The sequence below is a fragment of the Rhinolophus sinicus genome, chromosome 9 (assembly GCF_057876585.1).
Source record: "Rhinolophus sinicus isolate RSI-liver-muscle chromosome 9, RSI-T2T, whole genome shotgun sequence".
NCBI lineage: Eukaryota > Metazoa > Chordata > Mammalia > Chiroptera > Rhinolophidae > Rhinolophus > Rhinolophus sinicus.
Window position 1 is genome coordinate 21,051,775 of NC_142509.1, and position 121,896 is coordinate 21,173,670.

At 42.3% G+C, this 121,896-nt stretch overlaps 3 protein-coding genes and 1 pseudogene across 8 annotated transcripts; 3 read left to right on the forward strand and 1 right to left on the reverse strand.

Annotated features, from left to right (window-relative positions):
- The first annotated feature begins 19,173 nt into the window (after nt 1-19,173).
- LOC148757315 (serine/threonine-protein kinase MARK2-like) lies at nt 19,174-20,964 on the forward strand. The gene has a single exon (XM_088801136.1). It carries the CDS (start codon nt 19,174-19,176, stop codon nt 20,962-20,964), a length of 1,791 nt encoding a protein of 596 aa, XP_088657262.1.
- Nucleotides 20,965-33,492: 12,528 nt separating this feature from the next.
- Nucleotides 33,493-33,830, forward strand: LOC109459620 (signal recognition particle 9 kDa protein pseudogene; annotated as a pseudogene).
- Nucleotides 33,831-68,254: 34,424 nt separating this feature from the next.
- On the reverse strand, nt 68,255-78,970 carry TUG1 (taurine up-regulated 1). The gene is made up of 5 exons (XM_088801137.1): nt 78,906-78,970; nt 78,659-78,825; nt 76,086-78,450; nt 74,191-74,927; nt 68,255-72,527 (listed from the first exon to the last, which is right to left on the reverse strand). Exons 1-3 carry the CDS (start codon nt 78,968-78,970, stop codon nt 77,987-77,989), a joined length of 696 nt encoding a protein of 231 aa, XP_088657263.1. The 3' UTR covers nt 68,255-72,527; nt 74,191-74,927; nt 76,086-77,986.
- On the forward strand, nt 78,446-117,510 carry MORC2 (MORC family CW-type zinc finger 2). Of its 6 annotated transcripts, none has more exons than XM_019754256.3 (27): nt 78,446-79,979; nt 86,029-86,082; nt 88,099-88,133; nt 93,356-93,424; nt 93,959-94,049; nt 97,906-98,014; nt 101,636-101,795; nt 101,905-102,016; nt 102,543-102,668; nt 103,245-103,324; nt 104,183-104,265; nt 104,818-104,903; nt 106,532-106,672; nt 106,768-106,922; nt 107,034-107,162; nt 107,654-107,759; nt 108,084-108,216; nt 109,473-109,547; nt 109,633-110,013; nt 110,574-110,705; nt 111,177-111,231; nt 111,648-111,789; nt 111,897-112,127; nt 112,218-112,311; nt 115,785-115,973; nt 116,067-116,159; nt 117,249-117,510. In XM_019754256.3, exons 1-27 carry the CDS (start codon nt 79,912-79,914, stop codon nt 117,315-117,317), a joined length of 3,198 nt encoding a protein of 1,065 aa, XP_019609815.3. In that variant the 5' UTR covers nt 78,446-79,911; the 3' UTR covers nt 117,318-117,510. The 6 variants fall into 6 exon arrangements, with proteins under 6 accessions (XP_019609815.3, XP_074177661.2, XP_088657057.1 ...); XM_074321560.2 differs by having other exon boundaries at nt 116,097-116,159; XM_088800931.1 differs by lacking the exon at nt 117,249-117,510 and adding an exon at nt 116,252-117,200.
- Nucleotides 117,511-121,896: the final 4,386 nt, after the last annotated feature.

Below are 121,896 nucleotides of genomic sequence, written 5' to 3' on the forward strand. Positions count from 1 at the left end.
CACAAGTGTGGAACCCAGTTTGAGAACCTTGAGAGCACCCTGGCCCATGTCTCAGAATCCTGGGCATAAGTGCCATGGTCATCTTTTCTTAGTGGGTGACCTCAGGAAAGGAAGTGCTCAGTTTTCCCATGTGGGAAACGGCATGGTTGTCCTAAATATTTCCTAAGCTTCTTTCCAATTCTAAGATTTTGTGTTACTGGGGAACATTCAGTCTGAAGTGGTGACCTGTTGGAAATATAGACTTTTTGAAGAGAGAGACAGAGTTCTCTTGTTTGAGGAGATCCAGTAACAAACCAACTGCTATGAAAGTGTTTTCCAAGTAGAGGTGCTATGGGCCTCCCTGCAGAAATTGATAGACAATGGCCAACAGTTTCATTTACTTCATTATTAGAAAGTAGGTTAAGTCAAATCACTATTCTGTATGCCTTAAACTTGTATGCTGTACGTCAATTGTATCTCAATAAAACTGGAAAAAAAATTAAATTGTAAAAAAAAAAAAAACATTACACAAGAAATATTACTTCCATAAATCAATGCAAAAGAGTCACTAATGTATTACCATATCTGGCAAGGGGAAAACGCCAGAAAAAAGAAAGAAAGTAGGCTAAAGATGTCCCCTGTTATCCCATCTGTGTAATTAATTCATCGGTCATCCCTCCATCATGCTCAGTATACGATATGTACTAAGTAATGAGAAGTACTTAGTAATGAAAAGTCAAACTGAACATTAATGTGGACAGTTTTTAAAAATCAAACATACACATGCAGCTAGAATAATCAATTGTTCCACTTTGCTCAGACTGAGGGGTTTCTTGGGACACAGGACTTCCAGTACTATCACCAGGAAGCCCCAGGCAAACCAGCATGAGTTGGTCACCCAGCCTTCATACAGCTGTTACAATGTGCCAGACACTGTTCCAAACATTTTTCACATATTAACTCTTTTAATCTGCATCACAACCCTATAAGGTAGGTACTATTATTATCTCCATTTTATGAGCCCTCAGGGGACACTAAAACTTAGGTTAAATGGCTTTTCCAAGGCCACACAGTTGGCTGGAAGCAGAGCCAGGATGAAAACCCACCCAATATGGCTCTGGTGCCTGTAATTGCTGCATCACATCATCTTACTCCTAAACTGCCTTTGGCGAACTACGGAGCTGTGACCAGTCTGTGACCAAGGCCAGCTGGGCACTCAGGAGACCCAGGCCTGGCTCTTTGTGTGATATTGAAAGGCCCCCAGTTTCTCTGGGTCCTGGCTTCCAGCTCGGTGAAATGAGGGGGCTGGTCTGGAACGGTGGTTTCCCCAGTTTTTTTGAACAGTAGACCTGTTCAGACAGTTGGGACCTCGATATGTAAAACAGATCACAGTCACAAAGTTTCCGTCTCCAGCATTTAGCTACAAATTCTTCATGGTGTACAGAGTTTCTGAATCTCACAGCCTGAGCTTCCCAGAAGCAGAGTGTGAAAACTTGTGGTTTAATTGCCCCCTAAGGACCTTTGGGCCTTAACATTTAATCCAACTTTTAATTTGCACGTTTTATTCGTTCATGTTATAAAAATGTTGGAGCTGCGTAAGATTTGCCAAGCTCTGGTTCAGACACTGGGGCCTCAGAGATGAACTAGACCAGGGTTTCTCCACCGTGGCACGATGGTCATTTGGGGCTGGAAAATTCTTTGTTTTGTCCTGTGCTTTGTAGAGTGTTAGGAGCAACGCTGGCATCTACTCACTAGGTGCCAGTAGCACCTACCCAGTTGTGACAGCTCAGAATGTCTCTACATGTTGCCAAATATCCCCTGGGGGTAAAAATCAACCCTGGTTAAGAATTACTGAGCTAAACTAATGAAGATTTCTCATCTCATGACCGTATGTTCCCTGGGGAGAGGCAGACAACAAACATATCAAAAACAAACAAATAAAAAAACAAACAAACAAGAAATTATCAGAGAATGATGATAAAACGGGGTGACGAGACGTGTTACTGGGGGGCTTCTTCAGGTTGGATGGGCAGAGGTGTATCTGAGAATGTCTGGTGGGAAGGAGTCAGTCATGCAAAGAACAGAAGGAAGAGTGCCTCAGTCAGAGGAAGCAGTGAGAGCAAAGACTGAGAGGCTGGATGAAACTTGACTTGATTCCAGAACAGAATGAAGGCCCCTGTGCCTGGATCATTGAGGATGAGGAGCTGAGGAAGGATAGATGAGCTGAGAGGGGAGTGGAATGGAGGTAGACATGGGAGATTAGATAACTGAGGGCTTCATAGGCCAGGGGAAAAAGGTTTGATTTTATTTTTAAATACGAGCATCTGCTATGTGTTCCTGGGTGAGGTGCTGGGAACACAACTGTGAATAAGATAGTTTTCTTGTGAACCCACAGAAGATGAGTCAATTACAGCTATCTGGAGTGAATCTAGGAAGGCTTCATGGTGGAGGTGATATCGGAACTCACTTGAAGAATGAATAAGAATTTGCTTCCCACATCCTATGTAAATGATTCTCTCTATGCCCCAGAGTTGCTGGGGCCCAGGAATCTGTATTTGATCAGCATTGTAATGATTCTGATCCAGGCATGGGGGAACCTCACTTTGAGAATGGTTCTTTGTGGTTTTCATGCCACTTGTCTAGTGCTCAGCGAAGTATGACTATCTTGACATGTCTTATTCCAGTGGGAAAACACACTGGTTTATTGTGTACCAGGACCCAGGGATAGAAGAGAAAGGCAGAAGGACCCAGTCAATGACTCCCTAGGCCCCCAGTTAACCCCTTCTCTAGTACAGCAGGTCCTTGCATAATGTTGTTTTGTTATACGTCATTTCATTAGAATGTTGGTGAGAAAAAACAAATTGATTCCCAGCTGGGGCCAGTGTTTTTGTGACATTTACAAATTTGCCCCATGTCTGTGTGAGTTTACTCCTGGTACTCCAGTTTCCTCCCACATCCTACACATGTGCATGTGAGGTGAACTGGCGTGTCTAAATTGTCCCAGGATGGATGAGTATGGATGTGGAGTGTGTGAGTACCTCCTGAGCTGGAAGGATGTCCTATCCAGGGTGGGGTGCCACCTTGCACCCTGAACTGCCCAAATAGGCTCTGGCCACCCATGACCCTGAACTGGAATAAGCTGGTGGGAAAATAATGATCTTACTTGTTTTTAACTAATCTTTCTTAAATATGTATAGCTCACATCTATTTTTAAGGTTTAATATTAGAAGTGTTTGGGTCTTTATTTAGAAGTTTGGTGATGTTTTCTGTGACCAGAATGATACTGTAGGAACTTAACTCTTACTTATATCCATTTGCCTATGGGAAATTGATTTTGTTATACATCGTTTCCCTTCACCGTGTCCAAGAAACCTCCAATGATGTTAAGTGAAGACTTACTGTATGAGGAAACAGATATTCAGAGGGGTTGCGTGACATCCCCAGACTCACACCACTCAGAAGAGGCCCATCTGGACAGTGAATTCAGGCCTATGGACTCCCAGTCCAGTGCTCTTCCTCCGCACCAGCCACACAGGGGGTTCTATTCCTGTACGTGTCGTCCATGAAGCCAGCGTCCACTGATATGAAAATCAGCTCTGACCCACACCAGAGGGAGCCGCATGAAGCTAGGCCAGTTGCTAAAAGGCTGGGGAGGAGAATACACACACACACTCACACACACACACACACACAAAGGGCACTACACATAAGGCCTTGACTGTGCAAGTGCCCCAGTTGCTGGGTGTTTTCCTTCCAACTTGACATACATGGAGATGAAAGGAAAAAAAATACCACAAAAATGTTCAGACCATAGGAAATATGTTGGCAACTGTCAGAGGTGTGGACAGAGGCTCTTGCAAGAACAGGCTCATATGAGGCAGGCACCAAGGACGAGAGTGGGCCTGACTGCTGGGAGCATGACTAAGAGCCTTCCTTCCCTGAAATCCAACTCCCTTTGCTCGTTAAACTGAGTGCCTTTGCAGCTGGAACCCCACCAGATCTGGAGTTGGAACTGTATAAGTGGGTCATAAGGATATAACTATGTAAGCTTGTAATCATGTAAGCGTGTCATTGTGTCAATGTGTGTAAGTGGTAAGTGTGTAATTGTGTAAGTGACTAAGCAGGTAAAAGGGTAAGCATGGAGGAGAGGAAGCAGATGAGCAAGTAAATGTGGAATTGTGTTAGCCTGTGAGAGTGTAAGCATGTATAAGGCCCATGTGCAAGGAATTAAACATGTAAGGAGATAAATGTAAGCAGGGAAGTGTGTAAATATATAACTGAGTGATGATGTCAGGGAGCATGTAATTGTGTGGGTAGAGAGTTTATAAATAAGTAAACAGTATATTTATAAATAAGTATAAATAATGTAAGCAGACAATCATATACATGGATCAGTGTGTAAGTGGGCAAATGTACAAGCATGGGAGCATTTGGCCTGCTGTTTGAGGTGAGACATGCAGCTTCCATACACTGCACTGACATGTACCAAGGCTGCTTTCAGTATTACAATCTGATTATACTTTTGGCCTATAATAGGGTGAGGTGACAATATCTAGGACCCATTCTAGAGTGTTCTCAGCACAAAATGGCCTCAGGTCATTTGCGAGATTATTTCTCCTCATCACACTGTCAGTCAGGGCATACAAAACTCCAGTGGGTCAGTGTGCTGCAGGGCTGGTTCCCCAAATTGGCATCAGATATCTAGGAGTCTGTGAAATGATTTTAGGTGGAACAGGATAAACATTTTGTTTTCTAACAATCGTTACGTGTGTCTTAGAGCTAAACTTAAAACTGCCCTCCAAACTCGTGATTTTTATCATGGTCCTTGTTTCTTAGGATGAGTTAAAGTTGGTAATATAGTCATGTGCCACCTAACAACAGGACTGTTTTCTGAGAAATTGTTGTTAAGCGATTTGGTCCTTATGTGAACAGCATAGAGTGTTCTTACACAAACCTGGATGGTGTAGCCTACTACTGTAAATGCATCTGCTAGACTTTTGTACAACTGGCAGCACAGAAGTTTTGTTTACATCAACGTCACCACAAATACGTGAGTAATGCATTGGTTATGACATTACGACTGCTACAACATCACTAGGTGATATGAATTTTTCAGCTCCATGATAATCTCATGGGACCACTGTCGTATATGCAGTCTGTCATTGACTGAATCACCGTTATGTGGCTCATGACTGTACATGTATTTGAGTTTTGAAAAAGTGAGTGGACCCCCCACTTCACAACTGGGGCCATTATGGGCAGCTTGATTTGCCAGCAGCAGTGGCAGTAGCAAAGCCCCAGGCCATCATAGCTTCCATTCCCCAACCAGGGTACTGGTGGGTGATCCCATACATTCATAGTGGCAATAGCAAAATCCTGTGTTTCTCTGATCTCTACCCAGTGGCATAGGGATACCTAGGTCCAAAGGCTTTTGTCCTCCCTTTCTCTGCCAGAATTCCTCAATGACAGTAGACAACCCAGAATAGCACTTCTTTTCTCATATGTGGCATCAACAGGGATTGAACTAGAAAAATGAAGCAGATCACAGTAGCATTGCAAAGGCTCAGAAAAATTAAGCTGTCGTTGGAATTAAAGCCCACAGCAATGGGCTAGAACCTACACCTAAACAGGATGATTGCTAATATACAAGCTTTCAATAGGATTGAGAGTTTCCTAACATAATAACCAAAATGTCCAAGATGCAATAAAAAAAAAACTATTATACCAACAACTAGGAAAATTACATTTTGAATGAGAAAAGAAAATCAACAGATGCTAATATCAAGATGAAGTAGATGTTGGAATTATCTGACAAGGATTTTAAAGCAGCCATCATACAAATGCTTCAACAGTAATTACAAATTCTCTTGAAACAAATGTAAACATAGAAAACCTTAACAAAGAAATAGAGTTATAAAGAGAACCAAATAGCATTTTTAGAACTGAAAAATACAATCACCAAAACAAAATTTTGCTCAATGGACACATTAGTGGAGTGGAGATGACAGAGAATAGAATTAGTGAACTGGAAGACAGGTCAATAGAATTTGCTCAATCTGCACAACAAAGAGAAAAGAGACTGAAAATACATACAAAAGATACATTTGATCAAGGGCTTATCCAAAATATACAAAGAACACTTAAAACTCAACAATAAGAAAATAGGCTGATTAAAAAATGGGCCAAAGACTTTAACAGACACTTTATCAAAGAAGATATCAAGACAGCAAAAAAGCATATGAAAAGATGTTCTACATCATATGTCCACATTTAGTGCAAATTAAAACAACAATTAGATGCCACTATACACCTATTAGAATGTCCAAAATCCAGAACAGTAACAACACTAAATGCTGGTGAGGATGTGGAGCTCCAGGAACTCTCATTCATTGCTGATGGGAATGCAAAATGGCACATCTACTTTAAAAGACAGATTGGCAGTTTCTTACAAAACTAAACATACTTTTACCATATGATTCAACAATCATGCTCCTAGGTATTTACCTAAAGGACTTGAAGAGTTATGTCCACACATAAACCTACCCATAGATTTTTATAGCAGCTTTATTCATAATTGCCAAGACTTGAAAACAACCAAGATGTCCTTTAATAGGGAATAGATCAATAGATGAAGTACATCCAAACAATGGAATATTATTCACTGCTAAAAAAAAAATGAGCTATCAAGCCATCAAAAGAAATGGAGGAAACTTAAATGCATGATATTAAGTGAAAGAGGTCAATCTGAAAAGGCTACATACTGTGTGATTCCAACTATATGACATTCTGGAAAAGGCAATACTATACAGACAGGAAAAAGATCAGTGTTTGCCAAGGATTGGGGATAGGGAGAGATGAACAGGCAGAACACAGAGGATTTTTAGAGCAGTAAAAATACTCCATATGCGGGCGGCCAGTTGGCTCAGTTGGTTAGAGCGCGGTGCTCTTGGTGGCAAGGTTGCCAGTTTGATCCCCGCATGGGCCACTGTGAGCCACACCCTCCACAACTAGATTGAAACAACTACTTGACTTGGAGCTGATGGGTCCTGGGAAAACACACTTAAAAAAAACATACTCCATATGATACTATAATGTTGGATACATGTCATTATACATTTCTCCAACCATAGAATGTACAAAACCAAGAGTGAACCCTAAGATAACTATGGACTTTGGATGATTATGGTGTGTCAATGTAGGTTCATCAGTTGTAACAAATGTTCCACTCTGGTCAGGGATGTTGATAAAAGGGAAGGCTATGCATGTGTGGGGGCATGGGGTATATGGGACATCTCTGTATCTTTATCTCAGTTTTGCTTTGAACATAAAACTACTCCAAAAAAAAAACACACAGAAGATTAAAAAAACCCACAAAGCCTCATGGGTCTGTGGGACAATAACAAAGGATCTAACTTTTGTATCATTGGAATTCCAGAAGTGGAGGACAAAAAGGGTGAAACTAAAAAGGTGTTCAAAGAAACAATATTTGAAAACTTCCCAAATTTAGTGAAAGACATAAAAATACAAATACAAGAAGTTTCATGATTCCTGAATAGGATATTCAAAAAGATCCACATGATCTGAATAGGATATGCAAAAAGATCCACATCAAGATACATCATAATCAAAATTATAAAAACCAAAGACAAAGAAAAATATTAAAAGCAGCCAGGAAAAATGACACATTACCTGTAAAGGAATAGCATCTTGAATGACAGCAGATTTCTCATCTGAAACTATGAAGATAGTAGGGAAATGGCACAACATTTTTCAAATGCTGAAGCAAATAATGAACTCTCAACCCCAAATCTTATATACAGTGAAACTATCTTTTAGGAATGAAGGGGGGAATAAAGACATTCTCAGATGAATAAGAACTAAGAAATTTGTTGCTAGCAGACTTAAAACTAAAGGATGTTAACTTGTCACAAAGAAAATAACAGAAGTTTGGGGCCAGAAGCTAAAGAACAATGAAATGGGTAAAAATAGAAGTAAATTGTCCTTCACCTCATTATTTTAAATCATATTTTATGGTTGAAGCAAAATCCCATCTGATGTGGTACACAATATACATAGAGGAAATTCTTTAAAATTATATTGAAAATTTGGGAGGGAAAGGGATCTAAATGAAAAGAAGGGTTTCTATACTCCACTCAATGTGGTAAACATCAACACCCCTGGGCTGTGATGAATTCCATAATTATATGGTAATAACTAGAACAATTACTATGAAAACTACACTATGTGTGTGTGTGTGTGTGTGTGTGTGTGTGTGTGTAATTATATATGTATACTGTGTTTCTTCGAAAATAAAACCTAGCTGGACCATCAGCTCTAATGTGTCTTTTGGAGCAAAAATTAATATAAGACCCGGTCTTATATTAATTTTTGCTCCAAAAGATACATTATAGCTCATGGTCTGGCTAGGTCTTATTTTCAGGGGAACATGGTATATGTTATACATACATAATATGTTATATGTACACATTGCTTTGTATGGTATGCAATATAACAAAAAATAAATTATAAATAAATCAAATTGGAACTCTAAAAATGTTGCCTAGATGTTTAGGAAACCCACATGAAGGCTGTAAAAAGCAATACAGGAAGAGAGAAAAAATAGAAAACATAATAAAATGGCGGACTTAAACCTTAACACATCAATAGTTACTTTAAATGTAAATAGTGTAAATATACCAAATACAATCAGAGACTGACAGAATGAATAAAAATTAAGTTCCAACTATATATTGTCTATAGGCAATTCATTTCAAACATAAAGACAAAATTAGGTTAAAAGTAAAAAGATGGAGTTCTTTGGTGGTCTGTACATCATAGGAATGGTGGCAGTGAGGTGGTCTTCTTGAGTTCTCCTCCGGAACTTACCACAAATTGAACATCTGTAACCCATCAAAAGACTCTCTGCTCATCACACAGAACAGCTAAGAGACTCGTATGAGGATTACTTGAAGGTGGGCAAACCGGGCGAGGGAAAAGGGAAGGGAGCAGTGAAGGCTGCCTGGCCAGAGGGGAGGGAAGGTGTGTGCGTCGGGTGGGAGGCTCAGGACACAGAATAGACATCCCAAGAACTAGGAGGGGGGCTCTTTCTCTGCTGTCCCACAGCTGATCTCTCCTGCCCAGAGAGCAGCTACCCGGCCTTTGAAGCAGTAATCTCAGCTGAGCTCCCCAGCTGGGCCCTACATCAGACAAAAAAGACAAAAGGCAAACTCCATACCTGGGCCCCTCCCACAGCAATCCTACCCCCACCCTTCCAGAGTCTCAAACTGGTCCCTGAACTGAAGAGCAGTGTCAGATTACAGAAGCTGTAGTGCTCAGGACCTAGAAAAAGCCGCTTTATAGCTGTGACCGAGGGAAGAGGCTGGGAAGAGTGTGACATGACTGGGCTGGGAGACGGAAGACACCTCCCTTCCCAGCCCCCAGCTTTTCTGGGCTGCAACGCAGGACAATTATAGCTATAGAGACACACACAGAGGTCAACAGCAGGTGGCAGAGGCAGCTCTAGGCTTTCAGCAGCTCAGAAATCTCAAGTCCTCCACCCCCCCACACCTCCAAGGAAGAAGTGCCCTAAGGCTCAGGAGACCTGGGCACAGGGAATAAACCCATCTCCCAGTGGCTGGCTGTGGTGCTCTCAGAGCACATTATGTGCAGGCAAGAGCAGAAACTGCACTGACTTTGTAAAAACTACCATCCGTATGCCACAGACCCACTCATCTAGAACTGCAGTGCCAGGGTCACTAGGGCACCAGGTGGCCAGCTCTACCTCCACAAGACGCAGAGTACTCTTTGTGCAGCAGAGGCCAACCTGGAGATTGTTTGGTGGGCTTAAGCCAAGACTGGCGCTGCTCTTTCTTTCTTTCTTTCTTTCTTTCTTTCTTTCTTTCTTTCTTTCTTTCTTTCTTTCTTTCTTTCTTTCTTTCTTTCTTTCTTTCTCTCTCTCTCTCTCTCTCTCTCTCTCTCTCTCTCTCTCTCTCTCTCTCTCTCTCTCCCTCCCTCCCTCCCTCCCTCCCTCCCTCCCTCCCTCCCCCCTCCCCTCCCCTCCCCTCCCCTCCCCTCTCCTTTCCTTTTTGTATTTTTGATATTTCTGCCAGTGCTGAGAGTGGGTTATCGGTTGTTTTTACCTGTGAGTGTATCTGGTTTTTTCTTTGTTGTTGTTGTGCTTGTTGATTTGTTTTGTTCTGAAATTGCCCTACACCAGGGCGCAGCCCAAGAGGCATGAGATTCAACATACCCAGAGGCCAATTCCAGACCAAACCAGAGTATTACCAGGTTTGACCTCCAAGTGACACACCCAGAGGGAATTCTCTACAGGCACAAGAGCCCATCGGGGCCAAGCCTCATTTGAACGGTCAAACCTTATGCAGCAGCTCATCCACTGTGGGCATAGTCAATTCTCACAACTACTCAGCCTAGGGGTCAATCCCACCAACTGACAAGCCAAAAGCAATTAAAGCTCAACTTTAACAGGAGAATACACACAACAGAAGGGTCGCCTTTGGAGCACATGCACAGGAGAATAGGGAGGTGGTGCAAGTCAAATATAAAGGACACATACTATATAAGATCACCCAGCAAAGACCGAGAACCCTAGGGGATCTACCTAATACACTGAAGCAAACACAGAGAGTCAGCCTGTGCCACCTGGAAGCCATCAGTGACCCTGGATTAATGGTCACCATTAATGGACTAACTTCCCTAGCCTCACTCCCTCTAGGATACAATGTCAAGTATATAAGTACGGATCCAAACAGACACTGAAATCCCAGTTGTGCAAGTCACTGTTGGGATGAATCAAAGCCATGCAACTGCTTATTTCCTGGAAGCCTTTATTTTACAACCTCTGATGAGACACCAGATAAAAAGGCGACTTTGGCGGGTTTCTATAATAACAGGTTATACTAATATTCTACAGGAATCCTTTCTTCCAAGGAATCTAAAATAGTTGTGAGGAGATTGGCTTCTGCCCCAGCTCTGGTTCCAGCAGGAATAAATGGCACTGCTTGGCAGCCACGGTGCCACTCTCAGCAACGTCTCTGGAGATGTGAACACTAAACCGCACACGTTCCAAGTGACAGTCTCTGTTCACACAGTGTAGCAGTTGTTGATTGGTCCCAAGAGGACCAGGGCAGGTGTACCCCTAGTTGAGCGGTTACGTCAGTTGCCATGCAGATAAGTTCTTTGTGTGGTCAGTGACCTTAGCAGTGTCACAAGGCTCCCACTGACATGTGCTGTGCTTGAACTTTTCCTTACATAATGTAACTCTCAATACCATCCTCTGAGGTTGGTAATTATTATTACGCCCGTTATTTCCATGAGGAATAAAGACTCAGGGTTCCACCTGTCCAATGGCATAGCCAGTACGTGGAAGAGTCAAACGTGTACCCAGTTCTTCCTGGTTCCAAAGTCTGCGCCGTGTCCCGCTGTGGCTTTGATGCCGACGGACCCCCGTGACAGTGAGGCAGAATCCCACTGTCGGCTTCAGGCGCGGTGCTCTTTGCACTTCACTGTGCCAAGGGCATGGGCCTCCGATTGTTAGCTTCCTACCTTCCGAGCTGCCCCCAGGCATTCCGTTCCTCTGCCCCACCTCCCTGCCCCACCCCTGCAAATCCCTGGGTCCAGAAGCACCAAGAGGCCATATCGGATGGCTCACTCACATGCCATGTCTCTGGACCCCAAACACCAGGCTACTGGAGGATGCCGTGTCTCTCTAGGTTGCCCTGATGTGACAGAATACAGGCACCGTTCTCCCTCCAATTTTTGATTGAATTATCTAATTAAGCAAACTTTTATTGAGTACCTATTGTATGCCAGGCCAGAGCGTGGACCAGGTTGACCAATGCCTCCCGTTCCTTAGGCACTAAATTGAAAGGGATGCCAAAACCCATTGACCATGATTCACAATATTTCAATATAACATTTAAAAAAATCAAAATTCATGCAACAGTCATGATGACAAAACATCCAAATTTTAAATAAAGACAGAATCAGTGTTCACAACTGCTCCTTTGGCCTCAGGCTCCAATTGGCTCAGCAGCCCGGCGCTAGACATGAGGCACCAGAGGTCTGTCTGCCCGTGAGGGTAAGGACTTCTTGGAAATCTGAGTGGGGTATATGATGCAAACAGCACCAGGTGCCTCACCTTCAAAGTGGAGAATACAACCTGCACTTCAAAAGAAAAGTGCTGGAAGATTATTGGACTGGACTGAGTGGAACAGATTGGACGACGTTTAATCTTCCTGCTGTTCAGCTGGAAGGGGTGTTGGCACAAGGGCAGTTCTACAGAATATAGAGGTGTCTCATGCTCTAATAATGGCAGGTAGGGACTAGTAATGGCAGCTGCTACACACAACGCAGCCCATTAGAGTCACTGCAAATGCACTGTCTCTTCTGTCACCCAAACCCTCAGCGAGGCTGAAGAGTCCTGCCACCTACCCCTGTCAGCTCCCTCTTGGGGTCCAGGGTAGCCAGGCCTGGCTCAGGAGCAAGGAGCTCAAGAGTTCTACCTGTGCCCACAATTACCTGTTTGCGCTGCTTCTGTGGCCCCATCTGCTCCCTGCTGGTATCACCCAGGACACCTGTTTCCTGTGTACACAAGCCAGTCTGTCCTGGGCACCAGGCCTCCTGTCGGGTGCTCAGTTAATCACTGGGTCCCTGGACTCTTGGAGCGGAGAAAACAAAGGCCCTTCTAGAAATGACTGACAAAGTTGGATGTGCCATCGTGGCCTCTTCACGGGTCACACACAGAGCTCCTTTCCTCCTCCCACTCCGAGTGCCACCGTTGAAAACCCAGGGCCAGGCTTCTGGCAGCAAACTCAATGACAGGGCCCGCAGAGCCTACCCCGATTTGAGAGAGCCATCCGACTCTGTCATCAGGCCACACACACGACACTGTGCCCTGCGTGTTTTACAGAGTGTTCCTTCTGTCACAGCACCGGACAGGTGGAGCTAGGTCCAGCTCACAGGTAGCTAAGCCTCAGGGGCATGGAGAGCCATTCTGTCCACGTAGAGGGCATTGCATACAACCTGGCAGACCCCTGGGGCACCTTGGTCATCACCAAAGTTAGGATGGCAATGCAAACCCCTCTGTTTCACTCAGCATTTGTTTTCTAAAATGTTCTCATCCTGCTTCCTGGCACCACACTCCGCCCCTCATCATAGATAAGCCCTTTGCCCAGTACAGTTTATAACTTTCCAACTCTGTCTCTGGGCTTTCCTTGCCCCATGCTGTGTGCACAGTGCCCCCCCCTCACCCCCCGTCTACTGGGAACACATAAACAGTCCACCCACATGGGGGCCCTGGCCAAACTTAGGGCACTGCGTTTAACTATCGGTTACATCATTGTGATGGAGCTCCAGCAAAAGCAACAGAAGCTATTTGAAGTTAGCATCTATTTTGAGGGCATAAAAAAGGTTTCCTGTGAATTGTGTCTGTCCATTAGCGCATTATCACAATATTAGCATATCACAGGGGTCTGACTCCCCACAGACCCAGTACGGGTGTCGGAGTATCTTTAATTACTCCCAAGCTCAGCATTTTAATTCCAGGTCATGGAAGGAAGGAGAGGTTGAAATCACCTGATTTTATTCAGAATCTCCCTCGCCATGGCTCCCAGGCTGTGTCTAAGTTCTAGAAGCCCATGATTTGTACAGCACCAAGTGTGGGGCCAGGAGGCAGGAGCTTGATGCTGCACCTGGGACTCAGCCACCTGCACTGAACATCCCTCAGGCTTCAGCCCACGGCCAGCACTGAAATGACCATTCCAACCCCATCAGCGGTGGCCACTCAGGTCCAGCTTCTCTCTGTGGTCAGGAGGCCATGTGGCGGGCATGGGCATCTTTCCTCTGCACATGTGGGGGATTCGTGTGGGTCTGCCCACCTACTTACCGCACGGCCACCCTCTCTGGGGTCGTCCCAGCTCACAGGCACACGCCCAGGCCCTGGGGCCACACACCTGCAGCCTTGCTGCTGCTTTGAGCTCCATCTGGAAAGCAGGCAACAGAGCTTTCTTTTCCCCTCCAAAAATCACTCTGCTGCCTTTTTACTGCTCATGTAACTGTCCTCCCTCATGTCCTCCTGTTCAGGGACTCCAGTGAGGGGAGGTAGTGGGACGAGGAGCCCTGGTATTTGGCATGTTTTTGCCTAACTTTCTCTGCTACAAATCCTTTTGGTTCCCCTAACGGCCTCATATTTGCAACTGAAGCAGTGGAATAAAACACACACACATGCTCCTCCCATCCACTCCCCCTCTGACATCGCACACAGCCCTTACATTGCCGCTGCCTCTATTCCTAATGCTGTCCTCCTGTGGTGTTTTCTTATGGCAGCTCGGCAAACCATTACACTAGCTCACTGCTTTGGCTCATAAATAAATGTCTGTTAAATTATGGAATTAGGAAGAAAAAAAACCCAAACAGTGCTTTAACTCCTTCATTTCATAAGTGCCTACCACGTGTTGGGACTGGCCAGGCAGAGATGGCAAGAGGCATGTGACCAGGTGATTATGACACATCAGTGTGACAGGTAGGGCAGGTGATGAGAACACAATGGGGTCACCTGAAGGAAGGGGGGATACTCAGTCTGGGTTCTATCTGGAAGATTCACAAGGAGGTAAACTTGGGCTGTTTTCTGTCAACTAAGGAGGGATTGTGGATGATATAAGAGCTATGGAATTCTGGGTTGAAATGCAATAAAGCTTTTACTGACTACCAAAAAAAATCTAAATTCCTTAGTATGGCTTAAAAGACTCTCTAAGGCAGTCTATAGCCCCTGCCTTCGACTGCTCTCATATCTTCTAGATCCTTACACTTCTAGATCCTTACACTTGGAAGCCCATCCTGCAGCCCTGTTGGACTGTGTCCAGTTCGTCAGACACCCCAGGATGTCCCATGCAGTGGCTCTTGGGGATAGTTCTTCTACAGCTGAAAGTCCTCGTGACCCAACTCTCTCATGAGTAGCTCTTCAGCCCCGTGTGATACCACTCAAGGGGCTCTTTGTCTAAAGCATCTTTCCAGATATTCCTAAATGGAACAAACTGCTCCCTCTTTGGCACACATGATAGTGTATGCAGACAATTATTTGTTGCCCATATGACACTGTGTTTTGCTGACTTGTTTATATATCTACTCCCCTTACTATATTCTAAGCCTCTTTAATAAGAACAGCCACGATTTACTGCTGCTGGTATCCCCAGCACGCTTTTTAGGTGCTTAGTACATTTTTGTTGGCTGGATCCATATATAAAGACACCAGTACTTCACGGAAGAGTGTGCAGAAAAGGCAGCCACTCGCTCAGTGTGGAAGGTATGCTGAGAGTTTGGAGTCAAGAGTTAAGAACGGAAGCTCAGAAAGCAGGCTGTCCTCTTTGGTAGGGTTGCCAAACACAGCAAATACAAATACAGGAGACCCAACTCAATTTGAATTTCAGATAAATAGCCATAAAATATCTTCTAAGTATGAGGTGCCCCAGGCAATATTGGGGACATATTTACATTAAAAAGTCATTTTTTTGCCTAAAACTCAAATTCAACTTGGTGTCCTCTATTTTATCTGACAAGCCTAATCATCTGTCACGCTAGGACACTTACACAGCTAACTGTATGTAATCCAGACGAAGAGTTTATCATGTGGTTTGGATCATGGCCCTTTCCCACGTGACAGGTTAGGCAAAGCCATCGTTCCTTCCGTGTCGGTGTCCTTAATTCTTTAATCAGCACTTGAGTCAAATAAACTACAAACCATGCCAGAGACTGATTCTGCCCCATGGAGTCATACAAGCACAAATGCTAAAAATGAAGAAAAGAGAGACGAGGGAGGAGGAGAGTTAAAAAAAACAGCCAGTATGCTCGTGGCCTTCATCAGAGATTCACACAGCTTTGGGGATATATTTCCAAAGCTGAAACTTTAAGGGAAATCACATGAATATCATGCCACCCTCCTCAGAATTTTAAGCCGAGGCCAAATGCATGATTCCCCAGAATCCCCAGAATGTCAGTGGCAACTCCTGACATTCACGGCGGTCTCATGCGCCTGCCTCCACTAAATGCTAGTGTTGAACATTCCTCAGTGTTTCTAAACTGGAATTCGCTCACTGCTACCAGCCAGGAGCAGACGCAACAGCAAGGACCAGTCTGAAAGTGGGTGGCTTATTATGAACAACTTAGGGTCTATAAAAAAAAAAAAAATCCCATCAAGAGCTAAAAGAAAAAAAGAAAATACTGCCAGCAGCATTTTGCACACAGCAGAAATGCACATAGCTGCCATTTGCTTTGTTCTAACTATGCAGTGGCGTGGTGACAGGACAGTTCCTCCTACTGTCATTGTTGTTGTAATTTCATTCCCCACATTCATTCCATATGATGGAGCTTCTAGTCTCTGTTGTCCAATATGCAGCCAAGAGATACATACCGTGTTTCCCCGAAAATAAGCCCTAGGCGGACAATCAGCTCTAATGCATCTATTGGAGCAAAAATTAATATGAGACCAGGTTTTATATTATATTTTTTATATTACATTACATAAGACCTGATGCTATATTATATTATATTATATATTATATTATATATTATATTATATTATATACCGGGTCTTATATCAATTTTTGCCCCAAAAAGACACATTAGAGCTGATTGTCTCGCTAGGTCTTATTTCAGGGAAACATAGTAGGGCCACCGAGCACTGGAAATGTGTGGTTAGTTTGAACTGAGAAGAACCAGCTGTACATATAAAACAACAAAACCAACTGTGAACACATAATTAGAAGAAAATATATGAGATCTCTGATTTTTACGTTGGCTATGTGTAAAAATAATAACATTTGGGATAAATTTGGTTAATAAAACATACTATGAAAATTAACTTTACCTGTCTCTTTAAAACAATTTGTTTTAATTTAAAATTTTAATTAAAAAATAAAAATTTTTGGCTCATCTGTGTGGCTCCCATTAAAACCTAAGGCATAGGCCTATTTTAATCAAAGAATAACAATTGTCTTAACTCAGTGAAGACACTGTGTGATACACAGTTCCTGGTCACTCACTCGCTCAGCTTCACTGCTTGACTGAATGAAAACAATTCCATCTTTCAACCCTTTCTCACTGTGTGCCATCCCCACTCAGCAGAAGGCAAGGCTCTGTCTGCTCTGAGGCCCTGGGACATATAAGTAATAGCACCAGACTTCAGTATCACTAGCTCCTCAATAATGAGAATCTTGGTTCTCCCCAGAGTGTGTCAAAGTGAGGCTCCCTTATTTCCCAGTCAGCACTGCGTCGGGAGGCATGTGGGTGATACGGGCTTAGGATGATTTACTGCAGGTGACACAGGTTTCTGTTGATGCACTCGTGAAGACCGTGTCTGCAGGATCCATAGTCAGATCCGGAATACTGAGACGAATACACGAATAATTGTTTTGATAACATTAAGCAGGCATGTGTGATGTAGCTTTGCAGCATCTGCTGTCAATAACAGACAAAAGGAGGCTTCACAGTTGTGAGTTACTCTGCTTTCAGGTACCATGTTAGGTGTCCAATTGGGTACCTTTCCAGGTATCAATTAGAACAGAAGTACTTTTCAGAATATCTCAGTATTGATGAGTGTCCCTATAAATCCCGAGTGTGTGGGGAGATGGGGAAGGGCATTCCGTAGGATCCAAAACACCACCGAGAAGAGTGTTGAAAGGCTCGCGACAGATCAAAGACCAAAGGAAGAGGTGCATCAGAGTTCACTAATGGAAAAATAATGGCATCAGGGAGCTGGTGAGGAAGACAAAAGTGAATGAATGAATTTTAAGAAAAAAAACACACTTGGCACAAAACATATGGAATAAATAAGTTATCCAAAAGCATTGAGTTATAATAATTCCAAGATGTTTCTTTCATTCCATTTTGTGTGCTGCTAATGGAGAAAGATGGGAGGTATAGTCTGAAGGGGTGAATGGTTTAGTTTTAAAATGTTTCAGCTATGTCTGGAGCTTCAGTACAGTGGATCAGGCAGAGCTTAAAGAAAAAAAGTATCTCTTCAAGAAAACTGAGATCAGATCCAATATACTCAGTAAATATTCACGATTTTCCCATGATTTGAAATAGATTATTTTAAACTGATACAAAAATTGACAAAAAAATCTGTTCTAAACAATGTACTGAACATTGTTTAATGATGAACATTGAACATCATATGTCAATACATATGATAATTTACTAATTAGAGAAAAATAGACAACACTTATGGAAATTGTGAAACTGAAATTGTGCAAACAATTAACTGGATTGAATCAATGGTGAAAATTTTTAGACTTTGTGTCCTTAGCATTATTTCAATCTGACTCCCCTGAGCCCAGCCAATTTTATGCCTATAAAGTAGCCACTTTTGGAAGCAAATTCACTTTTAACAGGGTTCCATTTATTTAAAAACAAAACAAACAAAAAAACCCTGAAGGTATCCAAAATGAATACACACCTGAAAGTATTTTCTGAGGGAACTACTCAGCTAAACTACAGTATTACTAAGCACAAGGTAGTTTTAAAGAACAATTGCTTGTAGATACCTTTTAAATGAACATTTTACATAAAAGTTACTTTATTATACACCCAAGTAGTACTTCTTAAAGGGCAGCACCATTTCTTGGCTGAAGGAGTGGAAACAAATCATCTTAGGGGCTTTTCAAAATACAACACTATCTGCCCCTGGAAAAACATTCTAATTCATGTCTTTTTTTCTTTTTTTAAGTATCCTACAGACTTCAAATTCTAAGAAAGTAAATATCAGTCTTTAATAACCCACATAAACAAAAATTTCTTTGAGGGGGGTCCCCCTTTTTTTCAGAGTAAAGGGGTCTTGAAACCCCAAACTGAGAAAACCACTGTAGTTTATCCTTAGCCATAGAGGGTCAGTTTCTGGCTCTGAGCTCATAAAGCACCAGTGTGATGGAATTACCCCAAACTGCTATATAAGGCCCTGGCTGGGCTGAGCTTTCTGTCCGTTATAGCCCAGGAAGCTGATTGTGGTGACCTGTTGGACTTGGACCTTGTAGCGTGTTTTCTCCTTGTTCCCTTAGTATAGTCAGCGTAGTTAGTATAGTTATTGTTTATTAGCACCGTAAATTCCCTTAGTATATATAGTCAGCGTAGTTAGTATCGTTAGTATCGTAGTTAGTCGTCAGTGAGCGTAGCCAGCGAGTCACCATGGCATGTCACATTAGAGAAATCCGTATTGACGGGGAGCCCATCAGTGCTCATTACAAGCTCCAAGAATTCATCGGAGAGGGCACCTTTGGCAGGGTAGTGTTGGGTGAACACATTCTGACAAAGACGAAGGTGGCTGTGAAAATCATCAAACAATGGGGCTGCAAGAAACTACGCAGATTTCTCCTGCAAGAAGTCCGCTGCATGGTAGACTTGCACCACCCTAACATCATCCAATTATTCCACGTGCTCAGCTCAGCGGAATACCTCTACCTGGTCATGGAGTTCGTGCCCACAGGTGACATGATGGACTACCTGAATGAGTACGGCCGCATGTCGGAGGGCAGGGCCCGTCGCGTCTTCCGGCAGCTGGTGTCAGCAGTACACTACTGCCATGAGAAGGGCGTTGCTCACCGGGACCTGAAGCCACAAAACGTGCTATTAGACCCTTACCTGAATGTTAAACTTACAGACTTCGGCCTTGGAGCTCCCTCCAATGTCCGTCACCTCAGCACGTTTTGTGGCACACTTTTTTATACAGCTCCAGAAGTGTTCCAGGGCAAAATATACAGTGGTTGTGCTGCGGACACCTGGAGCCTGGGCGTGTTGCTGCATGAGATGCTTACAAACATCATCCCTTTTATGGAGATCAGCCTGGAAGAGCTGGTGGAGCGGTTAGACCGTGAGGAGTATGATATACCATCTTATCTATCCTACGAAGTAGAAAACCTACTCAGAAAAATGCTGACACTCAATCCTGAGCAAAGAGACAATCTAAAGGATTTCATGCCACATCCATGGCTGAACATGGATCAAGAGGAAGAACTGAAGCCATATGTTGAGCCACCCAGGGATGTCATAGACCCCTGGGTAATATCAGAGATGGTTAATCTTGGCTTTCAGCAGGAAGAAATCAAGGGCGTAGTGCCAAACCACAAGTATAATAACATCACAGCCACGTATTACATCTTGTGCAGCCAAAAACCAAAATACACATACCGTACCATCAAGGTGAAACCCTTCCATTCTCCTAAGCTCCAGAGCCGCAGCCCCTCCCCAGAAAAGTTTCATTCAGAGTGGTCCGGTTTCCAGACAGAGTGGCTCAGTTCCCAGAAGGCAGAGCAGGAGCCTGTGGACCACAAGCCAGGGCAGAAGTCCCAAGAGTCTGGCGGTCCTTCAGCCATCCCGGAATCCAGCACCACCATTAGTGAGCCCAGGACCATCAGCCCCCCATTTAGCACAGGAGCCAAGACCGCCAGTCCTGAGCGCAGCTGGGGGCCCAGGAACGCCACTATCGAGCTTCCCACTCCCTGGCACTGCTGGGGCTCCAGGGCCACCACTCCGGAGCACAGACCAGGCTCCAGGACCGCCACGCCAGAGCACAGACCTGGCTCCAGGGCCGCCACGCCGGAGCACAGGCCAGGCTCCAGGACCGCCACGCCCGAGCACAGACCAGGCTCCAGGACCGCCACGCCCGAGCACAGACCAGGCTCCAGGACCGCCACGCCCGTGCACAGACCAGGCTCCAGGACCGCCACGCCAGCGTTCAACCCTGGTTCCAGCACCACCGTCCTTAGCCCAGCACCCCAGTGTCACCCTGGGGACTCTCTTTCCAGCCACAGCACCACCAGCAGCAGTGGAAACACAGAAGAAAATAAACAGGGCCGGTGGCGCATGGCTAGGAGGTGCTTGAACTTTTTTAGGAAGATCTTTTGTCTACCACCCAAAAAGGGGCACTACAAACAGTCACGTAAAGCCCCTTTACATTCTGGTAGGCAAAGGCAGGGATAGAATAAGACTCACCTCCTTGGAAGACGGCCTGGAGCCTCCTGGCAGACAAGAGGAGGGACCACCCTCGTTGCAGGTCTACCACTTCGGCTCCCAGCTGGGTGCAACTTCAGAGACGATGGTTTTTCCTTGGGCCCTTCTTCCCTCCCCTGCTCTGTGGGAAGGGGATGGATGGGTCTTATGAAACTACTTGCTTTTATAAACCTTCCAATAAATATCTTGCTTCAGAAAGATGTATTGGGTACTCTTGTTTTGTATCTTCCAGTTTGAGGAGCGTGGAGTGATGTAATACTGAACTTAATTGGCACAACTATGCACCTTTGCATGTTGTACCCTCTTGGTCTTCTGTTCCTTTGGCTTTGAACCCTCAGCTCCCTTGTCCATATCTCTTTTGTGGCAGGATGGTGTTGCTTGCTCACATAGCACACATGCTGCCTTCTTCCTGTGGATGCTCAATTTGAAGGAATCACAGTTGGTCCACGTCAGTTATGGCAAACACTCCCCTCCCCCAACACCCTGCTAGCGATTGGATGAGGCAAGGACTCATGACACCATTTTGGCCAATGAGATATAACAGGAAGTCCACAGGGGCTTCTGTGAGAGATTCTCCTTCCTGGGCACTCAGTGATGTCAACAGGAATCATCTCCCCTGACTTGTTGGCTTTGTCTCCTTTCCTTTGTGCTGGTGTCATTCTCAGGTGGTCTTTCCCTTTATGAAAGCAAGATGCCCACCAACCGCCACTGGATGACGTCATATCCTGTCAGCCAATGGAAATAGAGCATCTCTTTCCCCATGATTCCAGCACTGTCTAAAGATGTGTATCTCTAAAGTGACATTAGCTGCCAAAAGCCCTGAATCCCACTCTTCTTAGAGGTCAGAGCATGGTTGGGTCACCATTATTGGTGAGAATGGAACATTTCCCTGCAGTGCATTGGAGCATGGAGCAGGAATAAACCCGATGGTTTAATATTCCATTCAGCACAATCCTTGTAAAGCACTAGATTCTACCACCAGCTCAGCTGAATCAAAGAATGGAGTCTAGAGGAATGGCAGCAGCGATGTGGTCTTGAGTTCTCTGGAACTTACCACAAATTTAACGTGTATAAACCAAAGGACTCTCTGCTCATAACACAGAACAGCTAAGAGGCTCATACAAAGATTACTCAAAGGTGCGCAAACTAGGAGAGCAGGGGAAGAGGGAAGGGAGCGGAGTGGAGACGGGGCCTGCATCCGTGGCTGTGGAGACGCGGGGGCCCCAGGACACAGAACAGAGATCACAAGAGCCAGGAGGTGGGCTCTTTCTCTGCGTCCCACAGCTGATCGCTCCTGCAGAGACAGCAGCTTACCCCATGTTTGAGGCAGTGACCTCATCGGAGATCTCCAGCAGGTCCCTAGGTCAAACAAAAAAGCAAAAGCCATACCTGGGCCCCTTCCCCCACTCTCCCACAGCAATCCTAGCCCCGCCCTTCCAGAGTCTCTAGCTGGTCCCTGTACTGAGGAGTATGTCAAATGACAGGAGCCGTAGTGCTCAGGACCTGGAAAAAGCCGCTTTGCAACTGTGACCTAGGGAAGAGGCTGGGAAGAGTGTGACACTGCTGGGCTTGGAGATGGCAGACACCTCCCTTCCCAGCCCACCCCTTTTCTGGGCTGCTGCTGTGGCAAGACAATTACAGCTGCAGAGACACATGCAGGGGTTAACAACAGGTGGCAGAGGCAGCTCTGAGCTTTCAGTGGCTCAGAAATCTCCAGCCCTCCACACCCCCTATGGAAGAAGTGCCCTAAGACTCAGGAGACCTGTGCACAGAGAAGCCCACGTCCCAGTGGCCGGTTGTGGTGCTCTCAGTGCGCGTATGTGCAGGTGAGAGCAGAAAGTGCACTGACTTTGTAGAAACTACCAACCACACCTCATAGCCCCACTCATCTAGAACTGCAGGGCCAGGGTTACTCTGGGCACCAGATGGCCAGATCTGCCTGCACAAGACATAGAGGACTCTTTGTACAACAGAGGACAACCCGGAGATTGTTTGGTGGGTTTAAGGCAAAAAGTTTTTTTTTTTTGTATGACTATCATTTTTAGCATATATTATATGTACATATATATATACATTTTCCCCTCTTTCTCTCTTTTTTCTCTTCCCTGTCCTACTTTTCCTCCCTCTTTCCATTTTTCTGTATTGATTTGTGTGTGTGTATGTGTGTGTGTGTGTATGTATTTTTGATATTTTTGCCTGTGTTGAGTGTGGGTTGTCAATTCTTTTTACATGTGAGTGTATTTGTTTTTTTCTTTGCTGTTGTTGTTGTGCTTGTTGATTTGTTTTGTTCTGAAATTGCCCTACACCAGGGCCCTACAAGATATCCAGAGACCAACTCCAGACCAAACCAGAGTATTACCGGGTTTGACCTACAAGTGACATTAGCTGCCAACAGCTAATTCTCTACAGGCACAAGAGCCCATAGGGGCTAAGTCTCATCTGGGTGGTCAACTCTCACGCAGCGGCTCATCCATGGAGGGCAGAACCAATTCTCACAACTAGACAGCCTAGAAGTCAATCCCACCTACTGACAAGCCAAAAGCAATTAAAGCTCAACTTTAACAGGAGAACAAACACAACACAAGGGTCACCTTTGGAGCACATGTACAGGAGAATAGGGAAGTGGTACAAGTCAAATATAAAGGACACATACTACATAAGACCACCCAGCAAAGACTGAGAACCCTAGGAGATCTACCTAATACATCGAAGCAAACACAGTCAGCCAGAATGGGGGAACAAAGAAAAATGTCCCAAATAAAAGAACAGAAGAAACCTTTAGAACTGGAACCAAATGAAATAGAGGTAACCAACCTGTCAGAGACAGAGCTCAGACCACTGATGATAACAATGTTTAAGGATTTTAGTGATGACATAAGGAAGGATAGAGAAATCATAAATAACAACCAGTTGAAACTAAAGAATACAGTAACTGAAATAAAGAACACAGAACACACTTGAAGGAATCACCAGCAGGTTAAATGAGGCAGAGGATCGAATCAACGATTTAGAAGACAAGCTGGCAGAGATCATCCAAGCGGAACAACAAAAAGAAAAAGAATAAAAAACAATGAAGATGGTTTAAGAGACCTCTGGGAAATCATCAAGTGCAACAACACACGCATCATAGGAATACTAGAAGGTGAAGAGCAAGCAAGGGATCGAGAACATATTTGAAGTAATAATGTCTGAAAACTTCCCTAACCTGGTGAAGGAAACCGACATACAAGCCCAGGAAGTGCAGAGAGTTCCAACCAAGATGAACCCAAACAGGCCCACACCAAGACACATTATAGTTAAAATGGCAAAGGTTATAGACAAAGAGAGAATCCTAATGGCAGCAAGAGAAAGACAGAGGGTTACATACAAGGGAACTCCCATAAGACTATCAAATGACTTGTCCACAGAAACTTTGCAGGCCAGAATGGAATGGCAGGAAGTATTCAAAGTGGTGAAAAACAAAGGCCTACAACCGAGATTGCTTTATCCAGCAAGACTATCATTAAATCGAAGGAGAGATGAAGAGCTTCCCAGAAAAGAATAAGCTAAAGGAATTCATTACCACCAAGCTAGCAATGCAGGAAATGTTAAAAGGGCTTCTGTAAACAGAAGAAAGATGAAAACAATCTAACTAATGAAGACCAGAAACACAAATAACAAAATGGCAATAACTATATACCTATCAATAATCACTGTAAATGTAAATGGATTAAATGCTCCAATCAAAAGACATAGGGTGGCTGAGTGGATAAGAAAAGAAGACCCTTGCATATGCTGTATACAAGAGACCTCAGATCAAAAGACACACACAGGCTGAAAGTGAAGGGATGGAGTTAAGATATTTCATGCAAATGCAAATGAGAAAAAAAGCTCGAACAGCAATACTTACATCTGACAAAATAGACTTTAAAATGAAGAATATATTAAAAGACAAAGATGGGAACTACATAATAATAAAGGGATCGATCCAACAGGAGGACATAACCCTAGTAAACATCTATGCACCCAACATAGGAGCACCGAAATATATAAAACAGATATTGACTGACATAAAGACAGAGATCAAAAGACAGAGATAACACTATCATAGTAAGAGACTTCAACACACCTCTGACAACAAGGGACAGGTCCTCCAGACGGAAAATAAATATGGAAACAGTGGCCTTAAATGACACATTGGACCAGTTGGATTTAATTGACATTTTCAGAGCATTTTTACCCCAAAGTTGCAGAATACACATTCTTCTTAAGCGCTCATGGAACATTTTCCAAGATAGACCACGTGTTAGGCCACAAAACAAGTCTCAAAAAAATTTAAGAAAATTTAAATCATACCAAGTGTCTTCACTGACCACAGTGCTATGAAATTAGAAATCAACTCCAGGAGAAAAACTGGAAGACACACAAATACATCGAGGCTGAATAACATGCCACTAAATAATGAATGGGTCAACAATGAGACCAAGGAAGAACTCAAAAGATATCTCGAGACAAACAAAAACGTAAACATAATGACCCAAAATCTATGAGATGCAGTAAAAGCAGTCGTAAGAGGGAAATTCATAACAATGCAGGTCTACCTAAAGAAACAAGAAAAATCACAAATCAACCATTTATCCTTACACTTAAGGGATCTGGATAAAGAACAGCAAAGTAAGCCCAAAGGGAGTACAAAGAAGGAGATAATAAAGATCAGAGTGGAAGTAAATGAAATAGAGACCAAAAAAAAAAAAACAATACAAAAGATCAATGAATCCAAGAGCTGGTTTTTCAAGAAGATAAACAAAATTGACAAACCTTTAGTCAGACTCATCAAAACAAAGAGAGAGAGGATCCAAATTAATAAAATCAGAAATGAAAGAGGAGAAGTGACAACACACACCACAGAAATACAAAAGATTTTAAGAAATTACTATGAGCAACTATATGCCAAGAAATTAGACAATATGGAAGAAATGAACTATTTTCTAGAAGCATACAACCTTCCAAGGCTGGCTCAAGAAGAAATGGAAAACCTGAATAGACTGATTACTACCAGGGAAATTGAATCAGTAATCAACAAGCTCCCAACAAACAAAAGCCCTGGACCAGATGGCTTTACAGGTGAATTTTACAAAACATTCAAAAAAGAATTATCAACTATTCTCCTCAAATGATTCCAAACAATCCAGAAGGGGGGATGGCTCCCAGACCCTTTTTACTATCACCCGGATCCCAAACACAGACAAAGATATTACAAAAAAAGAAAACTACAGGCCAATATCCCTAATGAACATAGATGCAAAAATCCTCAACAAAATATTAGCAAACAGAATTCAGCAATACATTAAAAAGATCATATACCATAATCAAGTGGAATTCATTCCTGGTATGCAAAGTTGGTTCAACATCCACAAAATCAATTAATGTGACACATCACATTGACAACATGAAAAATAGAAATCATATGATCATATCAATAAATGCAGAAAAAGCATTTGACAAAACCCAGCAGCCAGTAATGATAAAAACTCTTAAGAGGGACCATATCTCAACATAATAAAGGCCATATATGATAAACCCAGAGCTATCATCATACTCAATAGGGAAAAGCTAAAACCATTCCCCTTAGGATCAGGAACAAGGCAAGGTTGCCCACTTTCTCCATTTCTATTCAATGTAGTTCTGGAAGTTCTAGCCACTGCAATCAGACCAGAAAAAGAAAAAGGCATCCAAATTGGTAAGGAGGAAGTAAAATAGTCATTACATACAGATGACATGATACTATATATAGAGAACCCCAAAGGGTCCACCAAAAGCTATTAGAAATGATACATGAATTTAGTAAAGTAGCAGGATACAAAATTAATATTCAAAAATCAGTTGCATTTGTATATCCCAATAATAAAATACCAGAAGGAGAAATTAAGAAAACAGTACCATTTACAATTGCTTCAAAGACTATAAAATACCCTGGAATAAATTTAACCAAAGAAGCAAAAGACCTGTGCTCAGAAAATTATAAGACACTGAAGAGAGAAATTTAGAGAAGATACAAATACATGGAAACACATACCATGCTCATGGATAGGAAGAATTAATATCCTTAAAATGTCCATATTGCCTAAGACAATATACAGATTCAATGGAATTCCTGTCAAACTTCCAAGAACATTTTTCACAGAAATAGAACATATAATCCTAAAATTTATATGGAACCATAAAAGACCGCAGATAGCCTCAGCAATCTTGAGATATAGAATAAAGTGGGAGGTATCATGATACCTGACATCAAATTATACTACAAAGCTATAGTAATCAAAACAGCATGATACTGGCATAAAAACAGACACATAGATCAATGGAACAGAATAGACAGCCCAGAAATAAATCAATGCCTATATGGTCATTTAATGGAAGCAAGAATTTACTTTGGGGTAAAGACAGTCTGTTCAATAAATGGTGCTGGGAAAGCTGGACAGGCACATGCAAAAAAATGAAGCTGGACCACCTCCTTACACCATATACAAGAATAAATTCAAAATGGATTAAAGACTTAAATGTAAGATCTGAAACCATAAAACTCCTAGAAGAAAATATAGGAAGAAAGTTTAGAGACATTACCTGGAGTAATATTTTTACTGCTATATCCCCTAGGACAAGGGAAGTAATAGAAAAAATAAACATACGTGATTACATCAAACTAAATGTTTTTTCCCAGCAAAGGAAATCATCAATAAGACAGAAAGGGATCCTACTGAATGGGAGAAGATATTTGTCAACGACATATCTGATAAGCGGTTAATATCCAAAATTTATTTTCAAAATTCATTAAACTCAACTCCAGAAAACAATGGGCAGAGGACATGAAGAGATATTTTTCTAAAGAGGACATACAGAGGGCAAATGGACATATGAAAAAATGTTCAACCTCAACAATCATTAAAGAGATGCAAATAAAAACCACAATGAGATACCACCACACCCCAGTCAAAATGGCTATCATCACTAAATCAACAAACAAGTGCTGGCGAGGATGTGAAGAAAAGGGATCCCTCGTGAACTGCTGGTGGGCTTGCAGATTGGTGCAGCCACTATGGAAAACAGTATGGAGGTATCTGAAAAAATTGAAATGAAACTACCTTTTGACCCAGCAATTCCCCTCTTGGGTATCTATCCAGAGAATTCCAAAATGCTAATTCAAAAAAAAATCTATGCACCCCTATGTTTATTGCACCACTATTCACAATAGCCAAAACATGGAAACAACCAAAATGCCCATTGGTAGACGGCTGGATTAAGAAAGTGTGGTACATTATACAATGGAGCATTATGCAGTCATAAAGAAGAACGAAATCTTACCATTTGTAATGATATGGATGGACCTAGCGAACATTATGCTAAGTGAAATAAGTCTGACAGAGAAAGACAAATACTATATGATCTCACTTATATGTGGAATCTAAAGAATAGAATAAATGATAGAATAAATGAATGAACTAATCAGAAACAGTATCAGAGACATAGAGGAAAAACTGAGGGTTGCTAGATGGGGGGTGGGTGGGGATAAAAGGGGCAGGTGAGGGGATTAAAAAGCACAATTAGTAACCACAAGATTGCCACGGGGATATGAAAGTCAATTTGGGGAATATAATCAATAATGTTGTAAAGATTTTGTAGGATACCTGATGGACACTTGTCTTATTAGGGAGACCATTTCAGGGATGCTATAGATGCCTGATCACTGCGCTGTACACCTGAAGCTGAAGCTGAATAATAATGAATGTCAACTATAATTTTATAAATATATATGTATATATATGTATATACATATATATTTACAAGAAGTGGAGTACAGCATAAGGAATAGAGACAGTGAAAATGTAATGGCTGTAGGTGATGTCAGAGGGATAGTAGATTGGGGCAGGGAGGTTATCACTTTGTGAGGGGTACAAATGATAAATGTCTAACAATTACAGTGTTTTGTGCACATGAAACTAATAAAAAATGAAAAAACTTAAAAGGATGGAAAAGATCTATCATGCAAACATTAATTTAAAACAGGAATAGCTATATTAATAGTAGATAGATAAAGTAGACTTTAGAGCAAAGAAAATTACTAGAGACAAAAAGGGACAACACATAATGATAAAAGGATTAATCCACCAAGATAATATAGCAATCTAAATGTATGTGCACCAAACATCAGAGCTTCAAAACATGTAAGCAAAACTGATAGAAATAAAAGGAGAAACAGACAAGTCCACAATTATTGTTGGAAGTTTTAGCATATAATTCTCAGCAATTGATAGAACTACTAGGCAGAAAATCAGAAAAGATATAGAAGAATTGAACAAAACCATCAAACAAAAGGATTTAATGGACCTTTATAGAAAACTCCATCTAAGAACAGAATATATATACTTTTCTAGTGCCTAGGGTAAAGCATATCCTGGGTCATAAAGTAAACCTTAACAGATATTGAAGTCTCCATCAACCTAACACCATTTATTCGCTCCACCCTGGTGACTGATTACCTGAGACCCCATCCAACACAACTTTTGGGTACTCCCAATCCCTTTCCAGTGGCTTTTATGTACAAACAGCTTGTCTTGGCTCATGATGCTGACTTCCCTAAAATCTCTCAAAGGTTCACAAAACCCAAACAAGCAGCATCTGGCTTCTCCATGTCCCATATCTCTTACTGAATAGGCCTAAGCCCAGCACTAGTGGCATCCACCTCAGTTTGTGGCTTGGCCTCTCAAGGCATCTCCAAGCCCAGTGCAGGCGTCAGCCATCAGTGGATTACTCTGTGCTTCATGCCAGGTGGCCCCAGGCACTGCACAGTCTGCGGCTGAACTTGGCCTGCAGTGGGTTCCCACCTAGGAGGCCTGGGGCTTGCATGCCCAGTGACCAGCTTCAGAGTGAGCCAGAGCATCACCTGGCCACCTCCAAGGATGACACACCCAAAGGGCAGGCTGGGTAGGCACCAGAGCCCTGCTAAAGCAAATCCCGCTCCATAGGGTCAGTCCCTGCACCACAGCTCTTCCACTGTAGTCACGGCCAGTCCTTACAACCATTCAGCCCACAGGGCCATCCCTCCTACTGATGTGCAAACAGCAATGAAGTCTCAAATACAACAGGAGGGCACACACAGCCCACACAAGGGACATACCTGGAGTACCCAGCTCAGGTGATCAGGGAGATTTCACCACTAGGCAGTCACCCTATCTTTTGATTGGCGCATTTAATTCATTTACATTTAAAGTATGAGTTGGTAGATATGTAGTTATCTACATATAAGCTTAGTGCCAGGCTTAGCCTGCTCAGCCAGAGGTATGGAACAAACCAAAGCCAGATGCTGCTTGTTTGGGTTTGTGAACTTTTGAGAGATTTTAGGAAAGTCCACAGCATGAGCCAAGACAGATGGTTTGTATGGAAAAGCCACTGGAACTGTCTTGAGAGTGCCCGCAATTTGGGCGGGGTGGAGTCTCAGGGACTCTCCAGGGTGGGGAGAACTAAGGATGTTAGCTAGGTTGATGGAGATGCAGATACGGTAGCTGCCTGCGTATGCATGCTGGGATGGGGGGGGGGGGCTCAGCAAAGAAACAATGGCTTCCTCCAGCTTCTCTGTCCAAGAGAAAGCTACCTCTTCAACCCTCACACTGAAGCCAGACAACTCAGTTCCTCCCCGTATATCCCTGGTGTCTTTTGAGCTGCTGCCCCAGCACTGGAGCTCAGAGCACGTGAGTCCATCAGCTAGTAAGTCCATGCATGGGCCCTTTAAGAGGAGCACCTAGGACTGCAGCCACCATCTCACTCAGCCACAGTATCCACTGTTTTCACAGTCAGAGTTATGGGGACTTCTTTCACCAGCACTAGAACCCTGGGATAGGGAGCCTGGTGTGGGGCTGGGACCTCCTGTTCCTCCAGGGAGGGGTAATCTCTGCACCTGCAATATCCCTCACAATTTTTAATGGTCACACGCAAATGTGGGACCAGCCCATTCTGTGTCTCTGCCCCTCCTACCAGTCTTGAGGTGGCTTCTTCTGTATGTCCTTAGTTGTAGGGCTTTGGGTCAGTTAGACTTCAGGTGATTCTCATGATGGTTGTTCTGTAATTTAGTTGTAATTTTGATGTGGTTGTGAGAGGAGGTAAGCTCAGCATTTACCTACTCAGCCATCTTGACCAGTAGACTTTAAAGTAGACTTTAAAACAAAGGCTATAACAAGAGACAAAGAAGGACTCAGTAATCCCAATTCTGGGTATTTATCCAAAGAAACCCAAAATGCTACTTTAAGGGGACATGTGCATCCATGTTCATTGTTTATAGTGACCAAGATGTGGAGGCTGTCTGGGTGTCCATCGATAATGGAGTATTGCTCGGCTATGAAAGGAAATGGGCTCTTGCCACCTGCAGCAGGATATTGTGCTGAGTGGAGTATGTTAGAAAGAGAAAGACAGATGCAATGTGATTTAGCTTATATGTGGAATTGAAAGAACAAAATCAATAAACAAAAAAACCAGAAACAAACTCATAGACACAGACTACAATTTGATGCTTGCAAGGTAAGAGGGGAGTTAAGGGTGGGTAAAAAAGTGGAAGCGATTAATAAGTATAAATTGGTTGTTACAAAGTAGTCATGGGGATGTAGGGTACAGTATAAGGAATATAGTCAATAACATTGTAATAACTATATATGGTGTCATATGGGTACTAGATTTATCGGGGTGATAGATGGGAGGGGGTTGCGGGTGGGGTGAAAAAGGTGAAGGGATTAAGAGGTACAAATTGGTAGTTATAAAATAGTCATGGGATGTAAAATAAATCATGCGGAATATAGTCAGTAATATGGTAATAACTATGTATAGTGCTAGGTGGGACTTGACTAGTCAGGGGGATCACTACTTAAATAACATAAATGTCTAACTACTATGCTGTACACCTGGAATTAATATAGAATAATACTGAATATCAAATGTTCTTGAAATGGGGGAAAGGTGAAGGGGAATAAGAGGTTCAATTTCCAGGCATAAAACAAATTAGTCATGTAATGTACAGCATAGATAATATAGTCAATAATATTGTGATAGAGTGATATGGTATCAGATGGTTACTGGACTTATTATGGTGATCACTTCTTTAGGTATATAAATGCAGAATAACCATGGGGCACACCTGAAACTAATATAATATTGTATGTTAGCTATATTTTAATAAAAAACCTTAAGAAAAATCAAATCTTAACATATAAAAAAAAAATTGAAGTCATATAGTATATGTACTCTGACCAGAATGTAACAAAACTAGAAACTAATAACAGAAAGATGACAGGAAAATCTTCAAACTTTTGGAGACAAAACAATGTACAAGAACTTTAAAATAATCCATGGATAAAATAATAAATATCAAAGGAAATTTTAACAATCTACAGATGAATGAAAATGAAAAATACAACATATCAAAATTTGAGAGATGCAGTTAAAGTAGTGCTGAGAGGGAAATTTATAGCACTAAAATGTTTACATTAGAAAATAGTAAAGATTAATAATCTAAGTTCCCACCTCAAGAAACTAGAAAAATAAAAATAAACCTAAAGCAAAAAGAATTTAAAAAATAAAGCTAAGAGCAGAGATCAATGAAATTAAGAGAGAGAGAGAGAGAGAGAGAGAGAGAGAGAAAATTAATGAAACAAAAAGCTATTTCTTTGGATAAAAATCAATAATTTGACAAAACTCTAGCCAGACTGACAAATAATCAAAATTACAATATTAGGATTAAATGGGATATCACAACAGATCATGCAGCTATTAAAAGGATAATAAGGGAATACTACAAACAACTTTACTCTACTGGACTTAGAAGAAATGGACCAATATTTTGAAAACCACAAACTACCAAACCTCAGCCAAGGTGAAGTAGATAACCTTAATAATCTTATAACTATTAAAGAATTTGAATTTGTAATTTGAAATCCCTCAAAAAAAAATCTCCCTAATGGTTTCACTGGAGAATTTTACCTAACATTAAAAAATCAACACAATCTCTTTTAGAATATAAAAGTGGAAGGTTTACTTCCTAACTCATTTAATGAGACTAGTATTATCCTCATACCAAATACAGACAAAGACAATTCAGAAAAAAAATCTACAGATGAATATCTCATGAATTTAGACACTAGAACTCTCAAAAATTTTTTTAAGCAAATCAAATTCAACAATGTATAAATAGAATAATACACCATGACCAAGTGGAATTTATTCAAGGTATGCAGGACTGGTTCATTATTTGAAAGTCAATTAATGTAATCAATCATTGTATTTTAAAAATATATACTTAGGTATAAGTCTAGCAAAATATGAATAGAATCTATCTAATGAAAATTACAAAATTCTGAAGAAATAAATAAAAGAAGCCCTACAAGTGGGAGCTAGGTACCTAGGGTAGGTAGGTGGGCCGGGTTGCGCGGCTCTGGTCCTGACCTTGCCTCTTTCTCCCATTGTGCTGCGGGGCCCACGATGCCGCAATACCAGACTTGGTAGGAGTCCAGTCGCGGCCGAGAAACTCTACCTCGCTGACCCTATGAAGGCAGGTGTGGTTCTCAAATATAGACATGCTGATGGGAGTTTGTGTATGAAAGTAACAGATGATTTAGTTTGGTTGGTGTATAGAACAGACCAAGCTCAAGACGTAAAGAAGATTGAGAAATTCCACAGTCAACTAATGCGACTTATGGTAGCCAAGGAATCCCGCAGTGTTGCCATGGGAACAGACTGCAGGGTTTGAAATGAAGACTGTTTGCCATGTTCTTAGAAGTAAATGTCTTTTGACTTTGAGATAGAAAATACTTTATGTAACTAAGGTTATTCAGAAGACCTGAGATCATTTTTTTGTACTTTTTAGGGTTTGTTTTTGTTTTCTTTTTTTTTCTTTTTGTACTTTTAAAAAATGTTTATTTTAGAGAGCTAGGAATGTAAATGCTTTCAATTAGAAAACCTTTATTTATTTTTGGAAATTGAACAAGAAATGCATCTATCTCAGAAACTTTTCAGATTATTTGATGCAAGGCAAAACATATAATTATTTCTTTTGGTAAATTTGTATCAGTAATTGAAATTGAGATGTCAAGAAAAGCATATCATATTCTTCCTTAAATTTAGTATATCCATCTTTAAAAAACATTAAATGTAACCATTTTTGCTGGATTAATAGATTTCTTTTAGAGCATAAAATTTGTACTGTTGATGACCACCAAATGTATAACTAGAATTAACTGTACAGCAGTATACTGATTATGTACAGTGGTATCTTGATTGTACCCCAAAGTACTTAGGAAAACAGCTATGCTTTACCTTAAACTTTCCAAATTTAAACAATATGTTTTAATATAAAGGATTCATAGTATTATCTTGTTGAGCAGACTTACTTTGAATCTAGCTTTCAGTGCTCAAAACACTGAACTGTTCTTTTAAATGCACGAACAGAACGATCACTGATGGACTGAAAGTACCATATTACAGAAATATTTGCCATATATTTCCTGTTTCTCAGAAGGGCTATGAATTATGTAAACTGTTAAATCTTTGTATACCTCTCACCTCCCTTCTCATTTCTCTCTTTGCTTAACCAAGGTGTTAAGCATGACTGGCACAACTTATATTTTCCATTAAACCAAAAGTATGATATTATTTGATATTTATCTTTTATCTGTAACCTGAATGTAATGTTCACATGTTGATTCATACATTAAAATACTTTTTGCTAGGAATTTGTCGTGTTGAGCAACATTTCAATATGGAAAGTTCCATTAGCCGTTACAAATTTTGACATGTTTCAGAGAGGTCAGTAAATAAAATATTATGTGACTATAAAAAAAAAAAGAAGCCCTTAATATATGGATAAACATACTATGTTCATGGATTAGAAGACTCAACATAGTAAAAATGTTAATTTTCCCTAAATTCATCTGTAGGTTTAACATAATTCCTGTCAAAATCTCATCAAATTTTCTTGTAGACAGAGGCAAGCAATTGGAAAACCAGCCTTGAAGGTTCCCTGAGAGGAGAAACCAGTTTAGTCATTAATTTAACTTAATTATCAAACACTGTGAAAACACTGCTTTTTCACTATATAAACTGCTTTGTAATAGTACCCTCCTGAGCCTCATTTCCATGTTTTGGTTCCAATGCTCCAGGTTTGCAAACTTTTAATTTTATTTTTTGGTATGTGCACAATATATTTTTACCAATTGCTACTTCAGTGATTAATTGGTTTTACTTTGGCTATTTCTGAACTTTGGATATTTCATGGTGCCCAACATGGAGCCCAAAGAAGACAAACCCCTGCAACCCCTGGGCGGGCCGGTGAGCAAACCAGGTGCAGTATCCACAGAGCCTTTTGTACTCACTGCTTTTGCACCGACCTTGGAATTCTTGGGCAGTCTCTCTTGAATCTGAGCAGACTCTTGCTCTGAAATATGAGAAGGTTGCAGACTTCCTGTCCGGACAGGCAGGACCAGAATGCTTCATCCAGAACCTGTGTGCAGACAGGCCACAAGCCCCAGAGCAAAAATTTACCAGCAAAAGCAGCAGCCTTCTGCCTCCCCAATGAATTTACCAGGAGGAGCTGGGAGATAACAGTGATGTGACACTGGCGTTGTGGTCACCTTTTTTTCTTTTATGTGACCACAAAGCTGACCCTTGATCATGAGATGGGTGATGAAAATGCCTACAGGTGCCAAGATGCTAACATAAATCAGAGAAGCCCTTTGGGGATATATATATATATATATCTATCTATATCTATATCTATATCTATATCTATATCTATATCTATATCTATATCTATATCTATATCTATATCTATATCTATATCTATATCTATATCAGTGAAAACCAAGAACGAAATTCACACGATCATCTCAATAGATACAGAAAAGTTTTTGATAAAATTCAACATTCAGTCATGATAAAAAATTCTCATTAAACTTGGAATAGAAGGTTATTTCCTTAATTTGTGAAAAACCTACAGCTAACACCCTACTTAATGGTAAAAGACTGAAATGCCTTTCTGCTAAGATCAGAAATAGGCAAGGCTGTCTACTTTTGCCACTTGTATTCAACACTGTACTGGATGTTCTAGACAGGCAATGAGGCAAAAAATGAAATGAAATTAAAGGCACCTGTTTGGGAATAAAGAAGTAAAACTGTCTTTATTCACAGATAACATGATCATGTATGTAGAAAATCCTAAGGAATCTCCCTCCTATCACACACACAAACTGCTAGAATAATAAATGAGTTCAGTAAAGTCATAGGACCCAAGGTCAATAAAAAGTTCTTTATCAAATACATGGTTTGGAAATTTCCCCCCCGGCCTGTAATTTGTCTTTTTATCTTCTTATAAACGTGTCTTTCACAAAACAAAGGTTTTTCATTTTGTTGAAACCCAGTTTATCATTTTTTTTTCTTTTGTGGTTCATCGTTTTAGTGTCATAGCTAAGAACTCTTTGCCTAACCCAAGATCACACAGGCTTTCTCCTGTGTTTTTTTCCTAGAAGTTTTTTTTTTTTTTTTTTTTTTTTTTTTTTTTTGGCTGTGATTTTTTTTTTTTTTTTTTTTAATTAGTTTCAGGTGCACAAGACAAAGCAAAACTTAGACATTTATCCTAGAAGTTTTAAGTTGTAGTTCTTAAAATCAATTGTATTTCTCCACACTAGCAACAAATAATATCAAAAATGGAATTATGAAAATAATTTCATTTATAGTAACATTAAAAAGAATAAAATACTTAGGAAGAAATTTATCAAAAGGCATGTAAGACTTACACACTGAAAATTACAAAACATTGCTGAAATTTAAGAAAATCTGAATATATAGACATATATGTTCATAGACTCATTATTGTTAAGATGACAATTCTCCCTAAATTGTTCTATAGATTCAATACAATCCCTATAAAAATCCTAGAAGGATTTTTGTAGAAATTGTCAACTGATCCTAAAATTCATGTGAAAATGCAAAGACCAAAAATAGACAAAAGAATTTGGAAAATAAAGGATAGTTGGAGCACTTGCGCTACCCATCTTCATACTGGCAAAAGGCTAAATATAGATCAGTGGAACAGAATCAAGAGTCCATTGACCCTCACACTTATGGTCAATTTATTTTTGACTAAGTGTCAAGATAATTTGATAAGGAAAAAGAAGTTTTTTCAACAAATGGTTCTGGTACAATTGGGTATCAACATGCAAAAGGATGAATTTACAACCTTACCTCACACCATATAGGAAGATGAACTGAAAATGGATGACAGGCAAAAATTTAAGAACTACAACTTAAAACTTCTAGGAGAAAACACAGGAGAAAGCCTGTGTGATCTTGGGTTAGGCAAAGAGTTCTTAGCTATGACACTAAAACGATGAACCACAAAAGAAAAAAAATGATAAATTGGGCTTCAACAAAATGAAAAACCCTTGTTTTGTGAAAGACACATTTATAAGAAGATAAAAAGACAAATTACAGGCTGGGAAAAAAAATTTCCAAACCATATATTTGATAAAGAACTTATAAATAATTTATAAATAATTATATATAAATAATTCTTACAACTCAATAATAAGAAGACAGTACAATTTAAAAAAATAGACTAGAATCTAACAACATATAATAAGAATTATAAACCATGACCAAGAAGGATTTACTCCAGGAATACGAGGTTGTTTAGCACCCGCAAAGTAATTAATGTAATATACAATAGCAATAGAATAAAGAACAAAAAAATATATACATAATTATCTCAATAGGTATGGAAGAAGCATTTGACAAAATCCCAACACCCTTTCATCATAAAAACACTCAACAAAGTAAGAATAGAAAGAAATTTCGTCAACCTGATAAAACGTATCTATAAAAAACTTACAACTAACATAGTACTTAATGCTGAAAGTATAGATGCATTCCCCCTAAGATCAGAAACAAGAAAAGATGTCCATTCTTGCCACTTCTATTCAATATTTCATTAGAGGTTCTAACCAGGGAAGTTAGGCAAGAAAAAGAAATGAACTGGAAGGGAAAAAGTAAACCAGTATTTGCAGATGACATAATTTGTATACAGAAAACCTTAAGGAATACACACACACACACACAAAACTAACAGTACTAATAAATGAGTTCAGCAATGTTGTAGGATACAAGATAAATATGCAAAATTATCAATTGTATTTCTATTCAATTGCAATGAACAATCTTAAAATGAAATTTAAAAAATTCTATTTATAATGTCATCAAAAATAATAAAATACTTAGGAACCATTTAACAAAAGATGTCCAAAGCATACTCTGGGGCCGGCCTGGTGGCTCAGGCGGTTGGAGCTTGGTGCTCCTAATGCTGAAGGCTGCTGGTTCGATTCCCACATGGGCCAGTGGGCTCTTAACCACAAGGTTGCTGGTTCGACTCCTTGAATCCCGCAAGGGATGGTGGGCTCTGACCCCTGCAACTAAGATTGAACAGGGCACCTTGAGCTGAGCTGCCGCTGAGCTTCCGGATGGCCCAGTTGGTTGGAGCACGTCCTCTCAACCACAAGGTTGCCCAGTTCGACTCCCGCAAGGGATGGTGGGCTATGCCCCCTGCAACTAACAACAGCAACTGGACCTGGAGCTGAGCTGTGCCCTCCACAACTACGTTTGAAAGTTCAACAACTTGACTTGGAAAAAATCCTGGAAGCACACACTGTTCCCCAATAAAGTCCTATTCCCCTTCCCCAATAAAATCTTTAAAACAAACAAACAAACAAACAAACAAAAACAAAAACAACAAAAAATACTCTGAAAACTACACAACATGTGAAAGAAATGAAGGAAGACCTAAGTATATGGGAAAAGATGTTCCGTTCATGGACTGGAAGACTTAATATTGTTAAATAACGATACTCTCCAAATTGATCTACAGATTCAACACAATCTCTCTCAGAATCCCAGCTGGCTTCTTTGCAGAAATTGACAAACTGATTCTAGATTTCACATGGAATTGGAAAGAACTGAGAATAACCAAAGAATCTTGAAAAGGAACAAAATTAGAGGACTCACACTTGCCAATTTCAAAACTTACTACAAAACAACAATAAAGACTATGTTATTGGCATAAGGAAAAACATATAGCTCAATGAAATAGAATTTAGAGTCCAGAAGTAAACATACGTGTCTAAGGTCAACTGAGTTTTGACAAGGGTGCCAGGTTATTCCATGGGAAAATAACAGTCTTCAATAAATAGTTGTGGGAAAACTGGATAGCCACAGGCAAGGTAAAAAATTTGGACGTTTACCTCACACCACATATAAAAATTAGTGAAAAAGATATCAAAGGCCTAAATATAAGAGTTAAAAGTATAACACTTTAGAAGAAAAATGTAGGGTTAAATCTTCATGATCTCAGATTTGGCAATGGTTCCTTAGATATGACATCAAAAGAATGAGGAACAAAAAGAATTAGATAAATAAGACTTCATTAAAATAAAAACTTTTGTGCTTCAAAGGACACTCTCAAGAAAATAAAATGACAACCCAGAGAATGGGAGAAAATATCAGCAAACCTTATATCTGATAGGGGACTGGTATCTAGAATTATATAGAACTTTTATAACTCAATAATAAAAACCAAAAACCCAATTAAAAATTGAGCAAAGGACTTGAATAGGCATTTCTTCAAAGAAGATATACAAATAGTCAATAAGCTGCTCAAATGTATTAGTCATTAGGAAAATGCAAATCAAAATAATGAGATACAACATTACACCCACTAGAGTGGCTATAATCAAAAAGTCAAATAATAACAAGTGATGGTGAAGATGTGAAGAAATCAGAACCTTCATACACTGATGACAGGAGTGTAAAAGAAAGAGTCCCTTTGGAAAACAGTAAGCACAAAATATAAAATGACCACATGATTCAGCAATTACCCTCCTAGTTATAGACCCAAAGTACGAGGTCTGACAACTAGGTTTGTGAACTCATCCTAGAAAAAGTGCTACATACCTCATTGCTGAATATCACTGCAGTCACATTCGAAGTACTCCCCTTGGGAAGCTATGCACCGTCGCCAGCGCCTAGTCCACCCTTCAAAGCAATTTTGGAACTCTTTTTCTGGAATGGCCATCACAGCTGTCGTCGTATTACCCTTGATGTCCTGAATGTCATCAAAATGTCTTCCTTTCAATATTTCCTTTATCTTGGGTAAAGAAAGAAGTCATTGGGGGCCAGATCAGGTGAGTAGGGAGGGTGTTCCAATACAGTTATTTGTTTACTGGCTAAAAGCTCCCTCACAGACAGTGCCGGGTGAGCTGGTGCATTGTCTTGATGCAAGAGCCATGAATTGTTGGTGAAAAGTTCAGGTCGTCTAACTTTTTCACGCAGCCTTTTCAGCACTTCCAAATAGTAAACTTGGTTAACTGTTTGTCCAGTTGGTGCAAATTCATAATGAATAATCCCTCTGGTATCACAAAAAGGTTAGCAACATCGTTGCAACAAGTTTGTGAACTTAATTGTCAGACCCGGTAAATGAAAACATGTTCACACAAAAATTTGTACGTAAATGTTCATAGCAGCATTATACATAATAGCTCCAAACTGGAAACAATCCACATGGATAAACAAATATGGTAACAATGGAATATTATTCATCATGAAATATTATTTATCGATAAAAAGTAATGAAGTCCTGATATAGGCTACAACATGGATGAACCTTGAAAATGTTATAAGTGAAAGTAGCCAGATGAAAATGGTTACACACGAAATGTCCAGAAAAGACATTTTTATAGAGATAGAAAACAGGTCAGTGTTTTCCTGGGGCTAAGGTTGGGAGTGGTGATGATTGCAAATGGTCACAGGGAAACTTGTTAGGATAAGGAAATATTCTAAAATAATTGTGGTGATGGTTGCATAACTCTATAAAGTGACTAAAAATCATTGAATTGTATTGTTATCATTGGTGAATTTTATGGTATAAATATCTCAATAAAGCTGAGAAGAAAACAATGACTGGCAAATGGTAGTGGGTGTAAGGCACAGATGAAATAAGTTTGGCAATATATAAATAACTATTGAAGCTAAGTGATGGATACTGGGGATTTGTAGTGTGTTGAATTGTGTTCCCTAAAAAGGTATGTTAAAGTCCTAACCTCTAATACGTATCATTGTGACCTTATTTGGAAATAGGCTCTTTGCAGATGTAACCAAGTTAAAATGAAGTCATAAAAGGAGAGGGAGAGTTGGAGACACAGAGACACAAAAGGAGAAAACATCTGGTGAAGATGGAGGCAGAGATTGGAGTTATACTGCCACAAGCCAAGAACACCAAGGATTGCTGGGATTCACCCGATGCTAGGAAGGAGCAAGGAAAGATACTTCCCTAAAGTCTTCAGAGGGAGCATGGCCTTGCTGACATCTTGACTTTGGACTTCTAGCCTCCAGAACTGTGAAAAATAAATTTTTGTTGTTTTAAGCAATCCAATCTGTGGTAATTTGTCATGGCAACCCTAAGAAATGAATACAGGGTTTATTATCCTATTCTACTTTTCTGTATGTTTAAAATTTTTCATAGTAAAATGTTTTTGTTTTTTTTAAAAAACCATTACAAGCCAATTCAGTGGCCTTTTTGTTAGAGAACACTGGGGAGTGGTAGAGACTGTGGCAGGTGCCTACAGAGGGACACATGCTCTGTCTAAAGGGGATCTCTCAGCTCCAGTGATTGTGGCACTGTGGAATATGCACCCAATGGCCAGTGATGCTGAGGTTTCCAATTTGTCAAAAGAAACTGGGAGAATATATTTTTCTGTGCAACCTCCTGAATTTGAAATGTTTGAAAATTTTAAAAACTTGTGAGTGTGTGTGTGTGTGTGAGTGTGTGTGTGTGTATTTTAATTCTTTAAATCCCTTCATAAAAATAAAATAGAGTAGGATAACAAAATAACACCCTGCCCTCCACCCCTCCCACACAGCCCGTGTTTGGGCCAACTATTTCTGCTGGTTGGATCTGATCCTCACTTAACACTGGGAATACAGGTTTCTTAAGTGCCTATTATGTATCAAACGCTAAGAAGGTATTTTATAAGCTGTAGTTCACGTAGTCATCATGAGGTAGATAATATTCACGAGGAATCTTTTTTTACACATGAGAAAACTGAGGCAAAAGAGTTTGCATGTGCTCTCTCTACTCCACCATAAGCCATGAATTGTTTTGAAAGGTCTGTATCAACTGGTCAGAAGAATGATCCCTGGAATCAGATAGACCTGGACTCAAGACTCAGCTCTTAAGTTAAAAACTGTATGACTGTGGGCAAGATATTTAAAATCTTCGAGTCTTAGTCTCCTCATGTGTAAAACAGGGATGATATCAATACTTAAGGTGAGGCTATTGAAGGATTAAATGAGACAGGGTATGTCAAGTATTTAGCCTGGGTCCTGAAAATACAACTAGAAACTAGTTGATGCAAGCTATCATTAGTATTTTTAAATACTATTGCTAGGTGCAATGATTTGTTTCCTTCATATAACTTCCCCCTAGCACATTCAAAATTACTGATTATAAAAATCCAACCAAAAAATGCTTAACCTCACTAACCATTAGAGAAATGCAAATAAAAACCACAATGAGATACCACCTCACTCCGGTCAGCATGGCTATCATCGACAAATCAACAAACAGCAAGTGCTGGTGAGGATGTGGAGGAAAGGGAACCCTCGTGCACTGCTGATGGGATTGCAGATTGGTGCAGCCACTATGGAAGTCAGTATGGAGGTATCTCAAAAATCTGAAAATGGAACTACCTTATGACCCAGCAATTTCACTCTTAGGTATCTATCCAGAGAAATCCAAAATACTAATTTGAAAAAATTTATGAACCCCCATGTTTATTGCAGTGCTATTCACAATAGCCAAGACATGGAAACTACCAAAATGCCCATCAGTAGATGACTGGATTAAGAAACTGGTACATTTATACAACAGAGTATTAGTCAGCTACAAAGAAGAATGAAATCTTACCATTTGCAACAATATGGATGGACCTAGAGAACATTATGCTATGTGAAATAAGTCAGATGGAGAAAAACAAACACCATAGGATCTCACTTATATGTGGAATCTAAAGAACAGAATAAATGAACAAACTAATCAGAAACAGTCTCAGATATAGAGAAAAAACTGAGGGTTGCTAGATGGGAGAGGGGGTGGGGATAAGGGGGAAGGATTAGAAAGCACAAATTGGTAACTGCAATATTGCCACAGGGATATGAAAGACAGTTTGGGGAATATAATCAATAATGTTGTAAAAATTTTGTAAGGTGTCAGATGGGCATGTGTCTTAGTAGGGAGACCACTTCACAGACGATGTAGATGCCTGACCACTGCACTGTACACCTGAAGCTGAAGCTGAATAATAATGAATGTCAACTATAATTATATATATATAGGATGTGGAGCACAGCATAGGGAATACAGTCAGTGGAATTGTAACAACTATATATGAGTCAGAGGGGTAGTAGATGTGGGAGAAGGTTTATCACTTTGTGAGGGGTATAAATGTGTAACTATTACATTGTTTTGTACAGCTGGAACTAAGAAAATAAAAATATTAAAAAAATGCAACCAATACCTAACTTTGTAGAAAATCCCTGTGAAGGAATCATTTGGTTTTCTTTAAAAGCAAATGGGTTCTAACTGTTGTTTGGCATGTATACAAATGGCACATGTATTTTATAAAATGCCATGTTGTCTTTACTGGGGAGCATTTGTTGCCAGTCTCAGTGTTCCCTCCCTTCCACCCTATGCTGGAGCAGGCACCGTCTGTCCAAAGATTCCTATTCTTGTGACTTTCTTCCTGCCTGCCCTGCACATGGCAACAGATGCCCACTGGGGTTTTAGTTTTCCTTCCAATTTAACGCAGCAGGGCTGACTGTTGAAGGAATAAATAAATCCTAGGACAGAATCTGATTGGCTCAGCTGGAACTTGATGTCCACTCCTGGGCCAATCAGCTGTTGTCTGGGAGGGTCATCTCAGGAGGGGGCTCTTGAGCACTGACTGAGAATCAGGGGCATGGGTCCCAAGTGGCTGACAGGGCCATCCCGTTCATTAAGCCAGACAAGAGTTGCTGGGATGTACCTGGCATTTCAGGTTGATGCCTGAGATAACAACCATGGCCCACTGGGGCACATCACTGGGAGATGTTGTTAATGATTTTCTTTAATTTTATTAATGGTTACCTCTGGGGATTAGGACTTTAGGACAGAAGAGAAGGAGCTTTACCTTCTATACTCTTGTATTGTTTAAATTTTTTTCTTTTATTTTGTTAGAAACTTTTAGATTTATAGAAAAATTGAGACGTAGTATAAAGAGTTCCTCTACATCCAACATCCAACTTCCCTATTAACATATTAGTATGTGTTAAAATAAAAAGCTAATGGGAGACCAGCCTTGAAGGTTCCCTGAGCGGACAAACCAGTTTAGTCATTAACTTAATTACCAATCACTGTGAAAACACTGCTTTCTCACTACATAAGCTGCTTTGTAATCGTACACTCCTAAGTCTCATTCCATGTTTTGGTTCCAGTGGCTCCAGGTTTACAAAACTGTCCTTTTGGTATGCGCACAATAAATTTTTATTAATTACTACTTTAGTCATTCATTGGTTTTACTTTGGCTATTTCTGAACTTTGGATATTTCATGGTGCCCAACATGGAGCCCAAAGAAGACAAAGCCCTGCAACCCCTGGGCTGGTGAGCAAACCAGGTGCCAGCATCCACAGAGCCTTTTGTACTCACTGCTGTTGTGCTGACCTTGGAATTCTGGGCAGTCTCTCTTGAATCTGAGTTCTACTCTCTTTGCATTCTGAGCTCTCCCAACTTTATCGTGCACACTTGGTTTCTGGTTCTGTTTTGTGTTTCTGGTATGAATTTGTTTGTTGCAGCTTCTTGGTGAGTTACCGATTCTATTCAAAAGAGGGGGAAAACACATGATTCCCAGTGTTTTGAACAGCTGTTAGAAAACAGGACCCCTAATAGTTAAGACATTCTGGAAATCCAAAGGCAAGATAAGATACACCTGGTGTTTGGACCAGGCTCTTGTGCCTTTTTGGAAAAATGGATGATCTTTTGGATAATTTAGAATTGTAATGGCCATTCTGAGGAAACTTTCTTTTAGATAAATCCACCTTAGGGGGCATCCTTGAAAAGAGGATCTCAAACCTCTTGGAGACAGTGGAAAGCATTCTTTGATTGGTATGCAAAAGCTTCTTAAAGGAAAAAAAAAAAGACTGCTAAACAGCTCTAAAAAGTATCTTTACAAACAAATAAAAAATCCTTAGTAAAAGACTTTGTCCATCGGAATAGGTTACTTAACTTAGTCCATCTGACAGAAACACAATTTAGATCCAACTATTCTTTTGAGTTTTGTATGTGATACATGGCTAAAATTTTAAAAAGATCTCTGTGTCTGTAGGCATATTTATGTATGTTTATAGATATGTGGTATTGTCATGCAGGGACTCTAGTCCTGCTCCCCACACAAGAACGCAGGATATGGTGAGGCCAAAAAGGAACACCCACGGAGCCATAGATAGGGGAGTCATACCATTATATTCTCACTGGCGGCGGGGCGAGACACCGGAAGTAGGATCAATACGATCCACAATCCGCCGACCACTTCTCTGCCACCCAACCCACCCCTTGCATAGCCACGGCAGTTATATCAGTGGCTAATGGCTCACTGGTAACAGCTGATGGCCAACTAGTCACAGCTGATGGCCATCTACTACCCAAGCCAGCACCTTTCTACGTGAGGCCAAGAGCCTGGAAACTGTTCTCTGGGACTCTGTCCCCACAGGTATTTTTCTACCTCCGGATGGTATTACCAAAATTAATTTGTAAATTGCTCTATTCAATTGGCTTAACAACAAACAAAGCACTATATAAATTGAGTATACTCTCAGACGTACAGCAAGCTCATATGATCTGGGATAATCTTTGATAAATAAAAGCTAGTTTAAGTTTGTTGGTTTAATAAAAACAAGCGCGTCTTCAGAGTTGTCCATATTTAATGTAATGCAAACATATAACTTTTCTACCTGGTATTACAAATTTTTACTGATATTACTGATTTTACAAATTTTGCCAAGAAAAATAACTGGAGATGATGGTTACCTGTTAAATGTCTCACTTAGGAATGGTTGTGGAGAACACGTAATTTAAATTAGTGTAAATAAGATTTAAAAATTTTAATAAGTTAAACTGAATAATGGATATTCATTGAATATCTAAATCATTTCCAAATATCTATTTTTGGCTTTTAAATCTTTTTATAGACAGACAAAAGATATTTGGGTCTATTGATAAACATGTTTTATGACATATTAAAAGTTTTTACTATAATATATTTATAAATTTGCTAATCTACTACAAAATGCTAATATATGATTAGCATTTTACAGTTGCCTGCTTCCTAGTTTTTACTGGAAAGCCAAATTACAAATAATTTTGGGGCGGCCTGGTGGGTCAGTTGGTTGGAGCGCGAGCTCTCAACAAGGTTGTCGGTTCACATGGGATGGTGGGCTGTGACCCCTGCAACTGAAGACTGGGGACGGCGACTTGAGGCTGGTGGGCCCTGGAGAGGCACACTGTTCCCCAATATTCCCCAATAAAATAAAATAAAAATACAAATAATTTTCAAAGGTTAGAAGAAGAGCTGAGATTAGAGAAGAACATATGATTGTCTCCTACTCTGCTAGTTTTGGGGCTGGCAGACAAGGTGGGAAAACAAGATAATAAGTTAGAGACCTTAACATGCCATTTTGCAAAACTAGGAAGGCATATCATGCCACGGCTTAAGATCCAGGTGCTTAAGACAAAGCCTGATTAGGATGCTAAAAGGTTTGGAATCTCTGGGAAGGTAATGAAAATGAAGAGAAGGATATTGTGGTAACTGATGACGATGGGGATAAAGGAAAGTGACAATATATATGAAAAGTAGGATGCTTTTGGCAAAAGAAGGTATGAAGAATGGAGATGCATTTTTTCTTTTTCTTTTTTTTTTTTTTGGTAAAAGGAAAAAGAAAGAAATTTGTCCTAAAGTAAAATGATTGTTACCTTTTAAGTAATTTGCCTGGAGAACAACAATTTTGTGTCTTGTCAGGTAATTTCTTGTTTCATATCAGGTTTTTGCTTACTTAAGAAGCCTGGGTTTTCTCTATTAAAAGAGTTAAGGTTTTTTTATTTTTTCAACTATGTAACTTTCTGTATTTGCCTGTGAAGTCTTTTCATCTTAAGCCGGGCTGGCCAGGCAGGCACACCTGTGAAGTCTTTGATTGTCACTTTGGTTAAATAGATAACTGAGTATTGTTTCACAGTGACCTATGATCCTATTTGACCAAGTGTCCAAATCTTTTGCTATTTTTGACAAACTTTCCCAAATCGAATTCAAATGACATGGAGAGCATTGCCAAATAAGAAGCAATCTAAAATAAGCTTTATTTATATTATGTCTCTATAGGTATATGTTATCCGTGTTCCAGAAATTATGTACAATTCCTGGAAATCTGACATGTCCTAATACAATGTTAATTTTGACAAGTAGAGTTTTCTGATAACTTGAAGATCATAAAACTGAACTGGGTAAGACTTTCCAGAACTAATGGAAAAACTGGATTCCAGCAGAACAAGAATAACATGGGACTGAATGAACTGATGAGGATGATTATAATTTTTATGAATTGTGTTTAAAACATTGTTGGTTCTTTAATCTTTTGTGTTCCAGATATAAAGAAACCTTTCCTCCTAAGCTAACTATGATTTAGCAATCTGGTAATTTATACCTTTGTAAGCAGACTTAAAAGAATTACTTTTTCTCCCTACCTGATCCCTCCAGAATTTGGAAACTTGGTGAATATTCTTTATGGCAATATAGTTATTTGCATAAGTTCAATAAGAATCTGTTCTTGTAATAGGACACAATTGGAAATATCGGTTATAGTACCAGGACTGACTGGAACATCACATGCTTGCAGGGCCTGGCTGAAACCTCTCCCCATTCTAACTCTATCTCTGAGAACAGGGAGACCCATGGGCAGTAGATAAGAACTTGTCAAGGCTAGCTGAAACCAGTGGAATCCAAGATGACTGTCCAAATGACTTCCAAAGGATTTTGAAGCTCATTATAATTTAACCTCCATGCTAAATAACACACCTACCAGTGCCATGACAGTTGACCATCACCATGACAACAGCCTGAAGAGAATGTAAATGAGCAAAAAGGGTGACCCCTGATCCTGAGAAAGCCCACCACCCTTTTTGCCAGCAAACTGATGAATATTCCTCCTACATATTTATCTAAACCTCCCCTTCATTCCTACTGTCTTATTTAGGCCCCCTCTCAACTGCTAAGGGACAGGAAATTGATTTGAGAGCTGCGCTCCTGCTTCTCCATTTCTCTGGCCATAGAATAAAACCTTGCACTGTTAATGCTCATTTTCTGTCTCGTAATTGGCTTCGTGACACTGAACAGGAAAAGAACTCCACTTGGGGTCCTCGAAAAGAGGACTTTTGCCCCTTGGTAGCAATATTTGAGAGATATGTACATAGACTCAGATATGAACAGACAATTTTAAGAAACAAAGGTTGAATTTATGAAGGCAATAAAGCCCCTTGGAAATACTGGCCTGGGATCTTGCTTACCAGGGTTACCAGGTGAGTAAAGACGGTGACTTCTTGGTAGGCTCAGGTATGTCAGGACCTATTTTGGGGACATTGAGAAGAATTCACCCAAATGTATATATATTGCAGGCACAGTCTGATGGCAAGTCCTTGGCTTGGCTTTCTTGCCTCCAGAGGGTTTTGAAAGTTCAAGCTGAGGTCAAGGTGTCAGCAGGGCCATGTACCCTATGAAAGGTTTGAGGAGAATCCTTTCTTGCCTCTTCTAGCTTCTGGTGCCCCAGGCATTACTTGGCTTATGACAGCTTATTCCAATCTCTGCCTCGATCTTCACATGACCTTCTTTTCTGTGTATGTGTATATTTTACTAACCATGTATATATTTAAACATATCTATACATTTTCTTTATGTAATCATCTATATCTATGTTAAGCTGAACATGAGCTCAGACTGATGTATCCAACTCTAACTCATGACCACTTGGATCATTCCAGCCTCCTCCCCTTGCTTATCTGTAAATTCTCATTCTAACAGTGAAAAACCTGGCCCCCATTATCTGGCCTCCATTTACTCAATTGTCCCATTACAATATACATATATAGCTGTATCAGAATTCTTTACCCACATAGGAAACAACGTTATCAACTAGAGTACAGTGCTTCTGTGCAGTTCCTTTTGCCTTTAGTCTTATAGACACCACTTATTCCAAAGATTTACTTAGATTAGTACCTCCATCTCCTTCAGTGAAGTTGTTTCATACATTCACACATGCATATAATTAAATTCTCTTATCACAGTCTGCATTCCTTTCTAGGATCTTCCAATCTCCTAAATAGTTTTTTTAAAATTTGCATACCTTAAGGTTCACTCTTTGTGCTGTACAGTTCTATGAGTTTTGAGAAATGCTGACATCACATATCCATCTCCAGGTGGGAGAGAAATTTTTTCTTTGTGGACACCCTCTCCAAAAGTGCATGGCGTGAAGCTGCTGGTTTTCTGCAGCTCATCTTACTCAGCAAACCAGGAATGAAGGAGTGCTAGGGAAGCATTTTCTACTTACTTTTCACGTCCTGTCATTTGCTATGACCTCAGCGGTAGAGTACACAGCATTTGTCAAAGCAGCAGAGACAACCTGTCTGGGGAACTTTTATTCAGGTTGTTTTCTAATTTGGGATGGCAACAAGCTGTAGGAATAGCTCTGTCAAGGGTGGAGGAAAAGAAAACCAGTTACTGCTCTACTTTTGTAGCCATATTGTTTCTGATGTGCTGAATAATATTAAGAGAATTAATACTTTGAAGTCAAACTATACCTATACCACTATTATAATATCATATAGAACTTTATTGCCTGAAAGTCCTTTGTACTTCACTACTAAAACTATACCACTATTATAATATCATTAAAACTATACCACATATAAATATCAACTTTATTGCCTGGAAATCCTTTGTGCTTCACTGTTCATCCCTCTCCCTGAACCCCTAGTCTAATGTGCTTTTTCCAACACCACTGAGCAATTAACTCAATTCTGACACTATTTACATGGAGGTAGCATCAGATCCCACAAGGTAAGAGATCTTAATCAGTCCTACAAGACTGCCCCCTGAAGATGCCAATCACAAGTTTAGGTTGTCACCTGTGCATCTAAACAAGCGGCTACAGATCAGAGGTTCCCATGACCCCATTCTCAGGTTCATTTGATTTGCTAGACCGTCTGACAGAACTCAGAGACATATTTTACCTACCAGTTCACTGGTTTATTATAAAAGGATATAACTAAGGAACAGTCAGATGGGACAGATGCACAGGGCAAGGTATATGGGAAAGGGCCCAGAGCTTCTATGTCCCCTGGGTGCTCCAATCCTGCATTTCTACGTGTTCACCAACCTGGAAAGCTCTCCAAACCCTGTCCTTTTGGGGTTTTCTGGAAAGCTCTCCAAACCCTGTCCTTTTGGGGTTTTCTGGAAAATTCATTGCATAGGTATGACTGATTAAATCGTTGGCCATTGGCGATTGAACTAATTTTCCAGCCCCTCTACCGCCCCAGAGGTAAGGCTGGGATGGGCTGAAAGTTTCAACCCTCTAATCACATCGTTGGTTCCCCTGACAACCAGCCCTCCATTCTTAGGTTACTTAAGGGCTTTCCAAAACTCACCTATTAACGTAAGACACGGTTTATCCTCTCCTCACTTGGGAAATTCCAAGGGTTTTAGCTCTATGCCAGAACAGGGATGAAGACCAAATATATAATTCTTATTATAAATCACAATATCACACCTGGCATCCACTGATTATTTTACTGTCTGTGTAGTTTTGTGTACTCCAGTTGGAATTGTGGGGGAGGAAGGAACGTTCCTCTACCATTCTAGTTTCTTTCGGCTGATCTAATACTTAAATATACATGAGACAGATTAAATTAATAAGAGAAAATAACCAAATTTAATTACATACATACATATGGGGACCCCACATACATGGGAGGTTCAGAGATAGGACGTTAAAATGAGTTATACTCGTATAATGCGTTCTGAGCTTAGGATGAGCTAATGCATCTTGGGGCATCAGTGGGGAGGTCATTCACAGGATGATAAAAAGAACAGAGGTTCAGTAATTATTATAGATATTTTCTCTGCCCTGTAGGACATAAAAAGTTATCTCTGGTAATAATTCTTATTATGGACAAGGCCCCAAGTTTAAATTCCTTAAGGGAGAGAGAACAATTTCTCGTGAGCCCGTAGGGTTTCCATTGTCTTCATCTCAAAATAATTCACATGCCAGTGTGACATATCTTGGCGAGGCCTGTTCTGAACCCCTTCAGAATTATATGACATGTAACCTTTTCAAACTGGCTTCTTTCACTTTGCAATATGCATTTAAGAGTCTTCATGTCCTTTCATGGCTTGATAGCTCATTTCTTTATATAGCTGAACAATATATACTATACTTTCTTTAATAAGTTCAGCCAGTTTTCCTACATCAGGAAACAGATCATCTTTGTTCAGTAAAGTATCAGTTTGTATTTAGGGGTCAAGTTGAAATATATATACACATATATATACACACATACCTTTCTCTCTTTCTCTGTTTCTCTCTGTTTCTCTCTCTTATCCTCAATCCCTGTGAGTTATATTTGGTGTTTTTGGTTAAACTTTGTTTTTCTTAATAGTATACCTATTTTAAATTTCCATGTAATAAAACCTGCCAAATGAACATCAGAAGACAACAATGATGGCTAAACAGACAATAAATACGCACTCACAGATTTTTAAAACTCATTGAAAGGAACAAAGTTTAAAACCTGAATCCACTAGAAAAAAGTAATTGAGAGAGGCTGATCTCCAAGAAAATGTCCAATGAAAGTGACAAATTGCTTGTGTGTGGGGGGAAGACATCCTGGGAAAACACACCTGCTATTCATTACAAACCCTAAAAAATTAATTACTCCTCCCTCGATTTTTTTTTGTCCAATAGGGGTTGGGCATTGTTTCATACTTGTTTAAACAAAAATGCCTTACTAAGCTTTGAACATGTATATTCAAGCACCTCTGCTGAATGACCTGGCCCAATGGAATCTTTCATAATGTCTTGGACTTGCTTGAAATCAGGTTTGTGTCAGTGACGTAGAACTTAAAGGTGACCACTAGCAAAGATGACTTAGCAATCTGCTTTGTGAGCCAACTAGAGACATTCAGAATTTTGCCTTTTTTGGTAAACTGCCTGCTCGCCCCCACCCCACATTTATCTGTTTACTTTAATTTTTGCTCTGAGAGACTTGTGGAATGTGTCTGAGTGACATGACTCTCCCTTGTCACTAAATAGGCCATAAATTCAACTTTGTTTCAGACTATTTGGTGGTGTTTCTTATTGTTTAAATCACTATCGGTTGTCACAAATCATGTAAATTTTAGCTTGACCATGATTTTCCAGCACAGCTTATCTGCCCCTAGAGTTTCTCACCGCACTCTTTCCACTTGGTAGTCAAAGAGTCTTTTGTCTTCACTTTATCTTTAAGAACTTCCAGATTTTCATTTAGTCAATTTGTGCAATGACATCTATTTTATTCTTGACGTTCTTGTCCCAGAGACCTCTAACTTCCAATTCTAGTTTTAACAGATTGTATTTTAGGTCTGTTGCATAGCTATGAGGTTGGGAGTTTTTGAAATCTTCTCTTTAGTTCCAGTTTCTTGTTTCTCAAGTGTTTTCCCTGGACGCCTTCATCAGTTTGTTGGAGTACATCCTCAGGTAATTTTTTTTTTCAGAGAAGGTACACAAGAGAAAGTTTCAGGGTCCCTGTGTGTCATCAGTATTTTCTTTTGCTCTCACATTTGCTTGACAGTTTGGCTGGATATGGACTTTTTATTCAGAATCATTTTCTCTATACAAATCTTTATGTAAAAAATAGAGAAATTTCATTATTTAACAACTGGCACCAAAAATTCATTTAAGGGAGGGGACTATAAGGGATGTGAAAAATATATTGGTAAGCTCTTACGGGTAGAAGATAAGGGTAGGAGTGTTTGGGAGAGACCAGGAGAAAAGGGAACCAGCTATACTGCTCCCTGAGACAAGGGCATGGAACTTATACTAGTGCCGAGAGCAGAGAACTGGAGGGGTGTCTAATGCCCTATGTGAGGTTAAATATGTTGCTGTTATGGTGCTTTGGAAAAAATATGTCCACAAATTCTTTGATACTTCTCTCTTCAAGAGATAGAGCTTAATTCCCCGTCTCCTGAAGGTTGGCTAGACGTAGTGACCTGCTTCTAACGACTAGAATAAAGCAGAAGTAACGGTGTGTGACTTTGGAGACTAGTTCATAAAAAGGTACTGTGGCTTCTGTCTTGTCTTTAAGAGAATTGGCAGTTTTCACTTCCTCTTTTTTGGAATGCTTGCTCTGGGGGAAGCCAGCTGATGTGTAGAAGCCTGACTATCCTGAAACGGCCATACTGAGAGGAAGCCCAAGCTGGCCGTGTGGAAAAACAGCATCACAGAAAGATGCCCAGCCTGCCTCCTGCTCTGCAACTCTTCCCATCCTAGGTACCAAACATTGGAAGTGAAGGAGCCGTCTTGGACATAACATAATGAAGAACTTCTCCGAAGACACATCATGGAGGAAAACAGGTCCTAGACAATATGGCCCGGGTTGAGCTTTCTGAGACATCTTCAGCCATCCTAGGCACTCCAGCTGATGTCCCAGATACCTGAGCACGGAGATGAGCCATCCATACTGAGCTCTGCCCAATTCCAACCCACAGAATCATGAGTATATAAAATGATAGTTGTTTTATGCTTCAAAGTTTTGGGGTAGTTTGTTATGTAACAATAAACAACTGGAATAAGCACACAGTCTATAAACGTTAAACTACTTCAGGCCTTCTTTTAAAATATCTTTACTAAACATTAATTTTTCATTGTAAAAGTAACACCTGATCGTTGTATCACATTCAAATATATAAGTGTTGTTTAGCAATGTGACCTTGTTGTACTTATCTCCATAGCTCCAGTAACTAGCATAGGGCCTGGACTTCTAGAAGCTTGATAATGCTTACTGAAATGAATGATTCCTGTCTTAATTTTCCCATCTCTTTCTTTTCTACCGTGTTTCCCCGAAAATAAGACCTAACTGGAAAATAAGCCCTAGCATGATTTTTCAGGATGACATCCCCTGAACATAAGCCCCAATGCGTCTTTTGGAGCAAAAATTAATATACGACTTGGTCTTATTTTCGGGGAAACACGGTACCTTTCCACTCACATTAAAAGGAGGTCAAACCCTACAAGTTCTGGAATGGTGCTCAGGAATTGAATTTCAGCTGCTCTAGGGGCCAGGGGAGAATCAGGCCTCATGGGTGGTGGTGGGTTGGTCAGGTCTCAGGAAGAGGGGTACTGGCTTCCTCCTATTTCAAGGCCCTCTGAACACCCCTCTTGATTAGGGGGGAGGCTGTGGTTTTCAGGAACTGAACTCTGACAATAATTCCAAGGGTAACAGCTTTGGGGATATAGCAGCTCAACTATAATGTTTTGAGGAGTTTGGAGGGGGAGAAATTTCTGGGTGACGACAAACTATCTGGCTTTGGGTATGTCTTCCCTTCTCTGGCCTTAGTTTCCTCGTTATGAGTCTCCTTTGCCATAGCCTATCCTGGGAAAAATCTGAAGTCATTAAAAATGGGGTCTGGCAACATCCCCAAATGCCAGGAACAAATTCACTCTGATGCTTCAAATACTTTAGAAAATATGGGCTGACATGTGGAGAGGGCAAGTTACAAAACAGTCCGTACAGAGCGTTCTCTGTTTGTAATTTTATCTAGCCTCTCTGAACAGAACCAAGTTGGGGAAGGCTGTTTGCCAATGTGTTATCTGTGGTTATTTGAGGGGGTGGGAGGAGATTATTCCTGGTAACTTTAATTTTCTTTTTGGTGTGCCTCCAAATTTTCTACAATGACCATCTATTACTTTTCATAATTAAGAAATTTAAAAAAAATTTAAAGCAGGCAGTTTGGCACAAGCCCTTTATCATGCTCGGTTAAGTACCCAACTTGCTTCTAGATAGAAATAAAAAAGAGGGGAATCATCCATGCAGCCTTGTAAGTGGAGCTTGTGGGGTTTTCTAATGTATTAGTTTTCCATTGTCGTGCAACCAATGACCACTGACTTGTTGGCTTAGAGCAGCACATATTTATTATCTCAGCTTCTGTGGGTTGAGAGTCCAGGCATGGCTTAGCTGTGTCCTCTTTGCAGAGACTCACAAGACTACAATCAAGATGTTGGCCAGGCTACATTCCCATCTGGAGTCATGCTTGGGGAAGAACCTGTTTTTAAGGTCATTTGGGTTCTTGGCAGAATTCAATTCCTTGTGGCTATAGGATTGAAGGCCCCAGCTTCTTGCTGACCTTTGGTTGGGGGCCACTCTCAGCTCCTAGAGGCTGCCCACCATTTCTTGCCATGTGGACTTTCCCAACACGGCCACTTATTTCAGCAAACCAGCAAGGAGAACCTCTAGAGCAATTTTTGAGAGGAAGATGGAGTTTTATGTAATGTGACAGAGTGACATCCCGTCACCTTTGCTGGATGCTATTGGTTAAAAGCAAATCACATGTACCACTCAGGAGGAAGTCCAACTCAAGGAGAAAGGATTATGGATTAATGTTTTTGTCTACCCCCAACCTGCCCCCCCGAATTCACATTGAAGCCCTGACCTCTAACGTGGCTGTAGTTGGAGATGGGACCTCTAAGGAAGTAATTACCGTTAAATGAGGTCATGAAGGTGGGGCCCTGATCTGATAGGATTAGTGCCCTTTTAAGAAGAGAAACCAGAGAGCTCTCTCTCTCCCCTCATCCATGCACTGAGGAACGGCCATGTGAGGACAGAGCAAGAAGGTAGCCATCTGCAAGCCAGGAAAAGAGCCATTTTTAGAAACCAATCAACTGGTCACCCTGATCTTGGACTTCCAGCTCTAGAACTGTGAGAGAATAAATTGCTGTTGTGTGAGCCATCCAGTCTGTGGTATTCTGTTATGGCAGGCCGAGCTAAGACAGGTGTGAATGCCAGGAGGCACTGACCATGGTGGGGGCCCCTTAGAGTCTATCTGCCACTCTTAATATTGTGAGGTTGGCTGGAATTCCAAATAGAAATTCCACATAGAAATTCCAGAAGCTTCTAGGTAACGTAGAATATTAACAAATACAGATTCTCTCCAGAGATTTTCATTCTATCAGACAGTCTGGGACCTGGGAAGTTTCAACGAGCTCTCCCGAGGCGATTCTGTTACCAAGGAGCAAATATCCTCTTTTCGAGGACCCCAAGTGGGGTTCTTTTCCTGTTTGGTGTCACGAAGCCAAGTATGAGACAGAAAATGAGCACTAACAGTGCAAACTTTTATTCGATGGTCAGATAATGGAGACGCAGGAGCGCAGCTCTCAAATCAACTTCTTGTCCCTTAGAAGTTGAGAGGGGGCCTAAATAGGATAGTAGAAATGAAGGGGAGGTTTAAGTAAATAGGAGGAATACTCATGAGTTTTTTGGCAACAGGGGTGGTGGGCTTTCTCGGGATCAGGATTCTGCCCTCTGTTTGTTCATTTATGTTCTCTTCAGGCCATTGTTACGGTGATTGTCAACTGTCATGGTGCTAGTAGGTGTGTTACTCAGCATGGAGGTTATAATAAGCTTTAAAATCTTTTGGAGGTCATTTAGAAAGTCATCTTAGTTTTGACTGGCTTCAGCTAGTCTTGACAATTTCTTAACTGCTGACCACGGGCCTCCCTGTTCTCAGAGACAGAGTTAGCACTGGGGAGAGGCTCAATCAGGCCTCTTAGACCTTCAGGCAGGCCCTGCAGTCCTGTCATGGGGTAACAATTCCAATGCTGGAGCAGGTGGCCTACGTTTGAGGTTTTAAAGTCTGACAACTTCAAATTCCAGCCACGTCCTAGCTGCAGGATCTTAGATCAGTGACTCCTCCTTCCAGCCAAAGTTTCTTCATCTGATGTAGCCTGGCAAGTCATTAAAAAATAAAAAATAAAAAAACACCCGCTGGTGTTAGTAGCTCCTCTCTCCAGCCAAGTTGCAGCAAAAGGAGGCTGGAACACCTGCCTCATATCCCTACCTCCATGCCCTTACTGTTTGGTGTTTCAAGGTCATGGAAAAGTTTGAAATCAGAAAGGTGTTTGGGGGATGTTGAAACATGGAGGTGACCTGGGTTTTGCTGAAATATACCACTGACGGCTAGAGAAAGCGAGGGTCCAGGTGTAGATCTGAGATCAGGTCAGATTTGAAGAAAGAGCCAGTGTCCCTGGACACCAGAAGGAAAAGCAGTTGGTCATAGTGTCCACAGCCGGGTCAGCCTCCATGTGGTGATGGCCGTGGAGGTGCCTCAGTTTTCTGGCATCACAAAGAGTGCATGGCTGGGTAGGCGGGAGGCTGTGTTGGAGCAAGTTGACTCAGGGAAGTGTTAAATAACCTATAAAGTATGGGATACTTCTTGTGTTAAGGCTATGGAATAAAATTCACACCTGAAACATGTCAAATGATGCATATAAATCGCAGAGCACAGTGTTTGGCACATACTAAGTGTTTGCTATACCAAAGTTATTTTTCTATTATATCAAAATCTCCTAGTTTGAGTACCTATAATGCCTTTGTTCTTATTTACCCACCATCATGAATCCCATTGTTTTTCAGGCTGAAAGAGATCCATGGTTTGGATATGGGGTTTTGGTGAGAAACCTGGGTAGACCACCACCTACAAGCTGAGGCACCCTGGTTTTCCTCCTCTATAATAACTGGAGTATTAACTGACTTAATAAAGGCAGAGAGCTTAGCTCCATTCCTAGCCCTAGTAAGTGATAGTTATTACGTGTTATAACGATGCTGAATGCTGGCAAGGACTGGGAGACTGGGTGGCATGGACGTTTTAGATTGTTAATTAAAGGGCATTTGAGTGAAATACACCACCAGGCCCAGATTCTTGGGTATGAGACCTGTGCAGTCACAAAGAGCCCCATACTTAGAAGGGTCATGTGATCAGAAGATGTGTTGTCGCCATCTTGAAATTCTCAAGTTTTGAACAAGGTCCCCTGAATTTTCATTTTGCAATGGACTCCACAAATTATGTAGCTGGCCTTGTACCATATTTCCCCAAAAATAAGACTGGGTCTTATATTAATTTTTGCTCCAAAAGACGCATTAGGGCGTATTTTCAGGGAATCTTATTTTTTCATGTACAACAATCTACATTTATTCAAATACAGTCATGTCATCTTCTGGAACATCGTCATAACGTACTAAATGTGTCCATCTGGCTGATGATCTTAACTGGGGCTTATTTTTGGGGTAGGTCTTATTTTCGGGGAAAAACGGTAATACCACATCTTGACTGTTCTCAGTAGCAATCTACATCCAAGTATCCAAATTTCTTTTAGCTCTTTATCTTGTATGAGTCTTGATGTATCTTGAGTGCCTTCCTCCATGTGAAATTTCACATGGCAGAGGTAGGAGGTGAATACTATAGGATTAGAAAAAGGAAGACCCAGAATTGGAGAGAGTATATGATGATCCCCTCCATATAGACCTAGTACCCACAGGTGTGTAAAAGGAAGTGGATTCCTGTAAGGCCTATATGTGAGGCACATGAAAGCTTGACTCAAGATTTCTTAGTGGAGAAAGACCAGGGAATGAGAAGTAAGGAAGGAGGAGAACAAGCAGGTTCTGCCTCTTGGGCTGTTAGGTCCAAGGACAAGTACAGAAAGTGAAGCCAAGAATATCCAATTATCATAAAACAGGTCCACAAAGGCAAGGTCAGGCTCTGGGAGACAGAAAGCTATTAAAGTAGGGCTCATTGCCTTAAAAAAGGAAAACTGGGAGAGGTATCCAGGCAAAGAGCCATAAACACAGCCTGAGCCCTTGTTCCCTTTTTGGGTGCCCCAGGCATGGGGAAACAGCAATCCAATTGGCGAGGTGCTAAGAACAACTTTGTATCAATTTGCTTTTCCACCAATGCCAAGGAAGCCTGCTATTATAGGCTTGAAGTTTCTTGAAACTTCCACATTCACTTTTGATTGCTGCAAGTTTTCCATCCTTTGAGATTGAAACATCTCAAAGTGATGGTGGTCGTGGGTGGGGGGGGGGGGGGGGAGGGGGAGCTTGCTTTGGGCCAGGAAGTGATGGCAAGAACTCAGTTCCTCTGTAGGACCCTGGAGGAGGTCTGATTCTTCTCCTGCCACAGGCTGCCTTTCATGGAGATCTCAGCTAGGCCCTGCCTCTGGGGCCAGCTTCCTGGACTGTCCCAGCTCAGCAGTGGTGGCAACAGGTGTGTGTGTGTGTGTGTGTGTGTGTGTGTGTGTGTGTGTGTGTAGCCCTGGATTCTTGATTTCATGCTTGCTTTATCATATACTCTCCAAAATTTGTGGTGTAACTTCAATTACATTGGGAAACGAATATTGTAAATTATACACAGAATATACTACAGTATAATTGTGCTGGCCTCAAGAGAACCAAAGGGTTTATTTTAAAATGTTATAGTAATTCATAGTGCACTACAAGCCGTATGTTCTGAAGATGGGACATAAGTTGAATGCCATTTTGAGGGCTGTTGCTATTGTCTTTTAAGCATGTCAGCCAATCTCTGTGACCAGAATGAAGTCTAGGCTCACTGGTCCTCCTTGTTCTCCCCACTCCCTGTGCCACGTCCTATTCTCCTCTCAACTCTGAAGGCTTTGAAACCTTGATCGGTGTATGTCTTCTTGAGTCCTGAGCCACCTAAAACAGCGTCTGTACTTGAATGCTTTCTCTGGGCAAACTATCTTCTTCTCAACTCCAAAGAGTCCCAGGCATCTTCTGAACTTGAGAAATCAGAGGTCCTGTCCACAGAGACCGGTTATTGAGTCTTTCAAGTGTGACTGGTATGTTTGTGTTCCATTGCTGTTGCCTCTGGAGATAAGGATGAGCCCAGGGCTCCACAAGGCCCTCGGTGCTTGCCACCTGATGAAATCTTGTCTTCAGCCAATTTCCCTGACTTAACGACTGGGTCTGATTTCACTACTTTCCGTAAGTCTTGAAGGCCAGACAGTTCCAGGATGGCAACCTGGGATAAAGTCATAAGGTCTTCTGGGAAATTCAAAATTATATGAACAACAACAAAAAAATCTCTTGTTTTTGTTGATATGAAGGGCCAAGATTTTTAGCTCTGACTTGAACCAGTGGTTTTTAAAACAAGAAGCATTTGGGCATGCTGGGCCTCGATCCGAAGCAGTGATGAGGTGAGCCGTACATCTGTCTAGAGCGTGCCCAGTCTCCTAGACTGGCTGCCTGCTCTGATCCAGATGAGGAAGGACATATTTCTATCAACAGGAATTGGATCTCCTTAACCCAGGCCTCTTAACACATTTGCTAATAGGCCAACTGGCATGGGTGGTGCCCAAGGACCTCAGCCCACAAGAGAAATAGAATGTGACGTTTTGCTGCCCCCAGCACTTCTGATGGTGATGGGGCAAAAATTGGTATTCCTTATAAAAGAGCTAGTGTGTCCTGACACTGGCAAGTTGAGGTTAAAAAGATGGCTGGCTGGTTGGCTGAGCTGAGCGGCTTTCAGGGTATTGTTACTGCAATAACATTATTACTAACAACTGCCATTTACTGATGGCTTTACTAGGTGCCATGCGGTGTTCAGCACTGTGTGTCCATCATCTCTTCTAATCCTCACAATCTTTGAGGCAGGGACTTGCTACTTCTCTTTTTAGGAATAAAGAAACAGGCTCAGATGGGTTAAGTAATTGCCAGCGTCCCAGCGTTGCCAGTGCAGAAACTTCTGTGGCTCAGTCTATTGGAGTTAACAGGGTCTAAGTTTCTTTCTCTTACAAAATAACCTCACAGTATTTCCTAAACACTAATGATGTATCAGGTGCTGGTAATAAGTTGAAATGGGATGGTTTACTCAGGACACTGTCCATTTCATGGAAAGAGAAGACAACTCGAGATGAATAGGTAAAAATTGGATATACTGGCTTGCAAAAAATGTTCAGGTTTAGTTTAACTTCAGGCACGTCTGGATCCAGGGGACATCTTTAGGATTCTCTTTCTTAGTCCCGTGTAGGTTCCATTCTCAGACAGGCAATTTTGTCGTGGTGAGATGGTTGCCAGACTTGCAACCTTACAGTTTTAAAGAAACTAGATTAAAAGAAAAAAGGAAATGTCTTTCTCAGTTGTTTAAACACTCCCAGCCCTCCAAACCTCCCAGAATTAGTTGGTTGTGTAAGGTTGGTTGGTTTAGATCATATATTCATCATTCCTTATCCAAATACCCTGACCAAGGGGCTGCAGGGCTCTGGTAGGTCAGTCTGGGCTATTTGCTCACCCTGGAGACAGGGGTAGCTATCATATGGACAAAAAGTGGATGGCTGGAACCCCAAAGGGCAACTGATGTGCAGTTATCAAAAGAAGTGGGGATGGATATTGGGAGGACAAAAGCAACAGATGTCTATAACAGTGGGCATTCTAGGAGCACCTAGCTAATAAAGCAAAATGCCAACTTATTAATTTATGATAGGAGATATACACCTGGCTCATGACCCAACCAGTCCACCTAGGGCACTGCGCTCTAGGCAGTGAGTCCAGCTAGGTGCAGGCGGCTTCAGTAGTATAAAATTAGAACAAGTGGAATTAGATGTTTCTCAGAAACATTTCCATCAAACTATTTGTGGACAATTTAGGTTCGTTTGTGAGGGAGAGAAAACTTCATATGCCAATTAGTTAAAGAGGATAGACATTTATCTTGTAAATGAAGTCCGGAGGTAAATGCTTCAGGCATGGTATGGTGATTCCACATGCATCATGAACCTCGGCTGCTTCTCATTGTTGCTCCATCACCATTCACACACAGCTCCTTTTTCTTCATGGTCCAAGGGATATGCTCAAGTTCCAGCTATCAAGCCCACGTTCTAGCCAGCAGAATGGAAGGAGATGGGGACACATTTTTTTTAAGGACAAGTCCCACAAGTTGCTCATGCCCCACTGGCTAAAATTTAGTCACTGGGTTATACTTACCTGTAAGGGAGGTTGGGAAATGTGGCATTTATTCTGGGAAAAACATACAGGGAGACAACCAGTCCTGTCAGAATGTGGCACCCGAATAGACAGCCCTTTCTCTGCTGTAGAGTGGCCTATCTAAGGTTTGAGGACCAGTCATCTGGAAACCAAGCACCTTCAAAAGACAACCCTAAATATGTAACTGTTAGTCTTTGTTACCTTCTTTTTTGATCATCACTCTTCTATTAGTGCATTCTAATTTGAAAATGTCCAGTTACAATTTTTTTTTTTAATTTTATTGGGGAAGGGGAACAGGACTTTATTGGGGAAGAGTGTGTACTTCCAGGACTTTTTCCAAGTCAAATTGTTGTCCTTTCAATCTTAGTTGTGGAGGGTGCTGTTCAGCTTCAAGTTGTTGTCCTTTCAGTCTTAGTTGTGGAGAGCACAGCTCAGCTCTAGGTCGTTGCCATTGTTAGTTACAGGGGGCGCAGCCCACCATCCCTTGCAGCTCCCGACAAGCTTGTGGTTGAGAGGACGCATTCCAACCAAATGAGCCATCCGGGAGCTCAGCGGCAGCTCAGCTCAAGGTGCCGTGTTCAATCTTAGTTGCAGGGGGTGGAGCCCACCATCCCTTGCTGGAGTCGAGGAGTCGAACGGGCAACCTTGTGGTTGAGATCCCACTGGCCCATGTAGGAATCCAACCAGCAGCCTTTGGCGTTAGGAGCATGGAGCTCCAACTGCCTGAGCCACCGGCCCGGCCCCCTGTCCAGTTACAATTTAATAGCTTCTTAAAAAAATATTTTTCTTAGAAATAAGTAACCTTTCTCTTTAAAAAAAAGGCATATGCTTCCCATAAGTAGTCAGACAATGCCAATATGCATAAAGTACTAAGTTTCTCCAAACTCCTCAATTGAAACTGTAATAGCCTGCTGTGAATCCTACATTTCAACACATTTGTAGGTTTTGTTTGTTTTCACACAAATGTGTTCTCAAGATGAACATTACTTTGTACTTTCTCTTTTTGCTTAAATACATCATGGATGTGCTACAAGTTAAAAGCTAGAGCTCTGACTCATTCTTTTAAACAGTTGTATAAGACTCCAGCTGTTCTGTAACTGATTCAACCATTCTCCTTTGATGGACTCAAGTCATTTCCATTTTTCTGCTACCACAGGCCATGCTGCAGTAAATTTGTTGTACTGAGGTCCTTATATCTCAGTATTTTTAGTTCTTTGAGAGAGTCTCTGATGTAGGACTACTGGGTTAAAAGGTGCATTTAAAATTTTTAATTGATTGTGCCAGATTACTTTAGAAAAAGATTGGAACAATCCACATTCCTACCAACAAATACAAAAGTTTTCATTTACCCTAAAACTTGCCAGCATTGGAGGTCATTGCTTTTAAATTTAGCGATCTGATTGATAGATGACCAATGGCACTTTGTTGCTTTGATTTACATATTACTTGACCTTCTTTCATATGCTTATTGAAATGCAGAAGAACATAACGGGTCTTTGGACTCTAGAGTCAGACTACCTGAGTTTGATTCATAGCTCAAGGTGTGTGACCACCTATTGTATGACTTGGGCAAGTTACTTTATTTCTCTGAGCCTGTTTTCTTGGATGTAATAGGGATATTACTTTTCTCATAGGGTAAATTGTGAGGATTAAATGAAATAAAGTTCCTGAGACAACAATAAATAAATGGTTAGTTATCTTTTAGATTTAGTTAGTATTATCTTTTAGATTTCTTCTGAGTTACCTACTGGGTTTTCTCTACTGAGGTGATTGTTTTGTAGTGATCAATTTGTAGGGACTCTTTGTATATTAGGGATATTAATCCTCAATCTGTCATTTATGTTAGAAATAATTTCTCTAGCCTATCACATATCATCTCTGTTTTCCCCCAAATTTGTTAATATAGTCAAATATGTTTATATTCCTTTAGGGCTTGTAGGGTGCCTGTTTTACTTATGATCTCCAATCATACAATTATAAAAAGTCTCCTAAAAATTCTTCCAATATTTAACATTTAAATTTGCTGCATTCCTTCTGGTATTTTTTGTGTATGTTGTGAGGTAGGGATTTGGTTGCTCTCTAGGCACCCTACTGAAGCTTTATTTATGTAGCAGTTACACATATCAGATTTAATTTAGAAACTTAATGGAAAGAGAAATTTGTAATACAATAAGTTATAGTGTTAATTGGGTAGTTCTGAACATCAATAGGTTTTGATTTTTTTCTTTTAGTGGAAACTTCCCCTTCTTTTAAAAAATGGGGAATCTTTTTTCCAAATGAAATCTTATAGTAAACTTCAATATGCAAAACTGAGCTGTTATGTTTGAAGTGGTGAAAGATGAGGCTTGAGGAGTAAGAAATGAAGAACCTTGTAAACAAGGATAAAGTTTCAGAATAAAAGTTTAGATTTTATTCTGAAATGGGGGAACTATTAAAGGGTTTTAGGCATGACAGTGACACAATTAGATCTATGTATTAAAGATTAGCTGCTCTGCAAATAACAGTTGTAGTAGGAATAGAGGCGGTGGCACCACTAGATGGAATTACAATAGTCCTAGCAGGGTAACAGAAGTGAAGATGGTTTTGAGGTATATTTACCAAGATAATTCAATGATTAATAGGGATGTCTGGGGTAAGAGAGAAGGTAGGGAAGCATCCAGAATAATGACTATTATGGGGATGGTAAGTACAGCATAGGGAACATAGTCAATAATATTGTAATAACTATGTATAGTGCCAGGTGGGTACTAGACTAATTGGGAGGATCACTTCATAAATTATATGTTTAACCATTGTGGTGTACACCTGAAACTAATATAACAATGTCAACTGTAATTGAAAAGAAGTGCAAAATTTTACCTGTGATTAAATAATTACTCCTTTTTGTCTTCTACAGGCTTACCCTTTAATTTCTCAAATTGCATAGGAAAATTTCTTATAATTACTAGTAGACCAAACAAAACCTGCCATGCTACATGTCAATGGTCTATTTAGGAATATAAAGATAGGATAAAAGTAGCAGCAAAGGAGAAAATATTTTGTACGTATTTTAAGAATCAGCCTTGTATTTCCCTCTTATGGATAGCATCCCAAAGACGTACAAAAAAACCAAAAGAAAACAACCGTGTTCTGGTTTGAGAAACAGGATGAAGGGTGGCACCATGTATCAAGGGAACACTGAACAGATTTTAGGGAAAAGTGATGGGGTCAGTGTGAGATATCTACCGTGTTTCCCCCAAAATAAGACCTAACTGGAAAATAAGCCCTAGTATGATTTTTCAGGATGAAAACATAAAGCCCTAATCCCCTGAACATAAGCTCTAATGCGTCTTTTGGAGCAAAATTTAATATAAGACCTGGTCTTATTTTCGGGGAAACATGGTACGCACTAATCAAGCAGGGGGATATCTAGATGACAGGTGGACATTCAGATCTGGAACTCAGGAAATATATCTGGGCAGAAGATAGGAATCTAGAAGTTATTAATATATAGTTGGATACCAAAGCCATGGGAATGGATGAGATTTTTCAGAATCCCTGGGACAAGAAGACCTATGACATTGGAGGGACACTGATTCTGACTATAAGCAACAAAAATCAACCCTGGCTACAGGGCCTCTGCATATAGTTGTACAGGGGATACCTTGTGCAGCCATATGTAGCAGGCTGGCAGCCAATGTAATTTATTGGAAGGATATGAGGCAGGTCACAAAAATTAGAGAAGCTTAACATTCAAGAAATTCAGGAATCTGGGCAACTAAGGTAATCTCAGCAATAGGAACTCATAAGCCTCTTACATATTATTTTCTAGTAGCATGGGAGAGGGGTAGCTTCCCAAAGGAAAGATGAGTTGTTACTCTCAGAGGAGGGGGTAAAAGACCTGGGTAGGCAAGTGCAGTTGTCCACTAGGTTCTATCCCTTGGCTCTCCAGTACATGCGTTCTTCGACATGAACAATTTTATAAATGCCGCCATTCAAAGTACTGTAGAAAATGGATTCATCTCCCCAAGGGAGATAACCTAATTTCCAGTTATCACATCCAGTGTCAAGTCTAAGATTTCTGGGTGATATTCATTCTCTTCTGGTTCTTAATGTCATCTGGGTAATCTACAATTTATGGATTTATTAATATATTTAACCATCATCAACACATCACATACATTAGGGAAGGGACATTGCCAGCAGAATGGCTCAGTTCGAGTGGAGGGGAAATCTGATTGGATTAAGTTGGATCATATTCAAACTTCAGCCGGGAGGAGTGAGGGGCAAAGTACTGAAATGGAGAAAGAGGGGGCTAAAAAGACAAGGTGAGCTGGGAGATATGGGTAAAGGCTATAGATGTTATTTCTGCAATAAGTCACAGGGCGGTAGTTGGCCCTTATCTCTTCCCCCTTCACTATACACCATTTTTTCTTCAGCCAAGGGTTTTTGACTAATAGGAAGACCCAAACTTTTATTCCTGAGATACATGGTGGTTGGGATTTTCCAACTGTTTTGAATCCTCCCAGGTAAGTCAATCTCTTTTCCAATTAATGCCTTAACTCTCACAAGAGATCTCAGTAAAGCTGCAAATTCAATCAGCATTGTAATTTCACAATTTGTGGAATCAATCTCCAAGTTGTAGTTTTGGGATTATTCACAAAGAGATTCATTCATCCTGGACACAGAAAGACTCTGGATTTCATTCTATGCCTACAGACATGTTTCTGGGTTTGAGCTTGTTCTCTCACTTTAAATTATCCAATGTAATCCAAGTAACTATCTTAACTCAATGGTCTTGGCCTTTCTTATCTACTTCCAATTGTCCTATTGTCAGTAGCTACCTGGTTATCCAAATTTTGCCTGCAATAGAACAATTCCAAATGACAAGGGAAGTATCTTTGCTTGCTGTTTGCCACTATAAATTGCTCATCCCCCTGGGGGATATAGAACAAGTATTCCTGCCTTTAATTCAGTCTCAGTGCAATAACCATTTCGTCTTCCATGTTCCTTGGGGTCTACTACGATTTAACTGTTACCAATTTCTGTAACCAGTCATTTGGTTGCAACAGAAACCCACTTTGGCTTACAAATAAAAAGGGAACATATCATAAGGAGGATAAATGATAGTCTAGATAATAAAAGAAAACCTGGATAACCAGGCCTTGAAAACAGAATTAGGACACTTTTGGGAATGCCCTTGCACCAACTTTTATGTTTTCCTTGGGACACTACCATCAGAAAAACTCAGCTCCTATAATTTGCTTGTGTCCCCTTCTCGTAAGACTCAAAGTCCTGGTAGGAGGGGAATTTTGATTGCACAAGCTTGAAGCACACTATCAAACTTCAGCCAGGGGGTAACAAGGCCAGAATACTATAACTTACAGTTTCACTAACATCACAGAATGGGAGGAAATAACATCCCAAAGGAAAAGTAGGGATCACTAAAGGAAAGGGGAAATGATTTAGGAGAGGCAAAATCAAGGGATGTCCACTATACCAATATTTAAATGACGGGGGAGAACAGAAGAACCTACTAAGGAGCAATAGCCAGGAAGGTAGGAAGAAAATGTGAAGTGTCTCTGCAACAAAGGGAAGTATGTCAAGACGCTGGGTGAGGGTTATCCACGCTGTTGCAAGTTCAGATAATATGTATATGTAATGGACTTAACAATAAAAAGGTCCCTATTGACCTTGATTGCAGTGAGATCAGACTACTCAGATTTCAAAGAAAATAGGATTTTTCCTCCTCTCCATCTAGTGCGAAAACTGTAATTAATAGAGGTGTGATTAACATCAGTTGAGAACTGAAACAATCTTTTGATGAATGAAACTATGAAGTTCTGATATTCCAAATACACTCAGATATTTAAAGAGATATGCTTAAAAAATTAAGGAACAATTACTGAGCTCAGAATTTCTCAAACAAGGTGCAGCAATCTGTCAGTTGGAGTAATGGATGATGAATATGTTTATAGGAAATATTCACTAAGATAAAGGTGGGTATTTTATTTCATGAAACAGGCTCAAGTGTTAAGTAACTTGCCAAGGTCAAACAGTAAACAATAAACTTAATTTTAAAAATTCTTTATTTTTAAATAAAGTTTAAAAGTAATGTGAGTAGTGTAAAATATTCAAATACAGAAATGTATCAAGTTGAAAGTCTCATGAAATCTACACTGTTCAAAGAAAGCCATTAATAGACTTTTCTATGCATTATAAACATAAACACACACAAATATTAAAATGTGTTCATACTATACATTTTTCTATCAATAGTTTCACTTAATATATCATGTCCATTTTTCCACGTCCATACACAATAAATGTACCTTATTCATTTTAACAGACATGTAGATTTTCTTACATGGCTAAACCATGTGTTATTTAACCAATCCTTTACTGATAAACATTTAAGTTTTCTTCTGTATTTTTCTATCACGTAATTAATTTTTAAGCTTCTGTCTTAAACACTGTCAGTTCCTGTTTCACTTTGTCTTCCAGTTTCTAAAGTTTAATTTCAGTGTGGTCATGACCTCTAGTTTAATAAATACTTGGATCTGTCAAGTTTCAAAGTTGGTAGATAGTATATTAGAACTCAATTTCAAGCAATAGAAACCCAACTCAAAGTAACTTAAACAAAAAAGGGTATTTATTGGTTCACATAACTGAAAAGTCCAGAGGGTATGCTAGCTTCAGGCACAGGTGGATCCAGGGGCACAAACATTTTCATCAGGACTAAAGTCTCTCCATCATTTGGCTCCGTTTTCCTCTGCACTAACTTCATTCTCTGACCGGCTCATTTGATATAATGGACTCTGCTGGTTTGAGCTTTTTCATCCTACAAACCTAATCAACCTCAGTAAATAGTCTCTCAGCTTCTCCTCTTCCACAGCTCAGTAAAACTCCCAGGGTTAAATATCACTGGAACAATTTGAATCACATGACCATTCCTGAAGAAATCATTATGGTCAAGATGAACTGTGCTAACACATCCACACATGAAACCCAAGGTTAGGTCAGACTGAACCATGTGGACTGAAAATAGGGAGATGTGGCTTGAAGAAATGTCACGGAGTTGTTACAAAGAGATGGAATAAATGCTGGTCAATCAAAAACACCTGATGTCAATGATAAGATCAGACATTGAAAAAGTTTAGTCTCTGCTCATAAAGTTGAATGGTAACAGCTGGCATTTTTGTTACTTTCTTGATAATAAAAGTATTCTGCAAAAACATCATTAGGAGTATGTCCTGTACTCAGAAAGCTCACAATCCATTTGAATGGAATAATCATGTCCAATAGCATACTTTGGATGATACAATAGTTTCAATATAAGTAAACTCAGTGGTCATGAATCTGAGCCCAACCGTCCAGCTGACATGAAGCAAGACAACTAGCCTCCACCGGCAAAAAGTTCTGTGAGGTGATTCAAGTCAGTGGTGAATTTTAAGTTCAGTGGAAAACTTTTCTTGTGTTTAAGTCTTTTGCTAAGTTGGACTGGTACATTTCTCATTTCTATACTGGTGAATCAGACTCACCTCTGTATTACTGTCGAAGAGTAGACAGTGCTTTTGTTCTGTTGTACTCCTTCAGACCTGGTATATGGGGTCCCAGGTGCTGAAAATGATCAAATATACATAGGCATAGAGGCTTACCCTGCACTTAAAAAAATAAAAGGCTGCCGCTGGTCAGAGACTACAGCATGGTCCTTCCTTCCTGTTGAGAACATTAAGTCTTGGTGGGGTGATGGGTAGGTTGCTTCTGTTTGAAACTCCTTGGTAGAATTAAGTATTAGATAGGCTGAGATCAGCTGTAGTCTTCTTAAGGATAGCAAGTCTGGTTGCAGCAACATGTCAAAAAGGGCAGGCAAGGGTTGAGTCAGGTAAATAGGCAAGTCGGTATACCTTCAGCAGGGCCAGCCATATCAATAGCCAGGACATGATATGGAAGAACAAGTAGTTTAATATCGAAGCTCTGTAAGTTAGTTTTTACTCCGAGTACTCCAAGGTTAATCCATAGTGTTTACTCTGGATACACTTTCTGATCTTAAATATCTAGTTATGTACAGCAGCTTTCATTTTCCTGCTCATCTGCCAACTAATTTTCAGCTCAGGAGAAGGCTATATCCTCAATCCAGACTTGAGGTTCTGTTTAGGAGTCTATGCTACATCTGGAAGTGATCGGGTTGGGAGAGCCAGGTTCATCAAAGTTGGCCCTACTTTCTTTGGTAATCAAGTCTCCATCTTCTAACTCAGCCCATCTCTGAGAATCATAAACAAGGCCTCAAATTGGTTGAATGGTACTGTTGGAAAGATTTAGATGAGATCTGAGGCATAGAGGTAAGCAGGTAAGAACCCTACGTTTGAATTTTAGGCTTTCTGCTTTTTCAACCATCAATTCTTACACAAAGTGTTCATTAGACTTGAAAAGATGATCCTCCTCACCTTGAGCCCCTCATTTTGACTGAGTTTGACAGGATTAAAGGGAATGACTGGCAGTGGAAATCAGTATCTTTTTCTGTATGGAAAGAAAATTGAGCTGATATTCTGAAGGTAGTATAAAGATTGAGTTTGTAGATAATTTCTCCTTTACAAATAATAGTTGTATATACAAGCAGCGTAATAAACAGATTTTATTTTTATTTTTTGAGGGTAAGCAATTGGGAGTAACCAGGCATAGGCCTTGTTTGATGATTTGCAGACCAAGTCATGTAATCACATTTAGTATAGAGGATAAGAGACAAAGATATAAAGAAACCATTCCCAACATTTAACCAGTGCATTCATTAAAGTAGTTGAGGTCAGCTGCACCTTAAGTCAACTGTGAAGTAAATGAGATTTTCTTGTGACATAAATTAAAGTCTACTTATTCAACATGATCTGGTCTGGAAGTTTATGAATCAAATCCTTCCTGCAGAAACAGTTAGTTGTCTTAAAGCCTGAGAGTATCTCATGGCAAGGAATGAAGTCAGCCACTCTGAATCAGTGTAAAACAACAGTATTGAGACAGATGAAATTCCATTAACACATTCACAAGGATAAGGGACTGTGGTCTTGTGACATTAGGAAGAAGCAGTAGGAAGCTCTTCAGTCTGATACAATCCAGTTGCAGGCTTTGTAGATTTTTTTTTCAAGTCAGTCTACATTTCTAGCAAAAAGGTAGATGATATACAATTTGAGATTCCCACTAAGCTCTCATGGCTTGGTCAGAAGGCCTACCTCCAAATATCCCTAACACCTACAGTTGATGGTACCAGACATCAAAAGACCATTAAAAAAAATCCTCATTGGCTAGAAGAAAAATTTTCAAATAGCCACATTTTAAATCACATACATGAGAAAAGATATCCAAAGATTGTCTCTTGTGGATCAGATGTTACATGTAGTTAGAGTTGAGTATTCATAATTTTAGAGCAGAATATGCCAGGCAGATATGCCAGTGATGGAGGTATTGTTTTAGCTTTTTAAAGGATATTAGCTCATTTATCCTGGAAATATCAGTTAGTGAATAAAAACCAAGCAGCGGTGTAACTTTACTGGTTGAGACATAGTGACTTGTAGTTTGAGAATGAGTGATAACCAGGTATCCTTTTAGGTAATGTTGCCAGTATTTGAATTTTGCTTTCATAGTTCATGGTTATCCCTTGCACATCAAGTAGAGTACCATGGTTGATGATGGGAGGTCCAATATACACGTCGGTCTACTATGGCCTCAATGAGGCATCAGCTTCAATACCTGGTGATTCCAAGGAGGATCAAGATTTCAAAATCACGTATTTCAAGTACCACTAGAGCATCTGGTGTTTGTAAAAGAACTTGGGTAATGGGGTTTGTCAGTGTAGGGTATATATTAATTACTGTCTATATCCAATTCCAGGAATCACTGGAAGTTCACCTGGGGGCAGTGGGCTGTTAATTGTTAATCTAGGTCCATTTGATACCACTTTGGGCCCATATGACTACTCTGGGGGGCAAAGATGTGCCCGTCTTCTTGCACTTTTCTGAGTTTGCCCACAGTAAGTATTCATAAGAATATTCAGCACCAACTGAACATAGACTGTTGGGTAGAGGTACAGATCAGAATGCCATTCCAGTTCAACATACTGTTGTCTACAGCAGTGGTTTCAAACTGTTCTGAAGAACTCTAGGTGTTGTAAAGAAGTCTTCTTAGGTGTCACGATGGTGGTAAAGATGCTTGTGGCAGATGTCACAACCCCCCGTCCTGCTTCATCCAGAGCAGCTTCAGTTTTACTTTGGGCTTCCATAGTTTTCATTCAAGGGGCTTCATGGCCACAAAGCCTTTCGAAAACCAATGATCTAAGAATAAGTTGTTCACAAAATGCTGAAATACAAAAAATGGGTCACAGAAACCAGAAACTGTGTGAGCAAAGCCTTTGGTAAACCAAGGTGTTTTCCTATTCATTCTTCCCCTACAGTGGGCCACATTATAAAATTATGAAAATAATATTCTAGTCTGCTATAAATTCTGATTGCCTGAAATTTGGCTTGTAAATCACTATCAGAGAACACAGCTATTTGTTTTAAGTGACAATAGCACAGGAGTTTTTGCAGTCAGCATACAGCTGCAAACTACATTAATTTCTTAATACTTTCTAATTATTATTCAAAGAAGTCCATGGCTGGATGACTTCTCAAGCATTGATAAGATCTCAATGGGCAATAACTCAATTCTAAATTATCGATGTCTCACCCCTCCTCCCCACTTTCTTCATCCTCTTCCTCTCTTCCCTTCCCAATCTTCTCACCCACCTGAGAACTAGGTTTATAGCACAGTTCTAGGGGCAGAGAAGCACATTGCTAAATGTCATGGAATTCATCCAATTTGGGGGCAGAATTAACTTTTCCCATTCCCCTCCCATGTATCCCCACCACAAATCTTTTAGAGGTTCCTTTGACAGAAAATAAAGGTAATGACCAAGATAAAAGACTCTCATGATACACACTAATTCAAAGCAGCTATTGACAAGAAAAAGGGGGGTTTTAAAGATGCAGTTTATTCCTGGGTCTCTAGGGCAATCTGTTGGCATTCAGGAAGCACTGGCTATACTGCTCTAAAGCAGTTTCCCCATTCCATTAAAAGGAATGCTGCAAAAATAACATTCTGGCTTTATTAAACTTAGAACATACTGGGCTAAACAGCTAAATAATAGTTTTTTTGCTGCAAGCCTTCTGAGGTGCTATTTATTACATTGCATTATGAATCAGGGAGGGGACTTTTACAGTATTTTTGCCTTACTGTGCTATAGAAGCTCTCTATGTGATATATATGCATATATCATGTATATAAATACACACATATGTGAACAGTACTCTAAAAAAATGGATGGCTCATTTTGTATAAATATTACTTTGGGGATAAAGGATCATAGATAAGACCTTGGGTGCTGTAGAGTATTAATAAGACTTTAAAAACAACAACAAAAAAATCCCACAAGGACATGACATGAACAGGGATTCCCCAATCAATTAGGGCCACCTTTGGGAAGACCACGAAGATGGACAGAGGATCTAAAAGGAGCTTTGTGTTTCATGTTGGGTAGTCTTGTTGTCAGATGAACATGTGCCTTGTTGACTGGATAATCTACCACCATGACAGTCTGCTCCTAAATGTCACGGGTGTTACCATGGAATTCTAGTCTAGGTGAAGCTATCAAAAAACTACATTTATGATGTCTGACTGCCTGAGGACACCAGATTAGGAAGTTGGAAACTGTTTCTGGGGTTCTCAATCTCTAGTCATTTTAACACTTTGGGTAAAGTAGAGGCTAAATTAATTCCAAGGAGAGGACTGGACTGGGAGTCAGAAGGCCTGGCTTCTTCTACTTTGTAGCTGTCACCTTGCATAACCTTTCAAATTCCATTTTCTCGTTTGCAAAAAAGGGATTATATCTTATTGTTATTTGGGTAATTTAGATTAATGCATGTAAAAGTGCTTTGAAACTGTAGTGCAATATAAACATAAGGGATTACCATATAGGTTCTACCTGGATGTCTCAAGAGGCCTTTTCTGGAATCTGATTGGAGCTTTGTATGATGCTGTAAGGTAAAGGGATTCCTTGGTAAAATTTCTTACATTTGTGTGAAAAGTTCTGGTTCCTGAGTAATCCCAAAGAAGATGCTATGAGGACTTCACTGTGCCTTTGTTTTAGTCCCAATGGGTCAGAATATCTGCTTTCTCATTCAGTAGGCTACTACATACAGATTTGAGGTGGAAAAAGAATAGCGTCCAGTGACCTGGATGGGATCCTAGACATTTCATGAACTTCAAACATTTGAGATCGTGAGGTGTGGTCCAACATCATTCTCAAAAGGATGCTGCCATTCTTCAGACAACGTTGATTACTAAAAATCCCCTGGTCCAAATTTAGTCTCTCTCTCTGAAGGCTTTAACTGAAGAAATAAAACGCACACTCATGGAACAAACTGGTCTTTTGTTGTGATAAAACAGCTTCAGCTATTTGGCTTGAGGAGTTTGACTTTACTATAAGGATGGTGCTCAATCTGGGTAGAGCAGGACAGGAGTGGAAGTGAAGGCCACATCATGATGGCTGAAGGCCTCTTAGATCACAGTGGTCCACTGGAATAGTGTCTTCTTCAGTAGTAAGGTGATAGGAATCACCATGAGCAAAAATCCAGGTACCAGATCTGTAGGCTGGTGGTACAGTACAAGGAAGGAGGTCGGAAGGTCCAGGCAAACACTCAGCCATCAGGAGGCATAGGACTGGAAGGGACAGGGACAAAACAGGTAAGATAACAAATACATGGAATTACAAACACAGGACTCTTAACATTGAGGTGGGTCTGCTGTCAGCACATCAGCTGCCTTATGGGCACTAATTCTTGACAAGCCTGGCTGCGAAGGTGACAAATAAAGAAAAAAACAAAAACAAAACAAAACAAAAAACACCTTATGATTCACAATCAGTGATGAGAAGAACAGAAAACGTTCTCTGGCAAAGACTGTTTCCTGACTCTTGAGAACAAACTGTCTCAGAGAATCAGCATGTAGGAACCGCCCTAAGTCTCATACTTTGGGGGAGTAATGTGATTGTATTCAGGCTGCTGGGCAGTGGCTGGTGGGGAAGAAAGAAGTGGCTCCGCAGGAGGCACAAGAACTGAATTTAAGTTTACATACCAACACCAAGGCAAAGGAGATATTGCCCTTCTTCCTTTTCTAATGCCTTCCTCAAATAGTCTTACACCTTGTACATTTATAAGCTGTCCTTAACTTTCATTTTAACAAGATTCCATCTTGAATGGCAGAGAATAAGGTACCTAGGGAATAAGGCCCTGGTCCTTGCATCCTTGAGTAATACCCGATGCAACATATCAGTTTCTCTTTATGTTTGAGGAGTCCCTAAATCTTTTTGAATTTACAATTTAAAAATAATAAAAACAGAGTAATTGCCCATAACTAATGATTTTTTTCCCTAACCAAAAGTAGCTAGTAATCAATCATACAGTGATTAAACAAACACTTACTGAATGATAAGTCTGAGATAACCTGCTCTATGAATTCCTCCTTTCTATTAAATGAATCATATGTGGTAGTATGTATGGGCAAAAATTCCTAAGACAAGGCCCTTGCTTTCAAGAGGCTTGTTATCTGCAAGAGAGCAAATTAAAAAAGCATGCAAATAACTACTTTATAAGGTATTATATGCAAAAATGGACAAAAAATATATAACAAAGTTTTTAAAAGATTATTTCTGGTTAAAGTTAAGAGACTCATGGAGAAGAGAGCATCGAGTTGGATATTGAGGATATGGCACTTTTAACAGGTGAAGGACCAGAGGAAGGCATTCTAGAGTAGAGAAGTGAACATGAACAGAAATGCAGAGATGGTAAAGAATAAGGCATTTTGGAAAATGGCAAGTACCGTAGTTCACTTTGGATGGAGTGTTGCCAGAGTTTGCACTGAGGGTCTGGAAGAAACTCAGGTCTTTGAATTCCCACTAATAGCGCTGGTGGCAGTGCTTGATCAGTTGTCGAGTTTGCTTTGAGAAAAGACTCAACAGTCCCAAAATTCAAAAATAAAAATATCCAGCTCCAGAGTCCTGTCACACCCTGATAAGCTCTTCCATGTCCCAGGTCCAGGTCTTGGAAATCTGGAATCCACACTGTGGCTACACTGAACGGCATCTGCTCCAGCTAGTGCAGAAAATTGTAGTGAAACCCTTTCAACACCTATCCTGGACATCTCATGTTTTGTCACAGAATTTCAAGCTTTGAGTTCCAGTTGTTTTTTCCCCTCCTCTCTGCCGAGGAAAGCATCTTATCACCAGTCTTAAGAGTCTTTTGAGGTACATCCAGATTTAACTATAAAAGACCTAAAAGACCAACACATTTTTCTCTGAAACAGTCAGGTCTACGGAAATGAGATCATTTGTTGCTGCCCTTTAGGTAAAGGGAACAGTCAACTGATTGTTCCAGATAATTGTATGAAATAGCAGAACCGGGTAACACCTAACCAGACAAAATACACTTAAATGTGTGTGTTCGCTTGCTTAGAGCTGTACCACTGGTAAGCAATACTCCACAAAACGAAAATGTTTGAAATCCAACTGTTCAAACATTTCTATAGTGTTTGCTGGACAATGGCCTGGAATTTGATAACAGCAGCTGACAATTAACAAAGAAGCAAAAACTGGCATTTTGGCCATCTTAGTAACACATTTGCAAGCAAATAGAAAACAAAGCAGTACAGGAAAAAGTTAAGCTTTGAAACACTTCCAAATGTAGTGATTCTGAGATTCAGGAGAAGTTCTAAAAAATTTTTCAGAGAATGTTAACCTTCAATTAATAAAGACAAACCCTCAACATCTTCAGGAATTCCATGCCTAGTTTAGTCTGTGCCAGTGAGCCAGCTTGCTAAAAATCCACCTGCAACACTAATTAGCTAGACTTGGCAGCACCATTTAAAAATAAGCCCGCTCACTACCAACCACACAGACTAGGAATATAAAATAGGACCAAGTAAAGAGTGGCAAACATGGTTGTGGAAAATGGTCAATTAAAAGAGTCAGAAAGACAGTCAGACACCAGTATAAGCAGCAGAAAACAAAGTTATTGGGCCAATGATTACAAAGGCTTCTCGATGCTAGAGAACACACATACTCCTAGTTTTAGCTGCTTTATATTGGGTGCCATTGTACCATATGCATCAGCCACCCTTGAGACACCCCATAGGGAAAGAAAAGAACTAAGAATAGAAGCCAAGCAGTGGAGCGTTGTTATGCCAAATATCCATTATGCACAGAAACAGCTCACATATCCCAGGGATTCAATCAGGGGCTTCAAACTGGTCATGAAGGGTCCCAAATGACATCTAGGCCTCAGTTTCCTCCCTGTAGCATAAAGAAATTGTGGTTCTTAACTCTTGGGGGAGGGGTGACATCTCCCTTTGAAATCTTGCTGGTGATGGATTCTCATCCCCCTAAAATGTACATTTCTGCATACTATTTCAGGGAGTCTGTGTGGATCGCCAACTCCAATCCAAGGTTGAAAATCCAAGGATTGGGCGATTGCTAAGTTTTCTTACAACTCAAGAAAAAATTACAAACAAAAATCATCCCTCACGTACACTGACGCTTTACAGTTTACAAAGCGCTTCTAATCCCACAAACACCAATAGGCAGAGGAGGAAACTGAGGCGCAAATTACAGAATGACTTGCCTAAGGTCACTCGGCCAGCTGGTGGCTAGGCCCGGAAGCAAACCCAGCTCTTCCGACTCCGGGGCTTGTCTTCCCACCCCGGAGCTGCCTTCAGAGCCCCAACCCCTAAGGCGGCATAAGGAGGAAAAGGCAAAGCAGAAAGCCCACGACCAACCATCCCCCAGCCTCCTCCTGTCCCTCCAACTGGGTCCTTGCAGGCCCCGAAGGGTGGCGCCAGGCCTCCAGGCCGGCCCCGGCCACCCCCGCCTCCCCGGCCGCGCCAAATCCCGCCGCCGCCTCCCCGGGAGCGGGACGGAGCAGCTGCCCGCCGCCACCGACCACCCGGACGACTCCTCGTCGAATCGCAAACGCATAGGCCGCGGCCCGAGTTCTGCGTACGAGAAGAAAGACGCGGCGCGAGCGCCAACGGCCACCGGGCGCGCGCCGCGGCGGCCGGGCCTGCGCCCCAAGAGCTGGATGCCAGAGCAGGAGAAAGAGCCGCCAACCGATTGCTCGATCGACCGCGCGCCCGCTCCTTCGCCCTACCAGACCGGGGAGGGGGGGAGGGCGCGCCAGGGCTTCTTCGAGTTAGGGGCCTGACTCCCCGGCGACGAGACAAGATGGCTCCTCCGGTCTGCACCGCAGCTACCGTCCCGGCTGCGTCTCTCGGCCCGCCCCCGGTACTGTTTCTTTAAATGGCGGAAAGGGTCAGGAAAGCAGGAAGAGAGGCGCGCTCTCTCACGTGACAGGGGCGGGCCCGGCTAACAAGATCCGGTCACGTGGAGACAGGCTGTGCACCTATCAGGAGGCGTCGCAGTATGGTGGGGGCAGGGGAAACTGCGGCTCTGTGATTGGCTGAAGGCGCTGCCGAGGCCTCGGGGGCTTGGGGCGTCGGGGAGTGCGCGAGGCGAACCGGGTCGTGTGCACTAGCAGAGACAAAGCAGTGGCTGAGGTGGCTGTAGCGGCTGCGGGAGTGGCAGCGGAGTAGCCCTAAACGCCGAATTTTGTGGTGCTGAGTTCTGTCATCTAATTCAGTGCGACGCACGGGCGGCTGGTGTCGCGGGGGCGGCGGCGGCGGTAGCGGCGGCGGCGGAGGAGGCGGCAGCACATGGTTCCAAGAGCGCCCTGCGGTTGTTTGGTTCCAATTCCGTGGGGAGGGACAAAGGCAGCTGCGCTCGCTGGGCAACGCCCGGTTGGGTGGTGCGTTCGCTACTGCCCTCGATCCCGGGACTTGAAAGCTGGGACTAACTCCTCACCGTGAGGAGGAGGCCACGGGACCGAGTCCCGGAAAGGGCCTGAGGCTGAGGCTGCTGAGGGAGGTGGGGGGAGGGGCGCGGCCCGTCTGAGGTGATTTGGACGGGTTATTTCTGATGCATTTTTGTGGGTCAATGTGAAGTAATTTGACCCACTATCCTGGGGCAATTGGGGCAGGGCAGCAAGCTAGGTTTGGTCTGGGTTCTGAAAACAGAAATCCGCCATCGCCGTCGGCATCGGCGCTTAAAAGATCTTTAAGTTGGGAGGTGGTGAAGCCGGAACTAACGCCATATTACACTCCATCGACATCATGGTCGCCAGTCGGGGGTGTATTTGAGGATCCTGGGATCATTGGTGGTGAAGACATGGGTGATTGTCCATTTCTATGACAGAAGTTGATAAATTTTCGGGTTGGTAAGTTTTCGGATTGGTAAAGTTCCTGGAAAAACAGAAAAGGGCTCGAAGAAAATGAAGACAGAGCAATAATAAAACCAACTCCGGTACCATCTACTTCAAAATCATCCTCATTCGACTCATTGAACTATCGCAACTTACACTGACGCTCCTTAAGACTACAGATTTATGACGTAGTTCTTTTCAAAATATTACATCATAGTCTTTGAGAAGATAAATACTTAAAGGAGAAATCAATTATAGTTTTAGGTATTTCGGAATATATTTTGGATAATACGCAGTAACTTGAAGGAGCACACTTACCAAACTTTTGCTGGAAAGAATCCTGGAAAATCTGTTCCTTTTCCCAGTTACTGGTTAAAGGACTGAAGCTTACTGCACTCATGGCTTTCACAAATTACAGCAGTCTGAATCGAGCTCAGCTAACCTTTGAATATCTGCACACAAATTCGTAAGTATCCTATAGGTGCCGCTGTGGTCACTGATAACTCATTCCTTGATGTTAGTTTGGAAACCATTTTCCCAGCAAATTCTGCTTTTTCACTTTTTGGGATGTATCACTGGATGAGTCTTGAGCTCTGTATGGAAGAACTGAGATCAGTGAAATATTTGTTGCTAATGCAGAAGAATACGACCTTCATTTATTACATCAAAATTTATTTGACCAAATGCAAACTAGTTATTTGAGGTCAATGTGAGTTGTTTCAATCCAACAAGTACTGTTCTTTGGATCGCCAAAAGTTGGACTATTCTAGTAAATTCTTGTCTTTGGTGACAGCAGACAAAACAGTTGTGTTATAGCAAGAGTTTTCTTTTTAACAAGGAAAAAGAAGGACGACATTTAAATGACAACTTGTGAGAAGATTTTTTTTTTCTTTTTTTTAAGCAAACAATTGGCTTTATCTTCTCTGGGAGTTCATCCCCCATCAATATAGTTTTCATATGCTAAGCAGGAAATGGCAACTTGTTTAAACCCATGATTTAGATGGTCTTTTTCCAAAGTGTGTGCAAATCTCAGAACACATAACGGTATTCATGGTTCTTGAGTCCATGAAGAGATTACAGATTACCATCACTCCACGTTGGTCTGGAATGTTTCAGGGTTGTTCCGTTTGCTCACTCTTTTGGAAGTAATCCATTGGGTTCGTAACTGCTTAGTGTTTTAACATTCATTTGTCAGTTTTGAGATGATGGTAAGTATTCTAACATTTTAGTATATGAAGAGGTGATGAGCAGCTAAATGAATGGCCCAGAGACCTGAAGAACCACCTTCAGGGCTGAGAATATCGATTTCTTTATCCAGTAATAGTATAATTTTTAGCCTTTTATGGGAAAGGACTTAGAAATCAAGCCAGAACCCAAACCCTAAATTGCCCGAGATTCTTCTTTGTGATAATGTCTGTAATTTTTTTTGTTTTGTTATATTTCCTATCAAGTAAATACGTTTTTTTTCTACGTTAAATGAAGTGCGAAACTATGAGAGCCTGGTTTTTGTTTTTAGGAAGCCTATTACTGAACTAGTGTGTTTTAGATAGTTATTTCAGTGGTTACCTAGGTGACTTCTTATGCTATGGATTATGAATCTGAAATTCAGTTAGGTAAGGTTGCTGACGAAAGGCTAGTCAGCTAGTTTATAACATATCCTTGGGCAAAACCTTCAGTATCCTTTATATTTGAACTGCCACGTTTAGAACAAGCAGTTGAAGGCCACTTAGGTGTTCACAGATGGTTGTGCTTTCTTGTCTCAGTTCTGCATTTTGGAATGGGGCTAAATTTGTAGTGGTAGGACTATTTGATAATACTGGAAGACCGTGAATGGGACTTCAGAAACTGGGCCCTTGTTCCAGCTTCCCCAAAGACTTTGATTGTAAAATAATGACAATAGTTAATTGCTTTATGCCAATTAAAGTTTTAAACATGGTTGAAAGTAATCTTTATAGCAATACTACTGGAGCAAGGATTATTCCTATTTTGCACTCGAGGAAACTTGAGGGTCAGCGAGATGTTCTATGCCAAAGGTTACACAGCTGCTATAAGATTTATCTGGCCATAGTGGTTAGTGCTTTTAACCATTAGGCAGTACTGACTTTAGTCAGTTATACCTTTAAGGGCTTCTTGTCTATACAGCAAGGGTTTACTTCTCACTTTAAAAATCTTCAGTTTTATTTCTGTGAGCATCTAATTTGAAGATCCTGGGATATTTCTCTGCTTATTTGCTTTGCTATTTTATAGCTTATTAACAGTAGGTGGACAGAGCCAAGGCAAAGAATTGAACCTTAGTTAAATCACTTGTTTATAATAATATTGGAGAATTTTATGTGAATTGGATGTACCAATGTTGAACCAGAACCACCTGCTTGCATGGACATTGAAAGGCTGCATGTATCACTTTGGAAGCTTTGGAATTTCTTATCTGGATCACACTTCTGAATTTGTCTACTTTTGAATGTGTCCAGTTGTGACAGATGAAAATATGAATCCTAGAACACCAAGATAAGTTTCTGGTTTGTAACCAATTTCAAGAGATTTCTTTCATGTGATGATGACCTGACTGGAAATTCTAGAGGAAACAAAATTTTCAATTTTCTTAAGATGTGGTTTGTTACCCTTAATGAAGGTAGATGTCTCTGTGTTAAGTGGTGCAGTATCACCTTCAGAGAAGTGAAAATTTTTCTTACAGCGCCTTCTCCTTTGATTTAATTTTTAAAACAAGATCATTTTATGGTGTCTGACATCTACAATATGGCCTTATTCTGAACCTATGAAAGAAGGGGCCCTTTCCTTACTTTCTATTATATGTAGACTTGAAAACAGAGCCCAGGCTAGAAGGGTGAAAACCAGTGTGATGCAGTGGAAAGAGCATGGGCTTGGGAACCTGCCAAACTTGGATTTGATTGCTTCCTGTCTGTGTCCTTGTGCACGTTGATGTCTCTGAGTCTCAGTTTCTTCATCTATAAAATGGGACTGATTTGTTTCTAAGTATTATGTAAAATAAATACATGGTACAAACGTTGAATAGATGGTGATTATTATTCTATTTATAATACTAGCTTATATAAACCAAAAGTTGGTCAGTGTGGTAGCAATTTGCTGTTTGGTGCTAGTCATTAGGCAGATAAATTCTTAGTAAATTCTAGAGCATCTGTTAGAGATAGTAAGCATCTGTCTTGAATTAAACTTTTTTTTGGTTGTATTAGGTCAGTGGTAACTACTGATGGAGCTTTAAGATTTAAAGCAGGCCTAGGAAATTCCCACGATAACATGAAAGTCTGGATGTTGCTAATATAAGATGGTAAAAGTTGGGGTTTTTAAATAAAAAGAGTTTTATGCTGTTACTGCTCTTTTGTGCCAGGTTTTGTGACTGATAGTAAAAGTTCATGAGCAATCTAGATGTGGTGGTAGTGATATTCCTTTGACATAAGATCATATCTTAAATCACTCTGTTTGCAGTACTGCTAAGTGGTCTGATAGAGCAGGGTGCTTAAATGTATGATGCCTGCTTTCTATGTCTGTTCCTGTTGGTACATTTAATAACTTCTTATCTTGGCCATATGACATTTTTGGGTTGTTTTATCATTTGAAATGAATAGAGAAGAACCTGTCAACTCTAGCGACAATATTTCTTAGGACAATTCTGTTGAAATGTAGGTTCACACTCTAAATATAGTAAAGCCATTCGAATGTAAAATGGTTGCTCTAGAATTTCTCAGCTTTATATTTTCTGGCAATTAGGGAGATGAACTATTGTCAGCATATCCAAGAACTCAGCCAGTTTAAATTCAGGCTGAATATGAATAGGGAGACCATTTTCCTTACTTAGTGAGTAGATTTACACGTGAATTTGTTACTGGAAACGCTGAGCTGCAAAACTATTTTAATTGTGGAACAAATGGTATAAAAGCCTCAATCAGTAGAAAGGGAGAGTTTGTTAAAAAATTTTTGTCTTTTTCCAGATGGTTGGTCTTTCTTGGATCACATGCAAGGAATCTTTAGGTCTGTGAAGAGAAGAATTTCCTTTGATAGTTATCAAATATCTCTGTCTTCAAATACTAGTAGCTAGAAATGAGTACCTCTTTGAATATTATATTTGAAAAAAAGAGAGGACTTATGCAGTTGGTATGTTTTTGGTTCTTTCATTTTAAGGGATACTTGGAACTCTGGTTTTAACATTTGTTAGTAGGATCCATCATTAATCAGTTGGAGGTCTGGAGAAGATTCCAAATGTCTCTGAACTCAACAGTTGTCACAAAAGGCTCCTTTTATGATGTGTCAGTACAATTTTTCCTTCATTTACTAAGGAAATACCTTAGTTACATTTTAAAGATATCTGTTAACTTATCTGAAATACGTATGTGTGGAACAAGGAAGACCATTCGGAATGTTTTCTTCAAAATGTGCAACGCACAGTTCTAAACCTTGTTTAGAAAGTAGTGAAAACCTAGCCAGAGGTGCTTTGTGCTTGCCCTTTTGAGATCTTCCTATTGAATTCAAAATGTCTCATATTTTCATATGAAGTGATCAGAAATATGTATTGCTGAGAAGGAATTGCTATTTCTATATTTTCATTTCTTTGCCCCGATGGCAAAGGGTTGTCAGAATTAGTTGTCCAGATTATTCATATTCACCATTCTCACCACCAAAGGCCAGATACTTCATTGTTTGATTTATTCCAAAGATTTCTGCTTCCAAGTTGTAATCTCATTCTTATTATGGTTGTGTTCTTGTTTTTTCCTAGGAGCTATATTTCTGAGATTCACTGACTTCTGAGATTCCTTGACTTAAAGTACAAATTCTTATTTAAATGAAATATTGCAACAGAATTTATTTTATATTTTTATATAACAATTTTAGAGTAGAAAACTGATTCACTGCAAGTTTCTAAGTCACTTGTAAGTCTGGAAAATGACTGGTTGAAAGCTTGAGAACAAATGTTAAATTTATTTTTAATATATTACCTTCAGCAAATCACCTTAATTTTCTAGCTTATTTCTCCCCGCCTTTTTTTTTACTGGAGTAATCTACAGAATACTTTTATATTTCAGTTGATAATTTGAAGAATTTAATATGATACTATAGACAAATATTTTTTAATAATTAAACTTATGGATGTTTTATGTAGATTTTTCTCTGAAATTATTTTTTTCCCCGTGTAAAATAATTAAGAATTGGATTTTGGTCAGAAGAATTTGAGCTCTGTTTTCCAGCTGAATTGAAGATAAATTTTGTTAACTTTTTTAAACTTTTTGTTAAAACTTATTTATTGATGCCACCTTTGCATTAGCAACATATATTCACTGATCTCATGGAGAAAAGTTCTTAAATTTCCAAGAACTGATAGTTTTCATTCAAAATTTGCATATTTATTTGAGGAAAACCCATGTTCCTAGACAGTTCAGTTTTGGGTATTTATTTCACAAACATTTTACAGTTTGTTTTAAACAATATAGTAAGTGATCAGATATCCTAGACACTGGTTATTTAATATTGGTACATTTCATTCTAAATTTTTAGGAATTTTCAGTTTATTGGCTGAATCATCTGGAATAATTTGATTATTTTTGAAAACTTGATGGTAATGCATTATGTGGGTTAATGATTTTATATTCTCCTTAATCAAAAGTCAAGGTTTCTAGGTGGTTCTAGGTGGACACCTCCTACTTCTATATCTATTGAGGACAGTTATGGGATATAGCAAAAATTAAAGCGTGTGAATGGAAAAAGAATTGTAAGGATAAATCTTATGCATAAATATCACTTTATTGAGTTCTACATAACATGGTAATTGTGTACTTACACAACCCAAATTTTGAGCATCCTCTCAGAGGAGGAGATTACCATTGGGTTAACTTTCACAGGGGCCTTAGGAGACCACACATGGCTCTTGTCCTTCTAGACGGAATTGTTCAAGAGGGTCTTGGATTCCTTTCTTCGATGTAGAGGAAGTTCTGTTTTTAGCCAGAATCAGAGAAAGTCAAAAAATTAATTATTCGCTCCTCCCCACTTTGAAGTGGAATATTTTTGCTTATAAATTGCACAAAATGAATGGGTTTTCTTCTTTCACCAATAGATGATACACAGGTATTGGAAAGCAAAATGCTAACAAGCTGTCCATTGAACATGCTTAGAGATATGCAGAAACTGACAGCTAGTTAAGACAATGAAAAATAAAATACAGGCATTTAGGCACAATATGAGGAGTGAAAAACACTGCTTTAGCAATAGTACACATAGGAATCTTAATGCTTTGGAGTGGATTTCTCTACTCAACATAGTAAAGATAAACGTTTCTGCATCGATAGCAGGACTTGATAGATTAATACTTGAGGGGGATTAGTGAGCTAATGGTGAAGTTTCAATTTCAATAGTGTAAATCGACAATGCAAGTGGCAATTTTAAAATTTTTTTCTAAAAACTTAATATTTTATAACCTTGACTTTTTATTAGGAGTCATAGTTCAATTCTGTAATTCTTTTGCTGACTCTTAGTATTTATCATTTCAGAACTACACATGAATTTTTGTTTGGTGCTCTTGCAGAACTGGTTGATAATGCAAGGTAGGTAGTCTTTAGGTATGCAGTCTGTGTTTGAAAACTTTTTGGGTTGTTGCAACCTTTGCTCTCTGAAGACTTGGGAGGAAGGCAATTCTGTAACAGCTACAACTCACTCCTAAGAGACCTCTTACCAACAAAGTGTTTTTAATAGCACATTAGTTGGTATTTCCACTTGGTTAACTTTAATTCGTTCATTGCTCTGTGAACGAAATAATGAACTTATAACCTCCAAAGCTACCTTCACTTGTGTATTAGAGCAAGATAATTGTAGTGAAATGCAGGGAATTAAGATAGAAACTTAGGAATCAGATTAATGGGACAATCTCTGATTTAATTTGTGTTACCAGGAGAGTACACCATCTAATGTCTTTAAAATTATGCCAGCGTTCTGTGTCAGATGACTGCAGTTGATCAAAGTATCTTCCATTGTTAGCAGCTGTGCTTGGAAGAAATCATTCTTTAGCACTGTTGTTATACTGAGTTCTTAGTGATGGAAACCTATAAATGTTACTGTGCAAGACTGAAAAGAAGATTAGGTTGATTCAGATATAAACAAATAGCAAAATCCAAATCGAGATTCTGTTTATAATTATATTATGAAAATATTGTCTTAGTCTTTTTTCTGAATGCAAACATACAATCCTGACATTGTTTATTGACCAGGTATTGATGACTAATGAAGAGGCTAAGAGTTGACAGTAGAAATACTTTCTAAACAGATCCCCAGCTAATGAGCTTGCTGATAATTTTCTGTCTACCTATACTATAAACCTATACTGTTATTATTTTTATTATTATTCACAGGACTATTCATGGAAGTATGCTAGTTTACAAGTTATTTAACCAGAAAACTCCCAGTTTTGTTTCAATCCTGGTTGACTCATAATTTTTATATTTTAAAATGTTGTAGCCTAATGGAACTATGCTTGGATTTGCCACTTATTAGCTTAGTGAGACCATGGTGTGCTGTGGCAGACTGCTTTTTTGTATATCATATGGTGAGGTGGAGGTTCCTGGGAGTATGTGTTCCTTCTTCCATGAACATTTTGCCAACCTTTCATATTTGAAATTTTTAAAAAATATTTTTGGGAATAGGTACATGTACAGCTATATGGATTTGAGTGGATTTTTTGCATTTAAAACCAATGAAATATTCTGTGCCTTATTTTCCTTGCCTTCAGTTGGCAAAATTGGACTAGGTTACTTCCAGGCCTTTACGGAAGCCTTTATTGATAACTGAAGTTGTATTTTAGCTAGTGGCTAGAGTCTAATGGGGTGCCTCCACTTCCTTTCAAGGTTAGGGAGGATAAGGTTATAGGCCTGTGAATTGGTCTGCTAATTATAGTGTGTATACTGTAAGACCTGATTTTTTCATTGGCTCTGTGGCAGGTTATTGTTTTCCTTTTTTCTCAATATCTTGGTGAGATGGAAAAATGGACAAGTTATTGGAACATTTTTTGTGATTGTGATCAATTGAGAAAAACACAGATTTGAGTCATTTCTTAGTATCTAAAGGGGAACGTTTTTATTTATCTTTTAGATGTTTTTACTATGAAATTTGTATTTAAGAATATATATTCAGGGGTGGCTGGTTAGCTCAGTTGGTTAGAGCATGTTGCTGGTAGCACCAAGGTTGCTGGTTCAATCCCCGCATGGGCCACTGTGAGCTGTGCTCTCCTTAAAAAAACAAACAATGTGTGTGTGTGTGTGTGTGTATATATGTGTGTGTGTGTGTGTGTGTGTGTGTGTGTATATATATATATATATATATATATATATTTTCAGTCCTTATGTCTTATGTGATTATTTTGAATAATTTGGAGCTCCAGAGGAGTTTCACAGACATACAAGGGAAATTGTGTTGCCAAGTGTAAAATACGGCTTTATACAGAATTTCTATATGACTTCCTGAAAATAGACTCAAAATAGTATCCATTCCACTCAAAATACTATGCATTTTCATAGTTGACATTTCATGTTCTCAATTGGTTCTTGATTTTGTTTCTTTTAATTTTGCAGAGATGCTGATGCCACCAGAATAGATATTTATGCAGGTAAGATAGACATCTGTTCTTTCTTCTATGCCCAGTTCCTTTTCATGTATTTTATTGCTATGCCTAAGAAGAAATGAGTGGGAAATAACTGGTCCTGGAGCCTGGGGAGATGGCATAATTACTCTCAGTCTTAGGTAGAAACGGGGCAGACCTGGTTAGGCATTAATAGAAACCGAGAACATTGGGGTAAAGAAACTAACGTGGGGTGCCCAGATTTATAGATCTATTAAAATAGCCACAAGGAGATTTATGGAGATATGAAGTAGAGTAGCAGGGAGTGTGATCATTAGCTATTGGTGATTTTACTGGTTGGAGTTAGCAGGTGACCAGGTTTGTGGTACCTGCAGCCAAAGAGAGATCTTGTTGGAGGCCAGTTTCTCCTTCTGCAACCTTGGTGAGGCCCAGTCCCAACTTGGAGAGATGGTGGTGTCAGTTGCATAAAACAGCTGGGTAACTGGGTTGCCCCTGAGGCCTGCAGAGAAGATATTCTCAGACAGAGGTGTCAGGTAGGAAGAAGGGCTGCTTTGCTTATTTAATTGGCTCTGTTGTTTAGGAGTAAGAGCCTTTTGTTTGTTTGTTTGTTCCCCCCCTAGAGTGGGTGCAACAGTGGAAGAATTCTTAGTCGTTATCATTGGCCTTTTTTTATTTTTTTAAATAGTTTGCTTTCTGCCTATTCAATATTTTTACCACCACTTTTTTCTTTTTTGGTCATTTGAATGCTGAAAATCTGGAAGCAGAATAGAGAAAGATAGCTTTTAAATTTAATTTGGATGCGGGATCTGTTTTTCTGAGAAACCTTTTCTGAAGTATTCTGAAAGGCTTGAGGTAATATTTTGAATAACATTGAGTAGCTTCTGAGAAGACTTGAGTGTTTTTGTGGGAATATACAGTTATCAAATAACCCCTCTTCTTCATAGACCTATTTGATAAATGGAAACAAGCACACAACCAAGAAATAATTCTCAGAACCTCCAATATCATAAAATTGTGAAGAATCTCCCCAGGTATGATGAATTTCTCCCGAGTTTCTGATATACTGGAACAAAGTATATACTGAGAACAGCTAAAAGTCAACTGTATTGCTTAAATTCTGAAAGTCTTCTGTCCAAACGGCTCTGCCAAAGTGGTGAAAATGACTCCCTTTAATTTTAGAAGAAACAGGAAAAAGAGGCATAGCAGAAGATGGTTACTAAGCCCTCGGGCCAGATGGAGGTCTCAGGCCAAATGGAGGTGCCAATGTGTATCTTACATCTCATTGTGCTTTAGTGAGGAGTAATTCCAGCTACCTCTGAAAGAAATGGCGGCTATTTTAATCATTGCACGATGGCAAAGCAGAGAATGAGCCTCTCTATTTCAGGTGACATCAAAAGGACAAATCATCATAGCCAAGTCTATTTGGAAGAAACTTTTTAAAAAAGATCATCTCTGTCTCCTCCTTCCACCTTTAGTGGGTGAATTTCAGCAAGGAAATGTAGTCCTTCACACTCAAATGCGGAAGAACACTTGGATTTCAGTTTAAATGAAAAAAGACCCAGTGTGCATTTATTCAGTTCTCAGTGCTACTCCTGTTGTGCTTTAGGAGTAAGTGTCCCGAGAGGATGAAATTGGGGCTTTGCTAGATTCTCATTAGAGAACTTAGTGGCTAATTGGAGAGACAATTAGAACTCTACAGATGATTAGAGAACAATAACTCAATCTTGAGGGAACTGTCAAAGCAGTTAAGGATTAAATGGTGTGATAGAATCACTAAGCCCTATAGCATTTTGGGAAAAGACTTAATTTACTCTAAGACTAGGAATCTTGACTGAGGTGTCATACTTTGTTACCTCAGGGCCTCATTTAACACATTCAACAGGAGGAATAAAAGCAACCTCATTTTACAAGTAAATCAATAGAATTAGTAATATCGAATAAAGGCATATATCTTGATTTATTGCGCTTCACAGATGTTGCGTTTTTTATAAATTGAAGGCAAGATCCTTCAAAAAGATTACGACTTGCTTTTTTGCGCCGGTCTGGAAGTGAACTTGCAATATTTCTGAGATACGCCTGTAATATAAGTTCTTGTTAACACATGGGGGAAAGTATTTTTCTATCTCCCATTCTGAAACGAGATTGATACTGAATTTAGAAATCTTCCCAAGCATCAGATGTAGTTCGAATTCACCACAGTCACATTTTAGAAGATTGTATTTAAACCTAAGAAGGGCGAGGAAGAAACCAGACTGTCAAATTGTAGAAGTAGGTGTTCACTTACCTGAAGTATTGCTATTAGATAGGGCTGGACCAAAATGTGCCTGTCAGAAGTAGACTGGAAAATTAGTTGGAGCAAATGTAACTGAAACAAATACTGTTCAAACAGATTGTAAAGTATGATGATGAACTTGGATGTCATTTTATTACAACCTCTGCATTAGGACAATAGTATTTTATCATCTTTGACTTTTTGACTTAAAGCTCTATTTTACATCTCTTCTGCTTCTTTCTTTTTTATGTCTTCTCCCCAGTGAAGAGACAATTAGAACTCTAATGGAGGGATGTCAGGCTAACTTGGAGAGGCCAGACTTATTGGGGGAAGCTTAGGTATGCAGCCTTCCAAACTGGCTCTGATAATCTTACATAGCTGCTGCCAGGAGCTGAAGCACAACTCAGAGAAGGCAGTTTGGCTTTGCCCTTCCTATCTTGTGTCCAACATGTATGATAGGAGGGGGAGATACAACCCCCAGCTGCTTAGGCTCTCCTCTATTCAGAGCCCCCCCTCCTTCACAAAAATCCTTTTCTGAGAGGCTTCAGATTTCACTCTGTTGGCTGATTAAAGTAAATATCAGGTGTTAGGAATGCATTTCTAACTGATGGATTGTCTGGGGAGATAGTTTTGAGCAGGAGAGCCTTGTACTTGTTCTAGCTCAATGCTTGTCAGAGTGGTCCACTGATGGACAGTATTGGGATCACCTGGGAGTATATTAGAAATGCAAATTCTCAGGTGCCACCTCAGACCCATACAATCACTCTCCAGGGTGGAGCTTATTGAGATAAGCATTGTAGTTAGTAAAGGTGTCACACTGCCTGTTTATAAAGATGAAGTTATTGCTCTGTCGGCTAGTGTCTCTTGGCCCTGAAGCAGTGTTGCACATGACCATGGATCTGGATACTACTACTGTGTTTCCCCAAAAATAAGACCGGGTCTTATACCGTGTTTCCCTGAAAATAAGACTGGGTCTTATATTAATTTTTGCTCCAAAAGACGCATTAGGGCGTATTTTCAGGGGATGTCTTATTTTTTAATGTACATTTATTCAAATACAGTCATGTTATCTTCTGGAACATCGTCATAACGTACTAAATGCGTCTGTCTGGCTGACGATCTGTAGGGGGGCTTATTTTTGGGGTAGGACTCATTTTGGGGGAAACACGGTAGCTGCTTACAGGCTGTTTGGTCACTATGTGGCCCAGAGGATCTTCTACAGGTGAAATCTTTGAAATGAACTTGTTGAGCGAGAACGGGATCTCATCCATTGTTAAGTGATGATTTTGTACTAAAACAGCCTGCAGATCCTGTTCTAAGAGATACAGTGGCCTAGCAGTAACTTCCTAGGTAGTGTTCAAGAAGTGCCAGTGGCCGTTGGGGACTTTTCAGATGCTCTTGGCTCAAACCAGTTTCTAGGTCCCAAAGCAGAGTCTTCATGTACATTTTATGGCTGAAGTAGATAGCAAATGGCTCTTAGCTAGATGTAGAACACTTTTCCGTGATCTGTACTGACCCAATTTTGAGTCTCCATATGATACTTTGCTTCCTGCAGAACAAACTTGGAAGCCTTTTTGTACTTTTCTTGTACTTGCTCCGGCTTGCTAGATCTCACTGGGGTTCTCCAGACTCAGTTAAGAGGCACTGCCAAAAGGAGAAATTTTCTTATGTACCAATAGTACTTCCAGAAAGGTCCTTGCCCTTGAACTTTCAAGAAGCCCTTGTTATTATTTCACCAAAGTTCAGCTTCCTGAACACTGAGTGATACTCAGAAATCTCTGTGGTTTATAGTACTTCTGAAATAGCATTTTAAATTATATTAACTAGTCCATTTAACAGAACATTGTCATGACTCACTTGAATCTTTAGCCTGAGGGGAGGACAAAGCATTTTAAACAGATTCATCAGCTTAGATAGATGTACAAAGTTGGTAAACCACAGCTTGGGGAAGACAAAAAAAAGTCTTTAATAAAGGAAGTAAGATCCCAGGCAGCCTTGGGTTTATTACTGTAGTACCTTACAAAGACCTCCTTCCTTTTAGTAGAAGTGCTCTCCTGATTACAAGGCCTATGCTGTTCCTCCTTTGCCCACCTAGTCCTCATCATTGGGTCAAAAGACACCTCAGAAACTGTGACCCAGACTACTTTGAGTAACCACTTGTCACTGCAGAAGACAGCTGCAGAAAGAAGAGTCTCCCACCCCCTGGAATGGCACTCACAGTCTGTTGTGTTCCTTCCCTGTTGGCCAAGAAGCCCTGCCATAGCTGCTCTGTAACTTAGTGTCAAAGGACTGTTCCTCCTTGCAGTCAAGCCTGTCCAGCTGGGAACCAGGCAGCTTTTTACTGCACCGTCTCACTCCTGGACTGCGGAGCCATTTCAGGGACCCACAGCGTGCAGGGGATGTGATGAAGAAGACAGATAGCTCAGAAACTGCAGTTAGCCTGGGGATAGTGACACAGAGACTCAGTAATTCATCTTCTAGATAGCAACTGCTGCCACCGTGCACATAGCATGCCTGGCTTGATCACTTTGTACTTAACCCACAAAAGGACAAGCCTTGTTAGATTTGAGCAGTGTTGATAAGATATAGCATGTAGTAGTTGAAGAATTTTAGTGGCTTGGGTTTCATAGCAGAGGGCAGAAGTACAAGTAATCCAGGTGGAGGGATGATTGAGGTATGCGTGAAATACATGTCTATTCAGTGGTCCTGCGTGTGGTTAGATGGCTGGGCCAGGTATTAGCTGTCCTCCTTATAGAGTCTCAAGCTTTGTCATGAACTAGAAAGCACTGGAGAAGTTTTGGGAATTCCTACCCTCGAGGGACCTGACATTTAACTAGCTAGGTCTATTACACAGAGAGGTCAGGTTTGACTTGACCTTTTCGGACTGACCTTCGCATTGATCTACCTTCTGATCGTACTCTTGTTGGGTGTGATCTTGTGGTTAATCACCCAGTAATGGAAGCTGCTTTGTTTACAGAAAGGCGAGAGGATCTTCGAGGAGGATTTATGCTTTGCTTCTTGGATGATGGAGCAGGAATGGATCCAAGTAAGTGATGAGATGATTGCTTCTTTTGGGGAGGACAGAACCATTTGTATAAAACACTGACAGTGTTAACTTATTTCTCTGTTGCTGCACTATTATAACTAGAAGATCCACCTGGGGAGAGAGGAGTCTGTTGCAACATCTCAGGCTTAATTCCACTAATGGATTTGCCGGGTCTTGTCCTAGCATGGGAGATAGGATCTAAATGGCAAACTGAAGTCAGTGAGATTACCCATCTCTTGACATTATATTTATCAGCTTGCACAACATTCTGGAGTCGAATCTACAGCTCCCCTCCCTGCCCCCGCCCCAAGCCTTATTACTGTCTTTGGGTAACAGGACAAGATCATAGTGATGACATCACTGACAGGCCAGTCAGGGATTACCTCCATTTGCCTCATAGTTGTGAATTTCCTTGGACAGAAGTTTTCAGTAGACACAGCCCTACTTGGGGTTAACAAGGCTCAAACCTTTGATTTTGAGGAGCTGGGGAAAGAAATGCAAACTTTTCCCTTTCTCTTCTGTCTGCCACTTCAGGCGATGCTGCCAGTGTAATCCAGTTTGGGAAGTCAGCCAAGCGAACACCTGAGTCCACCCAGATTGGGCAGTATGGGAATGGGTTAAAATCGTAAGTATACTAGAAGGCTATCACAGGACTGAAAGCAATCAGGCGCTGCTCTCCTGCTTCTAGCCCATGAAAACTCCCCTTCTCCTCGTCCCTCCATTGCTGTAATTACGGAACAGAAGGAAAATCAGAAAGGAGTGGTTTGGGGACTTACCAGCTGTTGTCCAGCCTAGTTTACACCAGAGATGGAAAAGTATGAACATCCAAAACCGGTTGGGGTGGGAGAAGCTATAGGTTTCTCTTGGTACTGTTCTCTGGACTGCACCTCTGCTGTTGAAAATTCTTATTTTACCCTGTGGTTGAGGTCTTGCGTGGTAGTTCTGTGAGTTTGGGGTGTGCGAGGTCGGACAATTAAGTTCGTGAACTCATCCTAGAAAAAGTGCTGCATACCTCATTGCTGAATATCATTATGGTTACCTGTGAAGTACTCCCCTTGGGAAGTTATGCACCGATGCCAGTGTGTAGTTCTTCCTTCAAAGCAATTTTGGAACTCTTTTTTTTCTGGAATGGCCATCAGAACTGTTGTCGTATTTACCCTTGATGTCCTGAATGTTATCAAAATGTTTTCCTTTCCATATTTCCTTTATCTTTGGGTAAAGAAAGAAGTAATTGGGAGCCAGGTCTCGTGAGTAGGGAGGGTGTTCCAATACAGTTATTTGTTTACTGGCTAAAAACTCCCTCACAGACAGTGCTGTGTGAGCTGGTGCATTGTGGTGATGCAAGAGCCATGAATCGTTGGCGAAAAGTTTAGGTCATCTAACTTTTCCATGCAGCCTTTTCAGCACTTCCAAATGGTAAACTTGGTTAATTGTTTGTCTAGTTGGTACAAATTCATAATGAATAATTCCTCTGATATAAAAAAACGGTAGCAACATTGTTGCAACAAGTTTGCGAACTTAATTATCAGACCTCGTATCTGAGTGAGGGGGTCGCTTTATGGCCTCTGCCATTTTTTCTGAGCACCTGCCACATGTCACGCTTCCTGCTAGACCCTGGGGATCCAGGGTAAGTAAGAGAGACCCAAACCCTCCCTCTCAGTGGACGAGGTCTCCACTCACGTGTCCTGCTAGGTCCTGTAGTAGGGACCTACCTAATGTCTTCAAATCCCTTGGGACTTCTTTCTCAGCCCTTGGTTCCCACTTGTTTGGTATTTGGAATGTGTTGTTCTGGTTTTGAGTGAAGCCCCAGGAGAAAGATTTCTATTTCTGAAATGCTCACTTCCAGCTGTACATACCTTTGGATGGAATAAGATTTAGTGGAATGGAGTTTGTACAAATGGAATTCTGAGTCATGTTTCCAGTTTTGCTGTGGAAACGTGTTTTGTTTGAGAGAGAGGGTGATGGTTTGGTCCGTCAACAGCATTGGTTGTCCTCATACGCAGTGTGCTCTGGGTGTGTAAGGAAGAGAGTGTTCCCAAAGACATCAGGGACCCAGTCCCCGGACTTTTTGACTTGTTTCTCAGGACAGGAACCAAATGGCAATAACAGGCACTTTCCCATTTTCCAGACACTGCGCTAAAAACTTGACGTGAATGATCCTCACTATAGTCCTCTGAGGTGTAGGTACTATTCTTATTTTCAGATTAGGAAATTGAGGTTTAAAGGGGTGAAGCGATTTGCCCAAAAGTATAAAAGTGCCCAAGTGTGGAGCAGAGATATGAACCAGGCCTTTCTGACTGGAAAGCTGGAGCTGTGTCCATCTCACTTAAGTCGGACGAACTGAAGTTCAGATCTCACCTCAGCCACTTAATTATTCTCTGAGCCTCAGCTTTTCTCCTTTGTAAATTGGGATTATAATACCTACTGAGTTGGTTAAGGATTAAATGTTAACATTGCTACGAGAGCCCTCGCCTGGTTTCTAGCTTTTAAAAAAATTTCTCCCTTTTTCGATCTTTCCATGTCAGGTTCCTGACCTGATTGAGTGAGTCTGGGGTGGGCCCTAGGAATCTGCATTTTTCATAGGTTCCCTAGGTGATTCTGGTGTGGTGATCTAACTCCCTTAGAGGCAATGTGATGTAAGAAACCTTGACTTACCATCTGGACTGTACATCAGCCGCCTCCTACCTGTCTTATTAGTTCTGTGGCCTCAGGCAAATCATTTCATCTCTGAATGTGTTTCCTAATCTACAAAACAGGATTCTAATCGCTGACGTTCTCCCTTCCAGAGCAAGTTTTAGGAGCAGCTGAAATGTGACTCTGAAAGTGCTTAGAAGACTGGGAAGGAAAGTGTACAGAAGTTGAGAGTGTTGTTATTAGCATATTTTAGTAGAACAATTTTTGTAGAGGATCCATTGAGATGGAGCCATCTGGTGTTCAGAGTGAATTCATTTTGAAATTAGTATAGAAGTAATCCACAGGTGGAAAAGAGTTTCAGGAGGAAGTGATTTGTGGTGAGAATAGGGCTGAGAAACAGGGAAATCGGTAGAGAGGTGGCATTTTTGGGTTGTTGCTGCTCAGCCTCCAATGTCACGTTCAAAGACAGGGGGAAGAAAGAGGCACAAAGCAAAGTTTTTACCAAATTAGGGCAAGAATTAGCTTTGACAGAAGGCAAGATAAAGGGCCTCATTTTGCCACCCAAAAAGCTTTAGGGAAGAAGACGGAGGATTGTGAAATTGTCAGGTGAAGGAGGATTGCCAGAACCTCGGGAGCTGGAGGAAGAGAAACAGAACTTGGCAGCCACCAGGGTGCCAAGTGTGTTGGGCGTTTTCCTGTGCATTTGGGGAAATTGGACATGGCACTCATTTGTGTGCTTGGCATGCCAGCCTGGTTTGTATTTGTACATAGATGAGTGTAATAAGGCATTTTACTGCCATTACCTCCCTAGTGTATTATGAAGGTTGATGAGATAATAGCCATAAGGCCGCAGAAGCTGCTCAGATGAAAGGAGCTGCACAGCCCCATTGTTCAGTGGGCAGTCCTCCCACCGCTGTAGTGCTTCTGCCGGGTAACTGTTCCATGTTGTCTGCAAAGGCTTGTCCCGGCCTGCTGCTTGCATGGCTTAATCTGGCCAAACAGCGGAAGAAGCAGTTGATTGAATTCAGACTTTTGCCTTGTGGAAGTCAGTGTTAAGGCACATTTCCCAGAAACCCAAATCGGGGACCTGCCTGTGTCATAATGAGCTCAAGGTGGCAAAACACTTTTGAGATAGAAGATGGCTGTAGTTAATAGGACCTGAGCCAGTCATAGACCTTCTCAAAACTGTGATCAAGAATTAGATTTTACATGGTTAGCCCCTGCGTTTGGCTGAGCCTTGGGATAGTACCGGTCTTTGGGGGATTTGTGAGCATAGGCAGTGGGCCGTTCCCTTGATGGTGCTGTCGTTTGGTGAGTGGACAGGAGGGGAGTTTGTATCAATGAAGGAAGGACAGGATGGGAACTGGATGCAGTTAGCATGGAAGATGATGTATTGAAGGTGTCAGTTACTAGAGTGAAATCTGGTGGTGGCACAGTCAGAGGGTATAGCAGCCCTTGTGTGGCTGAGATAAACCCAGAGCATGGGAGGCCGGGTTGTTACCATTGTAGCCACAATGGTGACGTGGGGGTGCCACTAACCTGGAGCTGATGATTGATGGTGAATGTGCCCTAGAAGGGTGGTGAGAGAGCTCTGCATTGTGGCAAAGTGTGGTTGAGAAGGTTATAAGGAAAGACTCAAGTCAGTGGAAGAGCAGAGGGGAGGCGTGTCAGATGGAAGGAGAAGGAACGAGGGCTGTGGAACTCAACTCGGGTCCTGAGACCTTAGCGAGGCCTTTAGGGGAGTCCCCCAAAGGCAGTTCAGTGATGTCCAGAGGGTAGATTTGCTCTTTTTTTCATATGAGCTTTTGAATCCCTGGGAGAGTAACCTATTTCTGCTTCCCTTTCAGGGGCTCAATGCGCATTGGGAAGGATTTTATCCTCTTCACCAAGAAGGAAGACACCATGACCTGCCTCTTCCTGTCTCGTACCTTTCATGAGGAGGAAGGCATTGATGAAGTAGGTCCCATACTCGTGGTATGAGTCACCAGTCCACATTTCCTGGGTCTGCCAGGCTGTTTTCATAGATCATTTGCAATGCTTGGCTCTTTGGTGTTGCAAGATTGCAGCCATGCCCCCTGTTAATGGGATTAGCTGGGTGGATGAATTGGTTGAGGGGTTAAGGCAGATACCTTAATGTGAGAGGAAGTAAAAATTCAAAGCTTCACGCCATCAAGTGGCAGGAACCGAGAATTGTATTTGCAGCTCCCTTAGATCTGCAGCTTGAATTCAGTCTGGCAGGTTGTCACTATGGAGAGTTGTTTTATCGTGGGGAGTATTTTGGGTTTCCGTGAGTATCGGTAGAAACCACAGCTGGAGCAGCACTGTCTTTCCCATATGATGGTGATTTTGTGGAATGTGCTGTGAGTGCATTTTCCTTTTGAGGAAATATGTTGCTCTAAGCATCTATGTCAGCCACAAGTCTGATACTTACAGAGCCTGGGCAGATAGTGAAGCTGGTGAGCATTTGGAAAATATCAGTGTAAGTTCTTTGCTAAATGGCAGCTGATACACAGTCCCAGCTGATTATCGTTATGCTGAAAGTAAGGCCTAATGAATCTATTCTGATTTTAAAATATTTGGTAATTAATTCACTATATGAGCTAAACACGTACTCAGTTGATACTCTTTGTTGCCTGGTGGCTCTGTTATCTGCAGAGCTGGTCTAGGGAGGTGTTTGCCCCCTCAGGGGGATGAATCGGGGAAGGCCTTGGTCTGCCCAACTTCAGACTGGACTCTTATTTTCTTTCATATGTGAGAAATGGAGGTCTACAGAGAGAAATCTATGGCTGTCATGTCAGCAAATAGGTGAATTCAGTCCAAGTTTTAATCTAAATTCATTTCTGTTAATTAGCTATGATTAAATTTGTGCTGGCCCTGTTTAGATGTGAGCCTAAATCATAGCAAATTAGTTCATGTAGGGAATAGAAGGCTATCTTTTTTCCTACCATCTTTGCTTGGCAAGCCAGTGGATTTGTTTGCCTTTTTGATAAATGTGTCAGTTCATTCAGCATAGAGTGAGGGAAGTGCTGCAGCTGGGAAGAGCAGACTTCTGGGGAAGGTAGGGCAGAAGAACTTAGCCCAGGCTGGGGTTTTCAGGATTGTTTCCTTACTGACTGAGGGTGGTGGGAGGAGGGTGTGTATATCAATAGAAATAGTCTGTTCACGACCCTGAGGGCTGGTGAGGCTGTGGGAAGGGACTTGGCAGAGGGGCCACCTGAAGAAAGGTGGTAGCCTATGAAGAGCAGGGAGGGCCAGGTCAGGCTTGACCTCAGGGCGTTGGTGCAATCGTTAAAGGGAAGTTAAGCAAGGGTGTAGCAGTCTCAGGTTGTCTTTAAAAGATCAGTTTGGTTATTGTGTGGTGATTGGATTGGGAGGATTTGGCTGTTGGATTGGACCAGTTGGAAGGCCCTGGCTGTGTGTAGCCTGGTGGGACTCAAAGCAGGGAGGTGAGAGAAATAGGAGTCTTCATCTCTTCAGTACGTTGGACCCACATATTTGGTGTTTGCTCATTAGGAAAGGGGAAAAAAGGGTCATAGATGACTCAGGTTCTTGGTGTGGCAGCTGGGCATAGTGGGCTTTCTCGAGCTGCAGAAGAATGGAAGAGGCAACTGGTAGGGGAAGAGTGTTTTGTTGTCCTAGGCATGCAAAGTTAAGTCTGGGTCTGGAGCTTGGGGGAGGCCTGGGCTTCAGGATTCTTGGTAGCAGATGAGGTCAACTTGAAGGAGTGTGTCGAGTGAGAAAAGGACCTGGGATCTCAGGCGTGCTGATGTTTGAAGGCTGGGGAGAAGAGAAAGTGGCAGAGGAGACATGAGTGGCCAGAAGGGTAGGAGGAAAACCAGGAAAGTGGTGACATTGAAACTAAAGAAGTGTTCCAGTGGCAGGGATGGATGCCAGTGGAAGTGAATGCCTACGGTTTCAATAATGCCATTGTCATCTGGGGCTGCTGTGAAGTATGGGAGGTGCAGAGCGAGGTACAGATTCACAGAACACAAATGGAACTCAGTTCCCTGGTGAAAAACCTTGGTTGACATTTTTTCCTTACTTGGTGCTAGGTCACTGTTCTGGATGTGTACTCTCATGTGAACTCAGCCAAGATTTCAAAATATCATTTTTGGCTGGATGGGAATGTGTCCATAGTACCTCTAGGGTTGGATTGTATAGACATGAAGCGTCTTAGAAACCAGCAAATGTCTCGAAACTCTTAACAGTGTATTACCCTGGCACTTGCTAAAAAACAGAATTCTTTTTTCCTCACGGTGGGCTATCTCCTTTGAACCTCTAAGGTGCCTGGATTAGTTTGCTTCACAGAGGGAATCTCAGCAGTCAGCCATCCACAGGGCTCCCTGGGCAGTTGGCTGGTTGAAGGGAACAAGCACTCCAAGGCAGGCCTCTGGGGAAGTGGCATTTGAAGTATGGTTTTTGAAGAAGGAGTAGGATTTTTTCCAGTGTCATAGAGGTATAATTGACGAGGGTAGGCGTTTTTAAAACATTACTTGGGGGCCAGCCCGGTGGCTCAGGTGGTTGGAGCGCCGTGCTCCTAATGCCGAGGTCCTGGTTCGAATCGAACCAAAAATAAGAAAATAAGAGTCCAGTCTGAAGTTGACCGACTGCCTCAGCCAGGGGCAGCGCAAGGCTCATAATACCAGCATGGGCCAGGGAGCTGTGTGTGTCCTACACAACCAGACTCAGAAACAACGGCTTGAACTGGAGTGGGGTTGGGGGGAGGCATAAGAAGGGGAAAAAAAAATAAAACATTACTTACACATAAGGTTAAATTCGAATATTTATGAAATGAACACCCGTGTAGCCACCATCATAGACTGAAGATAGAAGTCCCCAGTGTGCCCCTCACTAATCAGATTCCCTATTGCACCTCTGAAGGAACTGCCTTCAGGTGACTTTTGTGATGATCAGTTCCTTGTTTTTCTTTACAGTTTTGTCACCTGTGTATGCATACTTGTAGTTTAGTTTTGCCTTTTTATGAATATATAAATGGAGTCGTAGGTTTTTTTTTTTGTATTTTGCTGCTTTCATGTAACATTGTGAGGTTCATCTATGTTGATACTAGTAGCTATTAGTTTGGTCATGTTCCTCACTGCACAGTATTCCATTGTATAAATATGCTGCAGTTTATCCACTCTGTAGTGGATATTTTACTGTTCTTACATATTTGCTGATACATATGTACAAAAGTTTCTCCTAGAATATATACCTGGGAGTGGAATTGCTGAGTTGTAGATTATGTTTATGTGTATCTTCGGCTTCACTAGGTAATTGCAAATACGTTTTCCTAGTGGAAAGGTAGAATTATTACCAAACTAGGAAAGTAGCCAGGAACAGCCCAAGCAAGGAGCTGCCTATGCAGAGACCCCCAGGACATAAGCCAGCATGCCCCAGGGCACCGAAGATGTGAGGCTGAATCTTGGGAGGGGCCGCAGCCAGAGCATCTGGCACCAGGCTGCGGAGCTTGGGCCTCTCGCCCCAGACAGTGTGGGGGGGGGACAAGATGGACGCACTTTTTTGGGTAAGGCTGTTCTGGGGTCTCCCTCAAAATGTCTGCTTGTACTTACTCCAAAGGTGATAGTCCCATTGCCCAGCTGGAATGCTCGGTCCCGGGAACCTGTCATAGACAACGTGGAGAAGTTTTCCATTGAGACAGAGCTCATCTACAAGTATTCTCCCTTCCGCAGTGAGGAGGAAGTGATGACTCAGTTCATGAAGATTCCCGGGGACAGTGGTAAGTAGGGGATTCTGCATCCCCTAGAATCCAAAGCGCCAGAGCCACGATGATTTGGGAAGGGGCCGGGGGTGCCTGGCAGAACAAAAGGAGGATTTCTGTTCCCCAGGAACACTGGTGATCATCTTCAATCTCAAACTCATGGATAATGGAGAGCCAGAGCTAGACATCATCTCAAATCCAAGAGATATCCAGATGGCGGAGACTTCCCCAGAGGGCACGTGAGTGTGGCTGGGAAGGGAGGGAAGCCTGGAACCGAAGTTCAGTCTCTCAGCAGGGAAAAGCTCGGGAGGTGACCTTAGGGAGAGAGGGGAGAGCTTAATCTCTGCATTTCCCAGTTTGAGAGTTAATGAAGCTGAAAGCTCCTCGTCTTCTTGCCACAAGGCAGAGGGGTAACGTAGAAGGACAGCAGGTCCTCAGCTAAGCCAAGAGGAAACATGAGTGATCTCTTACTCCAGCTCCTTGATTTGACAGAGAAAGATTGAGCCTAGAGAGGGGAAAGGAGTTTCTGAGTCCATGGTGGGGCAGTGGCAGGATGGTTCCAGGTATCTGGGGCACCTGTGCTGGGGACGTGAGAGGGGGCAGGGTGTGGTGCCAACACTGAGGGAGCACTCCTTCAGGGTGGCAAGAGAAGCCAAGATGCGAGGTGGAAAGGTGGAGGGCCTGCAGAGAGGCTGTCCTGCTGTACCTTTGGTCAGGCTGGTTGTGGGGCGGGTGACAGCGCTCCTCTGTGCTTGCCACTTCCAGGAAGCCAGAGCGGCGCTCATTCCGTGCCTACGCCGCAGTGCTCTATATTGATCCCCGGATGAGGATCTTCATCCACGGGCACAAGGTGCAGACCAAGAGGCTCTCCTGCTGCCTGTATAAACCCAGGTAGGGGCCCGCTGTTGCCCTTGGGCTGAGGATGGGGCCTGGCCATGTTTCTCTGGGGCATTGCAGTGATACCGGGTGAGAGACTCTAACAGTGTTCAGTGCATTAGGGCCTTTAAACTGCCTGTGACTTACTGCAGAGAAACTTCTGGGTCCTGAGGGAGGGACAGAGTGGCCAATGGGCTATGGAGGTTGGCTGGCAAAGCTGGTTGGGTGTGAGTACCTTCTGTGACATGGAGGGTGCCCTGCCTGGTACAGTGAGCTGGCGGAGCCTCTTGGCTTCAGGGCTGAGGGGCCTTTAGACACTACACAGGAAAATAAAGGCCCTGGCCGATTACTGAGGCTTGTTTTTGCTGTGGGATTAATGACACACCTGGTGAATAGTGAGGTTGTTTATCAAAGCTGGAGCAGGAGGCAAGGGGCAAGTAGAATAAAGAATTGAGTCTTTTTGCTGACATAAGCTTGGCTTTGACTCATCACAAGGGGCCAGGACAGCGCAGCTTGGGAGGAGACAGGAAGGCTGGGTGCTTCCTGAGCTGCTCAGGCCCTCAGGTTGCTCTCCCCCCCCACCCCCCCCAGGATGTACAAGTACACGTCAAGCCGTTTCAAGACCCGTGCGGAGCAGGAGGTGAAGAAAGCTGAGCACGTAGCACGGATTGGTAATGCACCCCCCTCACACACACAGGAGGGGTTGGGTGGGGGTCGCCTGGGGGACACTGCTTGTGGCCAAAGCAGGATCCAGGAAAAAGCTCTGTCCAGCACCCTGTGCTAAGCTGTCCTCTTGAACCACTCATCCAGCTCCTCCTGCACCCCTCGCAGTGCGTGCCAGTCCCCTGTGCAGTTTTCTCCCCAGAGTCTACTTGCTCTTCATCAGCCATTTGTCACCTCCTGGGCTTTCCCAGAGTGAAGAATCCCACACTGTCCTATGGCCCAAATATGTGTGAAATTGGTTTTCATGACTCCAGGGCAAAAATCTCAAGGTCTGTTTTGGTAAGAGGGCTTCTTGGAAGCTTAATAGAGAGTGATCGGCTGAGGACTTTGATAACTCTCAGCTCCTGCTGAGGGTTTAACTCTGGTTGCCTTGGGCAGTTTTTGACCTCTTCTGATTATAAAGTTTGAAAAGCAGACTCCGTATAAATAGTGCCTGACACACTGTCTGTCTCTCCCTCCCTCCCTCTCCCTCCCTCTCCCTCCCTCTCCCTCCCTCCCTCTCCCTCCCTCTCCCTCCCTCTCCCTCCCTCCCCCTCCCTCTCCCTCCCTCTCCCTCCCTTTCCCTCCCTCTCCCTTCCTCTCTTTCCCTCTCTCTCCTTCTCCCTCCTCCTCCCTCCCTCTCTCTCTCCCCCTCTCCCTCCCTCTCTCTCCCTCCCTCTCCCTTCCTCTCTCTCCCCTTTTCACTTACTCTCACTTCCCCCCACCCGACCCCCCGTTTTGCAGCAGGCACTGCACTATGGGATCCAGGAAGGCTGACTAAGAGTTTTAAACTTAAATTCCTTATCATGGTTTCTTCTGGGTTTCAGCTGAAGAGAAGGCACGGGAGGCGGAGAGCAAAGCTCGGACATTAGAACTACGCTTAGGTGGAGACCTCACACGGGACTCCAGGGTAAGGCCCCAGACCTCTGCAGCTGTTCTCCAGCATTTCTGGCAGTGGAATCCAAGAGCTGGCCTGGCTCAGCCCCAGAAAAGTCATGAACCCCTTGTCCTAAAGCTGAAAAATGGGATGTTACGATGTTTCTATAATCGTGATTGAACACACTGTATGGCAAAAGCTTGGCTAATCAAAAACATCCCAACAACCATATGCGGTGTGGACACTGTTAGTATTCTCAGTTTATACCACAGTGAAGTGAAGAGTGTCAGCTGCCCCGGTCACACACAGTGTAAGGGTCAGAGCAGTTCTCTGCGCCTCCCTGTCTGACACACCTTCGTAGATTATCGATTCAATTGGGAATGTTTCTTCCATGTCAGCAAGCCTGGTCAAGTGAAACTCAGCTTTTGAATTTGTCCCCATTTTCTGTAGAAAAGAAAAGAAGTAAATCTCCAGGTGTGGTTTTGCACCCATGTGATTTAAAATAAGTTTTAGACGTGTTAAAATATTCCCTGCTGTGACCCAGAGCACTTCCTCTCCTCACTTGGTGCCGATACCCATTTTTAGGTAATGTTGCGGCAGGTCCAGAACACAGCCATTACCCTGCGTAGAGAAGCTGATGTCAAGAAGCGGATCAAGGAGGCCAAGCAGCGGTGAGTGCCAGGGCCAGCCTTTGGTCTCTAAAGTATGGAGCTTTTGCACTGGTTATTGACGAGCTTGAGGAATACCTCCCCACCCCACAAGGTTGCCGTTCCATCACAAAGATTGCTTTGAGAAAGCCATTAATGTTGTGATCCCAAATGCTTGTCAAATGTCCACTGTAGGAGAATGTTATTTTCCCAGCTCAGGTCTTTCCCGAGCTAGGAAAATGCAGGGCAGGGCCAACACCTTGAGTTGGACACCAAACCCTTCTTACTGGCACCTGTCCATTTGTCTGTCTCTCCTCCCTTTTCTTTCTCTCTCCCCCTCTCTCCTTTCATCCCCTTCCCCCTTCCTTTCCTTCCTTTTTCTTTTCATTTAAAGGATGTATGAAGTGTTCATTGTATAAAACTTATAAAATATAGAACTTTAAAAAAGTTTTTAGGGCTGGCCCGGTGGCTCAGGCGGTTGGAACTCCATGCTCCTAACTCCGAAGGCTGCTGGTTCGATTCCCACATGGGCCAGTGGGCTCTCAACCAGAAGGTTGCTGGTTCAATTCCTCGAGTCCCGCAAGGGATGGTGGGCTGCGCCCCCTGCAACTAAGATTGAACATGGCACCTTGAGCTGAGCTGCCTCCTGGATGGCTCAGTTAGTTGGAGCGCGTCCTCTCAACCACAAGGTTGCCGGTTCAACTCCCACAAGGGATGGTGGGCTGTGCCCCCTGCAACTAGCAATGGCAACTGGACCTGGAGCTGAGCTGTGCCCTCCACAACTAAGACTGAAAGGACAACTTGAAGCTGAATGGCACCCTCCACAACTAAGATTGAAAGGATAACAACTTGACTTGGAAAAAAAAAAAGTCCTGGAAGTACACACTGTTCCCCAATAAAGTCCTGTTCCCCTTGCCCAATAAAATCTGGGGGAAAAAAAAAAGTTTTTAAATTCCGTTATGCTTCTACCACCTTGATATCTAATACTCTTAATTTCTTATTTCTGGTTACAATTGTGGAATAATGGTGTAGATTGAGTTTTGGACCTTTCTTATCTAGAATGGGCATTTTCCTGGCTTGTTATCTCCCTGTCCCACCTCCATGTTTGGAGCCTCTCTGGGCTCTGGGCCTTGAATTCCTGGCTGGCTTCTTGTTGGCCTTGTCACAGGTATAGGTTTCAGGTTTCTTCTGTCTGAGTCAGTCCACAACTTATCCATCTGCTTTTCAGCTTCCCCGATTTCATTGGCATTTATCACATAAAGGTCTCTTCTCTCACATACATCTTCATTGTTCTTGTGAATTTTTGCCTTTTTAAAATTAACTACTATCCGTTAATGGAGTAGGTATGCAGAAAACCTTGTGTTTATTCCACTGTAACTCAGGGATTTGCAGCAGCTTCCCAGCATCCCATTCACACCTAAATCCATCTCTGTTTTGTTACCAAAAGCCAAAGTCACATGCTTTCAATGAGGGCTGCTGAGATTCACTGCGTGGTGCACTTCCCTGTCACGTCTTCACAGGTTCCACATTGAATGAAAATGTAAAGCTTTTTGTTTTTGTTTAACATGTCTCCAGTTTAAGTGTAACACCTCTTAAACTCTATGGTATATGTATGCTAGGGGGTTGATCTGCTTGAATTTTTGTCTTCCCAGAGCACTTAAAGAACCTAAGGAACTGAATTTTGTTTTTGGGGTCAATATTGAACACCGGGACCTGGACGGCATGTTCATCTATAACTGTAGCCGCCTGATCAAGATGTATGAGAAAGTGGGCCCACAGCTGGAAGGGGGCATGTGAGTACTGCCCCAGGGGAGCTTCCCAGCCCAAGGCGGACGGTGGGAGGGTTTTGGCCAGTGGGATGACAGCTGTGTCTTCTTTCTCCCGGCAGGGCATGTGGTGGGGTTGTTGGGGTCGTTGATGTGCCCTACCTGGTCCTGGAGCCTACACACAACAAGCAGGACTTTGCTGATGCCAAGGAGTACCGACACCTGCTGCGGGCAATGGGGGAGCACCTGGCACAGTACTGGAAGGACATCGCCATTGGTAATGCCCTCTCTTCACCTCCAGCCTTAGGATCCTCACTGCCTGAGGGGGGGAAATTAGGAAGAGCGAGAGGCTGGCTCCTAACAAGGTGTGTGGGTGTTTGCCTTCTAGCCCAGCGGGGAATCATCAAGTTCTGGGATGAGTTTGGCTACCTCTCTGCCAACTGGAACCAGCCTCCATCCAGTGACCTGCGATACAAACGCCGGAGAGCTATGGAAATCCCAACCACCATCCAGTGTGGTGAGTTGGTGGTCGGGACCTCCTCCTAACTCCTTCCCATCATAGTCTATAACCCTCTTTTCTCTCCATCCTCATACTGGCCTCCTGATTTGACTGCCATTCGTGGGCTTGCAGTCCCATTAGGGATATGAGTCAGTTCGGGGGTGGCCCTGGGAGCTCCGTCTTAGGACTGAGTTCTACCTGTCCCTCCTGATGGAGGCAGGTCATCTACCCTGATAGGCCATGTTTGCTTTGGTACCACGTTGGTAATAGTGTGAGTAATGACTGAGCCAGGATTCTACTGGAGGAGGGAGAGGGGCTGGGGGGCACTGAGAGTCCACAGTATAAAGTTTCCCTGAGAAGTACTGCTCTGGAAGGAAGGCAGAGTTGGCGTCAGAGTGAAGACTTGCATGGAAAGTTGGGGGCATCTTTGTCTTGGGCCTGGCTGGGAGGATCATAGATATTGTTGGTAAGAGTTGCTAACTTTGGGCCATGTGTTTTCTGTGTCACAGATTTGTGTCTGAAGTGGCGCACCCTCCCATTTCAGCTGAGTTCTGTGGAAAAAGATTACCCTGACACCTGGGTTTGCACCATGAACCCTGATCCTGAGCAGGACCGGTGAGCACTTTCTCTACCAGGGAGATTGTAGGTATCTCCATCCTCCCACCATGTTTGTTCTCTTCACTCTTTGGATAAATAACTCAGTACGCTCCTAAAGTTCAGTGTTCACATCTTTATATCTGTCTTTGCTGCACGTAATAAGTGCCCCGGAAGTAAGCATAGATGGCATAGATGAGTGTCCTGCAGTGAGCATTCTGTGTGCGTGGGAACTCGGAGATGGTTGCTCTGGTGAGAGACGGTATGTGTTGGCTGAGAAGGAAGGACCCGGCCCTACCTGGAGCCCTCTTTTGCCACAGTCTCCTTAGTACCTTTTCTCTACAGATGTGAGGCTTCTGAACAGAAGCAGAAGGTTCCCCTGGGGACATTCAGAAAGGATCTGAAGACACAGGAAGAGAAGCAGAAGCAGCTGACAGAGAAAATTCGTCAACAGCAGGAGAAGCTGGAGGCCCTGCAGGTGCGTGGTCATGGGAGTGGGCAGAGCCAGCCTGTGTCAGGGGTCTGTCCAGGATGGGACAGGAACCCTCAGTGGCTCTACTGATCCCTCAGGCTCAGTTTCACATTCCAGTTCTCGTGTACGCCCTGAGTATTCTTTTAAAAAGATAAACTGTTTTGTTTATATATTATAAAGTGGTCTAATTCATTAAGAATGTTTTAAAACTCTAGAAAATGAATATCCTACCTTAGAGGTAACCACCATTAACTATATATCCTTCCAACATTTTATGACTGCCTACGTACACATAAGTACATACATATTTTTAATAGAAATATGGAGATCATGACATCTATGTGTCATATGATACACACACTCACAAACATATATTTAGATACATATTTTTAGTGTATAATTATTTTCTTTGGGATAATTTTCTAGAAGTGAATTTGGAAGGGTAAAAGGGTTTGTAAAATTCTATGGCTTTTAAAAACTATTTTCAAATTACCCTTCAGAAGATGTATTAATGTCTGCTTTTTTTTTTTTACCAGCAGTACATTTATTTTTAAATGTTTTTGCAAATTTGATAGACAGAGGTATACGTCTTATATTAGGTTGGTGCAAAAGTAATTGTGGTTTAAAATGTTAAAAAAAATTGCAAAAACCGAAATTACTTTTGCATCAACCTAGTAATTTGAGTTTCTTTCATATTTCTAAAATTGGACAGTTTTTACATTTGTCTGTTTCTCTTAGAATTGCTTATGATTCTTATATTGGGTGTTTTTTTCCTCTCAAATTGATTTGTCAGGTTTTATAGATACATTTGTGGGATCAACCCTTTATCACATATATTACTGAAGCTTTTCGCTTTTGACTTCTGTGTCTGTGCAGAAGCTCTCATGTTGTCTGTGTCTGTGCAGAAGCACTCAGATGTTTTATGCTTGCCTCCCTGTTTTCTGAATGCCACCTATTCTGACCATTTTAATCAGGCCTTTCTCACCTTTTTTGACTTCTTTTATGGGAATTGAGTCTATTAACACTTTTTCAGTCTCAACAATTGCTGGATTAATCATATAGAATCTTGCAATTTGCTGATGGTTTAGTGTCTGTGTTTTTTAGTCTCGCCAGTGAGAATGAGAGACTTATAATAGTAGGATTGTGGCCTGGGTTTTTTTATTTTATTTGCCCACTGTCCTAGACACATAATGGGGATCCAAAAAGAGTTTGCTTGACTGTACCAAGATATGCAAATAATCTCATCATCATTTTCCCTGCAGAAAACCACACCTATCCGCTCCCAAGCCGATCTGAAGAAATTGCCGTTGGAAGTGACCACCAGACCTTCTGCTGAGGTAAAGGCCAAGGGCAGGAGAGGGATTTTTCCTCAGATGTCTCGTGCTAGGATCAATGTTTTCACACTCTTTGGGCCTTTTTTAGGAACCTGCACGTAGACCTCAGCGTCCTCGGTCACCTCCTTTACCTGCTGTGATCAAAAATGCTCCGAGCAGACCCCCTTCCCTGCAAACTCCCAGGCCAGCCCACCAGCCCCGAAAGGCTCCTGTCGTCAGCAGCACCCCAAAGCCTCCTCCCCTGGCAGCCCGGGAGGAGGCCTGTACGTCCAGGCTGCTTCAGCCACCCGAGGCACCCCGAAAACCTGCTAACACTCCTGTCAGGACTGTGCCCCGGCCTGCCCCTCTGGTGCAGCCACTGTCACCATCTCTGCTGCCCAACTCCAAGAACCCTCGGGAGGTCCCTGCCCCCAGAACCATCAAGACTCCAGTGGTCAAGAAGCCAGAGCCACCCAGTAAATTTTCCCCGGTGAGATGCTTTTCCTCCTCCAGCCTCCAGCCCACCCTCTGTGGTGTAGGAATGGCATCAGGCTCTGTCAGAGCCTCGGTGGAGATCACCTGCTTGCTGCCCCTGAGGAGGAGGGGTCTAGATACTGCGGGGAGGGACTCGGTCAGGGGCCCAGAGCAATGTGGTTCCCTGTCCAGGGAGCTTTTCACTGCTCCCTCCGAGTTTTGCTCTGCTATACGCCTCCATTGGCTTTTCTCACTTTGGGCATAGGCAGGTGGTCTGATGACAGACAACCTTGGTAGGCTGCAGCAGTGGGGGGTGTGTCTCAGGGAGGTCACAGCGGGCTGGCCAGGCAGGCCAAGGGTGGGGTGAACTGAGAGGCTTCCCCTGTGACAGCTTTGAGCAAAGGTCTTGTGGGTGCAGAGGCCGGAGGTTGCTGTGTACTGAGTAATGTCAGGAGGTGCTCAGCTCTGGTGGGGACTGAGGCACACAAGCTCCTCTCCGAAGCTCCTGTAGGCCAGCTGGAGTCTTTTGCACTTCAAGGGCTGACATGGCCCCTCGTATTCCCTCTCTTGCTGTAGGCCACTCCTGGTCGGAAGCGGACTCTTGAGGTCTCTGATGAGGAAGAAACTGAGGAAGAGGCTGAGAGGAGGAAGGAGAGGTCCAAGCGGGGCAAAATTGCTGTGAAGGAGGAAAAGAAGGACTCAAATGAGGTAAGTGGTCAAGGTGAGGTTCTCAGAGCCTCCCTCCCCAGGGTCTCCACCCCCTACCTGCAGTCTGCACCAACTCCATCTGTGCTCTGTGACGTGAGCCTTCCAGAAGCCTAGTTCATCTGAAAGACTCTCAGTCACACAGATGATGAAACATGGTGCCAGGTAGGGCCCTGAGTGAGACTGCCTTCTGGCTCCAGTCATAGGCCTGAGATCACATTGACACAGATCAGGGAGGCTTGAAACCCTTGCTTCCTGTGTCTGTGATGTTCTGCCCCTGGCCTGCTATCTTGTTAATAAAGGTGGCAGAGGTAGATACCTACAGTGAGGGTTTAAGGAGCGGCTCTCAACAAGGCATGGTGATTTAACTGATAACGTGAAGGTGACGGCTGATGCTCCTGGGCAGCCAGTCATGCAAAAGTCTGTTCTTTGGGGACATTGGGGATTTCGCTAACAGACCTGTTCTCCTTGTAGCTCTCAGACAGTGCTGGGGAAGAAGACTCAGCTGACCTCAAGAAGGCTCAGAAAGGTAAGTTCAGGAAGGTATACATGGCAGCTTGTGGGGGAATTGGGAAGTGGGGTACCTCAGCCAGCAGCAGCTTATCCCAGAGGCTTATGGAGGCTTTCCTGGCTCTAGGTTCTCGTGCTACAGTGGTTCCAAGTTTAATTCCAAGAAGAATTCTGAAGAAAGCACACCTTTATGTATATTTTTAGCACTAATTCCTTGGCGTTCACCTCTCGCAGTCACTCATCCTGCTGCTCTTTGGCACCCTCATGACAGATGGGGAAGGAGACCAGAGTGGCTGGGCTCCCTATCCCTGGCATAGTGGGGCGAGCACCTACGGGTTCTTATCCCCGCAAACTCTGGGATGACCTTTCTAGTGGTGGCCCTGGCTGAATGGGGGACTTCCAATTTTCTGACTCCCGTCCCATCTCCATTCTCAGATAAAGGGCTGCACGTGGAGGTGCGTGTGAACAGGGAGTGGTACACAGGCCGTGTCACAGCTGTGGAGGTGGGCAAGCATGTGGTGCGGTGGAAAGTGAAGTTTGACTACGTGCCCACAGACACAACACCGAGGGACCGCTGGTAACGCCCCTTCTGAGAGGCTGGGATGACAGAGTTTGCCAGGGCAGGGGAGGTGCCCATCCTGGGAGGCTGGGATACATGTGACACGAGCACTGTGTCCTCTCTAGGGTGGAAAAAGACAGTGAGGACGTGCGGCTGATGAAGCCCCCTTCCCCGGAGTATCAGAGCCCCGACACGCAGCAGGACGGTGGGGAGGAGGAGGCTGTGCGTGGCCAGCACGCCCAGCAGGCCGTGGCTGTGGCAGAGCCCTCCACTTCTGACTGCGTCCGCATCGAGCCTGACACCACTGCCCCCAGCACCAGCCACGAGACCATCGACCTGCTCGTGCAAATCCTCCGGTGCGTTTGTCATCCCACTCCAGGGCCCCAGGACCTCTCTACCCCTCCGTGCCATTCTGACTTCCGGTCCCCACCTCCTTTCTTGTTTAGGAATTGTTTACGGTACTTCCTGCCTCCAAGTTTCCCTATCTCCAAGAAGGAACTCAGTGCTATGAATTCAGATGAGCTGATATCGTTTCCTCTGGTGAGTCTGGCCTGACCTTTGATTTTGTACTCTGTTTGCCCCCCTTGGGACTTAACGATTGGCAGCTGTGAGCTGTATGCCTCCCATCCAGCTTCCCTCTCTTATGCTGAGAGGGAAGGAGGAGACTTTACCTTGTGGAAAAAGAAGTGGCTTAGCTGGTGAACACGACTGGTGTCGTCAGACCCTGGACCTGAGGCCTCCCTTAGGGATAGTAGGCCTGGTTTGATGTTCTATGATGAGTACATTTCTTTTCTTCTACCCTGGCAGAGGGAGTAAACCTGTTCCATGCAGCAGTGAAGAACTTAGGCTCAAAGTGCCTAAAACTTGACTCTCAGAGGGAGGTACAAAGAAGATTGTGATGAGTGGAAATAGGCAGTGAGTCTTATCTAACCCAGCAAATGTTGATGTGACACCTCCCCTGAGCAGGCCCTCTGCTGGACCCCTTAGTGAGCAGCGAGAGTCCTGCCTCCAGGTGGCTTAAGATTCAGTAGCTACCAGGTAGCTGGACGTGAGCTACCAGGTAGAGCTCAACAAGTGCTATGAATGTGGGCAGCGTGGGGGAGAGGAGAGTGCGACTCGGTCTGAGGAAAACGTGGGTTTTGGAAAGTGTGTAAGTGATGGAGAGTGGTAGAGGCAGGGGGACTTTTGTGAGCAAAGGCTCAGAGGGATGAAAGGGCAGAAGGGGAGGACGGGGAAGTCAAGGCAACAGGTGGGGGCTGAGCATTTAGGAAAAAAGTCCTGAGAGTCAGGCTACAATGTGTCTTGAATGTCCAATCTTAAGCACAGTGGCTTAAACTCTGTATGAAATGGGAAGGCCCGAAAAATGTTCTGAGCTAATAGAATTGTCAGTCTGATCCGTGTTGAGGGCAGGGGTCAACACGCTTTTCTGTAGAGAGCCAGTTAGTAAATATTTTCACCTTTGTGGGCTACAGTCTCTGGCAACAACTCCACTCCACTGTCACAGCCTGAAAGCTGCCATAGACAATACATAAAGGATGTAGCTGTGTTTCAATAAAGTTTTATTTATAAAAACAGCAGGCTGATTTGGCCTGTAGTGTCCTGCCCCTGCCCCTGAGAGGGTAGCTCCGGCAGCAGCGTGTTGGGTAGGATGGGTGCGTGGGAGAGGCAAATGCAAGGGGGCTGGTCCAGCTGTAATGGTCAGAGGTGAAGGAATGGGAATGGGAGCCAGAGTGGCGGGAGTGGCCCAGCGGTGAGGGCTGTGTCAGAGGGCACTGACAGCCTGGTACTGCCTGTAGGCAAGTGATGGGGGTGGAGGCAGAGGCCACACACTTCCTTGTGTCTCAGGCCTGCGGGAATTGGAGGATGATGACAAAGCTGTTAACTGGGAGAAAAAACGGCTTTTATCAGGGGAAGATGGTTAGTTGAGATTTAATTGTGTTGGGCTGGAAGTACTGGCGCTACATTTCTGGGAGTGTCCAGTGGGCAGATGGAGATTGGGCCCTGGCACTTGGGGGTGGGCAGGCCAGGACTGGAGATGAGGATCTGGGCGTCATCCACATCAAGTGGGGCGTTTTCATGGTAGGAAGAGCTAAGTTTTCTAGGGAGGTTTTTCTAGAGAAGAAAACTGGAATCAAAATAGCAGGATTAGTGTGTTTAAGATGTCAGGCCCTCGTGTGGCAGCTACGTTCTTGGTAAGTTTTTCCAGAGAGAAAAATACGGGGTTTTATCTCCATTCCACTTTAAAAGAAATGAGGCTAGGAGTTGAAGACACTAAGCCTCCAAGGAGTGAAGAATCTGTTGTAATAGAGCCCAGATTTGAACCCAGGCACTCCTTAGGACTAGGGTCTTGCCCTCGTCATGGTGCCATCTCACTTCCCTGCGAGATGAGAGGGCGTGGTCCACACTGAGGAAGCTAGAAGATGGTAGAACTCAAGACGGCTTCACGGAAAGCTCCACACTTCAGCTCTTGCCCTGCAGATCCCGGGAACAAATACCTGATAGGCTGGCTAGGTTGGCCTAGCATCCTCTTGTTAGTCAGATTTGTTGCTTTTAGCATCAAGTTGTTGTCAAACTCAGAGCAACGCCTGGATTCAGTGGGATCTCTGCAGTGGGCTCCACTGCTCAGAGCAAAACATAGCAGGAGCGTCTGAGCCTAAAGTAGTCTGTTAGCTTATTCTTGTAAAAGGAGGTATATCTCCAGTGCATCAACTTTGTCCTCCTGATTGTAATACCTAAAATAACTCAAACTTTAATTTTTTTAATGTCAGCGACACAACAGCGTCTAATGGTCGTTATGTCCTTGTCAGTCTAAGTGATTGTCCTTTTTCCTATCATGCTGGACAGGGAGTTCCATGAAGCCCACAAGGGTCTTGCAAATATTATAGATTCAAAGATATATAACTGCATGCAAGTCCATACTTAGCTTAAAACAAAAGTTAAAAAACTTACACAAATCACAGGTAGGCGCAAGACATTGTATACTGAATTTTAATACTTTGAAGCAGGTTTGAACATTTATTTTGTGCTGCCGAGGTTATTATTTTTTGTGCAGAACTTGAAGTTTCTTTTGCCATCTTGGTTTAATAGGATAATATACTAGATTGTAAGGTGAATGACACAGTTAAATACTTGGCAATAACACTTTTTACAAACAGCAGTCAGGAGCCACCCAATGCTAGGTAGCTCACACATCTTCGTAGAAGTAAATAAATGCTAGAGTTGGAAAGACGGCAGTGGTCACCTAGGACCTGCCGATTGTGAGTTTGTGTTCATCCAAATGGCCTTGTCATTCTCATTGTTGATTTATGAATAGATCATGATGTTGTAAGTTTGAACTTAGAAAAGAAACAAAACCTAAAGAGCTACTACCTAAATTGGTTTTCACACTGAGATTCCATGTAAAATTTTATTTGAAATAAATATTCTGCTACCTTTTAAAAGTTTGAAAAGTCTCATATGTCTATAGAAACTGCTAGTTAACATTACTAATCCATCCCTTAGAAGTTTCAGGGACTCAGGGAAGATAGTAAAAACTGATGCTGCATAAATATACTACACAAATGTGGAGCTATCTGATGTTGGTAGTTGCTTGATAAATATTGGTAGAGGAGAACTTTTGGTTCTGACACTGGGGTGTGACTTGGGAGTGCATTGCTGAAATGGCTGTTGTAAAGTTAGAAAGGTCTGATGGAGCTGGGAGAGTGATTCATCCTTTTGTGCCACTGGAATGGTAAGAACCATCCCTCAGGTTTACTCCTGGCTTGCTGTCTGCCAAAGCACTTTGCTAAGTGCATCACATGTGTGATCCCATCTTTGTCCTCAGGGCAGCCCCACGAGATGGGCATCAGGAGTTTCCCCTCTGGAGCTAGAGAGACTGCTTGCCCTTTGTGTTTGACGTTCCTTCAGATCCAGCATCCTTATGCTGAGCCAGTTGTGGAAACCAGTGCTCATCTAGAGGGACTTGGGGGCCCCGGTGAGCTCATGCACCCACCTTCCGGCTTCCCTCCTTACAGAAAGAGTACTTCAAGCAGTATGAAGTGGGGCTCCAGAATCTATGTCATTCCTACCAGAGTCGTGCTGACTCACGGGCCAAGGCCTCCGAGGAGAGCCTGCGCACCTCCGAGAGAAAGCTCCGTGAAACAGAGGAGAAGCTGCAGAAGCTGAGGACCAACATAGTGGCACTCCTACAAAAGGTGCAGGAGGTGAGCCAGGCAGCCCTCTCATTGCAGCTGGACCACCTGGTGTCTAAGGTGGGGAGACCTGGGCACCTCTTGCTCCCTTCTCCCCACTCACAGGAATCTGTGGTTTCAACCCTGGCTGCACAGCATCCTGACCAGGAGGGCTGGAGGTGGTGCGGCTGCCTGGGCCTCATCCCAGCCAGACCCACGGTATCAGACTTTTGCCCTTGTTTAGACATTCTGATGTACCACCTGGTTTGAGAATCCTCCAAGCCATAAAATAGAAGTTCTCACTTTTCTAGATGACGCCCAGATGGGATTGGGTGGCCCAGAAGTGGGAAGTGCCCTGTAGGGTTTCGGTGCTTCATCCAGGCAGTAAACATTAAGGACCTACTTTGTGCCTGTCTTGTGGATATCAGGTGATCCAGACAGGCGAGATAAGGTCCCTGCTCTCACAGGCTGACAGTCCAGTGGAGGAGATAGAATTATTGACGGCGGGAAGTGCCAAGAAGTAAATAGAATGAGAGACAGAAAAAGGGGAGGCCTCTTTACTAGAAGAGAACGAGGGTGTTTAGCGGTGGCCTCTGATGTGAGAGTGGAACCAATCCCGTAAGAGTGGGTGTGCGTGCTCTGGTAGAGAGAACAGCAGGTCCCTAGGCCCAAGACAGGGAGTTGAGGGCGGTAGGAGTAGCAGTGGCACCTGTATGAGGTGGGAAGTCACCGGAGGAGTGTGGTATCATTTGGTTTGCCATCTAAGACTCTGATCATAGAAGGGCCTGGAGGGGGACAGAGGTTAGAACTCGGGACTCCAGTGAGGAGGTGCCCCATTTGTCTGGGCTGAGAGATTCTGGTGGGCCTGAACTTTGGATGGTGACAGTGAGCAGGGAGGGAAGTGGGCATATCTGTAATATCTGAGGGAAAGGGAAGGAACAAGGGTGATTCTTGTGGTTTGTCTTGAGCCCTTGGGTGGAGGAAAGGTCGTGGCCTGTAAGTGAGGTGGGAACAACTTGGGATGGATGGTACATTTGAGCTGCTTTGGCTATATTGAGTCTGAGAAGCCTGCAATGCACCTAAGGCAACCTGGAACTTGGGGTAGTCAGGACAGAGGCAGAAAATCTGGGCGTCATCTGTGCACAGAGGACTGGGGGTGGGGGGCAGGGCTGACAGCCAGGGTGCAGGCGGGAATGGAGGGAGGAGAGCAGGGGACTTTGGGCTCAGGCCCTATAGGCTGCAAGAAGGGTGGGGAGGCGGCGCCCCCACCTTATGGCCCCCAGCTGACCCTGCCCTGCTCTATTCCAGGACATAGACATCAATACAGATGACGAGCTGGATGCCTACATCGAGGACCTGATCACCAAGGGGGACTAAGGGGCTGGAGCCAGAGACCAGCTCCCCTGTCCCTCAAGGCAGAACTGGGGGGAGGCAGTTTTCATTCACTGGTTGGTGGACTTACCTTGGTTTGACTCACATGGAACATTTGTGCTGTTGGAGGGAAAGAGACTCTTGATTCTTTAAATGTTCCTCCCCAAGTTTATAAATATTTATTTTTTAAAAGAAACAAGATGCTGTGCCTGCTGTGAGACTATACATTTGTGTGTGTGTGTGTGTGTGTGTGTGTGTGTGTGAGACTCTGGGGCAAAAAGGACAGAGAGTCAGGATGTCAAGCTTAAGCTGATTGTCTCGGCTCCTGGCTCCTCAAGATGTGGAAGTTCAGCGCCATCTAGAAGTTGGAGAAGCTCTAGGGGCAGGCCTGGTTACTCTCCTAGAAGATGAACAATGTTGGCATATGAGAGAGAAGGGAGGGAAAGAGACCCCAGAATTGTGCTTCCCCTAGGGGCTCTGATCAAGGGGATCATGGGGTCAGGAAGAGGCTTGGCACTGAGGGACTCCTTTCTCAGGTCAGGGATGTGTCGGCCTTAGCAGCTGTTTTCTTGGCTGTGGCTTTGTCCAACCAGCTTGAGGAAGAAAGGTCCGCCCAGTCAGCCTTACTTTCCATCCCCCAAATTCTCACGGCTGGAGTGATTTCCTCAGCTGTGGACAGTGAGGGTTCCTGCCTCAGTAGCTTGAGTCCAGGTTGAGGAGTAGACAGATCGGACACTGGTCAGACCACTGAACTGGGTAGCACACCGAATGTTTGAATTCCAAAGCACCTTTTAGGAAAGGAACTTGTGTGTGAAAGAACCCCTGGTGCTGATGTGGGGGGTGGCTTCCGTCTGTGGTGTGGCAGGGTCGGACGGAGGGAGCTCGGCTGCCTTGGATGGTGCCCGCTGATCTGGAGGGCCAGCTGCTGCCTTTCCTTTTGCTGCTGCTTCCTCTCTGCCTAGCCCCACCATGCAGTCAAGGACCCTGCTGTGGAGCAGACAGAAGGGGGTCACTGAGCCTCCCGGCCCACAGGCGTGGGAGGTGGGCCGCAGGGACTCCAGAGGCAGCTCTGCAGGAAGCACACCATGCCTTCCATCCTGTCCAGTCACAACCTCGTAACAGCTGTGTCCCTCAACTTCTCAGGGTCAAAGACAAAGGCAAGAGTTGCTCAGTTTTATTTTTAATGGCCATTGGAAAAATTCTGATTTGATTTCCCCAACTCTTCTCTTTATTTGGGGACTTTGTATTTTCTGAAGGTGTTAATAACTATGGCCTGTACCACTGGTCTGTGATTCAAACCCGCATCTACCCCCACCCCCCCAGGTCAGCAGTGGCCCACATGCTGCCTTGTGAAGTCTGCAAAAACACTGGGAAGCACTTGTGAGGAAAGCAGGCCACACTGGATTTGGGAGTCTATCCTCTTGTGCACATGGCCAGAAGCACCTATGGTTTTGTGGGTTTTGGGCTTCCCTAAACCACACCTCTGGGAAAGGGTTGTTTGGGGAAATACCACTTGAGTCTTCTTTCTCTGGAAGATTCTCTAAATAGAATTGGGGTTCTTCTTGAGCTGGTGATTCCTCTCCCGTCCAGCTCTCTCCATCCCAGGCAGCATGTGGTCCACTTTTGTCCCTAAACCTACTGTTTTAATCAAAAAGGAAGCTGTTCTGCATTTTTACCAGAGGGTAATACTCAAGTATTCAATTTACACACCTGTAATCAAGATGCAATACTATAAACTTTTACTGGTGAGACTTCTGAACTCAGTCTGTTTTCTTCTCTTAGTAAAATCCAGCACCTTCCTCTTCATTCTTTCCACTATGGCAGCTTTAAACTGTCTTCAAATTCTTCATCTCCAGCAGCTTCATTGTTTTCTGTCTTCATCCTCAACACCCACCAAAACTAATACTGAATTTCTTTAATGTTTTAGCTTTCACTTCTGGATGTGCCCACTCTGCTGCCTGCAGCCTGTTTCCCAAGAGAGCTCCTGCCATTCTTGGTGGGAAGATAAAATGGAGGGGTCCCTCCCTTTTCCCTGTCAGGGAATAGCTGGGCTGCTTCGGAGGAGGGAGATGGTCTGGCTGGTCTGTGGCAGGAAGGTCCTTGGTTCAAGCAGCAAATTGATGAGAGTGCAGCAACCCTTTTTTTTAAGGAGTGGGAGGGGTGTGGACTTCCTTTAATCTTTTAAGTGACACATACACGTGGTAAAAATTTAAACAGTACAAGAAGCTGCAACCATGAAAAGCAAGGTTCCCCTCCGTCCCCGATCCCCATTATCTCCCTGGAGAGAGTATCCATCCTGAGCACACAAATACACATCCATTCTGTTCTGTTTCTGCCTGTTTCCCACTTAGTGTATCTTAGAACCTGTTTCAGAATAGCGCATATGGGTCTACATTCTTCTGAACACATAGCACTTTAGTGTCTCGGATGTACTGTCATTTAACAGTCTCCTATTTATAAACATGTCGGTTTTTAACGTTTATGAAAAATGCCATGAGTGTATGTATTTATTCAAGAACTCAACTGTCTGTATATAGGGAAAATTCCAAAGAGAAATGGCTGTCAGATGGTGGATGTATTAAAAATTCTAAGTGACGTTCCAGAAAAGACAATTTCAACTGCTACCAACTGTATTCCATCCCCGCCCAACACACATACTTGCCAGCGTGCAGTCTCTTCCATCTTTACTGTTTACTAATCTGAAAAGTTAAAAGTGATGGATTTTTGAGTTGGTTTGAACTAATTTAAGTGAGATGGAGCGTCTTCATTGGCCATTTGCGTTTCTATTCTAGAATAGGGCTGTGGTTCTGCATCTTGGGTTAGGGACTCTGTAAGAGTACAAAAAAATCAGATGGAAAATGGCAAAGTCCTCCAGAAAATGTTCACTTTATATGACCCTCCCCCCCCCCGCCCTTAAATGTCCCATGGATTTGGGATTAAAAACCCCACTTTAGGATTAATTCTGTGTTTATCACCAGATTGGGAGGGTTTGACATTTTTGTTTACCAAAGGAAAGCATGTGTTAACAGGCCAAGAAAAACTCTGGTTCCTCCTTTATATCCGAGTGACTGCTTTTTGGCTCCTCTTGGGTCCAGTTCCCTGCATCGTATAGTACTCTTTCACACCTGTGGTTCAAGTAGTGTTGGCCAAGAGTTCACAGCTCTAGGACCCATAAATGTTAAGACTGATGAAGCTCAAGCTTATTTGCATTTACATAGAACACAAGGCTTGGCCTAAGTGGGTGGTGCCTCCACTGGCTACTTGTCCCTGTTGGAAAGTCATTCTGCAGCTGCGCCAGGCTGTTGGGACCTGTTGGTGGTCACCAAGGTGCCTGAAACATCCTCAGAATTCCACTGGAGGGTTCAGCCTTTCCTGGAGATGGAACCCCTGAGGCTTTCTTTGGAATCAAGAGGCCACATTGCTCTTGGTTCCACATTGCTCTTGGTTCCCTTGAGCAGGTGAACAGCCAGCTTGGCCATGGGAGACAGAGCGCCAAAGGAATATGCTTTCTTTACTGCCAGGTTTGAGGCCTCAGACTATCTGCCCATTTTCAGCACCGCTGGGGTCACCATCTCCACAGTAAGCAAGACAAACTGGACAAAGGGCCTGGCAAGGCACATCCCATTCAACAATGAGCCAAAATGTTGCCAAGCCTGTTTTTCAGTCTGGTTATTTCATTTGGTAACTTGGAATGTGCAGGTCCAACTAGGGCTCCTGGTGGGTCCTGCAGAACCTTCCTTTGAGCTCTCAAGACTTCAGACAAATCGCGGCCTATTTCCTCTTTTAAAATAAAGGAGTCAGATGATAGTACAGGTTTCCTAGCTTATTTAGGCACAAGGCCAGTTCTCCACCCAAAATTTGTCCAGAGGCCCATACAGACTGCCAGTCATCTGGAGGTGCTGTGACTGAAGTTGGAAAGGTGGCCCAAAGCCCCTTGCGGCCCTGACCCCCAATCTTTGCAGCTAAGATTCACTGTTCTCCATGTGCTACCCACAGGTCTTTGGCTGCTTACTCAATCACAGCCATCTCATGGCCTCTTAACCTTTAGGACAGGTTCAGTATCCCCTAAGGGTGAGGAGGGGGTGGCTTCCATCCAGCCCACTTCAGGCCTGCACTGCAGGTTGCCTGTACTTGGGGCTCTTAGCAGCTGCCAGCCAGGGCTAACTTGGATCAGTAAGAGGGAAGGATCCAGTGGACACATCCTTCCTCCTCTCTTGTCCACTATGGACTCTGCAGAGATGCTTCCATGGGATTTTCTGGGGCCACTTCCTGCCCAAGCAACTGCAGGTTTCTTGGGAAGTTATGGCCAGCTCTAACCCTTTCCTCTCAATTTGTCTCTCCTTCCCCACTACTCTTCTTCTGTTGAAGCTCTGGGCTCTCATTCTCCTCACCAGCGCTCCACCATTTAAACTTATCTGTCACTAGCCGGGTTTGGGATGCAGCGGTGGGAGGAGAGCCTCTATTTGTCAGAAGAGAGTTCTGAAGTCCTCACGCTAACTCCAACTATCACAGCACAAGCCTCAGGGCCAGCTGTAAAATCTCAGCTGGCCAGAGGGAACGGCCAGGACCCGGCACTCAGCCACCT

Coding starts and splice junctions, on each gene's coding strand:
- MORC2 (XM_088800931.1), top strand. CDS start 79,912: ATGGCTTTCACAAATTACAGCAGTCTGAATCGAGCTCAGCTAACCTTT. Junction 103,325..104,182: donor TGAGCACGTAGCACGGATTG/GTAATGCACCCC, acceptor TCTGGGTTTCAG/CTGAAGAGAAGGCACGGGAG. Junction 115,974..116,066: donor TCCTACAAAAGGTGCAGGAG/GTGAGCCAGGCA, acceptor CCCCACTCACAG/GAATCTGTGGTTTCAACCCT.
- LOC148757315 (XM_088801136.1), top strand. CDS start 19,174: ATGGCATGTCACATTAGAGAAATCCGTATTGACGGGGAGCCCATCAGT.
- TUG1 (XM_088801137.1), bottom strand. CDS start 78,970: ATGTGCTGCCGCCTCCTCCGCCGCCGCCGCTACCGCCGCCGCCGCCCC. Junction 78,826..78,905: donor CCCCGCGACACCAGCCGCCC/GTGCGTCGCACT, acceptor CCACTCCCGCAG/CCGCTACAGCCACCTCAGCC. Junction 78,451..78,658: donor ACTGCGACGCCTCCTGATAG/GTGCACAGCCTG, acceptor AGTCAGGCCCCT/AACTCGAAGAAGCCCTGGCG.